Source organism: Callospermophilus lateralis, chromosome 8 (assembly GCF_048772815.1).
Source record: "Callospermophilus lateralis isolate mCalLat2 chromosome 8, mCalLat2.hap1, whole genome shotgun sequence".
Taxonomy (NCBI): Eukaryota; Metazoa; Chordata; class Mammalia; order Rodentia; family Sciuridae; genus Callospermophilus; species Callospermophilus lateralis.
The window spans coordinates 91,126,954-91,271,132 of record NC_135312.1 but is presented as its reverse complement, the minus strand read 5'-3'; the positions used below and the strand labels follow the sequence as shown (position 1 = coordinate 91,271,132).

General features: G+C 37.6%; 1 protein-coding gene across 1 annotated transcript; it reads right to left on the bottom strand.

Annotated features, from left to right (window-relative positions):
- Window positions 1-64,660: 64,660 nt before the first annotated feature.
- Window positions 64,661-135,974, bottom strand: Slc39a8 (solute carrier family 39 member 8). Its single transcript, XM_076864099.2, has 9 exons — window positions 135,833-135,974; window positions 134,938-135,391; window positions 109,842-110,004; window positions 102,262-102,431; window positions 99,570-99,692; window positions 98,941-99,105; window positions 70,453-70,660; window positions 68,734-68,918; window positions 64,661-66,180 (listed from the first exon to the last, which is right to left on the bottom strand). The coding sequence occupies exons 2-9, from the start codon at window positions 135,154-135,156 to the stop codon at window positions 66,031-66,033; spliced, it is 1,383 nt and encodes a 460-aa protein (XP_076720214.1). The 5' UTR covers window positions 135,157-135,391; window positions 135,833-135,974; the 3' UTR covers window positions 64,661-66,030.
- Window positions 135,975-144,179: the final 8,205 nt, after the last annotated feature.

The window sequence follows — 144,179 nt, the reverse complement described above, 5'->3', positions numbered from 1 at the left end:
TTTCTTGTGATCCCAGTTACTTGGGAAACTAAGTCAGAACAAACACCAATTTGAGGTCAACCTGAGCAACTTAGAAAGATTCTGTTTCAAAACAAAAAATAAAAAGAACTAGGGATGTAGCTCAGTGGTAGAGCACTTGCTAACCGTGCACAAGTCCCTGGATTCAGTCCCCAGTGCCTCAATAAACTTTTTAAATTAAAAATATGGGGGGAAAAGCCAAGACCTTAAAAATTTTAGCATCTGGTTCACTGTTTCTTTCTCCAGAACAACTCAGCTTGTGTTTTTGGAGATTCCAACATTAGTGTACATTATCCTTCTGATATCCGCCTTACTCTCAGTTCCTCCATCCTCATCTCCTACTATGTATGGTCAGACCATCCTAGCCCACCCTTCTCTCCCACTCTCCTGCCCTAGAGTCTCTTCTTCGTCATGACCAATGCTAAATGTTACACTCTTGAACCATCATGACCGTTTTTCTTCTAGTGCTCCAACTCCAACAATTCCTGGCTTCCCCAAGATCTAAAATTCATGAATCAAACACATTTTAAATGTCCCTAAAACCTTCGTGACCTTGCTTCCCTACTTGCCTTTCTTAAATTTCATAACCTATCATTATAGCCCTCCCTTGATTATACTTCCCTCTCCCTCATTCCTCTCTCACTTCATTATACGCCCCGGGGAAAACCTCAAACCTGATGGATGCCGTGTATCTATCATATTGTGCCTGCCCCCATGTACTTAATGTAACATAAAACAAGGCTGATTGGCTTCACTTTAAATTATCTAAGAGAAATGGTACACACAGGTCTTCCCCATGACAGATTAAGGAAATTAAGCAAGTGGCTAGACCTGGGGGCAGTTATCGTCCTGTATTTCTCTAGAAGCCTCCCAGAAAATTACATCCCACTTCTCTTGGTTCCCAATATCTTTTCCCCTATCTTCTCTCTCAGCTGAAGAACATGCTTGCTATTTCACTGAGAAAAAAACCCAAAAGAATTTCCAAAGGTGCCCCCACAGCACACTTACTCAAATACCAGCCTCTGCACCCACATGGTCTCCCTCCCCACCAATTACTCCGGATGGATTATCCCTGCTTCTGTCTAGAGGCAATCCCTCTCGGGCACTAGACACCAACGCCTCACGCCTACACAATCACATCAGCACAGCAATCCTTTCTCTTTCTTCTCTCATCAATTTTCTGCTTGCTGCTGTGACATTTCGATCAGTGTACAAACAAAACTGCTATAATTTCTACCATCTAAAAAATGCGGGGAAAAAGAAATCCTCTCGATGAACTCACTTCCCATCCCAGTTTCCTCCCATGCATCTATCTTCTCCTCCATATTGTAAATTTCCTTTAAAATTTTGCTGCACTTGCTATCTCCAAATTATTCCCATTTTTTTTCTTGAATTCTCTGTGATGTAAGAAGACTTTCACTGCCCACCACCACTCCACTTAAGACTCCTTTTAAGTTGTGTGTATGTGTGCTTGTGTGTGCGTTTCTACATCCCACATTTATGTTTGTAGCCAAGATCTCTCTCTAGAACATCAGAGTCATACACCAAACTCCTTAGTCTAGTGGACTTCATTTGGTGGTGGGGCGGGGGAGGGTACCAGCAATTGAACCCAGAGACACTTAATCACTGAGCCCCTTCCCCAGCCCTTTGTATTCTTTTTTAATTTTGAGACAAGGTGTCCCTAAGTTGCTTAGGACCTCACTCAGTTATTGAGGCTGGCTTTGAATTCACCATCCTCCTGCCTCAGCTTCCCAAGCTGCTGGGATTACCGGCGTATGCCACCATGCTTATGGCTCTAGTGGACTTCTTAAATTCAGCACATCTTAGACAGAGCTTCCTTTTAAGCTCCCCTCCCACAGCCTGCCCCATTTCAAGAGCATTTTTTCCACCCTTCCAGTTCCTCAAACCAAAAAACTAGGAGTCATCTTTGAGTCTTCTTTCTCTCGTATTCTATATCCAATGCTCTAGCAAATCTTATTGCATCTATTTTCAATTCATATTCACTTCTGAGTGCCCCAGCCATTACTGCGCTGCTCTGATCCTCATCCTTTTATCTGGGTTGGTACCACAGTCACCCAACTAGTCTTCTTCCATCCTGTGGGCAATCTATCTTCAACCCAGAAAACACAGCAATCCTTTCAAAATGATAGTCAAGCTAATGTCATGAACCTACTCAAAACCCTCCAATAATGTTCATCCCACTCCACATAAAAGCCTCTTTCCTGACCATAGTCTATAAAGTCCCACATAATCTGAGTTCCTGCAACCTCTCTGTTCTCATCTATCACCACTCCCTTCTTTCCCTCCACCAGACACACTGGTCTCTTTTCTATCCTACCAAACACAATGAGCGCTTGTTTTGCCCTGTACCTAGAAACTTCTTTCAGGAATTACTGACTTCCTCACTTCCCTCAGACATTTACTGAGTTACTTAAATGATAAGAATGTCCAGAACCACCCTATGTAATATTTTATAGCTTTATTTTTTCCTTCCCTTCACTTCCTTGGTTCTATAGGCTTCACAAAGCATATTACTCTATGACATACATGTATATATACAATGCATACACAAAAACTGTATTTACTATCTCTGCATTCTAGAATGTAAGTTATATGAATATAGGATTTTTGAACACTTTGGTTCATTGTCACATTCCCAGATTCTACAGCAATTCCTGGCAAATAGCTGGGGCTCAAAACACACTCACTGAATTTATATGCACATTCATATTTTTAACAGATATAAACTGTCCATTATTCAAAGACTGACTCGACTCTACCTTTGCATTACCACAAAGCCTCCTCCTGCAGTTCAATTTCCATACCCAGATTTAAGAAGAAAACATTTTGTTATTATTTCCTACTGTTGGCAGCTTAATGAATGTCCTCTGTGCGGTTGTTTCATTTTAAAGTCATGCTATTTCCTCATCTAATCATTGGCAAGGGCAGGAAGTAGAATTAATGGCCAATCTTTTAGAAGGATTCCCCCTGAAGTACTATTGCATGAGACAATAGAAGTCTTACTAGGACACATTTTCATGTCCTGGTGTATATTTAGACACTGAAACCCTTTGAAACTAATGGGAGGTCTGTGGGCCAAACACATTTATAGGAAACGAAAGGAAATGGCACAGTAAAAGCAAGCTGTGAAAGAAAGATCTTCTAGCTTGCTGTTACCTAATCTGTCACATGAAAGACTTATTTTAACATTTCTATTAGATAAAATGAACAGAAAAATACCATGTATAGTATTCTTTCAGTGTTCCTGCTTTTGTATCTATGAATGCCTCCTCTTCATTGGAGTCATGAATTGAAGTCAGAAAAAAACAGCATGGAATATAATTTTTTTTTCACTTATCTTAAATCAGAAATGCCATCTATATCTGATAAATAATTGCAAAAAATAAAAATCAAATTTTTAAATGCACACAGAATTTTGGAAAAGCTGAAAGCTATATATTGTCAGTAAATAATTAACCAATTTATATTTTTCTATGAAAAATATTATTTGGTCAGATTAGTTGCTTGGTTCAGGTTTTTGTTTTGGTTTGCTTTTTAGGACAGCTGCTAGTAATTTTGTTCTAATGTTGAGTATTAACTTAGCTTCAAAATATATTTAGTATTGCATCTAATACACTATCTTGCTGCCATATGCAATTATTATTTTCTACTTCTTGGCACATTTTTGTGTATATTGCAGTTTATTCAAAGAAGTGAGCTTCCTTACTTTCTTCTCCTAACAAGACATATACCTTGTCTTTCTGTTCTCTTTCAGAGACAAGAACAATTATCATTAAGTGTGATCCAATCTCACATACCAAAAATGTCCATCTAAATTAGAATGTTAGTCTAACTTATTCCAACTCACCTTCCCCATGACTCAAACTTGACCTTTGTATCAAGTAACTTGGATGACAAAGGGATATTTGTTGTTTCCAAACTTCCTTACTCTGTCTACACCACAGTGTGCCCCATGGTCAAAGTAGTAGACAGAAGAGATTAGGCAACTATGGATATTGTATATAATCACAATAGCAGATGCCCAAATGCTGTCTCTCTCATGGGACACATTTGGGTGTTCCCTAGTCTTTGTCCTCAAGGACCTCCAGCCTGCAAATTTCCTATACATGAATTATGCATCTCCAGTTGACTTGTTGCCCTCTTTGGTGTATCTCTTACTATCTCACGCTTGGGGCTCCTTTTACCATATTTCACTCTTGTGTAAGAGCTCAATGAGATAGTGTTATCTCTTCTTGACATCCATTTGGACCATGGAATATTTGCACACTCATAACTCACCAAATGGTGGAATACCATTTGTTAGGATCTTGTCTTCTCTAAATAGCTTGCCTTTGCAAGTTGGTCCAGTCAGCTTCATGGCTTAAGAATTCTCCAGGCTAGAAACAGACAGATAGGAAGCATCAGTTTTTTGTTCATCTATGTCTCTGCTGTATGGGACTTAATAAAGTGTAAAGGCTTTCCTAATAGAATCCATTCTGGTAAGAATATTAAGTGAACATAAAAGTTCCTACAGCTAAACAAATATCCAGTCAGGAAATGAGACTCCAGTCCTCCTACATCCTGGCATCTCCAGTTTTAAAGATTTATTCTCTTGGAGATCCATCAATTGCCTTGAGGTGACTGCCAGCAACTGATTGTTCCTTTCCATGAGAGGGAAGAGAAAATACTATGGGACTGTACTCCTAATTAATTCAAGGACACACTATTTTAAGTTCTCTTCTCCCTCCCCACCCTCTCATAACTCTTTTAAGTCTCTTAAATAATATAGAAATTGATGGATAGATAGAGAGGCTTTGCTTTTAATAATTTGGTAATGGAAAAAAAAATAATTCAGTAATGGATGTATTTAGTATCTCTATTTAAAATAGGAGCGTACTTACCACCTACAATTCTCAGGTTTATGATCTCAACTGAAACATAACGCAACAGAAGAAGATCCAGTTCACATTCTATGCCACCTATTTTACCACTGCAGAATCTCGGCCACGAGGACAGAATTACAATTTTTTGAAATTTCTGGTAACTGCACTAAGCCCGTAGATGGTTAATTGAAAAGTCAAGGGAACTTTATAGGAACGTGGAGGAGAATGCCATCTATTTCAGGGGCAAGATCAACTGAAAGCCAAAAATATCTGTAAATCAAACTATACTGATAACTGCTTCCACTGCTTTTCCCTTTTATCATAACCAAACAAACACACATTCCCTCTGCCAGCGCCATCACTTGGTTCCCAACTTTTGAGAGCCCCATTGTCCCACTGTTCAGTTGAATTCATTTGATAGGTTCCCAACTTTTGAGAGCCCCATTGTCTCACTGTTCAGGTGAATTCATTGTCACTCTTGGCCTACAGAGTATAGACACCATAAAGCACTTCTGTCAGAGTGGTGAGGTGCCCTTCATGGATTTTTTTTTTTCTCATGACCTTGGAAGTCAGTGTCCTCTAGAGCACAGGGACATGATGAGACTGCAGTGAGCAGGTCTTACATTGTAAATCCACTCTAACATTCCAATTTTTCCCAAGCTTTTCCATACATTTCTCTGGCATTTCATGGAAATTCTGATATTATAATTTCATTTAGTGATCTTGGGTTCAAGTTTCATTGAACTAAATTTAATTTCTTTTCAAAAAACTGTTAGAGTTTGTTTCAGCTACTCAAATTAACTTATTAAATACAGAATCTCTGCTCAAATCATTAATATCCATTAACTCAGCCTGTCCTAATTCCTGAGAATCGGTGTGCTCTAGGTTTCTATCATTACAAGCGAGCAAAATTTTACCACGTGTTATAACTGCTCTTGACTCACACTTTGCACCTTACCTTCTGGGCTCTTCTGTAACTTGAGTCTGGTTATAGTTCTAAAATCCTGAGGACGATTGGCAGTATCTTATAAGGCCACCGTCTCAGAGGAGACTGTGACAGGTCCTTCAGGAAAGAGGTGACAACCTGGCTGAGCTGAGGAACAAGGGCTGACTCTAGGGACAAAAGGAACTTGTTGATATATGCAGGTTCAAGTTTTCAATTTCAACAGAATCTATCCATACACCTCTATCCCAATTTTAAGAATCCCACTCTTTCTCAGACAATTACCTAACTCTTACAAAAAGAGCCTTCCAGGTTGGGAATTCAATTTGCATTATAATAAACCACTCCTAAAATTAGACTCTGGGCTTGGTTCTCAGAAAGCTCAGCAATGCAGCTATAAGAGTCGTACACTCCTCCCATACACAAAACAGACAGGCACACTTCAATACACATACCACAGTCACAGCAAATTTCTCTGAAGTTTCTCTTTATTTTAGTGGTCATTGAAGTTTTCTATTCTATTTCCCATCCTTTAGCTGGGAATTTGAAAGTTTAAGCTCATCATTTTCTTTTCACAATCTCCAGTGCTCTTAAAAACAACTAATTTCATCATGTTTGTTTTAGTCAGCTTTTTTATCACTGTGACCAAACAACCTGAACAATTAAAGGAGGAAAAGCATAACTGGTACTCAGTTTCAGAGGTCTCAATCCATAGGCAGCCAACTCCATTGTTCTGGACCCACAGTGAGGCAGAACATCATTGCAAAGGAAAGCAGCTCAGGACATGGTTATAAGGAAGCAGAAAGAAAGCTCTCTGTCACTAGGGACAAAATATAAGTCCCAAAGACAAGCCCCCTGTGACCATCTCCTCTGTCCACAACCTACCTGCCTACACTCCTTGGCCAGTTAATCTCCATCTGTGGATTAATGCACTGATTATGTATAGGTTCTTATAACCCAATGATTTCACCTCTGAAATTTCTTGCATTGTCTCACACGTGAAGTTTTGGGGGTACCTCATATCTAAATCATAACAATATTCTTTATTTTTCCTCAACAATCTGTGATGGCAGTCACTTGTTCATCCCAATGTTTTTTCCTTTAAGCACACGAATAAAGCTGACTCCACACCCGATGTTGAGCCTTAGGTTGTAAGGGAAAGCCATGCTGGCAGTTGGTAGGCAAAGGTGGATGTTAAATGAGGAAGAATAATGACCCAAACACACGAGGATCAACTAGGTCCTGTGTCTGGCACTCTCAATCCTTGATGGCTTGGGTGTTCTATAGAAGTTGGTATCTTTCATCTCTGAGAGGCGTGGGCATTTGACTCAAGACTTTGAGAAAATGAAAAACATGGACTCTGCAAATGCTCCAGGGTGACCCAGCAGATAAGCCACAGAATACATGAAAACAGCACCTCCTGTCCCCCATTACCTTTGGAATGCGATGGCCACTGCTCTAGTACCAGCTTCCTCGTCTCTTTTATTTTCCTCATTTGACCAACCCTAACTCTAAACCACATGGTAAGGGAATTCTGGGAACCACAGATCTAGCTTAGCTAAACTGGCACCATATGAAACCACCACATGAACCCTCAAATATTTTTTTTCTCCCATCTATTTTCTCTATCTCATTTGCCTTCACATGAGCATCCTTTCTCTTCCTTCTGCCAAGTAAAAGTCCTTATTTGTTCAACTCACTCAAATAACTATCTTTGAGGGGAATTATTTATAAGGTCTCACATGGTTAACTCCCCTTAAGTTCTAAGCTCAATCAAGTCACCCTAATATATGTGTATATGCATGTGTGTGTGTATATAGATAGATATATATGTATATAATGCATATTATATATATGTGTGTATATATAGTACGTGTAGACTAGGCATATATATATATATGCATATATACAGGCATATATTTATATTATGTTTAAATAAATATATATAGGCATATATTTATATTATGTTTAAGTAAATGTACATGTAGTATGTATACACATGAATATATATATATATAATATAATATATATGTATACACATTTATATATGGGTAGCATGTATACACATGAATATGTACATGTGTAAAATCAAGTCCTAGTTTTTTATTTTGAAATATCATACTCATAATTCATAATTAAAATTTTACTCTGAAGAAATAAACTAATGCCAGAATCTCAAATACACATAAACATAATGAGTGGTGTTTCCATCACAATAATGTAGACACGAGGATGCATTTCTGCAAGGGTGAATCAACTAAATTAGAACTAAGGTCAAAAGATCTCATTGTTTCTTTATTTTTCTTTCTTTTACCTCACCACAGTGTGACTAAATAAAGTCAAATTCCAGAAGTATGACTATCGAGAAAGTTTTATTATCAACCTTTTGTGATGCCTCATTGTTAAATAGCTTCTAATGAGAAGTCCTTATTCATTATCCACATTCTATTTTATTAAAGATTGATTTTGAAAAAGGTTTCAGATTGTTATAACATTCCATCTTTGGTAATTTCACCTACTTTTGACATTTTATTAAAAAGAAACTAATTTCAATTCTTGATGATTCACTGAGATCCTTATATCAAATATTCCTTTGTAGAAATTTGTTTATTATATGAACTCATGGCCCCATACCACCACCCACACTCAAACACACACACACACACAAATTAATAAGTAAATATGGTTCCCTGCATCCTCCTCTTTCCTCCTACTTCCACCAGACCAATGGGCAGGTTTGGCTAAAGAAGAAACTATAATATAATTACAGGGCTTACAATATTCATCTTCTGTGCTCCTACTTGATTTTCTTATGTCTTCCCGCCTCCTACATCACCCATCCATTCTGACCTCCTACCAAAAAGAGATTGTATCTTTCTTCTGTACATCTTTCCACTTAGCTAAATGAAGTACTCAGCACTTCAAAGTTATATGACATAGATTCCTAGTGTTACTGACATTTTAAGTGGGAGCATTTAAAGAATAAGAAATGCAAATCCCAAATTTATTAGACCCCCAAATGTAGCTCTCAGGAAATGTGACAGAAACATTGCTGGTATAGTGTTCTGCCTTCCTGTCTGTTCATGGAGCTGACTCTTCTGGTATTGTTCTTAGCAGGAAGAATGGGACACCACAGCAGGGCCATCTTCCAATTCTCCCAGGCTGTGAAGAAAAAATAGGACTGTGTCATTTTTTTTCAGGCTTCTCAAATGAAATAATATCTGCCAACCACAGTTTTATCTGTATATATCAAAAATTTACTTCCATGACCTTTTAAAAAGATTCATGATTTAGATCAACAACCTTGAAAAATGTACATGCAATAATAATGCCTAACCCTGATGAGAACTGAGATAGGGTTATACTCTATCTTTTCAACAAATGATGGAAGTCCACCCTTGGGAAAAAGTACCCACAATGGTAATTTATGAACAGGTCTGAAATAAACACTAGGCTTTGCTGAGAATTGCAAAAGTTATTCAAGAGAGAATGCAAGGGCAAAATATAATTTCAATTTCAACCCAGTAAAGGCTTTTGCATCTTTTAACATAAAAGTTATAGAAGATTCTGCCCCAGCAGACCATAACACAAGCAAAGCTTTCTGAATAATTAAAGAAGAATATCTAGGATATTTGGGGTGTGCATTAACTGTTGGATTTGTTTCTAATGTAAAAGAGTCTATGTTTATTTGCTTGTTTTTAGAAACAAGAACCTTCCAGAACATTTAAATCCTCCATTAGAAATATGTACTTACTTTGATTTTTACTGTTCTTTTCTTCATTCAATATTTTATAGAAAACTTTGTGTTAGAAGTCAGTTTTATTCTATATGCCACAGTGCAGAATTCAGTACAATGCAGGACTGTTACGGATTATCCTTCTGAAAGTACAAAAGCACCAGGAAGATTCTCTGAAACAGAACCAAGAAGATTGACTTTTTTTTTTTTTTTTTCATTTCAAAATCTGGGTATTTTCAAAGGCCTTGGAATTGAAATGATTTTTAAGTCTTCTTGTAAACTGAATCAAAATGCTTCACATCTATATGTTGCTATTTCACAAAGGTACACAGCAGACATCCTGGTCACCACTTCCTCCACCTGAATCTTTAAAGGTTTTATCTCCTGTCTCATTTTCTCTTCCTCCATAATTATTTCCTATACATGTCTATCCTTGGGTCTCAAACTTGCCTGTATAGAACCTCATAGGAAGTTTTTTAAATACCAGTGCATAGGTTCCACATTTAGAAAGTCTAGTTTAATTTGTCTGAGATGGAACCTGGCCTTTGGTATTTTTAAAAAGCTCTTCAGACAATTGAATGTGCAGTCAGGATTGGAAGACTGAGGCAGACAATGCTCTGTACCCTGGACTCCCTTGTCCTAATCTTCCTCCTCAAAATACTTTGTTCTTCAACTCTTTTCAGTCACTGTTCCTTGGTTATACAAAGGCCTTAACATCATCTTCAGCCTTTCATGATGTCAATTTCAAGCATACCACTATCTCTACTAATCCTTTAGGAATTCTCAAAGTGAGCCCACTTTGACTGACACTTCATGGAATACCTTTAAACCAAAATTCACCTCCTCAAGGTTTCACTGCCCATCGGCATGTCCACCTAGAGAGCGCCATGGCCCAAGATCTTAATCACTCTTCTACAGAAAACATATTCTCTTATCCCTCTCACTTTCCCTTGTCAACGACTGGAAAAATCCAAGTTCTCCACATGCCCTGTACCTTGGTGTGGTTGGACAAAAACACGGGTATAGTGACTGGTCTAATTGTAAATTTTCGACCACAGATAGCAAGTGAATTCAAAGATATTTCTAGCAACACAGTCATATTGCCTTTTATTACACTGCCTATGGTTCTCAGTGCCAATTTTATTCTTTTTATTTGTATTTGAATCTATAATACCATTTTCATTTTATTCTTGCTCAGGTAATGGGCTTGCTTTTCGTTAAGAAATTAGAAACTATCAGAAAATGAACTTCTACAAGTTCCCACCATAAGATCCACCAACCTACCTGCACTTGTATCTGTCTTCATATGTTATATTCTACCTCACCTACACATATTTTGCCTTCCCTTCTGTCATTCTAATTGAATTGCCTATGCTCTTATTTTAAATCAACACCTCTTTTTTTTTCTGGATTCATTACCTTAAGTTCTATTCAAGACATCCTTACTGCAATTATTTCCTTTTTCTCTCAGATCTTCAATTTTTTTCTCCTCCATTTTTATAAATACAGAAACATGCTAAATACCATCTGTCAAAAAGTTCTCTTGATCCTACATGCTCCCCGCCTCTGCCCTCTACTTCTTTCCCTTCATAGCAAAACTCCATTCTCCCATTTATTACCCAATAATCTTGGAGTCGCTCTTAATCCCTTCTTTTTCTGATAATCCTACATCCTAAATAATTCTGTTAGCTCAACCTTCAAAATATACTCAGAGTCTTAAAATTTTCACTACCTCCACTATAGCTGTCCTGGTCCAAGCCATTGTCCTGGAATTTCACCATCCCTCCTAACTAGTCTCTAAGCCCTCTGACCTGGGCAGTCTTTTCTCTGTCCCTTGGGGTAAAAGCCTCTACTAGCAACTCTCTCATTCAGAACCAAAGCCAACCTCTTACAGGCTGTGGCCTCTAAGACCCTCCCTCCATCAAATCCCTGATCATCACTTTCCCCTGATCACTGCTCAGCTTGCACAGGAACCAGGATCTCACTGAAGGGTCCTTGCATTTCCTTTTCCTTCAGCCTGAAAATCTCTTTTGCAAGGTCTGTCAAGCTCCCTCTCTCATCTCCTTCAGAACTCTCTTTAAACATCATTTTATTTTGCGGTTTTCCTTTCTCATCCTTCATAACCCATCCCATTAGCCATCAGATACAATCTATTTGTTATAATACCTAGAATGCCATGTTATAGACTGTTTCTTGAATATAGTCAGATCTGACCAAATATTTGCTAATGATTGTGTTTGCCTCTTGATTTCTTACCCTACACTGTCTTCTTAGTGCTACCATCTGGTACTGTTCTTTGCACATATAATAGATGCTTATCTTTTGAACTGAACTAAGTTGAACCAAACTGAACTGAACTACAGTTCGTTTTCCTTGAGCACATACTTTTAGGATAGTGAGGTGAGAGTAACCTAGAAACTTGAGTATTTAGGGAAACTCATGGAGTTTAGCCAAGGGCTTGGAGTTTTTAATTACTGGCAATGATATTTTAAAAAGACATAAAAATATGCTGATCTTATAGCTGTGAACAATGTTACATTTTGTAACAAATATGCCAGTCTCTTTTAGGTACATATTTTTTAATGAGCACAAATTCAACATAATGTCATCTACTTATTTGATGGTTCATGGAAATGAAAAACATTGTTCACCCACTTTATCTGATTCTGTGTTTCGGTGGTGACATTCTCTAAGAACTAACACAGAGAAAGCAGAAGTCTTCCTGCTTTAGTTCTCAGAGAATTTCACCACTGAAACTCAGAAGCAAATAAAGCACATGATCAAAAAACATTGGTGTTACATAAGCTTATGCAAAGCTAATTTTGCTGTACTTTATGATTCAGAGTCTACCTTTCCAGTGAAAAAACTGAGTCTTCTCCACTAAGGTCTTTAGCATCTGTTTCTTATCAGCAGCGTCCCTTTTCACAATATACTTTCTTTAAGTATTGATAAAAATTTCTTCAATCTAGTATTCTTCAGAGCTCTGGGGACTAAAATTGACTATTTCAAATGGTCTCAATTGATTTTGGAATAGATAATCTGGCTTATATCTTTATTTAAATTTTTGTCACTAAAATTGGAACCGCTCATCTCAATAATGGCCACCATTTATTTGAGGGTGCAAATATAATCCTCTCAACAACCTTACAGGCAGGTATTATCACAATTATCACTACTGTTAGTTCCATATTACAAATAAGGAAATTCAGAAACAAAGAAGTTATCTCATGTATCCAAGGGTGCACAATTAGGGCTCAGATAATGAAGCTTCAGAAATACCACACTTACCACTATGAAATAGTTGCCCCCAGGTCCACCCCACCATCATGTATATGAGTAATGTATCCCAGGGCTTAATCAGGACCTGCACCTTTGATGCTTTAAAATATGGGCTGAGAGTAGCTATGGAAAGCCTCTTTCAGAAATACTAACTTCCACTTTACCTGAATATCTGGGAAATTACTATCACCTATTTTGTAGCAATACCAAAACTGGCTGAGCAATTGCTTTGTCCCTGATTCCAAGTAGGTCCCCCAAAGATGTTCTTGAGATGGAGAAGCAGATCCCAAGTGAAATTGTGGTGTTGCATTCGAAGCTGGGTGAGTAGAATAGCCACTGTGTTCATAAACATAGGAAAAAAAGATTATAATCCTTGCCTTCTCTGGGAGTCCTTCAATGTATATGCTTAATGCATATAGTATCTAAAAATGAGCAATCTTAATTGATATGCATGAGTCACTTTTCTCTCCATTTAATTATTCTTTCAAAATCATTTTCCAAATTATCATAACGTTCCCTACTTCACTTTTTCACAAATAAGGAAATTCAGAGCTCATTTTTATTTTTAAAAGTTGCCTAAATGGTGTTTTATTTCAGAAGATCCAAGACATTTTTTTTTCCTTTAATGGATCTCTTTGGAGAAGAGACAAAAATTGTTCAGTATCATCACTGGAAACAAACTGCAATCACCAATTTATCAATATTCCAAGAGATAATTAGGGTTGGTATGGGATGTTTCAGTGTATAAGATGCTAGAGCAATTATTTTCAAATGCATGTACTTAAATCTATACCATGAAGAAAGCTTGGTTAAAAAGTTAAGAAACAGCAAGAAATTTTTTTCTAGAATATTTATTTCAAACAAGCATCTCCAAAAGAATAGAGTTGGGAGGAAGAATTTAATCAAAACCTGTAACTAGAAAATACATATGTTTCAGTAGCAAAGAAAATCTCAAATATAGTTCATTGCAAAAAATCATGTTATCAACTATGCAGAAAGTTTGACCTGAAATAATCTCTTCATGGTCTACTAATTTTGCTTTTTACTTTCATCTTCCTAGGAGATCAAATTGATAGTGAAATCTAAGGCAGCCTTCTCTGTAATTAAAATTTTTTTTCAGTGTCTCACATTTAACCTAAAGTTATTACTCTGATCAAAAATTATCCAGATAGCTGGGAGGTATATATACCAAGAGTGCATAAAAGTACTGTGAATTGATATTTGTTAAGATTTATTACTCAATTTCTTATTCTAACTGTCAAAGGTGTTAATGTGGTTGGTGAAGGGAGAAGTGAATTTCATCAAAATCCACAGATATCAGCATTTACCTTGACCAGAAACATCCAGAACATTTTAGGATTTGGCCGGTTACAGAAAGCAATGAGATGCTGCTGTCATTTTAAAAATCAAATGATTCCTTTCTTCTTAAAGGATGAAACATTTCAAAAATTGGAACTGAAGAAAGTTTGTACTTTATAGTGCATGTGTCCAGAAATCTGTCAGATGTATAAAGCATATCAAAAAAAAACATTAAGACTTTGCTTCCATGAAGAATAACCAGTTCTTCCATCTTTTATATTCCACACTTCTAAGCCTGGTGCTCCTTAATGCAAAACAATTTTCAGCAATGTTGTCTGGATCATGAAGTCCTGAATATAGTTAATAGCACAAGGTGACAGCAATGGAGGTGTTGAGAAGAAATGAATTATGTATATATGTCAAAAACAAAGCCATGGAATTTCCTGACAGAAGGAATATGAGGTAGGCTTGGCATGTAGCTGAGGGTAGAGTGTTTGCCTCACATGTATGAAGCCTCGCATGGGTTCAGCCCTCAGAACCAAAAACAGAAGAAGAAAATGAAGAAGAAAAAATATGAGGTATGAAGAAAAGAAAGGGCTCAAAAGTGACGGTAGGATTTTGTCCTAAGAATTTAGGAGGATGGAATTTACATCAACTGAAACAAAGAGAGCCACAAAATAAACTGGTTTAGATGGGCATAGCAAGGACTTCCGTTTTATATATGTTGACTTTTAAATGTTTGTTAGACTGTTAAGGGGAAATGTGGAGGAGATAATTAAATCTGCAATATTTAGGCCTAAAAATTAGAAAGTTATCAGCATCTGAATAACATACAAATTCATAATCCCAGTATATGAAGTCATCAAGGAATTAAGTAGAGATGTTGAAAAGAAGAAGCCAAAGCACTGAAACCCTGGGCACTCTAACATGAAGTGTTCAAGAAAAACAGGAACGCCCAGACGGTGGCTCTAAGCAGACCCAGTGTGTAAGATAGAGGGAAAGCCATGAGGCTGACATCTTGGAAGTCAGGTAAAGAATGAGTATGGTGCAGAAGTCAGTCAGAAAACAGAACTCTTTACTGTACTTGGCAATGTAAAAGTTACTGATGACCTTGATCAGATTGAATGCAGGTTTCCAATCTCAGTTAAAAATTGCACTCTCTCCAGATAATCTTCCTTGATCTTCAAAATTGAGGCAAGTAATATAGGCTCCCATATTATCCTATACCCATATATCACATATAACATATATTTCTGAAGAGGAAGAAGAAGAGGAGGAAGAAAAGTGCAGAAGTCACACAAATTGTTTTCAACTAGACTAAATGCTGATATTGTTTACTAGAATGAGTATCTCAATCTGTTTGGGCTGCTATCACAAATTGCCATAGCCTAGGTGACTTATAAACAACAGAATTTATTTTGTACAGTTATAAAGGCTGGGAAGTCCAAGACTGAAGTGCAGGTAGATTTCATGTCTGGTGAAGAACAATTTCCTGGTTCACAGACAGCAGTCTTGTCCCTGTGTCTTCACATGATAGAGGGACAAGGGAGTTTTCTGGGATCTCTCTTATATGGGCCCTAACCTCATTCATGAGGGTTCTGCCTTCATGATCTAATTACTCCCCAAAGCCTTCACCTCCTAATAATTGGAGGTTATGTTCTAATGTGTAAATCTGGGGGAGAGATACAAACTGTTATCTAGAGCAATGTATTCATAAAGCTTTATCCTAAGAAACCAGCACTAAATTAGGAATTCCATAGCTATTTATCCTCAGCTGAAAGTTATCTTAAAGTTAGCCTTTTCAAATGAGCCTCTGCAGTCTTAACTAATAATCACAAGACGTCCTGCCCTTCCTGTGGTAATCAGTGGAAGCATAAAGTCATGTAGCAGGGGGCCTTACGGCTTCTGTTCTTCACTCCTCCACGGGCCTAACACAGCCCTGATTTTCCCTATAGCCAGCCAATCTTTCTACTTCTCTCTCTTGTCCTCCACTTCCCCAGGCTTCAACTAATTCACTAATGGACACAAGATGTTGATTCCATAGCTGATTCTAACCTAGATTTGGCTTCAAAACTTTTTTAAGAAGTTCACAACTAATGTATTTTCTTTTGCCATTTGTATTGTGTTACCCAATGACTATAGGAATGGAATGACCTGTTTTCTAGTCAAACATCCTTTGTAAAGTCTCAAAGCCAGTTTCCCATTTCCCGAGTTATTCATTTTCATGACATTAGAGTATTTGGAGTTTAAATATTTAATTTTGGAAAACATTTACAGAAGAATGTGGTAATGAAACCATTGCTCCTATAATGTGACTATTCTCTAGGTGTTATTTTTCTCTTTCATTAAAATTACAGGCACAGAAAACTGAAGGAAATTTTGAAATTCTGGAGTATAAACATTTTCAGACAACACTGTGAAGGACCAAAGTGGTACTCAATTTGTTTAAATATTGTATAGAATGGCTTTTGTTTCATAAACTCTATAAAACAGAATATATGCTCTATATAACTTTACTCTTTAACACCAAGATACATTATTGGAAGTAGGTATTTATTGGGTAGAAATTAGTATGTTCTCCATGATAATGTCTATTGTGTTTTTTCATTCTTTTTTAAATATAAAAATCATATTAAATTAACTAAGTTAATCATAGAAATTAAGAAAGTGTTCCATTCTTGCTGTCTGGTTCAAAACTAGATTGGATTCAGTAGTTTTCAACCTATTGATAAAATGTTAAATAGAAAATAATAATAAAGTTTATGGAAGAACATTACCAATATTTTATATAAGCAGTTTTTAAAGAAAGTCATTGGATTATGTTTTCTATTTTCATCATAATTAACTTATATCCTATTAACTGATCAACTTATATTCAAACTAAATGAGATTGTGAATTTCTCTGTGACTGCACCTAGCCTCAACATCTTCTTATCACATCAGATAGCTCCTTATGACAAATTTGGCCCTGAACAAGTTAAACTTTCATTTCCAAAATCATTGATATTTCCTATTGTTTCTTAAGTATTATTTTCAGTAAAGCAGAATTTTTTCATAAAGGGGAAAATTTTTAAATCCTCTTGAAAATTATCCTAAACAAGTTCTTTCTTTTGTTCACTAAGCCATATTAAGATGTTGCTAAGCAAAGTCACTGCCAGAATAGATCATTAATTGGAAGGTAAACTTTAGGATGCACACCTCTGACTCCATGATATTAGACATTTCAATTATTTTCTGAATAATTAACAACACAGAAAAAAAACACAGTAATAACTATCACTTGACAACTACCATGTCATGTCTATGTTTCCATGGAGATACAGTCATTTGATTCTCTTGCCTAACTGTCATCATTTTAAAATCTAATCTGAGCATCTGCTTTTGGATCAATTGGTTTTATGCATTTATATTTATTATAATTGCTGTTACATTTGGATTTATTTCTGACAGACTATTTTGCATTTCTATTTAACATGTTTTCTTATTCCCCACCCCCTCTTCTCCTGTCTTCCATTGGTGAAATAGACCATTCTTCTGCTGGTTTTATTTTTATACTCTCAGTGGTTGCCACTAATTTATTGACAACACACATCTACTTACCTTCCCCTATCACTTAAAAACTTCTCATAGAAAAACTGCCCCTCTTTAAAATGGCAGCTGTTAGCTCTGTGGAAAATTTTGTATGAATTAGACAAAAGGAAACTTTCCTCAAGAAAAAAATAATTTTAAATTATCTCAGAGTGTTTTCCAGAGCCCTACATGCAGCAGCCCTACATAGCTACAGGCCCACATTTGCTACCCTCTTAGCAGCTCAAACATCATACATGAAAACACATGCAGTTCCATGCCTCAACCCTACCACCTTCCCAGAAAGGCAATGATGTGAGTGGGCAGAACTCAGGCTCCGGTGATCTCCTGAAGATGTGCCTATGGATAATATGAATGGCACCTCCTTAGATGTGATGCTCTTGATCAGCACAAACCTGAAGACCCACAGTGTTGCATGCACAAGCCAAATGCTTTACCAGAAATTTCCATTCTCACGGTGTCTTCCCTTTTGTGGGGTCATCATATAAAATACTTCAGCTCTGGATTCTTTGGGATATGATTTGGTTTGGTCCTTTATCATTTACTAAGTTATTTACTCATCCTAACTTCCCTCATCTCAAAATCTCCTAGATTTATTTATTTTCTTGCTTAAGAGGTTAATAAACTTTTTCTCTAATGGTAACATTTCTCTAACAGTAAATATTTTAGGCTTATGGAATATATAATCTGTCACATCTCAACTATGCCATTACAGCAGGAAAGGAGTCATGGACAATATATAAATGAATGAACAGAACAGTGTTCCAGTAAGGCTTTGTGTACCAAATGGACAAGCTTTGCCCCACAGTCTGTATCTCTGATCTTTGTTCTAGAGTATTTTTAAAAAAAGAAGCTTTGCATGGTAAGCCCTCTGAAGCATTTTGCATGTGAGAATTTGTTTTTCATGCATTCAAATAGTATTTCTGGGGTGGAGAGAGGGTGTGACTCTGTGGTAGAAAATTTGCTTAGCATATATGAGGCTCTGGCTTTAATCATCAATATCAAAAATAAAAATATTAATCCATTATCCAATATTGCCATTGAGCAATCTGATAACACAGATTGGGGTAATCTGCTTTTAATTTCTCAAAGCCATTTGATTTTTTTATATTTCATCATAGATATATTGGTGTAAGCTCATTTATCTATTTGCTTTATACTGCATAAAATCTTTCAATTAAATGCATGAATATCTTTCCTTAACTTGAGAAAATCTTAGCCATTATTTTTCAACAACCTTCTTTCATTATTCGTTTTTCTATCAGAAATACCCCTTATTCTGACATTGGTGCTTCTACTTCATTTTGTCATAACTCTTAATTTTGTTAAATGTCTGTATTTTTATTTCTTTCCGATTCCTTCTGGGAAAGATCCTGGACGTCATCTTCCAGCTTTCTAATTTGTCTTTCATCACATCCATTGTTGCTGAACCGTTCTGTTTAGATCTTTAGTTAAGGCATCATATTTTTCATACTAAGTATTTCCAGTTGAATTATATAAATGACTTTTTCTGCTTCATACATCCAATTTCCTATCTGCATCAGTTAGGAATGACTTATCCTATGAGTAACAGAAAATCAGATTAAGTAGTTTCTTAAATAAATTAGCCTGTTTACTTTTCACGAATAACAAGAGGTTTGGAAGTGGTTGCTGGCATTGGTTCAGTAGTTCAGAATGGTCAGGCCAAGGTCTCCCCTTCCCACTGCCTTTTCCTCATAGTAGCTAGATGATGATTGACCTCCAAAAAGCAGTGTTTTGATGGTAGATTTTCAGTTCCCTGGACTCGACGGCAGAGGAAGGCAAGACAAAATCTGCCTGAACACAAAACTGACTGAGCCAACCTACAGTATTTGGAACAATCCCCATTTCTCTGACAATGTTAAATGTTTGCTCATTTAACTCCTCTCTCGGGTCTGTGTATCTGTTTATCTATATTGTTGGCTTGTTGGTTTTTAATGTCGTGGTGCTTTCAAGTTTGAAAATCTTTTCCTTTTCCTTTGGTCAGGAAGGAACGTTAGTTCAGCTAGTGACAATTCCTCTGGGGAGAAATGTGCAACCAGGGCCTTGACTCTATTTGGAAGGAGGAAAATACCTTCAAGGTAGAAGTCTCTGGAGTTAGGAATCGTCCTTCTGCACTGGCACTGTTCCCTTGCAAGAGCAGCTTCCCACAGGTAAGACCCTGTGGTCTCGCGATGGGGAAGCTGTGGGATCTGTCTGCACTACTGTCTGCATCCTTATCAAAGCCAGGCTCCGTGTCATTCAAACACACGTTGTGAACGCTGGACCTCAAGTTGGTAAGCAAGCTAGCAGAAAAGTCCATCGGTGACAATTCTCTAGGATTGTTAAAAACCAGCCCTCATAGACGGAAAGCCAGAGAAAGATGCACAGATAGGACAGATTAAAAATCTGCCAAGCTTCCTCTTCTTACCAAGTTTCAGCTCAATACATGCTTGAATAAATACTCCACAGACTGCCACAAACCTTCAGTTAATTTTCAGAGATATGAAAAGGCTGGTCAGTATTCTTGCTGCTCTTGTGGAGGAATTGGATCTTGGAGATCTTGCTCCATCTTTCTGGAGATGCTTCTTTCTTATTTCTCATTTTTTTCTATTTATGTTCATGTCAATGATGATGAGCTTCATGATTTGAAAGTATTGACAAAATAAGATAATTTTCCTAGGTTCAATAGTAGGCATAAAAGCAAAGAAGAAAATCTATATGGAGGGCTGGGGTTGTGGCTCAGCGGTGGAGCGCTTGCCTAGTACGTGCGGGACGCTGGGTTCAATCCTCAGCACCACATAAAAATAAATGAAATAAAGGTATTGTGTCCCACTACAACTAAAAAAAATATATTTTTAAAAAATATGTATGAATAAATGGATAAATACATAGTCTAGAGTTCAATAGCCAACTTTTGATTTTTGTGACTTTAGAACATTTTACCTTTTGTTTTACTAGTATACAACAAGTGATTTTAAAATCATTTGTATTTCATCCAAAATTATTACATATTTGAGGCAACAACCAATTTCCTATACTTAAATTTCTAAATATTTAAATGGTATATAAGAAGTACATTTTTAAAGAACTTTTTACTTTCATTCTAAAAAGTATAATTTTTTCCCCTAAAACATTATTACTCTGCTTCCAAAAGAGAAGTGCACTAAATACTAATTAAGTACCTCTCTTTTGGAATTCAAATATTATTGAATTGTTAGTGAGCATACTAAAATACTGAAAAATCAGATAAATTCATTCTGTATAAAATAGAAAAACTAAGAACGAAGCAACCATTTCTCTGAAAAATCAGGATGAGGGGTATTAATTGAAGAAGGAAATCTTCATTCTCAGGAAAGGGCAGAGGCGTCAACTTTGGAAGTAACAGAGAAAGTTAAATTAGTCAATTAAGGTGAACTTATTATGCTGGACAGCCAAAATTTGGAGTGGGAGAAAAATACTAGGAAGAGAGCAAACTTGGAGAACTCTGAAATAATTTGTATTCTTTTAACACTGAGTAAGGAAGGCAGAAGGAAGCTGACCATGGAGTAAGATGCCTCAGTTGGCTACACAGTGCAGACTCCTCTTCTGGTTTGTCTAACTGTACGAAATCCAGCATCTTCCAATGGCAGCATAATGAGAAGAGCCATAACCAAACAAAGCAGGCGGTCAACAGCCCCAAGTATTATGTGGTCTAGTTAGTTCTTCCCTGATGCAAAATCTGAGAAAGAAAGTGGAAGGATTTGTGCCCAGGCATAGAATGGTGTTACAATGAGAAAGTACATTATATAATATATAATAATATATAATGTCCTGATTTGCCTGGGATGGCCCTGGTTTAAGCCTATTGTCCTGGCTTAATCATCAATAGTTTAGTGACTCTCAACTATTTCACTGTTTGGACACTAAGTCACATTGGCCACATGTACAGCTACTATACTCACATATGACAACTTGAGTCGATCACTTTGAGCGAGAACTTGCTGGCCCTGTTGCTTCTTCTGCTGCCATCAGAATCAGTGTGGCCGAAAACTCGTATCATTATCCATCCATCCTCCATGTCATATCTGATCAAGTCCATATTGCTTGGAAGGAATTCCCAGCTGCTCAGGAAACCCACACTGAGAGAAGACAGATGCCAACTTCCCTCTCGCTTTGAGCAGGGAGCAATCTGGAAGCTCGCTGCTGGACTTGCTTTCTCTCCCCAGCCTTCCCATCACCCTGAAGAAAGGTAAGCAGGGAAGAGGAGAGAGGGAAACCAACAGAAGGCCACTCGGTGCGTTCTCCCCAAGTGCCCATGCGTTTCCCTTTCAGACTTCTGGGAGGTAAACAAGAGCATGCATTCTCATAAGGTAGACTAGGTGTCATTATAAATGAGGATTAAGTTTTAATCTAATTATTTCTTATTCCTTTCCATTTAGTTCACCCACGAGACCTATAGAGTCCTTTTTCTTTCTTTGAATAATTTTTCAAAAAAACTGTCTTCATACTGTATCAAAGGAATTTACATAGAAGGTATGTAATTTTCAAAAAATCATTTGATATCGTACATACTTATCCAGAAAATTGATATCCTGTGTCACCCTCATTTGCCCTACTGGAGGTTTCTGTCACATTTTTTGGTCTACTTTAGTCTTCCTACTTCCTTGATGTTTGTCAGAGAGCAATGCAACACACTGGGTTATCCATGGTTCTGTCAGCAGCCCCAATAACAACAAAATTAAGCTTTGCATTTGAAATATAAGAGACACCTTAGAAAAAGTAGGAATCTGAACGACTCAAGACCCGGTAAGTTAAGCACAAGCTCTTTCTCTTAGTAAACATGACCACGTTTTAATCACAGAATAAGATAATTAGCATGGTTGTAATTGTCCAAATTCATGGTCATTCTACTTAAAACATAGGATACCTTAAGTCTTCCACTTAATCATAGCTTTATAGACAACCATGAGTATGATTTCTTTAAACAGAATGTCCAGTTAGCCTTTCAAAGAAAAGAACTACTTCAAGGAAAAATGATCACTAAAAAAAATCTGTGGACTAGAAATCAATTGTTTCTTAATTCATTGAACTGATTCTGGCCAGTTTCAAGAGCAGCTATGTGTTAATCAGCTTTTTCATTGCTATGAACAAAAGACCTGAAAGAATAATGTTAGAAGAGGAAAAATTTATTTGGGGCTGGCAATTTCAGAGGTCTCGGTCCATAGACAGCTGATTCCTTTCCTCAGGGACTGATGTGAGATGGAACATCACAGCAGAACAGTGTGGGGAGGAGAGCAGTTCAGAACATGACCCCAGGAAACAGAGAGAGAGAGAGAGAGAGTTCTCCTCACCACCACAAATTATAAACCCAAAAGCACACTACCAAGGAAGCACCTACTCCAGCCACACTGCCTGCCTACAGTTACCACTTAATCCCTATCAGAGAATTAATGCACTGATTAGGTTACGGCTCTCATAAACCGATCATGTCATCTCTCAACTTTCTTGCATTATCCTATGCATGAGCTCTCCACGGACACCTCACATCCAACCATAACAAGCTACCATAGAAAATCAAAGCTCCCTTAAAGCAAAAAGGCAGAAGACACATAAGGGGGAAAAAATTAACTAATGAACAAGTAAACACTGATTCCAATTGTAGAGCAAGAGAAAGAAGGTTTTTTTTTTAACATTTTTACCACACTATTATCGTGAAGATCAATATTTTCATCATTGTTTACAACATGTGAAACTTTTTCTCAAGGTTTATGAAATGAAGCTGGACTTTTTTTTAATGATTTCAAAGAAGCAAATAAATAAACCAAATGAATTATCACAATGTCTTTTGAACCCAGGAGTTTATTTTTCACACAAGGCAATTCAGTTTTTAAAATGTGATCAGGCACTACTCATAGTAACACTGGATGCAAAGCCTGTGGAGTGTCCCTATATCTCTTACAAGGGTAAAACATAAATGGTACAAATTGGAATTTTAATAAATATTTCACCCACTCTATTAAAGCAAAAAAAGTTGATGATACAAGTTTTAGAGCAAATTTGGAAAAGTCTGAGAAGACTAAGCTACCTAATAAATCAAGTTCCTTTCTTACCTATCACTTTTATTTATTCATTTTTTTCTTTTACTCATAACATTGTGTTTATTAAAGTTTTTTCTTTTTTTTATTGGTTGTTCAAAACGTTACAAAGCTCTTGACATATCGTATTTCATACATTAGATTCAAGTGGGTTATGAACTCCCATTTTTACCCCAAATACAGATTGCAGAATCACATCGGTTACACATCCACATTTTTACATAATGCCTTATTAGTAACTGTTGTATTCTGCTACCTTTCCTATCCTCTACTATCCCCTCTCCCCTCTCCTCCCATCTTCTCCCTCTACCCCATCTACTATAATTCATTTCTCTCCTTGTTTATTTTCCCATTCCCCTCACAACCTTTTACATGTAATTTTGTATAACAATGAGGGTCTCCCTCCATTTCCATGCAATTTCCCTTTTCTCTCCCTTTCCCTCCCACCTCATGTCTCTGTTTAATGTTAATCTTTTCTTCCTGCTCTTCCTCCCTGCTCTGTTCTTAGTTGCTCTCATTATATAAAAGAAGACATTTGGTATTTGTTTTTTAGGGATTGGCTAGCTTCACTAAGCATAATCTGCTCTAATGCCATCCATTTCCCTGCAAATTCCATGATTTTGTCATTTTTTAGTGCTGTGTAATACTCCATGGTGTATAAATGCCACATTTTTTTTATCCATTCATCTATTGAAGGGCACCTGGGTTGGTTCCACAGTCTAGCTATTGTGAATTGTGCTACTATGAACATCATTGTGGCAGTATCCCTGTAGTACTCTCCTTTAAGGTCTTCAGGGAATAGTCCGAGAAGGGCAATAGCTGGGTCAAATGGTGGTTCCATTCCCAGATTTCCCAGGAATCTCCATACTGCTTTCCAAATTGGCCACACCAATTTGCAGTCCCACCAGCAATGTACAAGAGTACCCTTTTCCCCACATCCTCACCAGCACTTGTTGTTGTTTGACTTCATAATGGCTGCCAATCTTACTGGAGTGAGATGGTATCTTAGGGTGGTTTTGATTTGCATTTCTCTGACTGCTAGAGATGGTGAGCATTTTTTCATGTACTTGTTGATTGATTGTATGTCCTCCTCTGAGAAGTGTCTGTTCAGGTCCTTGGCCCATTTGTTGATTGGGTTATTTGTTATCTTGTTGTTTAATTTTTTGAGTTCTTTGTATACTTTGGATATTAGGGCTCTATCTGAAGTGTGAGGAGTAAAAATTTGTTCCCATGATGTAGGCTCCCTATTAACCTCTCTTATTGTTTCTCTTGCTGAGAAAAAACTTTTTAGTTTAAGTAAGTCCTATTTGTTGATTCTTGTTATTAACTCTTGTGCTATGGGTGTCCTATTAAGGAATTTGGAGCCCGACCCAACAATATGTAGATCGGAGCCGACTTTTTCTTCTATCAGATGCAGAGGCTCTGATTTGATATGAAGCTCCTTGATCCATTTTGAGTTAACTTTTGTGCATGGCGAGAGGAGGGGATTCAGTTTCATTTTGTTGCATATGGATTTCAAGTTTTCCCAACACCATTTGTTGAAGATGCTATCCTTCCTCCATTGCATGCTTTTAGCCCCTTTATCAAATATAAGATAGTTGTAACTTTGTGGATTAGTCTCTGTGTCCTCTATTCTGAACCATTGGTCCACCTGCCTGTTTTGGTACCAGTACCATGCTGTTTTTTGTTACTATTGCTCTGTAATATAGTTTGAAATCTGGTATCTCTATACTGCCTGATTCACACTTCCTGCTTAGAATTGCTTTTGCTATTCTGGGTCTTTTATTTTTCCATATGAATTTCATGATTGCTTTATCTATTTCTACAAGAAATGCCATTGGGATTTTGATTGGCATTGCATTAAACCTATAGAGAACTTTTGGTAATATCGCCATTTTGATGATGTTAGTTCTGCCTATCCATGAACAGGGTATATTTTTCCATCTTCTATGATCTTCTTCTACTTCTCTTTTTAGGGTTCTGTAGTTTTCATTGTATAAATCTTTTACTTCTTTTCTTAGGTTGATTCCCAAGTATTTTATTTTTTTTGAGGATATTGTGAATGGAGTGTTTTTCCTCATTTCCATTTCAGAAGTTTTGTTGGGGATATACAGAAATGCCTTTGATTTATGTGTGTTGATTTTATATCCTGCCACTTTGCTGAATTCATTTATTAGTTCTAGTAGTTTTTTTGTAGATCCTTTTGGGTCTTCTAGGTATAGAATCATGTCGCCCGCAAATAGTGATAATTTAAGTTCTTCTTTTCCTATTTTTATGCCTTTAATTTCTTTCGTCTGTCTAATTGCTCTTGCCAGTGTTTCGAGAACTATATTGAATAGCAGTGGTGATAAAGGGCATCCCTGTCTTGTTCCAGATTTTAGAGGGAATGCCTTCAATTTTTCTCCATTCAGAATGATGCTAGCCTGAGGCTTAGCATAGATAGCTTTTACAATGTCAAGGTAAGTTCCTGTTATGCCTAGTTTTTCTAATGTTTTGAACATAAAGGAATGCTGTACTTTGTCAAATGCTTTTTCTGTGTCTATCGAGATGATCATATGGTTCTTATCTTTAAGTCTATTGATGTGGTGAATAACATTTATTGATTTCCGTATATTGAACCATCCTTGCATCCCAGGGATTAGTCCTATTGATCATGGTGCACAATTTTTTTGATGTGCCTTTGTATCCGATTCGCCAGAATTTTATTGAGGATTTTTGCATCTAGGTTCATCAGAGATATTGGTCTGTAGTTTTCTTTCTTTGAGGTGTATTTGTCTGGTTTCAGAATCAGGGTGATGTTGGCCTCATAGAATGAATTTGGAAGAGCTCCCTCTTTTTCTATTTCCTGAAATAACTTGAAAAGTATTGGTATTAATTCTTCTTTAAAGGTTTTGTAAAACTCCGCTGTATACCCATCCCATCTGGGCTTTTCTTGGTTGGTAGTCTTTTGATTGCTTCTTCTATTTCATCCATTGATATCGGTCTGTTCAAATTGTGTGTATCCTCCTGACTCAGTCTGGGCAAATCATATGACTTAAGAAATTTATCAATGTCTTCACTATCTTCTATTTTATTGGAATATAGGTTTTCAAAATAATTTCTAATTGTCTTCTGTATTTCTGTAGTATCTGTTGTGATATTGCCTTTTTCATCCCGTATGTTAGTAATTTGAGTTCTCTCTCTTCTTCTCTTCATTAGCATGGCTAAAAGTCTGTCGATCTTATTTATTTTTTTGAAGAACCAACTTTTAGTTTTGTTAATTTTTTCAATAGTTTCTTTTGTTTCAATTTCGTTGATTTCCACTCTGATTTTAATTATTTCTTGCCTTCTGCTACATTTGCTGTTGTTTTGCTCTTCCTTTTCTAGGACTTTGAGATGAAGTGTGAGCTCATTTATTTGTTGGTTTTTCCTTTTTTTGAGGAATGACCTCCAGGCAATGAATTTCCCTCTTAAAACTACTTTCATTGTGTCCCATAGAATCCGATATGTTGTATCTGTATTTTCATTTATCTCTAAGAATTTTTTGATTTCCTCCTTTATGTCTTCTGTAACCCATTGATCATTCAGTAACATATTGTTCATTTTCCATGTGATGTAGGATTTTTCCTTCCTTTTTTTATCATTGATTTCCAGTTTCATTCCATTATGATCAGATAAAATGCATGGTATTATCTCCACCCCTTTATATTTACTGAGGGTTGCCCTATGGCATAATATATGGTCTATTTTTGAGAAGGATCCATGTGCTGCTGAGAAAAAAGTATATCCACTTGATGATGGTTGATATATTCTATATAGGTCAGTTAAGTCTAGGTTATTGATTGTGATATTGAGTGCTATAGTTTCTTTATTCAACTTTTGTTTGGAGGATCTGTCCAATGGTGAGAGAGGTGTGTTGAAGTCACCCATAATTATTGTGTTGTGGTCTATTTGATTCTTGAACTTGAGTAAAATTTGTTTTATGAACATCGCAGCACCATTATTTGGTGCATAAATATTGATAATTGTTATGTCTTGTTGGTGAATGGTTCCTTTTAACAGTATATAGTGTCCTTCCTTATCCCTTTTGATTAACTTAGTCTTGAAGTCGATTTTATTTGATATGAGGATGGCCACCCCTGCTTGCTTACGAGGACCGTGTGCGTGGTATATTTTTTCCCAACCTTTCACCTTCAGCCTGTGTATGTCTTTTCCAATCAGATGTGTCTCCTGGAGGCAGCATATTGTTGGATTTGTTTCTTTAATCCATGTTACCAGCCTATGTCGATTTATTGGAGAGTTTAAGAGTTTAAGCCATTAACGTTTAGAGTTACTATTGATATATGGTTTGTACTTCCAGCCATGTTTGATTATTTATCTTTTTTTTTAATTTAGTTTGTTTCTCCATGATTAGCTTTCCCCCCTGCCCTCTGTCTTTACCGAGGCATTCCCACTGATGGTTTTGGTTATTGTTTTTCATTTCTTCCTCGTGTAGTGTTTTGCTCAAGACGCTTTGTAATGCTGGTTTTCTGGCTGCAAATTCTTTTAGCTTTTGTTTATCATGAAAGATTTTTATTTCATTGTTGTACCTGAAGCTTAATTTTGCTGGATACAGAATTCTTGGTTGGCATCCATTGTCTTTCAGTGTTTGAAATACGTTGTTCCAGGATCTTCTCGCTTTCAGCTTCTTTGATGAAAAATCCGTTGTTAACCTTATTGGTTTACCCCTGAATGTAATCTGCCTCCTTTCTCTTGTAGCTTTTAATATTTTCTCTTTGTTCTGTATATTGGATATCTTCATAAAAATGTGTCTTGGCGTTGGTCTATTGTGATTTTGTGTGCTCGGTGTCCTGTATGCATCTACAATTTGTATATTCCTTTCCTTTTTTATTTCTGGAAAGTTTTCTGTAATTATTTCATTCAGCAGGTTACTCATTCCCTTGGTTTGAATCTCTATACCTTCCTCTATCCCGATGACTCGTAAGTTTGGTTTTTTAATGTTATCCCATATCTCTTGGATGTTTTTCTCGTGATTTTTTACCAGCCTTTCTGAGTTGGCTAGACTCTTTTCAAGATGATATATTTTGTCTTCATTATCTGATGTTCTGGCTTCTACTTGTTCCACTCTGTTAGTGATACTCTCATTTGAGTTTTTAATTTGGTTTATAATTTCCTACATTTCTAGAATTATTGTTTGATTTTTTTATTATCTCTATCTCCTGATAAAGATGCTTAACTTCTTCTTTTATCTGTTTATGTAATTCATTTTCAATGTGTTCTTTCACTGTTTGGATTTGCTGTCTTGTATCCTCTTTAAGGTTCCATTCCATCTGTCTAAGGTATTCCTTGAGTTCTTTATATGACCATTTTTCTGATGACTCTAGGTCCTCCTGAATATTTAGGCTGTCCTGCATTGTTTGTACTCCTTTTCTTCCTTGATTTTTCATGCTGCTCATGTTACTTCTTGTTCTGTTTGACTGCTGAGTTACTGTTTACTCTTATAAATTTGTTTGATGCTTGGGAGGAAAGATATGAGAAGGGAAGGGAAGTAGTCACTAAAGAGAATGAGAGTAAGCAGGTAGAATTCAAGGAAGGGGAAATAAGAAAATTGAAAAGAAATAAAAGACAAAAGAAAAAAATAGAAAATTAAAAAAATAAAAAAATAATAATAATAAATGAAAATTAAAATTAAAAAATAATAATAAAATTTAAAAATTTTAAAAAAATTTAAAAACAATAACAAAAAAAATGAAAATGAAAAAAAACCCAAATTAAAAAAAAACTTAATAAATGCAGTCTTAGAGTTTGATTAACTTCTCTTCCAGTAGGTGGAGCTGTGCCCACTGGGCCAAGCTTCTCCTCTCAGTAGGCAGGAACCAATCAGTGTGCAGCAGCTCTTCCTCCCAGACTGGGTGGGTCTCCAATCCTGAGTGCCTAGGGCCTTCTCTTGTGTCTAGTCACTTCCCCACTGTTCCTCAAGCCAGGCCCCCCTCACCAGTGATGCTCACCACAATACTGGCTACACGCAGATCTGCTGCTCCTGGGAGCCCTGTTTTCATGAACACCTGGGCACACTCTCCCTGTTTGCCATTCCCTCAGACCCTAAGTTTGTAGAGCTTGGGGCTGAGAACCCCCAGCAAATTTGCTTGCCCTCCGGTAGCCACGCCCCCGGTAGCTGGTGCAAGAAACCTCAGTTGTCAGCACTGGTGGGAGCGGTAGCCCGGAGTTCCGTGCTGCGAGTCCCGCGCCACTCCTGATTCCCTCAGTCTGGCTATTGCACTCAGGAGAGCTGGGAGGGGCCCTTAAGGTTTCCTTGCTGTGTGGAGAGGGAGGGCTAGGGGATTACACACCTGTCGCCGCTGGTTTCAATGAAGTTCTCTCTTCCGCCGTGTTTTGGTGACGTCAGTTCTCTGCCATGGTGGTATCCCATGCAAATGGTGACAGTTCGTTCCCTTTGCTGGGTGACCAATGCAACGGGTGGGTCCTGACTGTCTCTCCCAAGCCCCGTTTCAATCCTGTGGCCACTGCCTATGAAGGCTCGGTTGGCTTTTACCTCCGTAAGTTCAGAAGGGCCAAGCAGTTGTTTCGGCAGGGTCGTAAGTGCTGAGTCATAGCAGTTTGGCTGCAAGAAGCAGGCGAACAGGAGCTTGAATGCAGCCGATCTGGGCTCTTATTAAGGTTTATTTTATTCAGTTCCTGGCTTTCAGGGTTCTCAGCATTCTCCCTGTGGTTTGTTTTCAGATTTTGCATAGCACAGACACCTGGGATCCAGATCCAGGACATAAGCCTACAAAAAGATTGAAAAAAAATCTATCACTTTTATTTAAAATTGTTTCTTTTATAGAATTTCTTAAAGAAAGATAGGTTGAAGCAAAAATCAATAATTCATAATAGAATTTTCTCCATTCAATGTCAAAGCTTAAAAAGTATTATATTCAAGCTAAGGAAAGACGTTTGACCTCCTTTCAGCAAATGTCCATACCACACTCATGTAAAGGCTCTTCTACGCAGGCATGCATTGTCAAGTGCAAAAATATATCCAATATGTGATCCTTCCTTCTAGAAACCCTTACATGATAGAAACAAAGTCACATAAAAAACGCCATTAAACATATAAAATGTTGACAAAATATTATGAGTATAGGAAAGAAAGACACTTTCTTTTGAGGAAATCTAGAGAAGACTCTTTGAAGTTGTGGCATTCAAAGTAAATCTTAAAGGATAAGCCAGGCATCAATAGTGAAATGCAAGCTCTTACATCCAAATAAAACTCAAGTGGCACACGCAGGCAGGCTACCAGAAATACTAAGATGTGTTGATGTGATCAAACATGAGATGCTAGGGGCAGGATTTTTTCTAACACCTTGTCCAATACAATGCACAGATATGAATTTAAGAAGTCATTATGATCCAACAAGCCCCATTTCCTCTTTTAGACTTTCAAGTAGTAGCTAAGAGCAAATGAAAAGTGTTTTAAAGTATAAATCCCAGGATGAAGTAACCTGGTATAAAGATTGAATTCACAGGATTTGGAATAAAAACTGAGTTGAAAAACCTTCCTACAATAGCAGCTATTAGACCCTGGAAATATGACTAAACACTTAATGCCTCATATTTCCTTTCTATTAAAAAAATGGGATAATAATATCTGTTTCATAGCAATGTTGGAAATGTGAAAGGAATAATATATGTAATTTTCTCATCCCTATTTTGCTATTAAGAATTTGTTACATTTCTCCAAATACATATATTTTATTACAAGTTTTACCAAGTTCCTTGTGCTTATGGTTATAAATCCACAATGATGGGCACTATTTGTCTTCCATTTTATGGTCTCTTAATAAAAGAAAATTATACACATGACATTCTGCAGAAGGTAGCAGAGGGCATCCCTGGGACAAAGGTCACAAAAAGGGGAAACCAATAAAGTAACAAGTTTTTATGGGGAGCTCATTTTTATGGCAGATGTAAAAATTAAAATAAACCTACACAGTGGACACGGAGGGGAGTGAAACCGTTCAACCTAAGGAAGAGGTTCAGGGGAGGAGAGGGGCTGCCTGGCATCAGTGATTTCATGGAAATCAGACAAGTCCCTTCTAACAGGGACCCATGAAACTCCCGCAGAGAACCAGGGCCTGAGCTTTCTGCTTTCCCATAGCTCTAGTTCTTCTTCTTTTCCATCACAAATCCTCGGGTCTTCTTCCTTATAACCCATCCCCCTGCCTGTCTCCCCAACAGGGAGGATAGTTAAATGTGTGAGATTGTAAAGGGGGAATGATTATTCCAACAAAATTGAGATAAGATGAACTGGGCACCTGCATCTGAAAACCGGGACTATTACAAACCCACCTGACCAAGCAGTCTCTCTTTCCCCTTTTGTTTGTCTTTAGGCAAAGCTTTTGTGGTAGTTAATTTGCTCTCTAAGGACATTTTGCAATCCCTTTCATTGGGGCTGAAAGGAATTTAGAAGCCACAACACCAGTATTGATACCTCCGAAGATAAACCTCTATTTGGGGATAAGGGAAGCATTCGTCAGTTTGTTCTTTTCCATTCTTGGTTTCCCCAGATAACACTGTGAAACTGAATATTTATTACATAATATAAATTATAGTGGTGATGGAGTAGGGGAGGCCTCACAGATTGTTCTTCCTGAACACGCAGACTGGATTTCCCATCATGTTCCCCTCCTCACTTCTCTCCTCCCTCTCTCTCTCTCTCTCTCTCTCTCTCTCTCTCTCTCTCTCTCTCTCTCTCTCTCCCCATCACCGAATGCAGAGACACCCTCAGGGTGAACATGGAAGCCCTCCTTGTAGAAGGCAGGCTTCCAGCATCTCAGGTCTGAGGATGAGTACACGGTGGCATCTCTGGCCTTTTGGCCGTCCAAGGACTGTTAATGACACATGGCGCATACCTGTAATGTAGGAAGACATGCTAAGTTCAGTAACACATCTTAAGATTTTGGTAGCCAAATTCTCCTGGATTTGCTAGATTGGCACAGAAATTCAACAAACTTGTGGCAATTGAAAGGAGGTTCTGATGCTGTCAACAATCTGTTTACTTGCTTCTGAGGCTTTGGGGGGGGGTCATAAAAGGCTTATGATGTTATAAAATTTAGTATTATATTTCTACACACACCAAAAAAAAAAAAACAAGCAAACAATAACAATCACCACAGCTAGTAAAGATGCTGCTGCAAACCTTCCTACTATCAACTGATACATCTAAACACATAATTTGTCTCCAACACTGCCAGCAATTTGAGAAAGGGATGCTCATATCCTAAGTTTATAACTTTTGTCTTCAAAAGCTATAATCCAGTAAAAAGACAAGATTCTCCTACATGAAAGTGTACAAAAAAATGGTTATGTGCCTCATGGGTTGCTCTAAGGATTAAATGCTGTGGGAATTCGAAAAAGATACATACAATATGTATGTAGGTATAGACTAAATTCACAAAGGCTTCATGGTCAAATTGTCCTGCAGGAAAAGCATTTGAGGTCTATCTGAGAGCAGAAATAGAAGACAGGGTGGAAAGGAGACGGACTCAGGTAAAGTGTTCAGCTCCTGAGCTCCTAGAAGCTGATTAGAGAAACTGATACCTAATTCCTTTATCCTCCTCAAAGATATCCCTAGGCTGTTCTTTAGCAGAAAAGGAAATGTTCCACAACTATTTCAGGAATCCACTCTCCCATTTATTATTTTCACAACCACGAACAAATCTGCCTGTATTTAGTGTTGTCCTCTGTGATACTGGGAGATTGTATGGCCAAGGCTGTCCATCTTGCAGGATCAAGTGGGCCAATGAACATAAAGCAGGTTGAAAATGTGGGAAGAGCTTTAGACATGAGAGTCATTATTATCAATATTTCCACTGTCTCTCTTGCTATTTGCAAAAGTAAAGGAAGGAACTGTGTAGCTTAGATGACTTCCATTATCTTCTGGGCTGCAGAGCCGAATATTCAAGGTAAGTTTTCTTTTACTCTTACTAAGATTTGGGGTTGCACACTGGGCACAGGACACCAGCTAGGGTTATGCAGTTCACTTGTACAGTCAGATGGCCTTTGGGGGCAATTTGAAGGCTTCCTGGATGAACACTTGCTCTTCAGTGATTGGTTGTACCTACTGTTTCCAAGGCAACTCTAGATCCATTCTGCACTCACCAACTTTCTGTTCCTATTCACTGTAACATCTCTTTAACAACAAGAGACATAAAATTTAATAAAGTAGAAGCATTTTAATAAATGGAGGCATAATTTAAATAGAAGCTTTGGGTTTTTTTGGAGGCCTGGGGCTTTTTTACATGTTACAGTAGAATCATAGTTCTTTCCTTTTAAGGGTATGGAGGAAATAAAACACATTTTACACAATTCCTTTATGAACATTGAGGAAATATTTCCATGAAAATCCATACTTTTGTATGCACAAAGATCCCCCACTAACATTTAGTTTAACTTATTCTCCCAGAAAAGCAAGTACAGGCTTTGAATTCTCTGTTACCATACACCTATCTTCATAACTGTCACCCTTCTCCATGTTCCCAACCTAACATTCCTCCACATCTGGTCAGAGGGGAAGTCCAAAGGTGGGGCAAGGATCGTAGCTCCAAAAGGACTCTTCTGTCAGAGTTCTGAGCAAGCTTGCCACAATCATATCAAGTAACATCATTTTTCCAATTTTTCCATTTGAGTTATTGAGACTCAGAGTATTTGAGTTGCAGTGTTGTGAGATATATAAGTGACAGGGACAGGATTCACACACCTAAACTAAAGTGCTTTGACCATACAGAGTTGGCCAAAACCTTGGGGTTGTACTCTCAGTACCACATAAGCATCATAAATTTTGTTCTTTGATAAATCACTCTGGTTCTCAGTTTGTATTCCCCTGGAAAGCAGATTATATTTAGAGACAAAGACTGTGATTATGTACAGGGACAAAAATTACGTACAGAAATGAAGGCTATATACAAGTGCTGATCCTAGATCTGGGGCAGTAGATCCTAGACAGCAGGAGTAAGCAAGCATAGAGGCTAGGCAGGAAAAAAGAAAAATCACCATAAGGTGTGCTATCAAGGTCACTCATAGATTCTTCTAGGATGGATCCTGCAGTCTGCTAAGCACTCGGAGAAGTCTATGGAATGCCTTCTAGAAATATCCAACAAACAATGAGAGGCCGGAGCATCCATGGACTAGTCTCACCCCACCCCCTTTGGCTAAGTGTTATGCCGGGCCTTACCTCACTCACACTTCTCACTGCTTTTGTGCACTGCATGAGGAATTCCCCATGTTACTGAATCAGGTACTTTTTGCCCACTGCACAATATGCCAATCACCAAAGTGATGAGTTTTGCAAAAAATAAAATTTTATTCATGAAGTGGCCAAGCATGTGGAGTCAGGAGAGCAAGTCTCAAATCTGTTTCCCTGGGATAGAGTTTTTGGGTAATCCCAGTGGCTTGGGAGGCTGAGGCAGGAGGATCACGAATAAAAAGCCAGTCTCAGCAAAAGTAAGTGAGGTAGTAAACAACTCCATGAGACCCTGTCTCTAAATAAAATACAAAATAGAGCTGGGGATGTGAGTCAGTGGTCTGATGCCCCTGAGTTCAATCCTTGGTACCCACCTCCTCTCAAAAAAAAAAAAAAAAAAAAAACAAGGTATTTTAAGGCATGGGGAAAAAGAAATTGAAAGTAAAGAATGAAGTAATTGGTGGTCTTCACATACATAATCATATGTAATGGCTCTTCATAGGATGCATGTTCAGAAAATTGCAACCTTAGCATGACCTCCGGGTCTTTGGTCTCTGATATTAAAAGGTCACCCATCAGTCACCCACACAGGCTCAACTGAAAGGGTCAGTAGTTTCTTTTTTTTTTTTTTTAATTTTTATTGTTGGTTGTTCAAAACATTACATAGTTCTTGACATATCACATTTCACACTTTGATTCAAGTGGGTTATGAACTCCCATTTTTATCCCGTATACAAATTGCAGAATCACATCGGTTACACATCCACTGATTTACATATTGCCATACTAGTGTATGGCACTAGTATGAGGTGTTATCTATCTATCAGAGATGTTATCTACAGCAAAGCTAGTAGGAGGTCTAATACTTTATTGTTTAGGTAAGCAACTTCAAAATCAGCGATAACACCAGTAACTAGAAGAAACTGAAGCTAGAGTTTGTTCACACCCACATCTGACATGAACATGACCTTGATTATGACGACAGAGCATTACTGTCTTGACGCACACAATTGATGTGGCAATAGCTTCTCTGGAGCAGCAATCGCAGTCCTAGTATGGGCACTGAGGCTAACTTGCTGGGTTCTGCTCTTGCTTTCATCACTGGTAAACTTAAACTTAAACACAATAATTTTCAGTTTCTTCTTCTACAAAAGGGACAATAATAGAATCTACTTCATAGTTTGATGTTGAGTTAAGTGAGATAATGGTTGTAAAGCACTTAGTAGAGAGCCAAGACATAGTGTCCAAAGGGGCCAGTAGAACTTTATCAAATACTTTAATACTTTATAATTACCACATATCAATTTCCTTCTCTCATAGCAGGAGGTAAGTGCATTAAAAGCACTCCATGCCTTCCTGCTCATGGTTATAAGATGCTAAGTAAGGGAAGCAAAATAACTGCAAGTTCAGAAACCAAGCATCATGGTGACGGGCAATTTTAGCACCCAAATCCCAACGTTTTCTTGGCACTGTTTCATAATGATGAAAACTGTGTAGGGGTTTACTTCTCTCGCACAAACTAGAACCAATGAGAAAGATTTTAAAAGGCTCATGTTTTCACTTGGTAAAAATCCTTTACTCTGACAGAATAACAGCTGGTTGGAGAGGGGGAAAAACAACCAGCACAAGAGCTAAGTAGCTTCAGGTCTCCATGGTAACAGAGTGCCATATTCTGACCTCTTTAATCACCTGATTCTCATAGGATACAAAAAGGAGCAAGGAAACAAAAACCCTCAGACAAAAAAAATGTAGCCATTTGTGGAGCAAGTGATGACAAGACAGCAAATGTGGCCCAGAGGTGATTGTAATTACCTTTGGCTACCTGATATTTCCTTAGAATTATCTTTTTCGCCATGATAGATTAATATTCATCAAGCAGAGCTTAGTTGAAATTACTCATTCCCCCCACGCCACAAGCCACAGTACAAATGCAAGATGGCACCCTGGGGATGGTGGACAGTTTGCAGCCAAGCCACAACCGGTAGCAAGATAATGGTGTGGAGTGGATAGTCTCTACGGGAATGAAATTTATGATATTTTTCTCCTTACCGTGAGCCTTTGCTTGATTTCTAGGAAAGATTCTGAACATCTTTTGAAAGATCAGAGTAGTATATGTCAAAGCAAGGTCCTCAGAGCGCCTGCACTAGAATCCCTGGAGGCATTGTTAAAACACACTTTCCTAGGGTTGAACTTCAGAGATTCCAGCAGAGCAAGCCTGGAGTGGAGCCAAGGAAGCTGTATATGCCAGGCAGCTCCAGGGGGTTCTTTTGCACCCTACAGTTCCAAACCACTTATTTAGAGCTTGGGTGTTACTTAAAAATCTAATTTTAACTAACTTTTCTCCACTTTATTTGTGCTGGCATTCAAAAGATCACTTGTCAATGTACATGTGACAGATTCTACTCGTCCACGGATAACTAACAGGGATAATCCATTTTTTGAGACATAAAAATATAAGGAAGAATTCAAAACCACTAAAGTAGAAGAAAACAAAACTAGTTTGGAAAAATACATCTAAGCTAACAATGAAAAGGTAAACTTTGGCTTGAGTAACTTTATTTAATTCCTCATGTTGCCTCATCAGTTATAATAATATCTAATATTATAATAAGTGTCATTTACTTTTTATACAATTGAATTCTTCTGTTAAAAGAAAAATACCAAATGATATGAATCACTATTTTATTTCATATCTCCCCAAAAGTTGTACAAATTATATTTAGAGGCCATTCAAGTTTTTCATACATTTATATATTCAAATGTTCACAAAGTACCTACTACATGAAGGTCAGTGCTCCAGTTTCTAGAAAAAGGGGGAAGGTGGCTTTATCTTGAGAAAAAAGGGAACAACATAGATTGAGATAGAAATCAGAGTTTACAGAGTTTATATTCTAGGAGGGAAGAAAGACAATAAACAACCAAGTGCAAAATATACCGAGTCTGGTGGTTAAAAGTACTATAGAAAAAAACAAAGCAAGTGTGTTGATTGCTGTTTTAAATAACGGAGGGCAGGAAGAGACCTCAAAAAGAAGGTGACATTTGAAAAATCCTAAACATGATAAAGTAGTAACTCTTACAAATACCTTTTGCAAAAATGTTCAAGACAGAGAAAACATCAGGTGCAAAAGCCCAGAGGCAGAACATCTCAGAGGCCAATGTGACATGAAGGGAGTGAACAAGAGGAAGAGAAGTAGATAAGGTGAGACATAATTCTGCAAGAGATGACACGTAACATGACCTTGGACATTTATTGCAATGAGACCAGAAGAAACCAGGAGAGGGTTTCAAACAGAAAGTACAGGAACTGACTTACACTGAAAAGCATCACTCTGGCATCTGAACTGAGAATAGACTGGAGAAGAGACAAGGTATAGTAAGAGGGAGACCAGATAGAAGACATTCTAATACTTTGGATGTGGAACCATGGCAGTAGTGAGAAATGGGAAGATTCTGGAACTATGCCATGATATGGGAGACTGGGCAGTGAACGGTCTTAGGAAATTTGGTATTGTTACCAGTAGTGTAAGGATCATCTTGATAAATCCAAGGTGAGATTTCTCAGCAATTGTAACCTTACACGTTTAGGGAAAAATATAGTCAGATCAAAAAATCGTATTTAGCCATTGTAAGAAGTTTTCTATTTCACTGAAGAAATTTTCACTTAGTTTTGTCAAAGACCAGTTTGAGTATTTCTCATTCTCCTGGGAAGTGCAGTGTCATGACTATTATCTCTGCCTGCTAGAGAATTTTGGAGGGTTGGTTGCTGAATCTACAGGTCTTTCACTTTATAAGAAAGTGAGGCATATTTTTCAAACACCTCACTCTTTCCAAACCCCATCCTCAATGGCATAAAGATGTCTGTGGCATAATTTTGGTTGACATACTTTCTAAGTTTATGCCTACCAATAGTGTGCTAAATGCTAGTCACCAGAAATCATTCTCAATCATGAGTTTTTGAAGACTCGTTTATAACAAAGGCTGATATAAAAATTCTCAAAGCAGAAATAATTTTAGTGCAAAACCATACGGCGTATTACACATATCATTTATTAATGATAAGAGAGATAATACTCAAATTAACCAAGAAAGGTTTTTAGAGCTCAAAAGGGATATATTATATGAATCCCAGGAACATTTACAGTCGGTCCTGCTTCTGAGTTCCTCACTTTTCATGAGCTTTCATTAGCTGTTAACTACCATCCTGCTTCACATCTTTCTGCAGTTTCCATTCATCCATTGATCTCTGGGTAGTGATTTAACTGAGGTACAACCAGCATTTAGGAGGAAAACGAAGCTCATTGTGACTTCATAGACATCATCCATCTGCCATCACCAGAAATGACTTCTGCCTCGTGTTTTCCAGTTACCCATCACAAGCCTATTTTCACCTTTTTTGAAACTTTAGAGTACCTTAAAGTTGGTAAGAGAGGGGAGGAACATTTTATCAGGCCCATGTATGAGACTTAACTTATTTTTACTTTAAAATATCTTACAAGTTTATATTCAATGTATTTGCCTCTGTCTTATATGGCATATATTGTCACATTCGTGATTGACTTGATAATGGATACTTGACACCAGAGCCCTGATTCTAACATGTCCCTATAAAAAACAAAATAGGATTTTCCTTATCACTTTGTTAATATGGTGTTAAGGGGACAAATAGATGAGGATAGTGGGAACATGAGGCTGAGAGAATAATTCTATAAAATGAGTCCACTGTACTGACTCCCCAGACACTTTCATTGCCAAAAAGCAATCCGTCTGCAGCCAGGTCATGCCTAAGGGGACAGGAAATGTCACATTCCTCAATAAACTGAGGGGGGGGGGCAGAAAGCCTAGCAGTAAGTGTAGGTAATGAATGACAGGGTTGAGGAGATGAGGACTGATTATCAACAAAGGCAATGAGCTCTAATAAGTAATTTCCAGATTGCACTTGCCCCCTCAACCTCTGGACCACTCAACCAGTGGCTAACATCTCCAGGGGGATCAGGGATCCCACTTGTCAGCAAAAGTGACGTCCCCTGCGCTGCTCCTTAGGCCCAAACATAGAGAAGAGAGAAAAGGTGGAGGAGGAGGGGATTCTGGGAGTCTATAAAAGATCAAGACATGCCCCCTCCCATGGGTAACCAGGTCCCGATCCCACTTCTCTCCAAAGAAGTCCATCTCTCTACCTCTCTTACTAGAACTGGCTTTCCACGCTTGCCTCAGTTTTTTGGATGTTGAATCTTCAACACCAGAGGAACAAGGACCCATTTCTGATCTGTAAGACAGATATCAGTGTCATTTCAGGGACTGCCTATGTCTCCTTTATTGATCCTCTTATTGATTAACTTATTTGTCTATATGCTGTAACAATTAAAAAATATTCCAAGCATATACTAGTTTCAGGAGAAATATTATTTCACATTTGCCTTTTAAGAATGCCTTCGAGATCCAGTCACTGATTAATATAGCATAAATCGTGTTTTTGCTGTGCTATGGATGTTCTGCATGATTTGGGGCTTGAGCTTTACATCATAAGTCTTTTCTATTGATGATCTATTTAGTTAGGAAGTGACTCAGATGATGGATAATGGACTATTCTCTAGAGTCAGATTATCCAGGTTTCTGTTGTGCGCTCATCCCTTGGTTCCTAGGTGATTTGAGGAAATTGACTTAAAACCTGTAAGCCTTTTCTGTAACCCGGACAATAAGAATAGTCCCTCTGTCAGAATGACATTGTGAGCGTAAAACACACTAACTCATGCAAGGAGATTAGCACACAATGCCTGGCAAACAAGAAAAAATTCACTAAGGTTTGCTTTTACTACATTTTTATTAAATATTTTTTAAAACACCTCACTCTTTCCAAACCCCATCCTCAATGGCATAAAGATGTCTATGGCGTAATTTTGGCTGACTGCACAGTATATGGGAAATATTTATTGATTCCCAATTCTTCCACTTACAAGTTATTTAGCCCTCTCTGACTCAGTTTTTCAGATTTTAAAAAGAAATCATTCCATCTCAAGTGAGGGTTCACAAAGGCCTCTTAACAATTTTGTAGGTGTTCATTAAAAGGTGGAATTAATTACCCTTTGTGAACATGCCAAAACAAAATACCACAGACTGGGTGACTTGAAAGAACTCATTTTCTCTCAGTTCTGAAGACTAGAAGTCCAAGCCAACATGTCAGCAGGTCTGGTTTCTTCTGAGGCTTCTCTCCTTGACTTGCTGATGGCTTCCTTCCCACTGTCCTCACAATGTCTTGTCCTAGTGCATATCCCTGGTGTCTCTCTGTTGTCCTAATCTCTCCTTAAGAGAGCATCAGTTAGATTGGACTCAAGTTCACCCTTACAGACTCATCCTCCCTAATTAGCTGTTAAATGCCCCATCTCCAAGCATAGTAACATTCTGAGATATTGGGAGTGTTCAACATATGAATGGAGGGGGAGACACACTTTGGCCAATGACACTATCTTCAGTTTTCCCAATCTTTCTCATCTCACATAACCCACCTACCTTGAAAGACACACCTAAAGAAACAGGGATTGAAAAGCTACAGACACCACAACTTGAAGAAATGGAGAAGTCTGTCGATAATAACTTTCTTTTCCTTCAGTCATTCCCTTATCCTGCTTCATTTGTAGTTGCTGAAATTTTAGGTAGTGGTGGTTCTAAAAGTACAAACACTCTGATAAAATGTCATTGCTATAAATTGAATCCTAGAGCAAGTTATTTAAAAATATTTTACAGTGCAGATGAACAATGAGTTCTTGCAGCAATACAGTGAAGAAAATCAGAATATTGTGAACTGAGAGGAATGTTTAACATATGTAAGAAGAAAAAAAAATACTTTTACCAAAACTTGTAACATTAACTTGCCAAAAACGACTTCAGAAAATATCATAGCTTGTCTATCCAATAGTCATTCGCTCTCCTTTTGTGTCAGTCCACTAAATTGTGTCTGTTTTTCTACAAGAAGTCATTGACCTCAGGGAGGCTCTCCAAGTTCTGTGGATAAATCAGGAATGGCCAATAAGTCAATCACAATAGTTCCATTTCCCCTTTGCCCTTTGGCTTAAGTATAGGCCAATGACTCACAAGGAGAGTCAGCAAAGAACTTTAGAAAAAAGAACACAGGAAAGATAACACTTTCTTTCAAATACTGTGAACATGAGGATATGATTCTTAGGGCTTCTGCAGCCATCTATCCCCTGAAATGCATCCCTGCCCCCTGCCCCCTGCCTCCTGCCCCAAGATTAAGGACAAAATCATAGAATGAAGCATGGCAGAGTAAGCCCCTTCAAAATATGCTACTTGGGCATAAGGATTATCATGAGTTGTAGGTTCTCAGAAAACAGTAGATACAAAAGGACACTCTCTCCTATTTTCTCTGTCCCAGCAGAAATGAAACATTCTTGTCACCAGGCATGGGAAATTGAGGTAGAGAAAAATCTGTGCTGACAGATCTTGATAAGACAATCCTTGTCTTCTTTAACCTCCTACACGTGATAGTTACTTTTCTCCAGTTGCCGCCCTTTGTTCAACCTACTGCTGTTGGTCAGCATTTGAGTTTTGTCACTTTTGGGGGTCATTTTCCGGTGGAGTCCTATGTACATGCAAAACCTGTTTTTCTGCTGTCAATCACCTTATGCCATTTGATCCTCAGGCCAGCAGAGATCCCAAGAGGGTAGAAACAAAGTTGTGCCTTCCCTGCACAAACAAACTCTCTAAAATCAGAGTCTAATTTTTACCAATACAGATATTAACATACCAGAACTGTTAAAAGACAAAGCAGCCTGAATCACTTTGACACTCAACTAGATGAAGATCCAGAACAAAGTTCTGAGGGAAACTTCTAACCAGGATGTTGAAGAATGATAAAAAAAATGTTCAGTTCAGTGGGAAAGGCAACAAACTGCATTTGATTCTTCTAAACAGCATTAACTTTGAAAATTCTTTTTTAATGATATTTTTATATTTAACAAACATACTGAATTGGACAAAAATCATTGCTTAAACAAAAGGTACTCAAGGAATGAGCTTTCTTCTATGGTATCAGGCAAAATCTGCAGAAGGAACAGAAAGCGCTCGTTGTTGGCATTTGGCCCCACCTTTTGAGAATTAAGACTCCAGTTTTAAAATATTATGAAAAGATAGCAGTTATCAGAATGATAATCCCCTTTGGTCTGAATGAGTGATGCTAAAGTATTTTCAACATGTGAGTCAGTCTAAATTTTGTATAACCAAGAAAATCAACTTTTTTTTTTTTTTGTACTGGAGATTGAACCCAGGGGTACTTACCCACTGAGCCACATCCCCAGACCTTTTGTTTTTTATTTTTCATTTTGAGACAGGGTCTCACAAAATTTCCTAGGGCCTCACTAAGTTGCTCAAAGAGACTTTGAACTTGGAATCCTCCTGCCTCAGCCTCCCAAACTACTGGAATTATAGGCGTGTACCACCACTTCTGGTAAAACAAAAAAAAAAAAACTCTTCACACTGCCTTCTTCCTTTCATTTTCAAGGTAACCATGATCATTTTTATACATAAATGAGGGGTGGAAGAGTTACACATTCTCATGGTTTATGGGAGATTCCAAGTCACATGACACTACAAGGTACTTACCAACCATCCAGGACACTACGTTCAATAAGAACAAAGAGTGGTCAGGTCTGTTCGACTCTGTCTTCACTGCCTAAGAGCTCAGTAAATATTATTTTTATTACAATAATAATATTAATGATTCAAGGTAAAAGGTAACCTCATACATTGCTGGTGGGACTACAAGTTGAGGTAACCACTCAGGAAAGCAGTATGGAGATATCTCAGAAAACTTGAAATGAAACTACCATTTGACCCAGTTATCCCACTCCTCGGCATATACCAAAAAGACTTAAAATCAGCATACTATAGTGACACAGTCACATCAATATTTATAGCAGCTCAATTCACATCAGCTAAGCTATGGAACCAACCTAGGTGCCCTTCAACAGATGAATGGTTTTAAAAAAATGTGGGACATATACACAATGGAATATTACTCATCTATAAAGAAGAATGAAATCATGGCATTGGCCAGTAAATGGATGGAACTTGAGACTATCATGCTAAGTGAAATAAGTCAATCTCCCAAAACCAAAGGCTGAATGTTTTCTCTGATATGTGGAGGCTAACACACAATAAGGCAGTAGGGTGGGAGAGAATAGAAGTTCATTGGAATAAGACAAAGAGGAATGAAGGGAAAGGAGGCAGGATTGGAGTAGAAAACACAGTAGAATGAATCAGACATAACTTTCCTATGTTCATATATGAATATGCCATCAATGTAACTCCACATCATGTACAACCACCAGAATGGGAAGTTATACTCATGTATATATAATATGTCAAAATGCACTCTACTGTCATGTATCTCTAAAAAGAACAAATTTAAAACTCCTTAAATATAAAAATAAAATATAATAATAAATAAATGGATAAATGAATGGGTACTAAAAAGAAATAAAAGCCATTACATACATATCCTTTCCCTCACCCCACCACAATTACTACTTTTAACTATTTATTATCCTTCACTGAACAATATGACTTTTGTCTAATCCAAAATATTCACTCAGTAGTGATTATTAAATTCCCAATTCAAAATCTAGATTGACCTTTGTAATCATTTTTGACTTACCATTGTTTCAAGATTTTTTCCTATTCCTGTAACAGCTTTTGGTGACCTTACCTGTCTCTCTGTGATCTGGCATCATTTCAAAACAGACCATTTTAACCGAATTCACTAAATAAAACTATTCTTCACAACTCCTAAGAAAGAGGAACTTATCCACATTCTGTTTTCAACAAGCTAGGAACCAAAAATGTGACAAAGCGGGTCAGAAAAAAAAAAAAATGATCATGTTGACTGTGCACTGTAACCCAGTAATCACACAAACCAAAGTGGCAAGATGATCACAGACCTTTGGTGACAGGACTCATTATCCTAAAGAGCAATTTAGCAGGAGAGAACAGTTCATCTTGTTCACTAAATAGAAAATGTCGGAGTTTAATAGCCATCATTTTTATAGCATCTGTAGCTCAGCATCCAGGAAAAAATATATCATGAAGTTTAAATCCAGGTGACAATTTATTTGTGGTAGACACATTATTGGGTGAGTAAGCACTTAAGACTTTAAACTGAATAAGTTAGTATTCTCCTCCAGGACCCTACCATCCCCCTTCACTTTTCAGGGAATGTGGTAAGAAGTAGCAGTTTCTTGATCACCAATTAACAACCATATCCCCTTCCTGCACTGATTCTAAAAGGCTCTTAGAGTCAGATTGTCTCTTGAAGCCAAGGAATTTGCCTTAAGAATATATACAATTATTCTTCATCTTGGCAAAAACAATTTTAGGGAGGGTAGGCTCTAAAGCAAAAGAAATACCCACTCTTTGCAGCAGCCTAGAATAATGGTGCCTATCCTTCCAAATGTTCATTGAAACCCTCTTTGTTCAGTGAAAGGACAGGCAGGTGGAAATCCCTAGAAACAACAGTAGAAAATCGGGAACTGTTAGATCTACATAGCAATTCAGTGTTGTTGATGTATTAATGTTCAATATTCTAATTTTCAACTAAAAAAAGCCACTAATACTTTAGAGCAAGAATAAATAAATTAGCATGACGAAATCAAGGTAATCCATATGACATGAAAGAAAGCAGTACAAATTCTGGAATCAGACACATTTGAGTTCAAACCCACACCCCCTGTTTCTAACTGTGTCAACTGAGGAAGTGACTTAACTTCTCCAAGCCTGTTTTTTCGGGTGATATGCATATCTACTTCAGAGCATAGATTTAAAGATTACATGAGATTATTTATGTAAAGTACTTCCCAGACTGCCTGCAATTACTGAGTGCTTGAGAAATATTATTTACTATTATGCTAGTAAAAATAATGATCTATATTCCCATCTCACAAATAAGCACTGTTAATGTTTTAGCATGCAGTCTATTATTCTGTTTTCTATATGTATGCTTGCACATATTTGAATGCAATAATGGTATCATACTATGCATAATGTCTGTGGCTTACTTTCTCAAAAAAATAATAGTATATTGTGACCATCTTTCCATGCCATTCACTAAATCTCTATATTATAATTCACCATGGTGGCATAATAATCTCTTTCATATCTCCACAATAGTTTATTTTACTGATTACCCTATTACTGAACTTTTTAAATGGGTCCAAATTTTCTCTATAATAAACATAAGTAAATAACCTTGCACAGAAATACTTTGGTATAATCCTTATGGTGTTAAATTCCTAGAAGAGAAATCACTGGGTCAAAGTATATATGCACTTTTCCAGTTTTCTTGACATATTTTGACAAATTCCCTTCCAGAAAACATAGAAATTTTAAGATTCTCTTTTACTTTATCCACACTGAGAACTGCAAATTCACCTTTTAAGAGACAAAGATATTACCAATATAATAGCAGTGAGAAAGTGTTTCACTGCTTTCTCTATAAAACAAAAGCACTAAAAGCAAACTGAAATCTCCTAATTGCTATTTCCTAGCTAAAGTTTATTCTACAGCAAGAATCCACAAATCATGATCTGTTAAATTAAATTTGTAGAAAGCCATTTATTTGGACTAGGCTCCTATACTGGGCCCATCACACCAAACAAATATGAAGTCATTCATGCCAAATAAAACTAAAAAATTTAGAAGTATATTCATCCAACAAATGGCTGAGCTTCCCTTATTTACAGCAGCTGAGCTTTAGTCACCCGTAGGCAGACAGTAGATTCAAATGAGGTGAACCAATTAAGCACTTTTTCTCACTTCTATTTCTTTACCTCTCTCTCACTTTCTGTCCATAACTATTGGCTGATCATGTTACACTCCCAAAGTTCTTTAAAGTTATTCTGATTCTGAGGCCTGCCTGATTCTGGATCTTTAAACTAAATTTTTTGTTAGATTAAAAGAAAAACTGAGACCAGTTGAATACATCAAGGTTTACTTGAGAAAGAAGAAAAGGTTCTAGAACAGGACATCATTTTAGATTAAAGATGGTTCAGAATTCCCCCATCACCACCACTTGTGGAGGTTCTAGGTATAGCCAGAGAAGAGGGAGTGACATGCAGAAGCAACCTGATTGGCTGCATCAGCATTTGCCTTTATATAAGAATGGATGGCATCAAGAGGTTTTATCTTACTTGGATGTGGTCTGATCAGTTGGCAGCCTGTGATTAGCTGAAGCTTGACTGCTGTGATTGAGACTCAGTTGCTTGGTTACTTTTAGGGTAAAAAATAGGTTAGATTTGCTTATTCATCAAACTCCATGTTTGGAGGCTTCTATGGGCCAAATTTTACCATCTAAGAACAGACAGGTTTGGGCTATCTTATTTTGGCTAAGTAGTAATTTTGTCTTTTGACAGGCCCATGAATCAAATCCCACCCACCATGTGTTTTTGTACATTTCACAAGAATTGTTTGTACAGATGAACATCTGCAATCAATTTGGTGATGGGGAACACTAACGTGAACCCCAATTAAGCAAAATGTTATTTTTCAAAAATAGAATTTGGTTCTTCTCATTAGCCAAGATGTAAAACTTTTACACAAGGATGATTATTATTATCATACTTTGCGTTTTGTCAAAAGATGTTATGAGGATTTGGTTTCTCTCTTATTATATAATATCTACATCTTATTCCAAATTTCATATCTTGGCTCACAAAACCTAAAACATTTCCTACCTAAATTATTTTCAGAAAAGTTGACCAACCCCTCTTCAAAGATATCCATTACAAATTTGAAATTTTAAATATCTTTTTAAGTGCTTGAACTATTAAAGTGACAAATTTAACAAGGATATTCCTGGATTCTGTTTATTAGTGATTCTTAAACCTGGAGTTCTCAAAGTTTCCCAGAGAGAATCTTGTGAGAAAAATTAGAACAAGGAAAAACCAAGGGATATCCACACTTTAACCATTTTTATGGTCTGTTTCTTCAAATTTGTGTTCCAAAAAAATGTTTATTTAGATAATTAATCTTAGTTAGAGAGAAAGAGAGGGAGAGAGACTGACTGTACAGGGTATCTCTTCAGCCAGAGGTCTCTTTTACATATCTTTATCCAGTTTATTCAGTGACTACTGACAATAGAGAGTTCACAACAGCCCCACAGCCTGTCTGCTTTCAAATAAAACTGGTCCACTTTTTTTGAATTTTATTTTTTATTCTAACTTGTTATGTGTGACAGCAGAATGCGTTACAATTCCTATTACACATATAGAGCACAACTTTTCATATCTCTGGTTGTATACAAAGTACATTCACACCATTCGTGTCTTCACACATGTACTTGGGGTAATGATGTCCATCTCATTCCACCATCTTTTTTATCCCCATGCCCTCTCTCTTCCCCTAACACCCCTCTGCCCTATCTAGAGTTTGTCTAATCCTCCCCTTTTCCCCCTCCCTACCCCACTATAAATCAGCCTCCTTATATCAGAGAAAACATTCAGCATTTGGTTTTTTGGGATTGGCTAACTTTACTTAGCATTATATTTCCAGCTCCATCCATTTTCCTGCAAATGCCATGATTTTATTCTCTTTTATTGCTGAGTAATATTCCATTTGTGTATATATACCACATTTTCCTTATCCATTCATCTACTGAAGGGCATCTAGGTTGGTTCCACAATTTAACTATTGTGAATTGTGCTGCTATAAACATTAATGTGACTGTGTCCCTATAGTATGCTGAGAGATTATAATTCCAATTGAAAAAACACAACTAATGACCAGTCCAAATAAATCTAAGTTGGTATCTGTAATTTTTCTCCTTTTGGGAGGAAACTAACCTTGATTTATACAAATTATTTCACATTTAAAACTATTGAGCAAGTATTCCTGCAGTAAGGGCAGAACAATTAAGAACAAATACACTGAGAACAGAAAATGTAGGCTAAACTTTCCTTGTTTTCTCAGAGCCATTTGTTTAGGTTATGACAGCAAACTACACGGAAGCTAACCTTTCAAAACTCACAGCAAAATGGAATGAAATGGTTCAGGGCAGAAATATAAAATAAATACAGGAATAAGGACTGGGTTGTTTTGTCATTAACTGTGGCTTCCTTAATGATTGTGCATTTCCAGAAGGTTTAACATAATTGCCTCTTCTCCCTTCCTGAAGCTGGTTTAGTTACATCCTGACACATTCCCACACGCACAGCTCTTCTACCCTCAGGTTCAGTTTGGCACCGAAATTCAAAAAAGCAACAGAGAAAATAGTCTGTTCTTTACTGCATATAGGCTATTAAAAATCAACCAAAAAATGTATCAATTTCATGACAGAAACTTTAGACACTACAATTAAAATTTTTGTAAAAGGTTTATATCCAAGTAATCCTCTGGTGACCTGTAAGTCAAGACAATGAGAATATAACCAATAAAACTATCAAAAGAGTAACAGTGATGCTAACCATAGATAATGTTTGGATGCTTAGTATGTAACAGGGCCAGTAAGTTCAGCTGACTTGTAATAGTAATAACAAACACTCACTTATGAGCCAGGCCCTACTCTAAATCCATGGTGGATATGCATCGCTTCAAGTCAGTGGCACCTAGGAGGCAGGCACCATTTATATTAACATTTTACAGATGCAGTTTGGTAAATTGCCTTGCTCACAGAGTTAGTTCACTGTGGATCTGGGATTTGAGCCTAAGTCACTTGGCCTGAGAAACAACAAGCTTATCCACAGCTTTTTTCGTGTTCTCAAACATGCCTGATAAAGGAAAGTGGGGTAATAAGCTTTAGTCTCAACCATTACCTTTATTTTATTTATTTTTATGTGATGCGGAGGATTGAACCTAGTGCCTCACACATCCCAGGCAAACACTCTACCACTGAGCCACAACCACAACTAGGAATTATTATCCTTATTTTACTGATAAGGAAACTAAGGTCCAAAGGGATGTGATCTAGTTCACACAGCAAGTAGTCACCAGAGGTAAAATTAAAAGTCTGGTCTCTCTGATTTTAAAACATTTTCTCCTCGAACACATCTATGGTTGTTTTAGTTTAAAGTAAACAAAGCTAAAAATAAATGTAGAGAAAAATGTTTTGGGTGAACTAAAATCAAATCTATAACTTTAAATATCTGAAATGAAACTCATGGTAAAATTTTAATAAGAAAATATTTCTATAATTATCCAAGAGATTTGTTTTCATAATTACATAGGTAAAAGAAATTTCAAAAGGAAAATTACTTTTAACAGATGTAATGCTTATTTAGTGTTATTTATAAGTGATAAATGAAAGGAATATTATAATTTAAAATTCCAGAAGCACTTCATGTTTAATCCTTATTGACTGATTGTCCATAGACCAGCACTAAAAAAATATAAAAGTGTTACACTTAATAAAATGTTCTCTGCTCAATATTACCTATTTTTATACTGATCTTGAAATAGCAATAGCAAGTTCTGTATTTTAAAAACAGGTTGAAGGATGATCTAGTTTCTTTGCCCCCTCTGAGTCCTTTTAAGTAAGTTTTTACCACCATAAGTTCTGTAAGGATGTGTCACAAATTATTAATTTCAGCTCTGATAAAGCTGAAGACACTTCCCATTCATAATTCATCAGCAGAAAAGCACCATCTTCAAAAAATACCTTTTCCTGATTATCAATCCACCATTTCTTCACTAAACAAATAAATAAAATGAGAGCCCAGACCAGAATCCCTGGGTAAAACTTCAAAAATTTTTCCAGGAAATCCCTTACGCCAGTGACCCACACAACACAAATAGAAGCAGGATAGACCGTTAGGAAGTCTGTCTAGAAACCAGAGCTAGATGGCTTATGTGAGCATAAAGAATAATTATCTTCCTCCAAATCCATATCCAGTTCCTCTGTGGAAGGGTGAGCTGGTTTAGCAGGTTCAAAGACACAGGGAAGCACACCAAGAAGAGAAAGTCACAGGAATCTGAACTGTTGTGTCAGCAAAAGGAAAGCTGCTTTAGTGTCCTCGCCTAAGCAAGTTCCAGGGCAACCAGCATCAGCAACTGGATGTACAACAACAGGGAGCTGCACAGGGTCAGGTTCAATGCAGGGCCTGGGAAATCAAAGTAGATTTGATGGTGGCCTAAGCATCTCCTTTTCTCTCTCTCTATCCCTCTCCCCACCCCACCCCATCCCAATCCCTTGCCACTCACCTCTCGCTTTTCCTTTTCTCTAGTAGAAGAGGTAAAACTCACTCCACTTTCATTCTCTTAGGGTCCTAGCTAGCTTTGAGAGTTAAATTGACATGAGAGAATAACAGGAGAAATGCGTACACATTCACTCAATACTGAGTGAAAGAAAAGTGACCACAACATCGGAGCGACCAAGAGATCTTTATTGCAGCAGTGCAACAGAGGAGAAAAGAAAGAAAGAGGGGAGAGAGAGAGAGAGAGAGAGAGAGAGAGAGAGAGAGAGAGAGAGAGAGGGAGAGAGGGAGGGAGAGAGGGAGGAAGCGCACGCAAGAGAGAGAGAAAGCAAGAGAGAAAACAAAAGAGAGTAAGAGAGAGAGCAAGAGAGAGAGGGGCCTGGCAGGAGGGAGTTTTTATAGCCCAAATCTAATGAGGTCTCTGGGTCTGCAAGCTGCCTTGTTGGCACAAGGCGGGTTACGTGTTCGGCCTTGAGCAGGGGGTTGAGTGTTCAGCCTTGAGCGGGGGCTTGGGCATTTGGGCTTGAAGCAAATAGTTGATAAAGAACCAGACAGAGGGTTTGAGTGGCCAGGTCATCCTGCAGCTAACTTTGTTTGGCATGCCCTGCAGACAGCTTACTCAGCCTGCCTGCACCTAACACTGAGTTTTATAGGGCACAGGAAACTTATAAGAAAAATGAAAACCCAAGCAGCTAAAGTGGGTCACTTATATACTGAACTGGATAAAGAGTAGCAAGTTGTGAAAAAAGGAACTAAATTATCCAGAGATAAGAGTTATTTAAACAAGGTCTGTACACAGCTCTCTTGATTTTAACTTCTCATCCTTGATGACAAGAAGGTGTTTCCTTCTGTTATAGAGTGGACATCTTTCACAAGGGAATTCAACTCCTGCTGTTATGGAGCGGAACGAAGGTCTGATTGATCTTGTGTCTGCTGTTGTTTTAAGTGCCTTCAATTCAAAATAGCCAACATGCCAGACCCATGAGTTTTGAGGGGGCCTGTTCTAAAACCCCTTTATTGTCTTCCTCTTGGACATTGTAGTCAAGCTCCAATCTCACTGCCCCTTCTCTCCACCATAGTCTGAATATGAAATGGCTCTCTTTCCTCACTTTCAGGCACCTCAAGCCCCAAAACTAACTCCAAAATTGAGTAGCACAGGCCTGAAATTGCTTCTTTCCCATTTTCCCTGAAATAATCAGGTGCTTCCTGAACTGCCATTAAGGGAAGGTGCACAGCAATGAAGGAACTGTTGGACAGACTGTCTGTCTGGGCCTCCTCATAAAGCGTGGCATCTCAGTGCCATTCAGGAGTAATAACTGGGCACGATTCCCACTGGTGAAGAGTGACATAACATTCTTCCTTAACGGTTTTCACAAAAGTAGGGAAAGCTCTTGGGGGAAAAAAGTTTTAGCCTTCTTTTCCTTTGGGTTGAGACAGAGAGGTTTCTAGGGACCCAGGGGAAGGAAAGCATTCAGGGGCCAGAGTTGGTCATCAGAATATTTGGATTGCAAAGGGGAACTCTGGGGACGGCTGAATTGGCTGGCTTGTTTTAATTGCTAGTACTTGAAAAGCCGTCCAAGATGGTTTTCCCAACCAGGAAAAGGGACTGTTTCACGTAACAAGAAGTCCCAAGGAAAAGGGACGCCACGGAGGAGGCTTTTGAATTCACCTGCTGAGACAGTCATCATGGACCTTTCCATTTTCTTCTCTTGCGTCCTCAGCACATCACTTTGTCCTCATGCCATGTCTTCTTAAGGTAGCTGCATTAGTTTGATAGGCTGCCAAAACAAAGTACCATGACCTGCTGACTTAACCAACAAAACTGATTGTCTTAGTTCTGGAGGCTAGACTTCCAAGATCAAGATATGCAGAGGATGGGTTCCTTCTTAAGGCTCAAAGGAAGAGACTCTGTCCCAAGCCTCTCTCCTAGCTTTTGTCTCATGCCTCTCTCCTAGCTTCTGATGGTATGCTGAGAACTGTTGTTGACATTTATTGACTTATAGACACCTCATCATGATATCTATGCTCTTCTTACATAGGATTCTCCCTGTACCCAAATTTATATTATAAATCCACCCTACTTCAGCATGACCTCATGTTACCTAATTATACCTGCAATGACTCAATTTTCAAATCAAGTTTGGGGCTGAATTTTCTCCCCCCAAAAAAGAAAGGTTGGAATCCTAACATCTTCTAAATTGTAGTCCTAACACATTATTATTATTATTATTATTATTATTATTATTATTATTATTATATGATCATCCTCCTCCTCCTAATCATTAGTATTTTATTGCTGACGGACAGGGAGAATCAATTCAAACAGTAGCAAAACAGCTACTCCCCAAATCACATCTACACACAATGTTCAGAGGAAGGAGAGGATCTATCATCCTTACTCCTTTTAGGTAACTCCCCAGTACACACTGGTCATGTCTCACACTGTCTCACATATTTGTGGTCACAGCTATGTCACATGCTTCCCTAAAACTAATCACTGGGGAGGGGTTGGGATTGCAGACATCTGAAGATAGAATGTTGTAGAGAATGAAGACGCTAACTTGACAGATAAAGGAAAGATTACACTAAGATTTTAAGCATGACAGTTACCATGTTCCCCTAAATCTTTCAGACCTCTAAATTGTTAATGCCTCCTTTCCCCAGCCTTAATCATGTCTGTAACCTTCTTTAGAATTCATGCTCATTGGAAAATTGAAAATTATTAAAACAAACAAATTTGGAATAATGACTGATTCAATATCCCACCAACTGAGATTTCTATTTTCTTTCTTTGTTGAGGGTAAGGGCGGTAACCAGGGATTGAACTCAGGGGCACTCAACCACTGAGCCACATCCCCAGCCCTATTGTATATTATTTAGAGACAGGGTCTCACTGAGGCTGGCTTTGAACTTGTGATCCTCCTTCCTCAGCCTCCCCAACTGCTGGGATTACAGGCATGCACCAATGCGCCTGGCCTGAGATTTCATCTAATGCATTGATAAGCATATGTTTATTGAAAATTATTGAGAAAACACTAAAATTTTTAAGGTAATCAACTTAAAATGATTTATAATCCCACAGAGATATCCCCTGGTAATGTATTAGATAATGTATTAAGTTCTTTTTCATCTGTATATTTTATACATTCATACATGTATAACAGAAGATGGTACTCTAGTATGTATGCTGCTGAGTAGCCTGCTTTCTTCAGCTCATGTTAATTTTTAATTTATTTTTTTATTGGTACATTATAATTTTCCCATATTGGTACATGCACGTAACAGTTAATATTAATTTATGTTTTTACTTTCATTCTCTTTGTAGTTGCACTAGTCATCATACTATTGCCAACAGCTTATTCCCAGTACGTATTTATACTCTACAGTTCTCTCTTGGCATCATTAATTGCAAGAGTTCCACCTTGAGTTAAGTCCAGTGTAAGTTTCTTTGTTCCACTGGAGAAAAGGAAAGGTGTGGCCAGAGAAGAATTACCCATTATTCACTAAAACCAAGGTCAGAAGTGCTTGACCTCCTCCGGGAGATATCTCTGACTAACTCCCACTTCGGTTGGCCGAAGGAGAATTATCCTGCGTGCTCAATTATGATTTTTCTGTCTGTCTCCGTTCTCTATTCTCTATCATAACACCTATGAGCACAGTAGAGTTAGTTTTTCACATGACATGGTATCCCTGAAAACAGAGATGAGCTCTGAGTCATCTTTGTACCCTCCAGGTTTAGCATCAAGATCTTATGTGTACATTTTATTGAACAAATGAATTTATTCATTCATTCTCAGGTAAACAAGCTCAAAATTCTTTTTCTCACTTCCTGCAGTTTTTTCCTGCAATGATTCATCTTATTTTTAAAGGAAGTTTGAATGATTAATTTTTACGTATTATTTGCAAGAAAGTGAGTGCAATTATTCCAACACTAAACTAGATATTACACTTAAATATCAGTGAGGCAGGGGCCTAAAAAAAACAAGTATCTATAAAAATCAAGTAATAATTTAACAATCAGGTGATTGTTGCTAAGAAACTACATTTTTCTGTGAACACAGATGTATAAAGAATGGCCTAGATTCATATCCTACATTACGCATTTTCCTTGGAGTTATCTAAAAAGTCTGATTTTGCATGGCCTGTCAAAGCATATAAGTGAGTCCCTTAGTTATTCTGCTCCTGCTATTAAAAACCATATGGTTCTATACATAGAATATTATTTCAACACCATTATCTGTTTCTGAACCCCAGGTTGTTTAGATGACAGACTGAAGCTTCCTTTAGCTCCAAAACATTTCATGGCATTGAGTGTGACTCCCTCCTATAGGAACCACATAGAAAAAAAAAAAAATCACTTCTACTTTTTTGGAGGGCAGGGGGAGGGATGGGAATTGAACCCAAGGGCACTTAACCACTGAACCACATCCCCAAACACTTTTCATTTTTATTTTGGAACAGAGTCTCACCAAGTTGCTTAGGGCCTCATTAAGCTGCTGAGGCTGGCCTCAAACTTGCAATTCTTCATCAGCCTCCAACGTCTCTTGAATTAAAAGCATATGCCACTGTGCCCACCTAAACCATCATAGTTCTGATGTATCAACTATGCTAAATCAAAAAATATCTGCAATGTTTCTATGTAATCCAAAGTGAAATAAAAATGAATTGGAAATTCTCTGGCGATTTTGAAAGACTTTTGCTCACCCTTTCTGGAACATAATGACGATTTTGCTATACTCTATCTGAAATAGGAGTTAACTCCAGAGCTTGACTGTGGAGATCTAAAACATGGTGAGGGACTGTGTTAAATTCAGGAGTTGGGAATTATTTTTGAAATAAATATTTTCAATATTTAACTGTTGCATTGGTTAGAAAATTCTTTAATGTGAGCAAGACACTCAAATAGAATTAGCTAAAGTAAAAAGAAAAAAGACTTATGAGACATTACAATAACTTGGATAACTCACAATATTGAAGGAACTGCTGGAAAAAAATGAAAGCAGTGGGGATGTCAGGAACTAGAACCAAGGACAACTCAATGACTCCTTCTCTCCATGCCAATCCCCACCCACATCATCTCCTTTTCTGTGAGCATCTGTCTCAATTCCTCAAGTTTCTTCTTGTGCCAGAGATGCAACCACCAGCACTCTGCAGTCATGCATGAAAGACAAGAACTTTGGCTCTCTATCTCCCTGAGGGACTTACCTAGTTTGTGGCCTAGAGGAGGAATAGGTGCAGAGGTTGATAATCCCTCCTGAGCCAACAAGGGTGGACCCAGTCAGTTACTGAGGAGGAAGAACAAAACTGTTACAAGAAGTAAAGATGAGCAAGGAAAATCAACAGAGATCAACTACTCCATGGTGGACAATGATTTAATATGACTTTTACTAGTTTTGTCACCACAAATTCATAGGCCTATTCAACTCCTAATACTCATTATTCTAAAATACTTTGAATTTTTTTTTTTTTTTGCCTTAAACCAGTAAGGGATCAGTAAGACAGAGTGGTTGATCATTAGATCTCACATAATCCCTTTTATAGAATGTTCATCCAATGAATTTCTATGGCTTAGTTTTCTTAAATTAAAAGAAAACTTATTTTTTTTAAATCAAAACACACAAAAAAAATAAAGATGGAGAAAAGAGAAAGATGCATATGAACTACCTTCCCCCATGGTTCCTAAGATTTCAAAAATTAATGTTTCCCAATTCATTAATAAACTCTTACCTAATTACAAGAGTAACAACATTAGGGTTAACGAATATAATGGCTCCCAAGGGGAGAATTTCTTCTGTTTACAAGTGTTGGCTGTGAAAAAATTGGAGCCTCTCAGCTCTATGACATAAGCTGTAGTCTCTTTTTTTCTCATTCTCTGTGCCTCTTATCAATTCGTGGTACATCTGGAATGAGGAAATGTGACCTATAGACACACCTATGTGGGAAAATACACATAAGCCTGTGTTTATTCAGTAAGTATTTGTAGAAATCAATTCACTCTTTGTCTCCTAGAAATCAGTTTTTATTTTAAAATAAGTGATGCTGGTGCTTAAGGATGTTGCCAGACAAATAGTTGGAATCGTTTATGTTTTCAAAAGATTTTTACCTGCTAGTATAAGCCCAATTTTAGCTAGTCTCTCAAAAGATTGTGGATATTCTTCTCTGTCTGAAGTTTACTCACACAAAAATTTTTAACCTAATTCCATCCCGTTTATCTAAGAAGATCTAATGCAAGATTTCTAATCATATTTCAGCGCTATAAGTTTTCACTTTTTGGTCATATGGTACCAACTCCATGCCCATATATCCTCCCACTCTTGTATCTTACTTTATTCCCACCAAATTCATAGGCACCTCCTCTTTCAGGATAAGAAGACATTTACTGCTGATCAATCATAGTCACCTCAGGAAACAAAGGGCAACCTCAACTTAGGTGAGGCCCGTTTGTTTATTTCCAAAAACAGCGTATTATAAATATCTAAGTGGGATGTGGGGAAACCTCAAGTGTTGCTGCATGAACACTGAGTCAAAGACAACAGAGCCGTGACTATACCTAGGCCAAGGGGCAAAAGAGCCTGATCACCAGAATCAAAGGACAGTCATCCACCATCTGGAGCTGGTCAGTAACCGTTGGGTGTGCTAGGTGCAGACACTGTGAGCTAGGTATGGAAATTAAAAGTAACCACTTATAAATGTCAATAGTGATTTAATAGAAATTATGTCTAGTGTATCTAACAATGGAAATGGAGTTCAAATGTTCTATGTCTTCATTTTCAATTTTATTTCATTTTCTCTAGCAATTCCTGTGCATTCTATTCACAAAGATACCAACCTGTGACAAACTAGAAATAAGAAACCCAAGCTGGGCCTTCACCACAGGAATATAAACTCTATTCTGGAAAAAAAAAAAAAAAAAAAAAAAAACTTATTTTTTAATTCATGACATATGCACATATTTATAGGGGTGACATTTCAATACACCTATAAAGTGCATAATGATCAGCTCAGGTGATTGCTATGTACATCACCTCAAATATTAACATTTCTTTGTGTTGGGAACATTCAGAATTCTAATGGCTATGTTGAAATATTCAATTAATTCTTATTAACCATAGTTACTCTTTCCTGCTACAGAATATTAGAGGTTATTCCTTATATCCAACTATGCCCCAATGGACCATCCTGTCTCCCTCCTCCCCTGTCTCCATCCTTCCCAGGCTATGTTGATTTTTATTTTTTAATCAGGTTTTTAGATTCAACATATGAATGAGAATGTGTGGTATTTCTCTTTCCATGCCTAACTTATTTCACTTAGCATATTATCCTCTGATTCCATCTACATTGCAACAAATGACACGATTTCATTCTTTTTATGGTGGAATAATATTCCTTTGTGTATATATGCTACATTTTCTTCATCCATTCATGTACCAACAGACATCTTGATTGATTCCATATCTTGGCTATTGTTCATAGTGCTGCAATATATATGCAAATGCAGATTTTTTTCTCAACATAAAGATTTCATTTCCTTAGTGAGAGTATTGGATCCTATGGAGGAGAAGCATTCTTTTTTTTCTTCACATTTTCTTATTGTACGTAATGACGAGATTTGTTGTTACATTTCATACTTGCACACAATATAATGATAAAATTTGGCCAATATCACTCCCAGCACTTCCCTGCTCTCTCCCCACCTCTCACCCCTTGGTCCCTTTTCTCTACTGATCCCCCTTTTGATTTTCATGAGATCTGCCCTGGCTTTCTTTTCCTCTTTTCTCTCAAACTTTCTCATATGAGAGAAAACACATGTCCTTTGACCTTCTGAGTTTGATTTATTTTGCTTAACATAATGGTCTCTAGTTCCATCCATTGACCTGCAAATGACATGATTTTATTTTCCTTCCTGGCTGAACAAAACAAGGCGAAGGCATTCTTAAGCAACCCAGGCAGCCCAAAGAGACCAGTAGGAAGACAGTCAAGGAAACTGACAGTCTGTCTTCATGCTCCATTCTTCCTCCAATCTCATGTTGAAGTTCCCCATTGGACTATGAGGTACATCAGTCTTGTCAGCCAAGAACAAGATACAGAAAGATAGAGAAATGGAATTCTATTTAATACAGTTGAAAAGTCTGTGCCCTCATCGTGGGAAATGCACAGTCCCATCCCCATAAAGTAATATTGTTTTGGTCACACTTCCTATACCATTATTAAGTCACTGCCTCTCAGCTTCATCTCAACTGCTCCACACTAGCTTTACCATAACAGACAGAATTCCTTTCAGCATCCGTCCTTCACAGTGAGCAAGCACCACATGGGGCTTTTTCAGCCCAGGAGTTGAGGCATATTGCTGGAGGAAGGGACCCTCCTGCTATGTGCAGCTTCCTGGAGGGGCCAGCAGCTTAGGTGGGAAGATTCTGAACGTGGTCTTCCCCAGCCATACACACAGAGCATATGGTCTCTCTGTCACTTCTCAGCTCCAGCGTGGCCTAGAATTAAAAATAGAACCCCCTTTCATAGGGTTATTATGAGTACTAATTTTTAAAGTGCATGTGTAATCAGTATGTTAACATGAAGCTCTCATGGTGTGAATAAACACTTTGATTTTACTCCTTGCTCTTCTTTTAAAACTGCTTGGGGGATAGGGACTGACTAGGCCTTCTCCTATATTTGGATGAAACTTGAAATGCCATCGGGACTGTTCCGACACAGGACTCTGGGGGAACATAAAATCCTCCAATCACTTTAAGATATAAAAACAGCCTCAAGTCAATTATTGAAAGTGTCCATTACATCCATCCGTTTCACAATCTTTATTCAAAAGTAAGACTTCTGTACCCCCTGTTTGCTAACTGTGGCTTCTGGCCCCTCCGTTCTTGGATGGAAGAGAGAAAATTGGGGGTGGAAAAGTTCTTACTTAGCAGGCTCAAAATATGGCTCCAAGATGTCTGATCTATGTTTAAAAAACAGCCTTTCTCTTATTGGCATTTCCAGGATTCTTCAGAGGGACTCCTCTCCACTGATGTATTCTGGTTCTCCAATTCCCCTATTTGACATAGTCCTTGATTTTCTAGAAGTTCACTCCATGACCTCTGAGTCAAGATGGCACCCCTCTTACTCATGATTGTATGTTGTTCCAAGCCAGATCTCTCACCCCCTGCTTGACTCATCCTAGACCAAGGGAATACTCATCTATCTTTGGTCCCAACAAACTGCAGGACAAGGTCCAGCCAAATGCAGCAGCAACTGTCCTCACTTCACCTCCAGAGCCCTGCCCTGGGCCTTTATCTCCCGAAACTGCAGGAGGTCCCCATGAAATGTTCTGTGGGGCTCACTGATAGAACTTGCCTCAAAATAGAGAATGAGACATATTTGATTTGTCTTCTCAGCTTTTTAAGAGAAGGAAACATTTCCAATTTGAATTCTTAACTAAGAGATTTTAGTCTGTAATTCAATTTTCATCTTTATTTACATACTTTTCATTTTTGTCACAATTTTATTCATCTTTTTCTTACCTATGAGACATGATGAAGCCATCTCTTTGGAATCATAATCATGGTCATAAATCCTGTCCGTGGCCTTCCTCAGGTTTTACCACAAGTTGGACTAAACAGTGGTAAGGTGACACACACAATCACAACGGGCTCTATAGATCAAAATATGCAAGCGCTACCTGTTTACATTTCTCCTTGGTATTCTTACTACATATACCCAAAGTAAATGAACTTGAGATTTGTAAATAGCCCATTTAATTACCTATTATTTTTGCTTATTCTAAAAAAAAAAAAAATGAACTATCTAAAAATCTTGTCGTCTACAAAAAACAGATAACAAAGAACATTAACCTTTCAGACCTCATCTTTCTTATACTAAATATCTGTAATGCCCCATCTAGAGAAAAGGGAGAGAAAAAATAAATAATTTCTAATATTTTTTGCTGATAGTAGTTAACTTCATAGTTCTGGATAAGAATCCAGTAATCTGAAGAGTTTTAAATACAAAGACCAAAGTCCACAGAAAAAGAGTTTTGTTTCAGTTGTCTTCAAATTTAGAGCATCCTGGGGTGTGGGGGGAACAGAATTTCCTCAGGGCAAATAAATAACAGGCTGAGACCAAGAAACTATAAAGACAAGGGTATAAAAATGAAACTGATTGTCAGGTAAGACTGGTCAGATTGGCCATCATTATTAAAATAGTCAGAGTGACAAGGGATTGCTATGGAAAAAACCCCAAAGGCAACAACTCCCTGGATGGGCTATAACCAAACCATCTTGAGTAAGGAGCTTCCCAAGTGAAACATGCAAACCTGTCCAGAACTGAGAGATGGCCAACCACCCAAAATTCATTTTTCGCTTCTTCTTAGTAACAAAATCCTGATTTTCCTGGGGAAGTGTATACAGCCCAAAGCAACATTTTCTAGCTTCTCTTGCAAGTTGGTACCTCCATGCGACCAATTCTGGTCAGTGGATGTATGTGGAGGTCGTTGGATCCAACTTATGAAAAAGTTCCTCACTCGGGGACAAAGAGATGGGTGTGAACTTTTAGCCTTTCTGTCCATTCCTCCTCCCTGCTCTGCTGAACTTAGCTTTGAAGGCTGGACTCCTAGCAACCAGGTTAGAATACAAAGCAAGCTTGAAAGTGGGAGTCACAAGCTAAAGGCGACACAGCTGATGAATGGAAGGAGAGACCACAGTCATGCCAGCCCTATACGGTGCTTCCACATTTCTTTTATAGGAAAGAAAGAAAGGCTTATATGTTGAGGCACCTGTTTTTATACACCATCAAATCCTAAACAGTGATACTAACACTTTCCTTGCCTTACCAGATTTCAATAAATAATTCTCACTTTCACACAAGCATTAACAGCTTTCACAGTGCCACCTATCTGTCAGTGATTACAGCATGCCATTTGGAAATGTTAAAATATGGGGGAGAAGGGAAATGTGTGTCTTAGAAATACTGGAGATGTATTTAGAGTTTCCATTTGTCCAATTGCTTTAGCTTACCTGAATGAAATTCTGCCTGTAAAGTCACTGATTCTGGAGTCATATGGAAGTTAGAGATTTCCATACAGGGATCCAAATGGCCTTGACCAATGATGCATAGTACATACCCAGCAAAGAGAAAAGCAACCTAACACAAGTATCACAACCCACAGCTGTGTGGAATTCTAAGTAAAAGTGAGAGAACAGCTGTAGTAACATTGAGGTTAGAGTAACAACAAGGGTTAAGAATCTCTGGTTATATAATGGAGCTTAAATAAACTCAAAAGGAGCCTGGAAATAATGGCAGGCTTCTGATTTAAAAATAAATAAATAAAGGGAGACTAAAAGGAAGAGGATGCCAAACAGAGCAAGGAGGACATGCCCCAGGCATTGGCCATCAGTAATGAGCTCTGTGGATGCCCTCATGCTAATTATTTCATAAACCCATGGTATTGTTTGGGCTTATTTCCACTGGTTCACTTTTTATAAATTTAAGTTCCTAACTAAAGAAACTTTTATAAATGTGGTAAATCAGAAATACTCCATTCAGTCATACTAAGTGAAATAAGCCAGTCCCCCCAAAAGCCAAAGGTTGAATGTTTTCGCTGATATGTGAAAGCTAGCCCACAATAAGGGGGGATAGGGGAAGCACAGATATTCAGTAGATTAGACAAAAGGGAATGAAGAGAAGTGAGAGTGGATAGGAAAAGGAAAGACAGTGGAGTGAATCAGAAATAATGCTCCTATGTACTTATAAGAATACACCATAGTGAGTCCCACCATCATGTACATCCATAAGAATGGGGTACTAATTAGAATAAGATATATTCCATGCTTGTATAATTATATCAAAATGAATTCTACCATCATGTATAATTAAAAAGAACGAATAAAGATTGTTTCTTAAAAAAATGCCCCATTCAACACCTAGAGTTCATTATAATCATACTATTCAAGGGCTGTTCTAATACTAATCCTCAGTCAGAGTGAACCATATCACATATCAGCTTTCACATATCAGTGAAAACATTTGACCTTTGGCTTTTGGGGACTGGCTTATTTCACTTAGCATGACTGAATGGAGTCTTTCTGATTTACCACATGTATAACAACCATCATAATCTGTATGAGTAAATGAACAAAAATACTAAGTCCATAAAAAGAAGTTAGAGGTAAGTAATGGAAGAGGTAAATGTGCTAGAGGCATTTGCTATATTATTATTCTTGGATACTTTCTGCTACATGAGAAAAAAAAATAGCAGATAGTTCATGAAGGCTAAGATTGAACCAGTTTGGACTTCTCCTCTCTCTGGAATTATGTAACTCTGACCTTTGCCCAATGACTTTGCAGCACCGGCCACAACAGTGACCGAGCAGGGTCACACCACAGTCTGAGGTCAAGGAGGGCAGCAGGCCCCAGAATAGATCAGCTGACCCTCTATCAGCTGACCTGTAGCTTGAGTAGAGTAGCCTGCTGTGTTAGCCAGGGATTCTTCAGGTGGTTTGCCACATTATCGTGGTAACACAGGGTCTGATGCAGTACTCAATAAGTGCCCGCTATTGGGTATTTCTAAAAGTTTAATGATGAAAATCAAAGTATATAACCCAATATATGATACATTGAAATATTTTTGGTCAGTCCTGGTAGCATCTTTAAAGTCTAAAAATTATAGAATATTCAACTGGTATATGTAAGGAATGCCTCAGTATAAGATATGTGGACTGACAGGTTTATGCCTTATTAAAATAAAGGTATCCAAGTTAATATAAATGTAATCATGGCTTTCCATATCCTATCTTCTACATTCAACCATAGCCTGGATAAGTAGCAATTTTCTTTTTGTCTTTTGATTCTTCACTGTCCTGTTTCCTCTGTTCTCATGGTTGAGGAAAATGGTCAAGACACGGAGAGAATAGAATACCCCAACCCGGGCATGGTGGCACATGCCTGTAATCCCAGCCTCTCAGAGGCTGAGGCAGGAGGATCACAAGTTCAAAGCCAGCCTCAGCAACTTAGCGAGGCCCTGTGCAACTTAGTGAGATCCTATCTCAAAATTTTAAAAAGGGTTATAGTCTGGGGATATGGCTCAATGGTAAGCACTCTTGGGGTCAATCCCCAGTACCAAAAGAAAAAAGCCCAGACGATCCACCTACACAATCAAAGGTCATTAAACTACCCTATTTTAATATAATTTTGTATATGGAATGTTAAATAATATACAACCTATGTTTTAAAATGCCAAAGACCACTTATTAAGATAGAGAATAAAAAGCTGATAAAAATAGATTCTGTTTATTGAAATGAACAATAATAAATCTTTGTAGTGTTTATTTGCTAAATTTTTTTTAATCACCAGTTTCCTAGCTCTCCCCCCCCCATAATATCAGACACATGGTAGTCAATCAAAAAAGATACGTATTAAATGAATAATGTAAGACACAGTATATGGTTTCAAAGATGTTTACTATTTGGTCAAACAATAAATTTTTAAGTTGTCGATCATACAGTAAAATATACAATGGCATACATATTCACCAAATTTGCATTATTGCTATGTAAAAACAGGTTATGATCTGTAGAAAAATGCAATTCCTGAGATTATTATTGGCTTTTATCAATCATTTTCCTGACAACTTGTCTTTCCTTAAGTGACTTGGGAGTGTGAATTGTGGTTAGGATATTCAATTTTAGACTAAATTTTATTATCTGTTAAATGAGCAAACAGACTCTCTTTTTTATAAAAGACAGAGAAAAGACCCATGGTGTGCTACCTTTTTCCCCAATGTATACCATATGGAAAAACACAGGCTGAACATAAAAGAAGTCTTTTCTAAATGACTCTCAATCACCCATGAGGAATGTATGTTTTCTAGTTAATCAGTCCTTGATGTACAGCAGTCCAGCTGTTGTTATGCATTTATTAAAATAGTCTCTGCTAAATAATTATGTTCATCTTTTAAAGTAAATGGCTTAAAATTCCATTCAATTTCTTTCTGCAAAAGAGCACATTCTCACCGTCATAACACAAAGGCATGTTACATTGACAGAGTTGTCACGAGCTTTATATACTCTTCTGTCATTTCTAAGAGGGGCACCCACAACGTAAGTCATTAAAAAAAAAAAAAGCTCCTCTGGCCTGTGATGGAGTCCGTTAGAGTTTACACTTAAAGATAAACCTCTAAGACCAAACATGATAGGGCCAGCAAGCCACTGTTGAGTTCCTGGTTTCTGTTTTGAAATGGTTTTCAAAACAATCCTACAAGTTCCTAACTGAAGCATAAAACAGAACAAATGCTCTAAGCAATCTTTCTTTCTTGGGTTCATTAAGGCCTTGTAATCATGTGTTTTATGTGTTTTGATTCTCTTACACATTTCGAGGTACCTTGCTCTTGAAAGCACTAGAACAAACTAATTGAAAGGAAACCACTCTGCAACTTTGATCCTACCAAATTTTAAAGCCTTACATGACCAATCTTGTAAGTCTGTGTCAGGGCTTAATGTTGTCTACGTGATTATAGAATGCATGAGCTTGCCTCATGGTGATTTTCTAATATGCATAAAATATTGAAAAATGGGTATTTACCAAAATCCCCATAGACCAAACCTTTCAGACTGGAACCCCAAAACTCTTGAAGTCTTTTAACAACAAATAGTGGCCTATTTCACATACTTAGAACCAATAATTAGTATTCTTGACCTACAATTGAAAACAAAATGATCTTTATAACTAAACAGGATAAACGTAAAAATCCCTTTGGAGATGTTTTTTTATTTATGCAATGCCTTCATTAATGACACATCATCCTCCATTTCTTATTACTCCAATTCGATTTCTCCTGCAAACAAGGTAATCAGCAGAATAGCTGTGAATCCAGTTAACATTCCAGCATTCTGAATCATGAAAAAGGTGAAATCGGTTTTTCTTCCAGTTACCTTTTCTCTCAGCATATCATTCATCTCTGGAAACTAGAAAGAAGATATATTGTTAGACAACGTTTGCCATCTAGTGGTCAAACATAAAATAATCACTTCCAGATTTCTGTGGGGAGGAAGATCATTTATTTCCCGATGATTAAACATTTTAGTACAGAGTGTATAATTGGAATATCTAGCGCTTTCAGGCATTAACAGTAAAAGTGTTCAGTGGTGTTGTTCCCCAACTGAGTCAGTCAGCAGGATGGGACCTACCTGGTTTTGTGCATTCTCTCTCTCCTGTCTCCCCTGTTCCCTGTGCTGAATCCATACACACCATTCTCTCAGGATCTTAAAGGCATTCTCCTTCAAAATCCATGTACTTGCTATAACCCTGATATGAACGCTTCCAATTTTTCAAAGGACTACACACTTCAGATTTCACCTTAATTCCTACCTTCCTAAAACACTTCCCTCAGCCTTTCCTAATTTATACTAGATTCCCTTTTATCTTCTCTCGTCATAAATACTGCTTTTCCTTTTATTTCATAGCATTTTAAAATTATTTGTAATTATTCATGATTTGTTTGTTTGCTCAATTTCTAGTTTCTTTCCTTCTAGATAAAAAGTCCCATAGATACAGCAACTGTCCCTATTTTGCTCACTCCAGGGTCCCTAATGCCTCACAGACTTCCAGGCTTGGCCCAAGAACATAGAAATAGTAGCTGACTGAATAAATTTTTTTTAAAAAAAACTATAAATTTAACTCCTTATTTCTTCAATTTGTTTACTTTTGCTTGCTCTAACCTCACAAAATTATTTATTAAAGAAATTATGCATTATTCTAGGATTAAAGACTACAACAATCTCGTTGCAGTATAAAAACAATTAAAATCCCAAGTATTTTACTTAAAAATCTACTCTTTCTCAGCAATAACATATACAGAAAAGTCTACATAAGGAGACTTGTAAATGTCAACTTTTCAAAACACATTCTAAAATGATTTGCTATATATGCTACGGTGCATTGTACCAAAGCATCTGAGAGGTCTCCAGAGTCTACAGTTAATCTGTGAGCTTGACTTTAAAAAGTTCTTTCTGGGTACCCTGTACCATGGTGCACACCTGAAATTCTAACAGCTCGGGAGGCTGAGGCAGGAGGATCACAAGTTCAAAGCTAGCCTCAGCAAAATACAAAATAGGGCTGAGGATTTGGCTCTGTGGTCGAGTGTCCCAGAGTTCAATCTCTGGTACCCCACCCCCCAAAGAAAAAATTCTTGCTAGAAAAAGATAATGGTAAGGTATGAGACCACTGGTGAAAAGGCAAAAATGATGAAAGTACATATGGCATCATTTACCAGTACACTTTTTTTTTTAAGAGAGAGAGAGAGAATTTTTTAATATTTATTTTTCAGTTTTCAGTGGACACAACATCTTTATTTTATTTTTATGTGGTGCTGAGGATCCAACCCAGCACCCCGTGCATGCCAGGTGAGTACGATATCGCTTGAGCCACATCCCCAGCCCCACTAGTACACTTTTTAAGCAACTCTAATAGATTCTGTTCTTATACCAGAGAAAGATGTGACCACCTAGAATAAAACAGTATGAAACATTAACTTTGCAAAGAAAAATGCAAATGCAGTTGGTTGATCTAAGAGATAAAATCCTTGTTCTTAACAGGGTCTGCAGAGAACAATGAACAAGAGCTAGACAGTTTTAATTATGGAGCTGAGAATATAGATGAAGAAATGAAAATATTAAATTATATGTAATATATTCAGTTCCAAACACAAAAGAAATATACCTTGATTTTTATATCCTAGCACATTTTTATTTTCTAGAAAGCAGTTCATGACTCACTCAAAAATGTACAGGATATTTTCTCTCTTAAACATACACAAATGGGCTAGGGTTATGGTTCAGTGGTAGAGCACTCACCTAGCACATGCAAGGCCCTGAGTTCGATCCTCAGCACCACATAAAAATAAATAAATAAAATAAAGGTATTGTGTCCAACTACAATTAAAAAATAAATATTTTAAAAAAACATACACACATAAAGACACACTCAAGTTGGCATATATACACACACACACACATACACACAAAGACACAAACACCCATAGACATAAATATAGATGCAAATTCACACTGACACAAATAAATACTATCAAATTTAATTTTACCAACTTCCATGTAGTAATTTCAGTTCAACCCAAAAAACTTTCACTGTTTAGTGTCATTTATTTTATCAAGTTATTCTTCTTCCAAATGTGACATCCTCATAAAAGAGGGGGGAAATGTTTCATGTATTAGAAGACAGTTTTTAAATCTACCACAAGGCAAAGAACACCTGCAAAAATAACTCTACTTCAGCAAAAACAAATCATTTCACCCTCTATCAATAAGATCACAGGTAAAAGAATCAATGAGAACCAGTTTCAAATTACTGTTAGTGCAAGCTACTCAAGAAGTGAGATGTGTTCAAACAGGAATATTTAAAGGTACAGCAGGCCTTGCATACTGAGAAAAGCAGAAGGTTGCTCTTAGTCAGCTCATCTGTGAATTTTAAATTACAACAAAATAAAATGTTAAATTTCTTACCATATCTGCCAGAGAAATGTAGAGAAACATGCCTCCAGCAAGTGCAAATATAATATTTGGAGCAAAGTTGTTGCCCACCAAAATGCCAAAAGCCAGCCCAAGGTAGCAGGAACAGGCAGAAAGGAAGTTGAACAGCAAGGCCTGTCGAGTGCTCATCCCTGCATTGAGCAGGATCACAAAGTCCCCTGGAAGAAGAAAAAACAAGTGTATTGGTTTTTTTTCTTTTCTTTTCTTTTTTCTTTTTGTATCAGGGATTGAACCCAGGGGCACTTAACCACTGAACTACACCCCCAGCCTATTTTATTTTTTTATTTAGAGACAGGGTCTCACTAAGTTGCTTGGAGTCTCACTGAGTTGCTGAGGCTGCCTTTGAACGTAAGATCCTCCTGCCTCAGCCTCCTAAACCTCTGGGATTACAGGCATACCCCTTTGCACCTACCTAAATTACTTTTTTCTACTTGGGGATGAGATCAAAGATAATCATCAATTGCATATCATCTCCTGAGAAGTGTCTGTTCAGTTCTTTAGCCCATTTATTGATTGGGTTATTTGGTTTTTTGGTGCTAAGTTTTTTGACTTATTTATATATCCTAGAAATTAGTGCTCTGATGTGTGTGTGGTAAAAATTTGCTCCCATTCTGTAGGCTCTCGCTTCACCTCACTAATTATTTCTTTTGCTAAAACCTTCTCAGTTTGAATCCATCCCATTCGTTGATTCCTGATTTTATTTCTTGCGCTATAGGAGTCTTGTTAAGGAAGTTGGGACCTAACAATCAATCAACAAATATATGAAAAATTGTTCAACATCTCTAGCAATTGGAGAAATGCAAATCAAAACTACTCTAAGATTTCATCTCATCCCAGTCAGAATGGCAGCTATTAAGAATATAAACAATAGTTTCAGCAAGGATGTGGGGGAAAAGGCACACTCATACATTGCTGGTGGGACTGCAAATTGGTGCAACCAACCTGGAAAGCAGTATGGAGATTCCTTGGAAAACTTGGAATGGAACCACCATTTGACCCAGCTATCTCACTCCTTCCTTAGTTTATATCCAAAGGAATTAAAAACAGCGTACTACAGGGACATAGCCACATCAATGTTTATAGCAGCACAATTCACAATAGATAAATTGTGGAATGCCTTTCAATAGATGAATGGATAAAGAAATTGTGGTATATATACACAATGGAATATTATTCAGCAATAAAAGAAAATAAAATCATGGCATTTTCAGGTAAATAGATGGAGTTGGAGAATATCATGTTAAGTGAAATAAGCCAAGCCCCCAAAATCCAAAGGCCAAATGTTTTCTCTGATATGTAGATGCTGATCCACAATGAGTGTGGGGAGGGAGCATGGGAAAAATGGAGGAACTTTGCCCCTTGGATAGGGCAAAGGGGAAGGGAGTGGGTGTGGGGGTCAGAAAGATGGTGGAATGAGATGGACATCATTACCCTAAGTACATGTATGAAGACACGAATGGTGTGATTCTGCTTTGTGAACAACCAAAGACATGAAAAATTGTGCTCTACATGTGTATATGAGTTGAAATCCATTCTGCTGTCATGTATAACAAATTAGGACAAATAAATTATTTTTAAAAAGATGATCATTAATGTCTGACAAGGGCTTTAAATCAGCAGGATTTAAAGAATGTGTTATCTGAAATGTCTTACTGCATAAACCACCCTTTCCTTTAAGAGTGAGGCCCTCACCTAACTCATGAGGAAACTCCTCGCACAGGATTGCGATCGAAGTGCTGATGCCCTGGAGAAGAGACAAGGTGCAGGAAGCCCCAATTGCCAGGCCATCGATGAAATTGTGGAGGGCATCGCTGAGCGTTATCATCCAGGCAATCGTCCCTATTTCTGACAGTTTGGGCCCCTTCAAACAGGTACATGAACTTGACTCCCTTTTTCCATCCTGTAAAATAGTAGAAAAATCGATCAGCCTGATAACCAACATTTCTTAAACTTCTAAGAGGTACAAAGAAATAGAAGATGGGTTAGGTTATGTCTTGGGAGAGACAAATTGTTCAACTGAAAGCCCTGCACAGGGATGGGAAACCTTAATAATATCTAACAGAGAAAAATAAAACTTATAGTAGGGAGGAAGAAAATAAATCAATTGATACATCTTGAGCAAGCCACTTACAGACATTTTACATTAGTTTCCCCCTAAATCAATCCCTCTGACTTACATGAGCAAACTTACAACTTACTTCCTGCAATGTAGCAGATATTAACCTAAAGCATTTGATTTATGCATGTTTTAAATTGAGAAATTTGCTCAAAGACCACATTTAAACTCTTCTCCATGTTACGACTTGAATGTGAAATCCTTAATTAAACATGATGACATCAAGGAATATTTATTATAGTTCCTTCTGTAATTATCAGAGTTAGTTTCTTCCACTGTGAAATTACATGAATGTACTAAATGATACACTTATTTTTCAACAACTTTTTGAGTTTCCACTCCATTCCAGGTACTATGCCTCGTGTTTAGGCTATAAAAGTGTGGTCCCTACCAGCTCTAAATTTAGATTATTCTCTTAACGAATTTCATGAATTGTTATTAGAGCAGGATTGCCTTTGCTCTAGCATGTCTTTCCATTTTGAAATAATAATAAAAATAGAAAATCCCATGACAAACCCTTGGTGGGAATTTAGAGTTCATAAAATTTGCAAAATGGTACAAAATCAAATGATAAATGCCAACTAAAGCATTGTACAGAAGTTGCAGGAAAATGCAAATTCATTTTCAAGCAGGAAAGCAATTTGTAATTAACTGGAGAACATTTTATTTCTAACTCTACTCCCCCCACTTCAACATAAGCAGTTAATCACCACATTTATTATTGAGCATCTGCAATTTGTAAAACATTGTGCTGAATGCTATGGGAAAGATATGGAAGTAAAAAACAGCTTCTGTCTTCATGAAGCATATCTACATTGAAAAACCAAGACGTAGAGTATATGGCTGACTTTCTTCCTAATGTGTGACATGTATTCAACAGAGAGGGGCTTCTTTCAGAGAAATCATCTAAGAGGTTCTGCATTTACTCCAACATCACTTCATTGCTCAGTACACTTTGGGGACCAACACTTTCAGAAGTGATTTTAGATCTTACATCTTTTCACTGTTCACTGAAGGCAAATCTGCATCTTTGTGGGATGTGGTTTGTTTTCAGACACCACCAAAAGTCACTTGGAGCAAATAAAGTCTCAGATGAATATAGAAGGACTGGGAACACAGCTGTCATCCTCATTGTCATCATGGTCAATGTTGTAGTGGAATTTGGAACAGCAAAGGCAGATAGCATCCATTCTGTGCTAGGTGCCATTTTAAGCACCTCCATTCATTTAAACCAATTCTTTCAGGTAAGTACCACTGTTATTATCATTTTAGAGTGAAAAAATTTAAAACACAGAAAGATTAGTGAATTTACCCACTGATAGAAAGGGAGTAAATGGAATTTTTTTGGGGGGGGGTAACAATGTATTACCACTCCAAACTTATAAAGGGACAGAGGGTTCTTGTTTGTAATAGGATCTGAAGACAGTTCATGGGGGAAACTGCTCTTCCTGTCAAAAAGCTCTTCTAAACATTTGAAGCAACAATGAAATACAGTTTATAATGTCCTTGACTTTAAAAGGCCAAACTCTTGTGCACGAAAAGAATTTCATTTTGTCTTTCCATGTGTTTTTTTTCACTCTATAGCTAATCTTCAATGCACAACATAATGAACAATCATGATTCAGTCCATGTCCAGTGGGCGGCTTGGGTTAAAAAAAAAAAAAAAAAAAAAATGTCCTGGAGCAGGAAGCAATGACCACAGAAGAAGTTGTGGGAAAAGCCATAGGAAAAGTGACCCGGGCTTTGTAAAAACTTTCTAGCCAGATACACTTAATAAGTCTGCTGTGAATTAAAATGATTATTTTCACCTTCCAACTTGGCTTACCTAATTATACATTTATAATTTCCTTATTTACTGGTGATGATTTAGGGAAAAGTCTAGCAGACCAAGTCATAGCTACCCGAAATTACTCACACAGTGGGATAAAAACACCTTTAATACAAAAAAGAAATTAAATTAATACATCAGGCATGATTTTCTTACCTCTAAATACAGATTGGATTGACTTTATTTATTTGCCTCATATCAGCTGTATGAGTTTAGGTCCCAAATGATACCACTGAGGTTATAAGTCTTACATTTTTAATAAGTTTGGAACACACCAAAATAGGCAAACATTTGCAAAAAGTTTATTTGTAACTCACCTGGAGCTAAATCACTGAGCAGAAAGAACACTAAATTCAGGTTTCTCTAATTAAATGAGTGAGGGCTCATCTCTTTCCTTTCTTTATTTTTGCTAGCTGCTGTGGCTGCTGTTTGCTTCCTTATTTGATTTTACTCTAAATATGAGGCTATTTCTATCCCCAGCCATGATGAGGCAGTTCAATCTAGTGAAAAGACGGTTAAGTCTGACATCCAAAATTGAGTTTCTAGGGCAGCTCTGACAAGAATTACTGCACCATCTCCAGCAGAGCTCTCAACACATCTCACTCACCTTAGTTATTAATGGAAACAAAAATCAAAGCTCAGTGCAGTGGCATTGGAATAGGGAGAGGAAGCATATTGTGACCAAAGGGTTTTTTTTAAAAAAAGGAGGCACTAAGTAGAATCCAACACCAACTGGAGAGGAGGAAGCAAATTAAAAAAAAAAAAAAAAAGTACTAAGAATTTAAAATGGAGAAAGCAGGTGGGCTCATTGTGGAAGAGTTTAAGCAAGATGGAGGAAGTTGAGAGGGGAGGAGTAAAGGAGAGGGAGGAGTGGCCTGAGGAGAGGAGGAGGAACAGAGGGAAATTAGGAGGAGGAGGAGGAACAGATGTAGAGGAGGAAGAAGGGAAGACAAGAATAAGGAGGAGGAGATGAGCAAGGGTGAGTAAGAGCAAAAGCAGGAAGAGAAAGAGAAGGAACAGGAAGACAGAGAAGGACAAAGACAGGGAGCACAAAACGGAGGTGATGAAGAAGAACGGAAGGAGAGTAATAGGAGGAGGAAGATGAGAAAAGAAAAAGAAACTCTTGGCTAGGTAAGTCAGTCACTGATCATAGAAATACAGAAAACCCCTGTCAGGAAATACTCTGAAGATGGGGAATAGCTATTTTTTCCACATGTCCAAAATAAAATATTCAGATTTTTTAAAAGTATAATAAAACCACCTACCTGCTAGACACCTATTTATAAAAATAATGTAATTTTTATTAAAAAAAAATGTAATAATGCAATGATATTCTAAGTGCAAATATGTTTGGCCACAATTCTTTTTTTCTTATTTCAGTGCTGGGAATCAAACCCAGGATCTCAGTCATGCCAGTCCAGTGCTTTACCATTGAGCTATATCCCCAGCACCGGTGGAAATATATTTGGAAGAATATATACAAAAATTTTTGTCCTGGTTCTACTTGAGAGAGAACATCATGAATGATCTTAGTGATTTTATCCTTTTATTTTTTATGAGTGTTCTGGCCATTTTTTCATACTCATGAATTTTAGTACTCAGAAAATAAAGCGAACCTAGGCTGGGGGTAGGGTATGAGGTGAGAAACACCAGGCGGGACTGTGAATCTGCAGACTCTGACATTACTATCAGCTAACCATGTGAACCTGGTGAGCAGGCTGCCTGCAAGGTATGGACTGGAGAGAGGGTAGAGTGTTCCACTGAGATGAATCATTTTTTGTCTGTTTAATGGCTCAAGAGATTAGCATGGGCACAGTCAGACCTCATTCTGCACTGAGGGAGGCAACAGAGCCAAGAGGAATGGGCAGGTTTGAATTGCTTATTGTCTCCATGCTTTATTGGTAAGGAAGCAAAAGCAAACAACCATCAAGATGAATAGTTAAACTCCATATTCCACGTCCCATGGTGAAATTCTTTTTTCAGAGGAAGAGTTCTGGTAAAAAGAAAATCAAGCTCAAAAGGAAAAGTAGCAACCCATCAAAAAAAATACAGTGATGGCAAAATGAAATATAGATGACAACCAACAAAAGATGCAAGCTGTATGTAAAGAAACACACAAAATCCATGCCTAGGAAGGAGAAAACACGGTAGTACAAGTGGGAATAATAAAATGCAGCTTTAAAAGCCTTCAAGTAAAGGCGGGTGAGATTTAAGAAAAGCAGCCTAGAATGCAAGCCAGTTTATTGATTAGCAAGCATGAATCTTGCCATTAAGCCAACTTGCATTTGAGGCCTAGCCCTGTGCCCTTGGGAAAGAGACTTTCTTCTCTGAGACTCAGATTCCTTATCTACAGAATAGTGAGAATAATACTTCCGACTTAATGGTCCGACTTAATGGGACTGTTGTGATTAAGTGAGATGGTGTTTATCCAGAATAATGCAGGTGAGGAAGCAGGTATAGGTGGGTACCATAGAGATACCACCCCATCCAGCGGCTGCCTCTCGTGTACTTACTACTTGACGTGAATTATGTCAAGAAGGGAATATAGACAATCCTGCCCAATGTAATACAAATGACTGGTTGTCTGGCCCTGCAAAAAAAAGGTGGGGGGAGCACTTTCTGTTGACAGAGAAGATTAGAAACACAAGCCTCTTAAGGCAAGAAGCTTAGAAGATAAGAGGCAAAAAATGACAGATGAGAAAACAGAGCAGAGCCAGTGGTAACTGCAGACACTGCGATGGGACAAGCAATTAGACCCTAGTGGAGTGTTGGAAAGAGGCAAGCTACCAGCCAAGGAGACATGAGCAATGTGGAAGCAGAAATAAAAATTTAAAAAATTTAAAAAGTCCTTCCCTGTGACTGGGAACCAGCAACTGGCCAGTATTTAAAAATCAGAAAAACAGAGGCCATTTCTACTCTGTATGTGGAGAGTAAGGGTTGGGAGCCACAAAAGATAAGAGTACCAGGACTTGACGTGCTCTTCAATATGTCATGGCTTGCATGTGAAGATTTGCTGACCAGTTTAAGAATAGATATTTTCTAGTGATTGATAGATACAAGATATACCTCTAGAGCACTCAACAGTAACAATGCAATATTAATAATAACACAATCTCATAGAGCAATTTCACTTATTATGTTCCTAGTGTTGTTCTATGCATTTTACGTATATCAAGTCACTCCTCATACCAACACTACATGGTTATCGTCTTCATTTTACAAATGAGGAAACCAAAGCATAGTGAGGATGAATTAACTGACAAAATCATACATCTAGACAGAAAATGGGACAAGATCTGAACCCGCACATCAAACAAGCTAAGCCTGAGATCTCTAGGAAATGTGGGTTTCTATTTTCTGTCTTATTTACCCCTGTTCTCCCAGTATCCAGTACTGTAGGTACTCAGTAGAACATTTATTGACTGAATAAAGGTGTAGTCACAGTAAAAGTACATCTTCTCTTGTATGTTCATAAAACATTGTCCCATGAAGCATCTATTCAAATCTTTTCAGAGAGCAAACATGTGGACATTTACCCATTATGTGCAAAGAATGTGCATAAAAAAATATTCATTAATCAATTTCATTTTGACTCATCTATATAATACAAGACTTATAAAGTACATAGGTTTTTTGTTGTTTGTTTGCCAATTGTTTATCACCAAAAGTTGAGGAACAAGATTCAAAAGCTCTTGAAGGGTAAGGATTTTTTTTTTTTTTTTCTTATTTCAAGCCAGGAGTTTTTAACATTCGGTAGGTTCCATAAATGTACCTTTGAATTAAATAGGAATAGGACTATTTTGCTAAGCTGAATGAAGCAGAACAGCAAAATCACATTACAGTTAACTATTTCAGAGGGCGTCCCCCCACCCCCACCCCCACTCGCCCCAGTGACCCAGCAGAAGACTGGTTGGCAGCCATCTTGCATCTAACTCTCTAGAACTGACAAATCTTCCGATACCTTGGGGGCAGGGATCAAAACAAGAATAGTAGTAACAAAGACAACTAACCTGTTAACCTGTTAAATATTTGTTTGCTAAATACTTTCCCAACTGCCCGAGAGTTGTTACTCGCTTCCTGACTCCAGAGGAAATCAATTAAAAATAATTACCAGCGAGGTCTTAACCAGAACCACACAGTTAGAAAACAGGAAAGTTAGGACTTGAACCCAGACTATTTGACTCATAAGCCAATGCAATAAAAAGCCAACAGACTACTCAAGAGAAATGAGTTCTTTCAGATAAGACATTTCTGAGTTCAGTAGCTCATTGCTGTGATGATGGATTGCTTTATTGCTCTTTGCTAGCCTCCATCCTGGAAGGCACTAGTGATTCAAGTGCCCCTGGTCTTGAGGAAGGAACACTCAGCTGATCCTCAGAGGTGTTCTGAGGTTTGCTAGCACTTTAAACATACTTAAAATGATACTCCAAATCATCGAGGAGAAACAAACGTCATCCTTGAGCTGACAGATCTACTCTGTATAATCTGTTGTTTATAGAATGCAAGCATGGATGGAAAACTACAATTGTCTTTGTAGCTGGCCCTTCCTGAGTTTATCACATCTAATAAAAGGCAGTTTGGGAACCAAAGTCTTATTTTGGATCATCAACACTATTTAAGCATTCGAACACAGTAATGCTGGATCTCAAGAAGAATTTCATCTAGATTTTACTCCAATGTCATTTTACAGCATCCACTGTGCCACGCCTACTCTGGCCATCTTTCTCTTCCTATAACCCACCAAAGGTGGGCTCCTGCCCCTGAGACTCTGTTGTTTCCTTGGCCATCACAAAGACAGCTCTTTCCTGTGATTCAGATTTGAGTTTCAATGTATTGTCCTTACAGAGATCATCCTTGACCACCCAAACTAATGTAGTCACCCAGACATCATCACATCCCCACATTTTAATTCTCTGCATAGCATTTGTTACCCTATGATGTCCCAGTAGAAAAAAAATCAGAATGCCAGCAAGTAGGAACATCTCCTGTCTCCTTTGCCACAGAATCTCCAGAGTATAGAACAGAACCTGGCATGAACCAGGTGACCACTGGATACATAAGTGTGTGAATGAGGAAATGAGTGTCTGAATACTGTGTTTCTCCCCATTCAGATAACCACTGATTTATCATGTCTGAACCAGGATGTCATGCAGAACATGAACTGTTACCAGAAAAGTAGCCTACTATATCTTAGAGGCTCAATTTAAGATTGCCTTTATTGTTTAATATAAAAATTTCATGACTCTGGAATTTTGGCCAAAGTCAAGAACACTATAAAAAATAGAAAATATGAACCATTTCTGCAAAAATGATGTCTACCCAATAAAGAGTTTTTATGATTCTACTTTCTAAATGCAAAACAAGCTCTAGATTTGTGGATTTGTTTTGCAGCCTAGAAAACTATGCATGATTACTGATCCCTCACTTCAGTTTTTCCAAAGTGTGTTTTATAACCTAGCAGTAAAGGAGGTTAAACTAGAAAGCATCAAACCAGAGACTTAAATGGTTCACTAAACCTTCAAAGGTAATCTTTCTTGTTACATTCTTCAGTACTAAAAGTTTCTGACTTTATCTGCCTTCACTGAAGGTTTAAAAAAGTCATGTTCATCAAGCTCTTTGATATTCCTAAGAAGATCGGTAAAATAAAATAAAGTCTGGGTTTTTTGTTTTGCTTGTTCTTTTTTGGATTTTGAGGGTTTTTTCTTGTTTGTTTGTTTTACTTTTAATCTTCAGATAACTGCCAACCGAAATAAAGAGTAGATCCCAATCACTTCAAAAAGAATTGGGCTCACACACAGGTCTCTCCTTCCTACTAATTAGAACTCAAAACTAACCATACTTCTGAATAAATTGAGGCATTGCTAAGAATGGTGAACAAACTTGAAAGCCAGAGAAAATCACCACTTAGTTAAAATAAATGAGAAGCTATTAACTTAATTGAATTGAGATCCTCAGAAAGGAACTGAAATTCTCTATCTAAAAGCAGCCATAGAGTAAGATTAAATTTTACCACCCAATCAATTGTCTAATTCTAGCCTGAAGGTACATTTATTAAGAGTGAAATTGGTCTTCAAGCACCTTCGATTCTTTTTTATTCACCAAGGTTAACAATAAAGTATTAATAATTATAAAAGTATGATTCATTATCTGAACATTTGCCTCAGACATGGAACTGAATAGGTATTACAAAGACAGACAAACATCTTTGTGTCAACGGGTCGGGGCGTGAGGTGTCTGCTAAGATTCTACCATGTAACAGTGATGTCAGACCCAAAATGCATTTTGGTTTCTTTTTCAGATGGTTTCATTTGTGATCCTTCCAATTTAGAATCTTTACTTTAAATATATAGAAAAAAATAGAACAATACAATGTAAAATAAATTCTGCCTCCTCAAGAACTTCTTCAAGGAATAAGGATTATATTCATGACAACCATAAAACCCTCTTGTTTTAGCAAACTTTCCCTCAAGTAATCCACTGAATAAAAGTTACTCACCAGGTCTTGGTTCAGTATTCCCAAACTGCAGAATGTAGCATGTAAAGAATAGAGCACAAAATAAATATTTTGAAAGTGCAAACAGAATAATGCAAAGAAAAGAAAGTGGCCTATTTAACAAGTCCAATAATTATGAAATAAACATTCTCAATAATGCAACCTTTAATAAATAAAAGATCTTGAAACACTGACATTAAAGAACCACCAATAATATAATGTGTATTTAAATATTCCTTTGCTTTGCTGATTTTCATCTGGACTTTCTATAGAGTGGAATTAAGCAACTCTTTCTGGTACCCAGAATAATTTGCTTGAACCTTTTACATTTTTCCCCTCATTATTTAAAGGGAAAATATGCTGGCTCTCATTCTCAATTTTTTATCAATCAGCATGCATGACAGAGTAATACAGCAATTCTTCATTATACTAATGGGGAAAAAAATTAACTTGACATCAAGCCTAATTGAGTAAAACCTCACTAATTCTTCTAAATAGGAATAAGTCCTGCTTGATTAGTGAAAGCAATTTAGTATAGAACATGTTTAGATAAATGCACTTATATTGCCTTCCATAAATGACACTAACAAACTGGGCTCCAACAGAAAGCATAGATGTGGTAAGATCCCTAAGAAAACCTGCCACAATGTATGGATAAGATTAATGCAACACACATAATAACAATTTTGTATTTCTTTCGATAGCTTAAAAATTTTAGGTATAATCTTGCAAAAAAAAAATACGTTTCAAAGGCAATTTTTAAAGACCTTGCCAAGAGAGTCCATAGTGCAGCCTATAAGCAAAAAGGAACAAACCATAATTTATCCGCTATTGTGGAAAAGTAGTCAAAATTAATGAGGTTTCACTATGTAGGCATTAACTCTTGGAACTCAGAACTGATTAAAGCAATGTTCCCATTAGGAAGTTAGTAGTATGGATATGGAACAAACACAGACTTGTGATGCAAAACCTCACAAGAGGGTCTCATTATAATGTTTCTATTTATTATCTGTGTAAACTTGAGTGAAATGCAGACTTAACTGAATCTTAATTTACTCATCTCTAGTAGGTTTAAATACCTGTATCTCAGGACTCCTATAGAAATTAAGCATAATAATTTTTTTAATTTTCCTAAATTTTTTAAAATTAGAAAAAGGCCACCAAATGTTTCAAAATAATAATTGGAAGTACCCTCTGCATCTAGGTTAGGGTTCTAGTCAATCTCATTAATCCAGGAACCTCTGACCTTCAAGGTTGATACATGACTCATCACCTCAGGAAAACATCCATGATCAACCACTTCACTTCCATCACTTCCCACCCAATGTGTGCCCCATCTTCCTCAGCACAGTGACTTTCGAATCTCTCTACTGCAGTACTTACCACCCTACACAACAACTACGTTTTTCAATGTTTACAACCACCTTTAAGGAGCACCAAGTACCTGATAAATGCTCAAAAAGTTCTTGTCACATAAGTAAGAATATTTTTCTTACAAAAAGGAATTTATACTTGTCTTTTATTTAAAACAGTCATTTTTCCAGGTGTGAGAGTGCAACCTGTACTCAGGAGGCTGAGATGGAAAAAAAATACCTTGATCTCAGGAATTTAAGACCCGCCTAGGCAACACAGCAAGACCTTATCCAAAAAGCAATAAATAAGATTCTTCAGACTCATGTCCAGGCTCCCTCTCCTGGGCTCAAGAGGACCAGGTTGCTTGGCTGTGCAGTTACTGGGAGATCTACAGGGAGAAGGCTTGGCACCCTGAAAGCCAGAAAATGTTATCAAATGAAAAAAAAAATCAGATTTGGATACCAGGTAAATTTATTCTAAAGAAGTATTGCAGAAGGGAAGATAGCTGAGCAGATCTAGGCAGCAACCATGGACTCCCCCACAGCCAGAAACAAATCACTGAAAGAGCAGCTGGTCAGAGAGGCCGGTGACGGAGTACGCACTCTAAAACCCAATGCTGGATGGCTTGAGGCTTGGAGAGACAAATAATTTGGTTACAAGAACAGAAAATAAGGACAGAATTCCTTGACCCTGAACCCTGACCAGGGTGAGGTCAAAGGGGAGGGGTAACAAAGAAAGAGGGAGGGGGAAAATCCCATCAAGCCCACTTCCTTAACAAGAGTTGTGAAGAAAAACAGGTTAAACAGGACAGAGGCAGCAAAGACAGTGAAGGAGATGACATAGTTTGGCCCAAATTGTGGGCTGAAAACTGAGACTGGCAGCAGAGATATTTAATAGAGTTCAGAGTCAGCCACCCTAGAAAAAAATCAAATCAATATAGCTTCTCCCTATGTTTTCAGAGTAACAAAATCAGAAGGAATATCTCTGAAATGGGTTGTCCCACTAATCCCTCTAGAAAGAACTTTTTATAGAGGGATCACTGCTAGCTGAAAGTTACTGAAACCCCTTCCTCTCACTTTGGGCAAGGGGAATTGGGTGGAGCTGACCCAAGAGTTAGTCACTCTCAAGGAGTGCTGAACCCAACCCAACACTCTCCATAGCCTCTGCAGGAGCTCAGGTAAAAACCAGGCCAACTGACATGCTACCTCAGTTATGGACAGTCTCTAGTGATCTACATCAGCCAGGGGGGAGGTTTCTAAGCCAAAGACCACTCACAGAGAGCCTGCATTCACAAGCTCTACTGTTGCAGATAGCCTGCAAACTGTATGTCTCTGGGGAGCAGGTGTACGGTGTCCCACAGTAATCAGTGACAGCCCTGAGCCGCACCCTGCCCTCCTGTGCCTGAAAGAAACCACCAGCAAATACAGCACCCTCCAAGCTCACAGATTCAGGCCTCTGGGCTGGATTAATAAGCATTGATTGGGGAGAAAGCCATAATAACCAGGGAACTAGCTTCTGTGCCCAAGCATCTCTAGGAAAGCCTACAACTGCAAGTCCCAAAGTTGCTGAATTGAGTTAATCACTCAATTCTCATTCAGACTCATGGACCCTAAAAAGGCAATTCCTGAAGATGATGCCAAGTCACCAGCAAAGAACTTCACATATACACAATGGCTGTATACCCCACAAAGGGGCTTACAGAGAAGCAACCCAGAAACCCCAGCCAACGCTCAGTGTACCCACATAAAACTCCAAAAACCTGCAACGTTTGCATTCCAGATGAGACAGCTGTAATATACCCTCTCCCCAGGCCACCCAGTGCCACATCAAACAGACTGCAATACCTCTACCTTAGAATATTACACCCTGCATACTCTGAAATATACATGGGTATTCCCACACTGGATCTGACAATACTGAATACATGAAATTTTTTCTTCAGGAGGACACACAACACTGCATTCCCTAACAGGGAATAACTTGGCTTCTAAGTCACAAACAATTGGGGACCATTGCCTCTTATTTAATAGAAAGCTGGTAGATAACCTGGATATACCAAAGATTTGTAAGGGCTTCCTAGAATTATATCCAAAGTGAGCTGGTATAATCACCATCTCTACACCAGGGAATTAGAGGCAAAGCAGAGGAGTGATGGGCATCTTCTAAAGGTCCAAAATCCTGATGAAATCCAAATCAGGAAGACAATAAAAAATCTTCCCATCTTGACATGGTTTAGAAGACATATTCTCAGGCCTCATAAATAAAGTATATAATCTTGAGAATAAAGTTCACAATAAACAAAAGATGTTATGAGACCACAACCAGAATATTCAAAATAATCTGAGAGAACATTGAGACCAAATATAAGAAGTATGGGCATAAAAGAAGGCACCAAAATACACACTAAAGGAATGGAAAACCTTTTCAATAAAATGTTAGAGTCTGTAAACAAGTCTGGATGGCGCCTGGCAAAATGCCAGAGGGAATGGTTTATGAAGTAAGGCTAGCGAGCCATTAAATGTGGAGATTCCTTATTGGTTGACTGCTGTATCTAGTTTATGCTAATTAATATAAGCTGTGTGGAATGTACAAATACCTCTGTTGTCTTACAATAAACAGCTTCCACTCCTGCTGTATCAACGTACACAAGTTGTTCTTCACCCCCCCGTTTAGTTTGCTGCAGCCGGGCTGCAGCAATAAAATAGTATCAAAAATTTTTCAAACCTTAGGAATGAGATAGAAATTCAAGAGATATTTAGAAGCCCAAATAGGCAAGATCAAAAAAGATCCTCTCCAAAACACATTGCAATTAAAATGCCTAATATACACAATAAGGATAGAATTTTTTTAAAGTGACAAGAAAAATCAAAGGTCACATTTAGAGGTAAGCCAATTATAATTTCTACTTGTTTCTTAGGCTGGACCCTCCCTAGGAGTAGCTACTCTCATATTTAACAAACTAGACTTTAAGCCAAAGTTAATCAGGAGAGACAAAGAAGGTCACTTCATACTAGTTAAGGGAATCATCAAACAAAAAGATATAATGATTATAAATACTTATGCCCCAAATATCAGTGCACCTATATATGTAAAACAAACCCTACTCAAAGAATCAAATAGACACTAATATAATAATATGAGGTGATTTCAACATACCTCTCTCACCAATATATCATTCAGATATAAGTAATGTAAACACCCTTCAGAACTGAAAAATTCTATTAAACAAACAGACCTAAATGCACCTATAAAGTATTTTATCCTTAAACAACCAAAGTCACTTTCCTCTCAGTGGCTCATGGAATCTTCTAGTATTTTAGGACAAAAAAACAGGCCTTATCAAATAAAAAAAATAGAAAATTCTTTGCATCCTATCAGATCATAATGGAATGAAATTAGAAACCAATAACAAGATAAAAAACAGAAAACATCTTAACCTGGAAATTAAATAATACATTTCAATGAGGAATGGATCATAGAAGAAATCATGGGAGAAATACAAAAATTCTTAGAAACAAATAAGAACAGATATAAAACATATCAAAATCTCTGGGACAATATGAAGGCAGTTCTAAAAGGAACATTTATAGCATTGAATGCCCACATTAAAAAAAAAAAAAAAAAAAGATTCCAAATAATGTTACCACTTCAAGGCCCTAGAAAAGAAGAACAAATTAATTCCAAAATAATAGAATACAAGAAATAATTAAAATCAGAGCCTAAATTAATGAAATTGAGGATAAAAAAGCAAAACAAAAGATCAGTGCAATAAAGAATTGGTTCTTTGAAAATATAAACAAGGTTGATAAACCCTTAGTCAAACTAACCAAAAGAAAGACCCAAATAAACAAAATGGAGATAAAAAAGGAGAAATCACCACAGACATTTCTGAAGTACAAAGGATCATTAGAAACTATTTTTTAAAATTTATAATCCAATAAACTTGAAAATATACAATATATTGACAAATTTCTCAATACATATGATCTACCCAAATTGAACCAAGAGAATGTAGAAAACATAAACAGACTAATATCAAGCTTTGACACTGAAGCAGCAATTAAAAGCCTTCCAAAAGAGAAAAGCTCAGGACCAGAAGAATTCTCAGCCTAGTTCTATCAGATCTTTTAAGAAAAACTAACATTAATCATCCTTAAATTATTCCATGAAATAGAAAGGATATAAAAACACCAAATTCATTCTGTGGAGCCAGTTTCACCCTGATACAAAACCAGACAAAGGCACTTCAAGGAACGAAAACTTCAGACCAATATCCTAATGTACACAGATGCAAAAATCCTTAATGAAATATTGGCAAATCACATTCAAAGACACATTAAGAAGACAATATACCACAATCAAGAAGGTTTCATCCCAAGGATGCAAGGTTGATTCAATATACACAAATCAATAAATTTAATTTACCACATGAGTAGAATTAAGTAAAGAATCACATGATCATCTCAATAGAGATGGTCTTTTCCTCTGTTTACTAGATTGAGCCTTTTTATTTCTTATCATCCACTGCAGCATAGTAATTCCATCAAAACTAATAGAACCTGGGTTCAAAAATACTGAAAATTTATATATTCATTGCCAAAGCTTTTGGAAAAACACCAGGAAAGGAGTTGTACAGGATGTGTAGACATGTGCACACACAGATACACACACCACAAAATTTCCTAAATACCCTCTATACCTCTCACTAGCCCACAGTTTCAGTCATCAAATACTGCATGATCTCACTTATGCCCAGAATCTAAAGAAGTTAATCTTATAAAAACAGAGAATAGAATGGAATGGAATAGAATAGAATAGAATAGAATAGAATAGAATAGAATAGAATAGTGTTACCAGAATCTGGGGTGGTACCCAGAACCACTGTTCCACAGAGATGTGAGACACAAATAACAGAAGTACATGTGGTTACAGTCCCATACTGTTGGGGAAAGAGAAGATGTTGGTCAAAAGGCACAAAGTTCCTGTTAGACAGGAGGAATAAGTTTTGGAGTTCTGTTGCTCAGCATCACAATCATAATTAATGATAATGTATTTGCAATTCTTTGAATGTTCCCAGCACAATTCCTGTTGAAATTTAATTCCCATTGTGAGGTAATAGGAGAGGAAACCAAGTGGGATCTTTAAGAGATGATTGAATTGATTAATCCATTTATCAATTAATAAGTTAATGAATTCTCTCCAGAGGGCATCTGTCATAAAAGCCAGTTTGGTTCTGTCCTTTGTATGCATATTCCTTTGCCAAATATGATGCCCTGTGCCACCTCAGGACCTTGCAATCCCCACAAGAAATAATGATCTCACCTATATGACCCCTCAACCCTGGGCCTCCCAGCCTTCAGAGCCATGTGACAAAATAAGACTCTTTCCTTTATAAATTACCCAGTTTTAGATATTATATTATAGCAACAAAAAAAATAAACTATGACACTATTAAATTGCGAAAAGACTATGACAATGCAAAATTTCTAAGAGTAGACTTAGAATGTCCTCACCACAAAAAAAAAAACTGAAACATAAATAAGGGGATAGATCAGTATTTTATATATATGTATATATACACATACACAGATGTATACGTATATGAAAACATTACACTGTACCTCATAAGTGTATATAATTAGTACTTGTTCATTTAATTAGTTTTAAAAATTCAACCCAACCACTTTTATATCCTGTGTTTGAATGTGCTATTTAGTGTTGTTCTCTGAAAAACTGTCATAGAAGTCTTGTTCTACTTGTCTATTTTGGAAGAATAGAAGAGTCATATTCATCAATATAACTCTTGGCTATAAACTGTACCTGAACTCAAGTAATTCGTCTATTTTTGAATCCTCAAAATGCACCCTACCTTGCCTTCACAGAAAACACGCTCATAGGTTGATAAGTGCTTATAAACCTGACATATGATCACACAACTTTGCACCAGGTCATCTACTCTTTCAAGAGCTACTGGATATTCCACCACTGATAGAGGGTTTTGTGGCTGCAACCATGTATGAGTTATGGGTTGGTTTGAGCTATCACAAGGCAGGGGGATTACTTTCCTGAGAACTCCTGGTGTAAATCCACCAGTTGCAGATTGCTCAAATCAAAGCTGATGCCCTACCTTAGCTCCCAGCCCTAAGTTCAAATGCAGCACCCAGAGGTGGGCGTAGCCTCCCCAGCCCCAAACATCTTGTTTTTCCCATGTTTATGCTGTTTTCCAATACTACAAAAATATTTTATAAAATATTTCATAAAGTGAAAACTAGAAAAAGGAGAAACTATACTAGAAGAATAGTCAATCAAAAGAAAAACTAATTCAGAGTAAAAATCAGAAATACATCAAAATGAAATGGAATAAAAATCATTTCTTAATAACAACATTGAATGTAAATGGCCTAAACCCATCAACCAAAAGACATAGACTAGCAAAATGGATTAGAAAGCAAGACCCAACAATATACTGTCTTCAAGAGACACCCCTCATAGGCAAAGACATTCAAAGAATTAAGGTGAAAGGATGCGTAAAAAATATATCATTCACATGGAATTCATAAGCAAGCAGTGGTTTCTATCCTTATATCAGATAAAGTGGACTTCAAACAGATGTTAAACAGAAGGGACAGAAGGACATTTCATACTGCTTAAGAGAACTATGCATCAATAAGACATAACAATCATAAATATTTATGCCCAAAACAAAGGCACATCTATGTGTATCAAACAAATCACTCTCAGTTTCAAGAATCAAGTAGACCACAACACATAATACTGGGTAATTTTAACATGCCTCTGTCACCGCTTGATAGATCCTCCAAACAAAGTAAAGAAACCATGGAATTAAAAAATACAATTGCTGATTTAGACTTTACAGACATATATACAATATTTTATCTATCAATGGCTGAATACACTTTCTTTTCAGTAGCACATGGATCCTTCTCTAATATAGACCATGTTATGCAAGCTATTACATATATGGGCATGCAATTGTAATATTACCATAATAAACTTTTAGCATCTGTAGGGTTATTTTATTAGCTCCCTTTCCACTGATATTAATATTTGTGTTCTTGCTTTTTTGTTGATTAAATGTGTTTGATTTTTATCAACTTTTAACTGTATTATTTCTTCTCTATTACACACATTTCTGCTCCTACTCTTATTTTTTCCTTCCTACTACCTAATTTGAAAATAATTTGATTGGTAATCTAGCCTCTTTCTGATGTAAGTACTTTAAGTTATAAATGTTCATCTGTATATTGTTTTATCCCAGAAACATTCTGATATTTAAGCATTTATTATCACTTCATTAAAAGCACTTTTTATTTACTTGTCTTGTGCTTTCTTCCTTAACCTGTGAGATATTTATAAGTATGCCATTTAATTTTGAAGTAATTAACATGTGGAAGTGGGGTTCTATATACCTTAAGGTGATTGATTTCTAATGAAATAAATCATGCAGGAAACACAGTCTGCATGATTTCAAAGTTTTTAAAAAAGTGATGAAATTGCTTTTTCATATTGATTGTGTTAGTTGCATAAGTGTCAAGAACATGTCAAAACTGATCAAATTGCATACTTCAAATATGTGCATTTTATTATACTTCAATTTTATCTCAATAAAGATATGTGGAAAAAAATAAAATCAGCATACTATATATCAATAATGATCAATTAGGAAATATAATAGGAAAAATATATCATTTATGAGACTGGTAAAGATATGGAGTATATCAACAGAACGTTTTTAAAAATACTTAAAGAATGGATTATAAAACATAGAAAATCTGAAATAGCATAAAGATGTCAGCTGTCCCTCAACTGAGTTCCAAGTTCAACACAACATCAATAAAAATCCCAAAAATTATATTGATATGGAAGAAAATGACAAAGACTTTCTCATTGATCAAGCTGAATTAAACTCCTCTGACCCTCTTCTCTTATTAGACCTCAATCTTGGGCTCCCAGTTGTAGCAAGAATCCTGCTGAATTAGTTCATCTAAGAATTTCCCACCCTTGATATTTGATCACCCTCAATATCTGTAACATTCCTCATTGCCCCTGGCTTGCCCTCAGCAAGAATTCTAAGTTGGTTTGACAAAGCACACCTCCCCTTGATGTCTCCTATTAGCAATTTTCCAACCACTGACCCCACACACACAAACACACGCACTCTGCTAATAAACAATAAATGCACGGCTGTCTTTGCTGTATTTGGAATTGAATCTAATCTCTCTCTCCTTTCATCAGAGTTGACCTCTATTGCAATAGTCTTGAATAAAGTCTTCCTTCACAGTTTTAACAAATGTTAGAATAAGTCTACTTTAACACAGATTACTAAGAAAAAAGACAGATCAACCAAAGATAAATAATACCGATGAACAGGAAACATAAAAGTAAACATGGCCAATCAGTACATTAAAAGATGCTGAACTTTATCAACAATCAGAAATATTCAAAGAAAAATTGCAAAAGGATACTATTTCAAACTCATTAAATTCTCAAGAAAATTTTTTTTTAACTCTGAAATTTCCAAGTATTGCTAAAGATGTGGAGGAAATGTGACTTCCTTTTTTTTTTTTTTTTTTTTTTGCTGATCAGACGGTCAATAAATATAACAATTTGAAGAATAATTTGTTATTACTCATTGAAATTAAATATGTTCATAGTCTGTGACCCATTTCTTACACATCTCACTATATACCCAATCTTTCTCACAGACGATTAAGCCCTAATGCCTTAAGTCATTCACTACATAAAACAAATTAATGACTCATCTGTGCACACAAAGTGGTACTATATACTTAAAAGGACAGAAAACTCCATCATAAATGCCTAACTTCCTACAATACATGGGATATTTTCATACTCAGAATTGTTCTGCCTCAAATACTATTATCACCCTAGCCTCAGTCCTAGACAAACTTTCACGCACAGGCACAAAAAGACGTGTAAGTATCAAAGTGTTTTTTAGTATCATAATGTAAAATAACACAATATGTTGTTTATGGTTGTAGAGCTATATATAAAATATAAAAGCATGAATAGATATGGGAAGATTGAATTCATGAAAATAATATTAATGAAATATATGCATAATTGAATGCTATAAAGCAATGAAAATAAAACAACCATCCCAGGCAGTAGTAAAAATTAATTTTATATACATCATTAAAGAATGACCAATAAAAATAAATAAATAAATATAATATTGAGCAATAGAAAGCAGATAAAAATATTATATTCTCTATGAAAAACCATTCCATAATATTAGGTGTGAAAACAACAGGGCACAAGGACCACAGAGGGGCTCAAGGGAGGCCTCTGAATTGCAGGTGATAATCTGTTTCATGGTCCAGGTGATGGTTATACAGGCAGATTCACTTTGTAACATTTAGAGAGCCCTACAATGATGGTGTGCGCATCTTCCTGTGAGTATACTTTGCCTCAATAAAAACATTTATCTGGAGAAAATTGTCTTTCCTCTTCTTCCTACCTCTCTAGGACTTTCTACCTGCTCCTCTCATTTCTGCTAATGACACCATAATTTTTTTTCTGTAACCCAGGGTCATATACTCATTTTTGGTCTTTCAACCCCAGCAGACCAACTCTTGCCAAGAGCAATCACTACTAACTGGACATTATCCCGAGTTGGTTCAGTTTGTCCAGAATAGATCTTGTTCTCTCTCTCTTTTTCTGCATTTCATACATCGAGTTGGAAATCAAGAAGTATTTGGAGTCTTATCCTGATAATATATACCAAAAGTTTCTGTCCATTTGAGTTATATTCTCCAAATGCAATTTTAAAGATTCTTAGGTTTAAATTTTATATATATATATATATATATATATATATATATATATATATATATATATATATATAGAGAGAGAGAGAGAGAGAGAGAGAGAGAGAGAGAGAAGAAATTGGTCAGGGTTTCTCTGGCAATTTCTAGGGAAATAGGGAAGGCCTATCTAGAGCTATCTTGTCTTTGAATAACTGTTATTTCTTTTCTTTTTTATTTCAAGATATTCATTTATTCAACAAAAATCGTGTGTGTGTGTGTGTGTGTGATGCTATATACAGAGGGAAAAGAAAAACTTAAGTTTCCAAGTTACATCCAAAACTCAAATTTTCACAACATTTTAGTTATGTTAGATCTGAATGCACATATCAATGAATTAAGCTCCATAAAAATATTAACCATTTAAATGTTTATTGCATGATTAACTTAAACAGGAGCCAGACACGTGATTTCTGCCCACATCCTACATGAGCAGAGAATGGGTAACTGTCAGAGGTGTGGGCCGGCTACAAAATAAAAGCAATGAAAGTAATATTAAGAAATAAACAGGAAATTAATTGAAATGGGGGCGCTTGGGAGGATAGACCTTATGTGTCTGATCCTAACAAAGAGGAAAGCCCAGGAATTCTTTATCTATAGAGGTACACACCAAAGGGAATCAGTAAGGAGTTTCCTCAGAAAAACAGGCTGTTCAGTGCTTGGCCGGTTACACCCATCTCCTGGCAGCTGTGTTTGATCCTAGGGCTGTGAGCTATGGCAGGGGGCCAGTGTGATCTGGGCTTTCTCAACCAGGGAATTTCACCTAGGAGTTTCCAGAGAAACAACTTCCCTGACTTAATGGCTCAAACAAAATCCATAGTTCATACATGGCTTCCTACATTTAACTAAAATGTTGCCTTTTCCCAAGGTAACAAAAGCAATCCCTGACTGAGGCCTGTAAGCAACTCTCCACCCTTCACACAGACAAAACAGTACAGATTTGGAATCTTCCAAAGCACCTTCATACACATAATCTCATTTGATCATCCTAGCTGGCCTGTGAGTTGGTGGTACTAATGTTTTCTCTATGAACTTCACATGCATTGACATCTTCTATATGAGGACAAGAATGGGGAGGTCCAAGCTGACCAAATAATTATCTGATGCAAGGAGTCACAGCAGACAGACTTCATTCCTCCTGACCCTGCTCTATCTGACCTTTCAACTACCATTTTTATATTTTGCACCATTAAATTTTTCATCTCTACAATTAAACTGTTATAACATTTCTATACCCAGATTTTAAAAATTAATAGTGCCAACTAAAACCCTTAATTCAATTTTAAGAGATGTGATGTGCCCCAATTATTTCAACTATGTGACAAACATCTTTCATACATAATCAAGGCATTATTGCTTCATGTTCTTTCAAATAAACTGAATGTGTCAGATTGTGATAGATATAACTGGACTTATTGGGTGCAGAGTTAGACAATCCTGTCAGAGAATCTGGTGCAAAGCCTGATAATATCATCATTCAAGTGGTAAATTAAATTAGACTTTAAAGTTCTGTTCCATTAAGTGAGAGTTAATGTTGTAAATTCCTTTAATATATCTGACAGATCAATGGCAGGCTGGCAAGCATCTATATTCAGATAGTTATCTTTATTAAATTAGCTACAAGTTTCAAAAATCACTTTACTTTCTAGGAAAAGTATTCAAGTTGTAAGAAAGACAAATAACAGAGATGAGAAGACATGGAATTCTGTATATTTTTATCTTCTTGTTGTATTATTATATCTGAGAGGGAAAATATACAAACAGATTCAAACATCTGTGAGGTTTAGTTTACAGGGTAATCTGTATATACTTAACATTTAAAGTTGAAGCTATTCCCAGAGGAGTGAAAGGTGAAGAGATAGGTCTTGATGAGATGACTATGATAAAAAGCCAATAAAAGAAAAAAAGTAGATGGAAGAAGCAGGAAGACATAAATTTATCACATGTGTGCAATGTGTCCACACTATGTTGCATGGTCAGCCCATAATACACCATTTGATTTTCACAAAAATTGAGTAGTTAAGGATTTTTGCTCCTCACTTAACCAATAAGCAAACAAAGGCTCTGAGTTGTTAACTGTCCCCAAATCACACAATATAACTTATTGCTAAGATGTGAACACTGGGCTGTGAAACTCCAAGGCCTCTTAGCTTCTTCTCCAAACCCAGCAGCTGCTCAAGAGCAAGGAGATTCAGAGAGAACACCGGGACAGTGATAGCCACAAGACAGTACTGGGTCACTGAGACCACCTGGTGAGACTTCCCTGATGCAACAGGGAAGGCATGGGTTCCTGAAAAACTTGCCTTCCTATTCCAAGCATTTAGTCAGTAAGAAGTGCTCCAATACTAACAACAGGAATAGCTCAGAAAAAGAGAGGATGAAGGAGGTTACAAATACAGAAGGCTGCCCAGATGAATCACTTGTACGCCAAAGAGAAAGTTCAGAGAAGAGGCAATGAGTTTAAAAATTATACACGATTCAGCATTTGGGGAGATGAAGAGGAGGAGGAGGGAGCACATAAAAACTAGTCAGCAACAGACAGAGATCAGGGGACAATGGTCAGCCACACCCTGAGAATACAGAATGTCTTGGTTTAAATCCTTTCTTTCTACCTTTATGCCCTGGGGTAAGTTACTTAACTTCTCTGGATGTCAGTTTCCACCTCTATTACAATGGAAATAATCCAAGTTCCCAGAGATTACAAATAGGGATCTCGGGTCCTCACTGAAGTAGGAACAGGGAGGACTGAGAACTTTGTGGAGCATTAAAAAAATTAGACCAGTTTTTATTGAAGATGTGGGATGGTGTTAATAGAGATGAATAAAAGAATAGCTACCATCAGTGGAGTGTGTGCTCAATTTGGAGGGATCCAGGCACCATTTTCACGTCTTCAGCACCACTTAGAGGAGAGGTGGATTAAATGGCCCGCAGAGGGCAAAGGAGCAACAAGGTGGACCTGGTGAGAACAGATTCCACCCACAAAGGGATCTGCCCAGAGTCCCTCCTGACTGCCCAGCTGTACCATCCACCTCTGCAAGCACCCATCAAACAAGCTGTAAAAATCACTTCTTAAGTAAATTTGTATTTTTTGTTGTTCGTTGATTATGGGGGAAGATGAAAAGAGAAAGATGAACTCTTTTCTTCACAGATAAAAAAAATCAACAAGAAGCAAAGCGATGCTGGCCCCAGAACCGCAGAAAAGTTTAGTGATTGGAAGCACCAAGTACCGCTGAAGGTAGAGGCTAAAGAATAAAACTAAAAATAAGAGAATTGGTTGCAAGTTAATTTCAGAATCAGTTAGAACCTCAGATCTTTCTTTTCCAGCCAAGGACTGCAAAGCAGGCATTGCAAGCGATTGAATGGAGATTTACCCTTTGGGGAAACTGAACCAGAGGATGTGAGAACTCAAAGCAAGCTGAAGGCTGAAGTCAAGTTCAATGCTGGAGACAGGGGTATACAGTCAAATATTGTTAGTGTTCCAACCCCCTTTTCCTTCCCATTTCCCAAAACAAGCAGCCAGGAAAGAATACTCCAGCTTTCTTACCACCAGGTAAAAATGAAGGAAAACCAAACTACTCAAAAGAATAGTAATCAAGACCCACATGTATGTGCACAGAGGTTCCAATTAGTTTTCAAATCAACCTCATACTCTAATATATATATATACATAAATATGTGTATATGCATATACATTAAAATGTGTGTATATATATGTGTGTGTGTTTTTCTATACATATGCATTTTTTATTTTCTATGTAAAATATATCATATTTCTGTTATCAAGGGCAGAAAGTTTGTTGATTCTGTCCCACTGATAGATTAACAGTACTTAGATCAGTGCCAAGTATGTATCACATATTTGATAAATACTTGCTGAAGGAATTACTATGTGTTTAAACTGTTATACTCTCACAGAGACCCAAACACTTCAAAAATGTTCTTTTTTTATTTGAAAAGTATTGCTTAATATGAGTTATTGACAAAGTAAGTCTCCCTAGCATCACCACACTTAACAACTAAATTCCACTTCACTGCACCTCAATTTTAAACATAAAATTCCCAATAGCCAACTTCTAAAAAATGGCTGAATTAATTTTTCTTTTATTAGAAAAACAGGTGTATCATATCACATTCTTATCATCATCTATTCTTAAATGAAAGCACAAAAGATTTCATAAGGAGACTGATTACAGAATTTTGGAGGAATAAGCTACACTGTCCCTCCCATAGCCCTGAAGAGCTAATGCTTCCCTTCAAAGACCATACCATTCCTGGGGAATCAGCATCTGGTAAATACAGTCCATCAAAAGCTGTGGAGCAAAGGGAGAAAACCCCACCTAACTACATATGTACCACTGAAATGAATATTCCACGTGGCTATGTAGGAAAGTCAGAATGAAGAACAAAGCAACATAACAGGATGTGATGTGACACATTATCTTGTGACAATAATTGAATAACTGGAGAAATAAAATCCTATACTCCCCCTCTTCCTCCTCTTCTCCTCACCTTTCCCCACAAACACGCATGCCCCCTGGGTACCCTGGCATTGCACAGACACATGCACACACCACACGGACTGCAACACCTCTCATTTCCTGAGTCTGGAGCAGCGATATTAAGGAATCTCATGTCATCTGTCTAAATACTTAAGTTATAATCAAGCTGAAAAATTGTTAAATGCATCCATGAGAACAAATTTTTTAAATTGTGTAAAGCTATCATTTTTATATGACTAATCAAAGACAAAATACCAAAGACCACTAAATGTAACATTCTTGCATAAAGACTCTTCTGTGATGGGCCAAATTGTTTGGCTGAATAATAAAATAATAACATCCCTATTTCATATATTTTATTTATTCTATAACATTTCTTTTGTTCTTCCTACATTTCAAAAAAATCAAGAATCGTACTGTTAAAAATCTATATTTACTACATAATTCATGTTCTATTTGTAGCAATGCCAAATTAGACTACTTTTCTTACAATAGTTAAGTTGTTTCTTACTTTATTAAATTTGAAAAAAAAACTTCAGCTTTAGTTGAAACAGTAGCAACTAAAATTGTCAGCAAAATTCTTAAAGCTTTGCTTAGACTCCCATCACATAGGTTAAATTATTTTATCATACAAAAATGTAAGAAACAATTTTAATTTTATTATTAAAATCACCATCATTTATATTATAAAACCTACTGTCTCTTGAAGCAATATCTAGAACTTTAATATACATTGTTCCTTGGATTCCACTCCTTTTCCTGTTTTATACAATCAAAAGAAAACAAAATAGTAGTATGTTGCTTAATTTGTAAAATCTTGCTTCCTTTAAGACTCTTCCTCCAATGAAATGTCCAGAAAACAGTTTTCTTAAGAACTGGTGTAGTCCAGGCACAGTGGCACACACCTATAATTCCAGCAACTAGGGAGGCTGAGTCAGGAGGATCACAAGTCAAGTCTACCCTCAGCAACTTAGCAAGGCCCTAAGCAACTTGGTGAGACCTGTCCCAAAATTCAAAAAATTAAAAGGGCTGGGAATGTGGCCCAGGGGTTAAATGCCCTCTGGGTTCATTCCCCAATATTAACAAACAAACAAACAAAAAAAAAACTGGTCTCAGTATCACTTTTGCATTTCATCTCAAGGCCGGGTACACAGCTGCTATCCAAGCATGCACTGTCTCTGCTTTCTTCAGTTGACCTCTTATTCTTGGAAGTATATTTCCAGAAGTCTAGTTCATTTTACTCCTTCAGTAGATTGGTAGTTTACATAGATGTATGATCCCACAGTTAATTTCATTCAATATATTGAAGGAATTGGGCCCCTGGCTTGCAGTGTTGATATTGGGAAATTCCACATCATTCACCTGCCAGCTCTCTTGTAAGTGCCCTGTTTAATTTCACCCAAAGTTTTTAGAACATTCTCTTCTCAGATACTTGTGTGACTAGTTCTTCCTCTTTACCCAATTCTCTGCTGACCTCTTTAGGGATCTTTCCTGACCAGTCAATAAAAAGAAGCTCCCGCATGCCACTCTCACATCACCATATTTGATTTCTGTCAAAATACTTATTACTGTCTGATATTTTCTTGATTTACTCTTTGCTACATGGTCTGTTTCCACCACATAAACTGTGAGGTCTATGGGAATTCGTTTGCTTCTGAGTCACCAGTGTTTGGGATAAGAGCAGATACTTTAAAATGCTTATTGAATAAATGAATGAAAATCCCGTTCACAGCACTACTACCAGAAGTAGAGCAAAAATAGCCTTTTGATTGTATTCGTATGGTACCTAAAACAGGATCATGTCTAGGACCCCACCTTTGTAAGAGTGCTTAGATTTAGTACAAACATGTCATCCATAGCTAGTCCTAAACCAGGAGACTGACAAATTTAACTACATTTGAACTTTTGAGCAGTTTATTTGTTAATAACAAATAATCAATTTATTTGTTAAAAAATATACATATTAACCTCTTAAGAAGCTAAAGCCTTTTGGGAGATCCTCCTGTGCAAGTAAAAATATTCCTTTCAGCTCACTCTGATACTTGAGGCACATTTGGCAGGTAACTCAGGCTGGTAAGTTCCTGAATGGTTCTGACATCAAATTTTCCAGAGAGGTCACACTGAGGTTCTGCTATGGTTAAGGAGGTCCTCAGCCATCCAAATATTTTAAATCCAAAGCCCTTTCTCTTCCATGCTTTGTGAAACAGGACTTGGGTATTCCAATGGAGAACTTGTTCAAGTTTGGACCAAGTTCAAGCTCTTTCTCCACAGAACTGTAGCCCTCCCTCAGAGTAAGAATTCAAGTTGGGCTCCAAATTTCATGGTAGAGTATCACCTCTGCCATCTAGTATCTGAAAGATTATTAATCATTGTTTAAACCAGCAAAATAACTGAATGACACTTCCTGAACCACCATCAGAGTTCAACCATGATTTCACTATGATCTAGTATTTGCCAAAAGTCTGTATAATACAAATAGAATTAAGATATATAGTGCAAGGAAGGGGTTGTGATTTTCTGTTTTTGTTTTTGTTTTTGTTTGTTTTGTTATTGCTGTTGTCGTTTGGTTTTGGTACTAGGGCTTGAACTCAGAATCATGTAACCACTGTGCCACATCCCCAGCCCTTTTTTAAATTTTTTATTTTGAGATAGGGTCTCACTAAGTTGCTTAGGATCTTGCGAAGTTGCTGAGGCTGGCTTTGAACTTGGTATCCTCCTGCCTCAGCCTTCTCAGCCACTAGGATTACAGGCATGCATCCCTATGCTAGGCACAAGGAAAAGTTTTAATTATCATTCTCTAAGTTCTCTCGGCTATGCCCTGCATTAAACTGTATCTTCAGAAAGCAATATCCTTGAGTCAAATTATCTTTTCCCCCCTCCAAAAATAAATATCTATTAAGTTAAAGTTAATGTAGTCATCTTGTTTCTAGTAGAGTTACATGAGAAAGGAAATCCATAGGTTTCAGCAGATAGCCTCAGTACTCACTCACTTTGACACTTAGAAGCTGAGTGTTCTTGGATTTGTTATGTCATCTCTCTAAGCCAGTCTTCTAATGATAATGGACTTGTACCCTAGGCTATGAGGGACAAATGAGGCAATTCACCTAATGTTCCAGACATAGTCCTTGAGCTTTTAATAACTGTTTTTGCAATTATAAGAAATTATTTGAAATCCCAGAGACTCAGGAGGCTGAGGCAAGAGGATTGCAAGTTCAAGATCAGCAGCAAATCTGTGAGTCCCTAATCAAAAAAAAAAAAAAAAAAAAAATGTAAAAACAAGGACTAGGGGTATAGCTCAGTGGCTAAGTAACTGTGGGTTAAATCCCTGGTACCAAAAAAAAAAAAAAAAAAAAAGGGAAAGAAATTATTTCAACATTTTCATATTATTTGCAAAATTTTGGTTTAAAGCATCATTCATTACATTGCATAAAATATTTTTCTCTTTGGTTTGTAGAATCACAACAGTGTCTCTTCGAACATACAGGTAGGGAGAAGTATACAATCAACCGTGTTTTCTTTCTAGAAGGAGACTCAGGTCATTTGTCACAATAACCTCTTTCAGGTATCTATTTTCTTCTATTTCTGCCTCTTAGTTGGCTATTCTTTTCATTTTTAAGGTACACGTTTATATTGTGTTTGTCTTTGTAGCTGGTAATCTGCCATTTACTAGCTGAGTAAACCTGGAGAGGTTATTTAACACCTTAAGTTTCACTGTCTTCACCTGTCAAATGAGAATTTGGAACATGCTTTGTAAAAACTTCATTGAGAGACTCGTGTATAGTTAAATAATCTTAGAGACCAGTGAAGCCCCAGACCACCAAGTAATTCATAATCTCTTTTTTAAATCACTTTGTTTGGAGCAAATATGTAGAAGGAAAGTGGGGAAAAGATGCAGACTCACATTCTACTTACCTCATATTTATAGGAAGAAGTCAGATACACCAAAATGTACAAAATGCTGGCTCTACAGTATTCACAGCAGTCTTTGCATAGTAAAAAGCACAGAGTACAGTAAAGGAAAAAATGAAATCAACACAACATACCTGGAGAGAGATTACACTGACATTATCAAAATGAATATGTCCATTAGGCTCTGTGACAGCAGGATTTGCATAGCACGTCACACCATTGATTGCAGGTAACGTTTTAGGTTGATGCACTTTTTCTTGAGGACCAAAGTCGTCATTTCCAAAATGAGTATGATCATTCTACATAAAAAAATGAGTATGAATAGGTTATAAGACAAAAAAAAAAGACAGCTCACACAGACAAGCAAATAGTTTACTGATTTTCATTTAAAGACAACATTTTTTATTTCTGGTCTTAGGTAATGCACACTTTTTAGATTTATAACATCTCTCTCTGTTTAAATGTATTCTCATTTATTAGATTCTGTCGCTTCTGTTTTTCATGTTAGGGTACATACACTTCTCTGTTTTGATGAATATGAATGGAATATAAATTATACACATCTGTTACTTGACATTAAATTGTTGGTACTTGTTCCAAATTCTACAATATGAATCAAGTATTTTCTTATACTTGTCAACACATTGACCTTTTCATTCTCCTCACATACAGGAGTCCAATAACATAATTCTAAGAACAAAATTCCTGCCCACATTAAGGAGTTTTAGAGGGTAACATATCATATGCTTTAAAGTCCATCTACCTGACCGTATGTCTTTAATAACATCTTCAGTGTTCTTTCAAAAAAGAAAAATATGTAAAATCCACCAAACACAGCAACTGCTTTCTCAACATAGTTGTCAACTTTAGGATTAAATCCAAATGCCTGAGGGAAGAAAAAGGGCAAGTCAGGTAAAACTAAGTAATTTAACATGATTTTTGGAAAATAATACCATAATTTGTCAGTATACAATTTTCATCAAAATTCTAAGTCCACCTTCACATCCAAGTAATATCAGGAACTCACCTGCCAAAATCACAAAACAAATATTCTGAAATTTGAGGAGCCAAACCATATGGGATGGCAGAGAAATCTTACAACCAGAAGTCATCCCATTAAACAAAGCCACCAGATGATCTCACAGTTTCTTCCCTAGAACACCTAGGGCAATATGGTTTTGAAAAAGTCAGTTTTTAGCAGTGAAGAAGCAGCACTGATTCTCATCTTTATGAGACAATAGTAGATCTAAGTAATGAAGACAAAGAGATATTGACTACCCACTTTCTCTAAAAGTAGTACATTTTCCCATGATATCCAGAGTAGAGAGATCTCTCCCCAACTGCCCCACCACACACACATAGAGAAAGATGAGAACGAAATAATCCATTGTTGAGGACAAAAAAGACAAGAGTTGGAGTTTGAAGTCACAGAGAGTCAAGGTGTCCCTAACACATGGAAACATTAACTTAAATAAAATAGGGGCAGAGAGTTAATATGTAAAAAGTAAAAAAAAAAAAAAAAAAAAAAAATCTAAATTCGTGGTATTATTTTTGGGGAAGAGTGGAGTGGGGCTACTGGGGATTGAACACTCAGGGACACTTAATCACTGAGCCACATTCCCAGCCCTATTTTGTATTTTATTTAGTGACCAGGTCTCACTGAGTTGCTTAGTGCCTCGCTCTTGCTGAGGCTGGCTTTAAACCCATGATCCTCCTGCCTCAGCCTCCTGAGCTACTGGGATTACAGGCATGCACCACTGCACCCAGCTTGAGGTATTATTACAAATACAGATTTTTTTTTGGCAGGGGTTGGGGGGTATACCAGGAACTGAACCCAGGTCCACTTAAGCACTGAGCCACATCCCCGGACGTTTTTTATAAATTTTTTGAGACAGGATCTTGTAAATCCTTAGGGCTTCATTAAATTGCTGAGGTTGTCTTTGAACTTATGATCTTCCTGCCTCAGCCTCCCAAGCCCCTGAGATTATAGTCATGTGCCACTGTGCCCAGATTCTTTCTATTAGAAAATTTTCAATAAAATGTAAAACCTTAAAATCATAGATGTAAAATCTCTAGTCTACATGTAATACTAGTTGGTTTGATTTTTGTGCGTGTGTGTGTGTGTGTGTGTGTGTGCCTGTGCGTGTGTATCTATGTATTTGGTGCTGTGAACTGAACCCAGAGCCTTACACATGCTAGGCATGTTCTCCACCACTGAGCTACCTCCCTGACCCATTTGTTTAATTTCATTGGACTTAAAAGCAAGAGAGATGATAAATATATATTTATTTATTGTGTTATATTAAATGTATAAAATTTATTTTTAGTCATAAAACCTGCACTGTCAACTTAGCTATATTATTAGTCAATTGTATGATTATATCAAGTCATTTAATTCTCTTGGATTTTAATTTTCCTCTCTATAATTGAAGGTTTGAAGTAAATCCTCTCCTAAGTTCTTCTTGTATCAAACAATAATGATAAAATCTATAACTCTAAGAAGTTGTACTCCCATTTCCTTAGAGGGCTGTGAAAACTAAACAAGGTTTTAGTAATTTTCTAAAACCTCCTGAAATATTATTTTGTCTCTGTTTGCAGGTTGTCTCTCTCTCTCTCTCTCTCTCTCTCTCTCTCTCTCTCTCTCTCTCTTTCTCATTTTCTCTCTCTCTCTCCCTCCTTCCCTCCCCATTATGTGTAGAGAGATACAGTCTGTGTATGCACAGATTTCTCTAGTTCTCCTTTGTGACTTCCTCTACAATTGTCTCTTTCTTTTTCTCTCCTCTTCAACATTTCCTTTCTTTTCTTCTCACTAATTTCCTTCTTCTATTACTTTTTCCTATATGGCCATTATATATATATATATGAAATAAAACATACATACCACTTGTCGAATAATTGAATAGTGCATGGTAATCAATATCAGGTCAATAGCACATTTTATCAAAGAAAAAAATAAGTTGCTATTTATTTATTGGCCCACAATTGATTTTTTTTTCCTTCAATCGAAAAAGAAGGAAAAGGGTTGTTAACGATGCTCTCACTGATCCTCTGGTAATAAATACAGAAGGGCCTTTTGTGGTATATCTTCAGTAAACCTGACATTGCATGCTCTTAAGGAAATAAATAAATAAATAATGAAACCAGTGCCCAGAAAAATTAAATTCACCCAAATGTGAAGCACAATAAAGTGTTAACGGCCCCCAGAGGTGTCCCAGAGCTGTCTGAGCACGTCCTGGTGGCTGGCCTCCTAGAATATTAATTTTGTCTCTGACACTGACAGCCACTGCAGCTTCAGACAAGCTTTTACATTTGCTATGATTCAGCTTTCTCTTATCCAAAACACTATAAACCAGACCGTAAAATTCTGAGAGAATTATGGAGGTTAAAACTGTATAAAATGCTAATGCATTTAAGAGAAACAATTATTCATAGAAACCAACAGTCAACATCCTTACCTCTGGAATAAGTTGGAAAATTGCATTTGAAAAAAGGGTCCCAATAGCCAGTCCCACAAAATAGGTCAAAATTTTGGGGAAATAAGACTTCTTTATCAGTGGAGTCAAAATTAATCCAAGGAGAGATGCCAGGTTAATAATTGTCACTGACAGGAATCCATATCCCCAAACTGTGGGTCAGAGGGAAAAGGAAGTCACAATTAATCAGAGCCAAGGAGTCAAATGAAACCTTACTGTACATCACTTGGAAAAAACTTCTTCTTTGAAAGCCTGAAATGGAAACCTTCTTTAAAACAAAATTTTTGCAATGAAAATTATACAGAAAACTGAGAGCATATAACAGCATAATAAACATTAAGAGAAATAGTGTCTGACCTTCAATCTGTCCTAAATCATCATTATGGGATCAAAGAGTTTTATAACTTGCAGGAACTTGGGAAGTATCTGGAACAGTGACCAAGAGTCTGAGGTCCACCAGCTCCACGCCACTGAGTTTCATCTATGATTCAAGGCCTACTTCTATTCATGCATCCTAGAATCTGGACCAAACCATGGTTTCTCCTAAAAAGAAGCCTTCAATTTTCAGCTTTTGTAGGAAGATAAAGGAAGTGTGAGTTTCAAGGAAAAGGTATGGGATGACGTGCAAAGGGCAGGGGTAGAGGCGAGGTGGGGTGTGTTAGCCTCCAGGTGAACATCACTGCGGAAGCTGAGCTTGTCATAAGCATTTGTCTGCAGACTCCTGAATGCACCTCCTGGGAGAAGACAGAAGCACCTATGTCTCCCACTCCCTGAGGCCTCCCAAGACCTAGTGCATGAGACACAGGAAGTGAGCACTTCCTGTGGGGCTGGAGGGAAGGTGGCTGCATTGCACAGTTCACCTTGCCAGGCCCAGATCAAGGCAGAGATTCTTGGGACAGATGGAAGTGGCGCATCTTTCATCTTTGGACACCCAGGGCCTGTTGGTCAACAGGTACTCAGTAAGTGTTGCCTAGAGTGAAATGAACAAATGCCGTCCAAAGTTCTAGAGCTAAGGGTAGATGTGACCTATGACCACGGGGCCTCAATTTTCCCTCTTGATCTCGAGAAATCAGTTTAAGGAGAAAATAGAAATGCAAGTGAAACATCTGCAGCGCAGACTGAGACACAACATGCCACTGGAACCGTGCAACGTGTGGCTTTGCCGATGGCCCCACACACTGTTCACAGAGAACAGTGTGAAAGAGGAGAAAGCTGCCTCTACTGCCATTGCTTTAAAATACACAGAAAATACTTTTAAATGTTGGACCAATTTTCTCCTGGCACTCTCAGAGGAATTCACTGGTGACAGCTAAGGCTCAGTGGGCATTTGCCATGTGCCAGTACTGTGCTAAGCCATCAACGGGTATGAATTCATTTGTTCCTCACAGAGCCCTGTGAGATGAGCACCACTATTACTACCTCCTCCATACAATTGAGGAACCAAAGCACAGAGGATTCAAGTAAGCTGCCCCAGTCACACAGACAGGAAGCTGGCTTTCCAACCCAGATCATCTGGCTCCTGAGCACACAACTTTAGCCCCATGCTTCATTATTTCTGTAGAGTTCATCCAACTTTTTAAAAGCCCAAAGGATTCAACAAAACTGTAAAAATGTATCCTGAATGATGCCTCATGAATACAAGATTACGCACCATTATTCTAGTCCAGTATCCATGAATAAAAACACTTAGCAAATATTCATGGAGCCTAGAATCTGAACCAAACCATGGTTTCTCCTAAAAAGAAGCTTTCAATTTTCCATGTGGGGAGCTGGAAAAATTGTGTGTCCCTGCACACAGGGCCATGTACTAAATGAAAAGGACAGAGAATAAATGGCAATATCTCACTACAAAAACCATCACGCACTGACACAATGACTCTGTCTTCTCCAGACTCTCTCCTATCAGCTCCAGACTCTGGCCATGCCCTTCAAAGTCTTCAACAACCCACCTCATTCCCATTTACTAACTTATCACCAAAAACAATACCGGTGCACTCCCCTCAGACTCTCCGACACTATGTATCCACTGGTAATTTCCCTTAACACAAATGGCCCTCAATCCTATCACCAGCCTTCACACATTTATTCATCAACAAACACTTCTAATCTTATTGGGTAGACAAGATGTCTACATGTTGAAAAATAAAAAGACAATTTTTTTTTTTTTTTTTTTTTTTTTTTACTACGGAGTAGAGGAAAAGTCACATACTTATCAAACTCATCAAGATTTCCTCTGAGGACTCTTGTTCCAATATTCACTTAGTACCTCCATAAATAGAAGAAATACCAGGATCAATTTCAATTTGTCCATCTCCACTAGTCAATTCCATAGACAATTGGTGACCAAAGCCTATCAATTCTGCTTTAGATATCTCTAACTTTCAGCTTCTCATTCTTCGTGCTTGTGGGAATACAGGTCCTGCCATCTCTTACTCGTTCACCTGATGCAATATGACAGCTTTCTGTCTGGACTCCCTCCCTTTGATTGACAAGGCCTTCAAACTATTATACCAAGACATAAAAATGATAACTCATGCCCCTATTCCAAACCACCCTTCCTATACCTTTCTCCTCAACATGGTCTCCTCCAGAAAGCCTGTTTTCTGTTTTCTTTCTCCCCGAGGCAACAGTCTCTTGCTCAACAAGATTCTCACAGCTATTTGTTTGAAGTCGATTGGTCAAAAAAAAAAAAAAAAATCAATTCATCTCCTTATCCCATCTTTTTAATCTTCCTTGCCTTTGTGGACATTTATCAGAACTATCTGAGAAGCTGGGAATATAAGTCATCGCATGCTAGGGACACTGCATAGAGATGTCCCTTCGTGTATTGGTAAGCCATAATTTGAAAAAATTAAAATCTATTTTTCCACTCAACTAAGACACCAAAGAAAGAACTGGTATGAACATTTTCCTTGTACTTTTCCATTTACTCCTAGGACTTACTCTAAGGATCTGTTTCAGAGAGGATACTTTATATGAACTCTGAACCATTTTAATAGACTTCCAAGGAATATCAGTAATAATAGCTAACCTTTACCAAATGCCCACTGTATGGGTCAAAGAACTTCACTTATTTTTAGCTCATCTATTTATTACAACAGCTGTATGAGATAGCTAGCATTATTATCCCTACTTTACAAATTAGGAAATATGATTTTATTATTATCCCCATTTTATAGGGGTTTTGTTGTTATTGTTTTTCATTGGTTGGCTGGTTTTGTTGGGAGGGGGGTTGGTTTTTGGTTTTGGGGGTATTTGTTTTGTTTTGTTTTGTTTAGTAGTGCTTAGAATCAAACCCAGGACCTGTCGTGTACTACACAAGTACTTGAACATAAAACTATTCTCCCAGCCCCCCCAACTTTACACATTTATAAACAGTCTAAACTTCAATTTCTACTTCCCACTCAAAGAGCAAGCAGCACAGATGGTGTTTAGCAATGAAAACTCTGGAGGCAGGGGACTTATACTTAAAACCCAACTCTTCCCTTTATGACTATCATAGGCTTGTCCTTGACTTCACTAAGCCTCTGTTATTTAAATTGCAGATAAAAACAGCTCCTATCTCAGAGTTTTTATAAGAATAAAATAAAATAAATGCTATTCTTGTAACATAGTAAGACTTCAATAAATGTTGTTTATTATTCTTTCCAAAAAAATGTAGTAAATATATCATCATGTAAATTTTAATCCATTTAGATCATTGGTGTACAGCGAAAAAAACAATAAACTTGGAGTTAGGTGCCCTGGTCTGTCTCCTACCTCTGGTTATTATGCCTATGGAAACCACTAACTCAGGAGTGTGGGCCTAGGTCATTGGTTTGAACAGAATAATCTTGAAATAAAATTCTATTATTCTTATTTATAATCTGAATTAAACAGTGGTCTGTGAACTCATAACAAAATGAGGCAATTTGGGGCCATGAAGTTATTGCTAAAATGTAGTTCATTTCTCTCCTAGAGATTTGAATTTACTATTAATCTCTTACACTCATTGATATAATTATATATATATACATACACACCCACATATACATATAGGACTTCAAAAAAATCACACAATGTAAGATCTCCGAGAAATGAGGCTATTTTATCTTCCCACTGAAATATCAAAATAAACACACTGAAAAAAATTCTTGTATCCTGACCCCATTATTGCTTTTATTTTGATTTTTTATTCTCTTGGATATACTCAAACTTGTCTTGCTATTAAATGAACTGGTATATCAAGATTTGGAATCTTCCAAAGCATCTTAGTACATATAATCTCATCTGATTGTCCTAGCCTGCCTGTGAGTTGGTGGTGCAGTTAATCATTTTGAAAAACTTTTCCTTGTGGGAAAATAGCACTGCACAAGGGCGAGGGAATAGAGTGAACCTAAGTAGGCTTATATAAGAACAAAGACATAATTGTACTACTGTGCCCAGGGCACTTATATATATTAACTCATGATGCTCCCAACAATCTATAGGAGAAGTGCTCTTACATCCATTTTTCCAATGAGATGGCTGAGGCATAGAGACATAAGTTGCTTAAAATCATACAACTGCACTGAAATAAAACAATTGATTGTCACATCAAAAAGGAAATATATTGCCAAATTAAATAGATTAGTAGTGCCAAGTACTCTGTTCTTGATATTGGGTCCTCAATTCAAGTATTAGGTTCCTTTCCGGTCTTGTAATTAAGAATTGTTGACTTTTCCCTTTATGACTTTACAATATTGACCCTAGAATTCCTGCTTCCGACTTCCCTGTTTTCACCTTTTGGTTTCTGAACTGGAATAACCTTTGAGCAGTTAAGGTTAAAATCACTTTTGCATATAGGTAATTACCTACACAAAGTAGGAGATTTCCTTTTTCTGAAGTCTAGCTTCTTGTACTCAGAATTATATCATGTTAGACATATTTTATTTTTAAAAAAAAAAAAGATATATTTTATTTAACAGAACTAATAGCATTTATGTGCCAGATAATATTCTAAGTACTTGTCAAACATTAAGTTATTTAATTCTTATAACAGCCCTATGAGAAAGGAACTGTTTTAGATGAGGAAACCGAGGCATCAAGAGATTAAAGTCATGTGCCCAACACAACTGGATACTTACAAAGCTGGAATTTGAGCCCAGGCGAGCTGCCTTCACAGTCTGTGCTATTATTGTCTATATTACTAGCAAATGTTAGAATATTAAAGCATTTGCAAAATTCACTTTTGAGTGTAAAGTACAAACTGTATCGCTAAACAGGCTGTATCGAAATATAGATGTTCTCTAGCAAAATATTTCCTTGAATAATTAGCAATTATTCACAATTGCTATTGGTTCAAAATTGAAATTATTTTTATTCACAAAACTGATAATTAAGTTGATAACTTATGCTTGATGATTTCTATTCTTCATATGTATTAATATAGAAGATAAATGAGAACATGGATTTTGAAGACAAGAAAACTAGGGTTGAATCTGGCTCTCCCAAACACAAGTTGTGTAACTTTCTTTGAGCAAAGGATTTCAAGTCCTTGTACCTCAGTTTTCTTGCCTATAAGAGCAAGTTTCTACATCAGAAAGGTGTATATTAAATGAGTTAATGTATGTAAAGTATTTGGTATCTGTTAAATAGAAAATACCACAGAATCTGGCTATTGTTAGCCGTTATTATTGTTGTTCACATATAGAGGATTGACACATACATACAAAGCAATCCAAAAGTAGGTTAAATGATAGTTCTTTGTTGAGTCTCCTCTTGTTTTCTCTATATTTACTCTCCTTGCAGTATCTATGTATACTCATGTTTGATGAACTTGCTCAGACCAGCATCTTGAAATGCCACCTCTATGATATTGAATCTCCTATCTCGATCTTTCCTTTGAACTCAACTGTGTGCACACCATTACCTACTAGATATCTCCATTTATGGGTCTATGTCAATACATAAGGCTGACTGTGCCAAATATTCTTAATCCTCACCACTCCCTTTTGTCTGCAATGAATGGCTCCTCCCTAGTCTTCCTCCCCAGAAATGGATACAACCATGTATTCAGCTTCTCTGGCTCCAAACCTCGACTCATCTTTCTCTTTCCCACATCTGCCCCAGAAGCAAACCATTTTATCACAGTCTCCAAAATCCATTCTGCATCTGACCCCTTCTCCCTAGTTTTACTTTCTCTACCTTAGTCCAAGTTCCCATATCTTAAGCATCCACCCCTGGCAATAGCCTCCTGACCAATGCCCTGGCTTTTGCTCTTCCCCCATGACAATGCACTCTTCAAATCGAAAGTAGAATCCCCCTTAAGGATTCAAATAAAACTGTGGCACTCCCAGTTTAGAACTCCATGTTGGCCTCACACTCTGTTCACAACAAACTCCAATCAGTTGGACCACACCCTCACAGCCCTCCCCCACCTGGTGTCCTCTGCTTCCAGGACAACACTTCCGTCTATCTCTGTCCCCTTCACTATGCAGAAACACAGGCCTTCTTGCTGCTCCTTCCTCAGCCAAGCTCACTCCCAAGCTACACTGTCTGCTCCCTCTACCAAGAAAACTCTGCCCACAGAGGATCTGCAACGGCCCACTCCTCCCCAGCCAGGACTCCACTCAGTTGTAATCTCACCCCTTGAACGTCTAAAGTCTCACCCACCCACACCACCTTCTCTGCCTTACCTATTTTATTTTCTTCTGAGGATGCAATGCTCTGAAACTACATTCTCTTATTTGTTTAAATGTGTGTTATTTTTCTTCTCTACTATGGGATAAGCCCCAGAAAGGCAGGAAATTATCCTTCATCTTCATTAATGAATCCTTAATGCAGAAAACACTTATTGCATGAATAAGCTAATTTAAAAATGAAAATTAAAATACCCAGGTGGAACAAGTAAACAATTTGGGGATGTTGAGAAATTGCATATAACTGGGAAATAGAACCATTGAACAACTGGTTTATTTCACTGGTGAAAGTATTATTCCACGTGCTTAAGCATGTGAACTGTATATTAAGCAACAATTACTTTTCTCATATTTTAAAATCTGTTCACAGCAGATTGTTCCTTAAAAATGGAGTGCTTATGGCAATACTGTTATACACCCTTGCAATCATTACTAACATTTTCTTTCATCTAAGATTATTAAAAGATTAATAACTCCATCCTTAAGCTTTAATCTAGTTCCCTTATCCCTTCACTGACAATAGCAGATACACTGGCAAGTTTTAGAATAATGTGATACAAAAATAAAAATAACATGGTAAGCAAAAGGTGATGGAAACTAATAAGTAACTATAAGACAAATAATTGATATGCAATCCAATATGTACAGCATAGCATGAAGTATATATTGTTTAAAATCAAGGATTAAGGTTTACAAAGTCTTTAAGTGATACTCAGTATAATTTTGAGTCAACAAGTACAAGATCATTATTTATGAATTTTAAATGAATTTTAATTCTAACTACTTTCAAAATATAAGTAGATTAACTAAAAGGAGAAAAAAACAGAAAAAGAAGCATATTAGCATCATTTCATACTGATTCAAAGACTTTTCAAATAAGGGAGAGAAAATGCTTCAATGTACCTTCTGAGAGGCTTGGTTTTGTTTTGTGCTTGGACCTATCTGTACAGGGGTGGAAGCTCAGCTGTTGTACAAGTGCTGGACAGATGGCCGAGAAGTTTGAGCTGGTTATCTGGGAGGCATTTGAAAATCCATGAAGGGAAAAGATCTCGGCAGCAGATAAACACTGAAACAGAATAAACCCAATAACACAACATGTTAATACTATAAAAGCACATGAACAAAGAGACATTGAATAGTTCAGCCAAAACCCACTACAGAAATGTACAGACCCTTAAAATAAGGAAATAGTCCATACCTCTTTAAACCTAGAAAAAAAAATAGCACAAAGTCATCTTAATCAACAGCCTGCTGATACCAGATAAAAATTACAGATTGGCCTGGATGTGTGCAAAGACTTTTAAAAATAAATAAATAAAAAGTGGAGCTGGGGTTGTGACTCAGCAGTAGAGCACTGGCCTAGGGCATACAAGGCCCTGAGTTTGATCCTCAACACCACATAAAAATAAGTAAATAAAAAAGGTATTAAAAATAATAATGATAAATAAATAAATAAGTAAAAACTATGCTGGGGTGGGCCTTAGTGGCACTCTTGCCTAGCATGCCCAAGGCACTGGGTTTGATCCCAGCACTGCGAAGCATAAATAAATAAATAGAAATAAATAAAAACATATCATCAGCATTCAAACAAAGAGTTTTGAGGCAATTTCAAATTCTCAATATTCCCTCCCGGTTTCTTTCTTTATTTGTTAGTTTGAATGGATTTTTATGGGAGCTATCAGAGCACCTATCGAATTTCTTATAGATAAACACCTGGTTCCCCACAATTTCATAGTAAAGAAATCCATCCCCCTCTACAGAGCAACAATAATCCTAACATATAAAATTATTTTAAAATGTGTCTCTAAAAGAAACTAAATATGCTTTCTTCTCAATGATAGCTTTTCTATATCATACGAAGTTTTGAAAATAGTACTTTTGAAATGTATTAATTCTTAATGAAGAATAGAATGTGCCCTAGAAAAAAGGAGGACTGCAAATTCAAGGCCATTCTGGGCAACTTAGTGAGATGCGGTCTCAAAATAAAAAATAAAAAGGGCTGGAGGTGTGGCTCAGTGATAGAAAATGACTAGGTTCATAGAAAATGACTAGGTTCAATCCCCAGTACTCAAAAAAAAAAAAGAAAAAAAAAATCTGGAAAAAAATAACTTTTTATTCTCAAGCACATTTTTAACTCTAAACTATCTTCCATATACTTGCACTATAACAAAGAATATAAAACAAACCAAATACTAATACATGCTATAAGAACTATAGCATGTGAAAATATCCATTTACTCAAGTAGAAGTGTCTATCTTTTAATAAATAAAATTGGGAAAAGTTCTTTGCACATTCTAGCCAGTCCTGAAGCCCCACTAAAACCTTAAGTATGTTCTAGGGACTAAATTGCCCCCCCCAAAAAAACTCCTATGTTGCATCCCTAACCACCCAATGTAATCATATTTGAAGATGGGGACTTTGGTAGATAATTAGGTTTAGATGAGCTCATGAGGGGCCTGATCTCATGGGATCTATGTTCTTATAGGAAGGGACACCAGAGAGTGCTTGTTGGCTTTCTCTGACATATGAGGTCACCTGGAGAAGGGCACATTTGCAACCCAAAGAGAGAGCCCTCCCCAAACAACACCTCCTTTGCATCTTGACTTCCAGTCTCTAGAACTGTGAGAAAATAAATATCTGCTGGTTAAGCCACTTGGGCTATGATATTATATTATGGCAGCTGAGCTGACTAGTACATTAGGAATGGTTTTGAGAACTCAAAAGTTGAGTTGTTTCACTAAGGTGCTGTAATTCCGTTCATAACAGAAACGATAAAAATTAAAATGTCAGATTTTGATACAAAGAAATCACTATTGCTTATAAAGGAAAAATTGAAAAATGCCAAATACAGCAAGATGCACACAATTGTCAAAGCCAAGATTGCAATTACCTTACAGAAAATTCACATTCTTTTTATTGATTTTTTTATTTTTTTAAATACACGACAACAGTAGAATGCATTACAATCTTTATTACACATATAGAGCACAATTTTTCATATCTTCTTTTTTTTTAATGTCTAAGTATGCATCTAAAGTTGCTCTTTATTCAACTTACTCTCTCCTTTGAGTTTAGGATGATAGCTGACCACTGGCCCTAGAAGAGGACACAGCAAACTGACTGCTCAATTAATAGTCTTTGCTCTACTAACAGTCTTCCCTGGGGCTGATAATAGGGAATCCTAAGCTAATAGATGGAGAAAATACCCAGATACCATTGCAGAAGAGAAAGTGGATATAGTTTATTCATCACCATGAAGACACCCAGGAGCATCATTGCTAGACTCAAAAATTACAGAGCCAGTGTGGCTCAGCTGGCCGATGCATGACTCCAGGAATTAACCAGTTGACAGAAAGCAGACGGTGGGACTTCAGCCTCCAACACAAGTTGTTTGAGCCACTACCTTACAATGAATCCCTCATTCACATGCTTGTGAGCTCACACTTACACTCGCTGTCGCTCTCTCTCTCTCCCACCTCTCTCTTTCTCCATTTCTCTCTCTCCCCCCCTTTCTCCATTTCTTTCTCATATATATATATATATATATATATATATATATATATATATATAGAGAGAGAGAGAGAGAGAGAGAGAGATAGATAGATATAGATATACATATGAGAGAGAGAGAAAGCTTCTCTGGAGAAATTGTTTCTCTGGAGAACCCTAATACATACCTCATACCTATCACATTAGTTTCTGACTAAAATATGATTTCACTACTTTAAATGCTATCAGGCTCCGGTTTTCTTTAAAATATCAAGTATAACAGCCACAAAATTATACTACACTTTGCATTAGTTATTTTCTTCTTTCTACAAGTGTTTATTGAATCCTTGAAGTCTGGGTATAATATTGATGGGAGAAGAAGAGGGTGAGGAAGATAGAGGATGACAACCAGGAAAAAAAGAGTACAAATAAATAAGCAATAGCATTCTCCCATCAAGAAGCCTAAGTAACAGTGGTGGAAATGAAGTAAATATGCCAAGAACTATAAAACCAGAGTGAAGGAAATAAATCCAAGAAAGACACCACAATAAAGAACTACAAGCGTTAACATGAAGGAGAAATTATACACAGAGGAAAGAGTCAAAAACAACTATGAGGACAGGACTCTGGAAAAAGATAAAAAGGATGTGGCTCGGGTTCTGATTAAGGGACTTAGGAGGAGAAACACGTGGGGCAAGAGAGCGGCCAATTTAGTTTTAAGATATTTGAAGTTGCAGTGCCTGCAGGGCCTCAGATGGAGATGATCTGAAGCTTTCTCTGACAAAGGTAGATGCCTGGGAGAGAGATGAGGTTCTCTTCTGTGAAGATACCTGAGCAGGCAAGGAAAAAATGATCAGGAGAGAGAACACATAGAACAAAGAAAAGATCTTTTTTATATAGAAAAAGGCCTCGGGAAGATATGTGTAATTTGTTCAAACGCAGGGAAAAAAGAGCCAGAGAACAAGATGGAACAAGAGAATCCCATAACATAACCATCTAGGATAGCAAAATGTAGTGAATGCCCAGGACTTTGGCCTGCCTGGCATTCCTTATTTGTGGGCCAGTCAGGACAAGCCACCTGACTGCCACGGGAGCACTTCTTTCACGTCATGTGAGTGGGGCTGAGCAGGGAACAAATGATCAAGATTTGTCTACTCTCTGATAGAAGTGCTGATAGTACAGGCAGGAATGCTGTGAGTCGAAGGACTCCTTCAGCCATTTTGTCACCATGCGAAAGAAAACTGATGACTCAGAGACTTTCAACATCATCGTTGTTTCCGTGGATACCACTGCGCCTGCAGCTAACGTGCCCTTGACTCCCCAATTACGTGGGTTAATAAATCCCCTTCTTGTCTTAAGTTAAAAATAAGTCATAGTGTGTTTGTTTGTTTGTTTTCCTTTCACTCTTCAAATGAAAGATCTCTATTTAAAAGTCATCTTCTAAAAACTAGTGAAGGAATGCTACCTAGGTGAAAACAACAAGATACGTTTCCACTTCTTCTCTGTTTCTTCTCCTTTTCTCAGCACATGGACCATTTTCTCTACTTGGCTGTCTTGTCAAGTGGCACCCGTTAAAAATAAAAATAATAGGACCATCTGATCCTATGACCATTATGCCAAGGCCTTTGCACCAAAACCTGAAATAAAAATCATCCCACTCAACTCAACCCAGAACTGGTTTCAGATTTCTGTCAGGGACTGGGACTCTGTGGGAAGCTAAGAAGTTCACAGTTCCAATGAAGGACACTGCTAGGTGTGGCTTATACTCACTGTGTGACTAAAGGTAGGGAGAGAGTGTAACCTGAGATGTATTTAAACTCACTGACTGTCAAAGTTAGAATAAAATATCAAGTCTGGGTAATTTTCCTAGGTGGTAAAGTAAGTGGGACACACAAACTTCAAATTCTATTACAAATCCCCAAAGGGAGTCAGAGAGTGAAGTTGAGTTAGGATCCAAATCTGAAAGAACCCTAAGTTCATTGTCAACAGGCACTGCAATTACCTTATGGGATTCACCACACGCACAGCCAGGCGCACTCATTTACTCATTAACAAAACAGGTTGATCACACCTTCTGTGGGACAGAAGTTGGGCAGGGACTGAGATTAAGACATGGTTCCCAGAACATCTTCAATAAGGTCACCATTCATCAGAGAAAACAGACAGATGCAAAACTGGTAAATATAATGATATGAAGAAGGTATTGTGAGATACAAGGGAAGAAGCCAGGGATCGCTTCCTGGAGGAGAAGACACACATACACAGTCTGCCGTATTATTTTGCTGCTTCTGAGGGCTGGGGAGATGAGACATGATTCACATAAAATAACAATCAGTAATGCAAATGAGTATGCCGTTAATTGACGTGTATTTTCTATACAACAATTATCATAGGAGTTCTATAAAGGCTACAGTTAATAGGAACTATAATATATGCTTAACATATTCAAACTCTTTCAACCAGCACATTAATTACTAATAGATTTCAGGAAAAATCTGGATGAAGAAATCATGTCTGATAGTAGAATGAATCAGAATTATTACCCTATGTGCATATACAACTATATAACCAGTGTGATTCTACATCATGTAAAACCAGAAAAATGAGAAATTATACTCCATTATATATGATGTATCAAAGTGCATCCTACTGTCATGTATAACTAATTAAAACAAAAAAAATTTTTTAAATCAAAGCTGTCCAACTTTATAAACGTTAATGACAAAATTCAAACAGGTTTTTTCACATTTTCTGGCTTCTAAGCCAATACTATGCTGCTATGTCTTGCTCAAACACTGAGAATAACTCAAAGGGGAAATGATTTTGATCCTGTCATGGAGTGCATTTCATTGCCCCTATTAGTGACTTGAGTCATAAAGTTAAATTGCCTTTCTACTCTTTAGAATCTACCCAGAGAGAGACCTCAACCACAATGCTACAATTCAAACATCAACCAGGTTTTCTCTCCATGGTGTGAATTAAGAAGAAAATGAAAGATGGTTATGATAACTTGCCTCTCAGTAAGCCCACCTAGCGATCATTCAAACAGGAAAACTGGGTGTGGGGCAAAAGCTGAGCTCAAACAACAGATGGCCCAGAGCCTGGCACAGCAGGAATATGGCTGTGGCAATTGCTGGGAAATGATCCTGCGGCAGGGTCACCGTACCTAGGCACCTCTGTGTTCATGCCATCTTAAATGCTTTGTTTCCCTATTACTATTTTAAACCCAATACACTATTTTTGCAGGTCCAGCAGAGGAGCCAGCTTGTTGATTCATTCTCCTGGGCTACCATTATGTAACTACAGGACTATGAAACTGATACAACTGGCCACAGGCTGTCAAGAATGTATTCAGAGGAAAGGTGAAGATCCAAGATGAATATTTAATGAGACAGAAGACTCTGAAATCCTTGAGCTCATATGACCTTATTATTTACTAATGCTAATAAGAATACTATGTGCCTGCCGCAGGGAAGTGCTCAGTAAACCCATGTTGAAATGAATGAATGAATGAATGAATGAGCTCCTCATGTGGTTTCATAGTATTCTTTAGAACCAAATGCAAAAAAGAAAGAAAACAGTAATAATGTAAATAAAATTATGAAAAAGTAAAAGAAATAAAAATCAGAAAGTAAAATACACTTAAGAATGTTTCATTAAGGTGACTAGCCAATATACCAAGAGAACAATTTAATAATCAGGAGGACATTTCTGACCCTAGAAACAAGTGAACAGTCCCATTAATTTATCCCTTTAGGGGTCACTGAACAAATGTCATGGAGTTGGTGATTTAAATGCTCCACACTCAAGGCAGGAACATTCAAAGCTGGAGTGACTGAGGAAATCACTTCCAGATTTGGTATTGCTGCAATCTTAGAAATGTCTTACCTCAGTTTCAAGAAACTTGAGCCTCATTCCTCCTCGGTGTTGCTCAATCTGGGTATAAACTGAATCACTATCAACATTCTCTTGAAGTTTTGCCCTCTTAAATGACTATTCAAAGTTTATGCCTTAGTATTTTATCAAGATAAAAGACCGGTTTTCCCAAGATTTGAACAAAGAACAGTCTAGAAAGATAATCCCTAGGTGTAAGAGATAGCTAATCAAGTGATCCCAACTCTGTTTCCCTGACATTAATTCTTCCATTTTTCGCTCGGTTTTTCTTTTTCTTTTTTTTTTTTACCATCTCATATATTGATTTTTTAAAAATTTTTATTTGTTTTAATTAGTTATACATGACACTAGAGTGTACTTATATACTTTGATATATCATACATAGATGGGTTATAATTACTTATTTTTCTGAGTGTACATATTGTAGAATCACATTGGTCATACAGTCACATACATACATAATCAGTCCTCCTCCTCCTCCTCCTCCTCCTCCTCCTCCTCCTCCTTCTCTTCTCCTTCTCCTTCTTCTCCTTCTTCTCCTTCTTCTCCTTCTTCTCCTTCTTCTCCTTCTTCTCCTTCTTCTCCTTCTTCTCCTTCTTGTTCTAATTAAGAACCATCTCTGCTATTCCAAAACATAGAAGAACAGACAGAGAGGACCAAGGCACGGGGAAGTGTCCTGGGGAAAAGAACCTCTGATATCTCTCCCAGGTGGAGGCAAAGAGACTCCTGGGTGGACCCAGATGTGCTGCTTGATATCTGTGTGAAGCCTGAGCCAATTTGCACACCTCACACCTGCAGCCGTCTGAGTTCACACCTAACTGATGCCCACACTATGATGTCAGGATCTACAGGGCTCAGGGTCCCCTGGCTGTCCAGTTTTGTCTCTCTCAGCTCTCCATTTTCACAGGAGTCACTGTTCCTGAATCTTGTGTTTCTGCTCTCCTTTTATTGGAGACACACAGAAGCATGGTTTGCAACAGCACAGCTGTCACCCGCTTCCAGCCTTTGCTTCTGTCATGGGTATGGGCTGTGGGCCCACCTGTGGAGGGCAGTTTTCTTCTGACCTAGACCTTAAGAGCACTTGCTGCTCTCTGGTGTGTCTCACCTACTGATCCTCCAGGAAGGAGTATGGGGGACCCAAGGTCATGATGGGAAACGATGCTGGGAGTGGGGGTCCTCGTGGTGCAGGAAGCAGAGACCTTCCTTACCCTGGCTCAGCCATGGGTGCCCTGTGATTGGTGCTACTGTTGGCCTCTGTGTGGTGTCCACAGTCAGTGTTTGATTGATGAGGCTTCCTGCTTCGGTCGAAATGTGCAGGGGGAATGTCGTAGATTTTTCAACTCTCATAATAAGAATAAGAAAGGGTTCTGGAAGCTTTTTGCCTTAATGAAATATGAAGACTGACATTCACTTGTTGAGAAATTAAAATTTGCAGTAGATTTCGATGGTCTTTTCTTGAGTCTGAAAATCAGTAATAACTTTCTTTTCAATCTTTAGTTCAATTGGGGATTGAACTCAGGGATGCTTAGCGACTGAGCTACACCCCCAGGCATTTTATATATATATATATATATATATATATATATATATATATATTTTTTTTTTTTTTTTTTTTTTTTTTTTTGAGACAGGGTCTCACTAAGTTGGTTAGGGCCTCACTCAGTTGCTAAGGCTGGCCTGGAATTTGGGCTCCTCCTGCCTCAGCCTCCCAAGTTGCTGGGTTTACAGGCATGTGCCACAAGGCCCAGCTATAATAACTTTCAACTTTTAAACCCCTCACTATAACTACACTCAAGGTAATCAATTTCTTTTTCTTCCAACTCGGAATGATTGATATCAAAGGGATGGTAGCACTTCACTCACATTGTGATACTAGAACACAATGCTCTGTTCCCTAAGACCCTGTAAAGCACAATATTAACACCTATGGGATTGAGAGAGAGCAAACATTCATCAGGTAGAAACCCTAGAATGTAAAAGACATTGATATATTCAAAGTGATAAAGGACAAAATGCGGAAGCCAAGAATCCTAGAACCAGCAAAAGTGTCCTTCCCATAGCAAGGGAAATGGAGGTATTCCCAAATGCCTCTGTCACTTTGTGCTGCTATAACAAAATACCTTAGTCTGGGTAATGTATTAACAACAGAAATTGACTTGCCACGGTTCTGGAAACTGGCAAGTCCAAAGTCAAAACACCTTGTTGCCATAGCCTCACATGATGGAAGGGGCAGAGGAATGAGCTCATCGCCTCAAGCTCTGTTTTTTTCTTTTGATTTTTTTTTCTTTTCTTTTTTGATGTACTGACAGTTGAACAAGGGACCTCAGGCATATTAGGGAAGTTCTCTACCACTGACGTACATCCCTAGCACTTTTTATTTTGAGACAGGGTGTCTCTAAGTTGCTTAGTCTGGGTTTGAACACATGAACCTCTGCCTCAGTGTTGTCCCAAGTGATGGATATGTGTCACACTCACATACACACATGTATGCATACACACTCACACACACTCACCTACACACATTCATACACATCACATACACACTCACATAAGTGTACTCATACATACTGACAAACATGCACACACATATCCATACACACACTCACATTCACACACTCACATACACACACCCATACACACTCACATACATTCACATAAATACATTCACATATACACACACTTGCAAACCTACTCACATACACTCACACACTCTCATTCTTAAAATTTCCTAAAAATCAGATGAAAAGCACTGAATACATTAATTCAAAGAGAAAGATGTCTTATTTCACAATACATTGTTAAGGGGAAAAGATTTTTATAAAATAAATGTACAGAATATCCCTAGTGCTAGAAATAAGGTTAAATATAATCTACAGCTATCTGCTCCAAAATGTTAACAGTGCTTATTTCTGGATGGTGAAATTATGGGGATTTTTATTTTTTTCCTTTCTGCTTCTCTATATCTGCCAGTTTTTAACACTGCACTTACATTCCTATTTCATTGAGAAAAATGAAATTAAATCGATGGGAATTTTTTAACTTTTTTCTCTAGGTTCTCTCTCTCTCTCTCTCTCTCTCTCTCACACACACACACACACACACACACACACACAAGATGAGCTAGAAGTCTAAGATATTACTAAAAATGAAGAGAAAAAAAGAAATAGTAAAAGCTACAATACATTTTTTCAAAACAGTTCACACACAACAGAATATTACTCGGCAATAAAAGAGAATAAAATCATGGCATTTGCAGGTAAATAGACAGAGTTGGAGAATATAATGCTAAGTGAAGTTAGCCAATCACAAAAAAACAAATGCCGAATGTTTTCTCTGACATAAGGAGGCTGAGTCATAGTGGGGTAGGGAGGGGGAGTATGGGAGGAATAGATCAACTCTAGATAGGGCAGAAGGGTGGGAGGGTGGGGGAGGGGCAAGGGGGTAAAAAAAAAGATGGTGGAATGAGATGGACATCACTACCCTAAGTACATGTATGGAGAAGACAGAAATGGTGTGAATATACTTTGTATAAAAGCAGAGATATGAAAAATTGTGCTGAATATATAGAATATGAATTGTAATGCATTCTGCTGTCATATATATAACAAATTAGAATTAAAAAATTTAAAAAAACAAAAAACATTTCACAAACTTCTGACTTTATCATAGTAAACCGACAAGTCCTCCAGCCCTGTCCCATGCTACCTTCAGTTTCTCAAGCCCTCTTCACCCCTAAACACCTGGTGTGATGTCAGACAGAAACTGGATCTGGATTTCTGCCTCTGAACTCTGACCTGACCCCAGTGGCAGGGGTCACCCTACTTCTCATCACCTGTAAGATGGCTCCACAGGCTTTCTCCCATCTGCTAGCAAAACCAAAAGGCCTTTTTGCCTTGCTGCTAACCAAGGGCTTCACTCAGTGTCTCTGGGGATAAAGGGTACAAGGCATGCCTCTTCTGCAAGTCAGAGCATGAAGAGACCATGAGGAATGAGCACATCCTTCAAAACCATTTTATCTCTGTGTGCAAGGACTGGCCTTGTCCACCACAAAACCAGTCACACAAAGAGACCTTTAGCACACTGGTTCTCAAAGCATGATCCAAGGCCCCTAAGGGTTGCCGAGATCCTATCAGAACATACGCAGGTCAAAATTATTTTCATAATAATACTAAGTCTACATTTCTCTTTTTCACTCTCACTCTGTTATGAGTGAACAATGCAGTTTCCAGAGGCTACAGATGTCATAACAGATCAAATGCAAAATCTCATATGGGAATCCAACCCTCTGCTATTAAGCTAGGTATTAGACATTTGCAAAGCATAAAACAATGCCATTCTCTATTTTTAGGGTTATATAAAATACAGTTATTTTTTTCTTTTAACATAGAATGAATTCACCATTGTAATTTTTAATAAATTCAATAAATATTTCCAAGTTTTCTCAACACTAATTTCTATAATAGTAAATATTGATAGATATGAATCGCACGTAACTAAGGCTTTTTGATGTTCTCCATAATTTAAGAGTACAAGGAGATCCTTGGAACAAAAAGTTTGAGAACCTAGAACATAAGAAGGATGCACAGGAAGCTCCAGTGCCAAAAAAAAAAAAAAAAAAAAAAACCACAGACAATGCCTTATATGACATGTAGCGGAGGAGTTAGGAGCTTTTAATATAACCCTATCTAATATACCTCTTATCCTATTTATCCTACTCCATAAGATTGTGTCCACTGAAGCATCACCCTCAGTTTGCTCCTCTTCTACTCATCTTAAGGCCTAACACTTAAGGAACTCAATTATCTGTCTTTAATGTTCCTCTCCCTCCTTTACCATCCTCTACAAACATATATGAACTCTCTATTCTAACCAAACAGTTCTAATAAGCCATATATTCTACCTCCATTGTGACATTGACCTTCATGGCCTAGAAGATGATGCCCCTCCTCTCAGACTATCCAACTACAGTCTGTCCTGTGAAGCCCCTTTTGGAATCCACCTCCTCTGCTATGCTCAACCCTTCTTCTCCAGACTCCTACATCCATAGTGTTTATTTGTTTAGGCTTACTGGTACTTCCTTATATGATTATCTGTTCACAGAAATGGGTATCTCACCAAACACTGTGGCGCACACCTATAATCCAAGCAATTCAAGAGGCTGAGGCAGGAGGATCATGAGTTTGATGCCAGCTCAGCAACTTAATGAGACCCTGTCTCAAAATTAAAAATAATAACAATAAGATCTGGGTAAATAGCTCAGTGGTAAAGTGCCCCTGGGTTCATATCCACCATATCCTCCTCTCCAAAAAAGGGCATCTCTTTAGTAAGATCAGAAACATCTAGAGAGGATACTTCTTCCTTATTATGTCTTCCTCAAATCCTAACAAGGTTTTGGACATAAAAGACACCCCATGTATTAAAAACTCACTAATTTGATAGGTTAAGCAAAGAGGATGCATAAAAGGAGATTTAAAACTAGCTCAGGAGGCTGAGGCAGCAGGATCACAAGTTCAAAGCCAGCCTCAGCAATGACAAGGTACTAAGCAACTCAGTGAGATCCTAAATAAAAAAAACAAAATACAAAAAATCCCTTGTCTCTAAATAAAAAAATATATATATAAAAAAAAGGAGGGGGGGCTGGGGACGGGGATGTGCCCCAGTGGTTAAGTGCCCCGAGGCTCAATCCCTGTACAAAAAAAAAAAAAAACTAGCACTCAATGTCTAAATATAGTTCTGGGAAATAAAGTCAATAACCTGAGAGTCATTTACCAGGACCTCTGAAGAGCCAAATTTTACAGTCACAAGGTTTTCTGCTCATTCTATGAATCTCTCCAGAATCAGTTCAGTGTGGCCCTGATACTACAAATAAGCAAATACTGACACCAGTGCTTTCAAGTTGACCTAGACATATAGCAATGGAGAACAACCAAGTCCAAATGAGGAGAACAGAATTCTGAAAAATTCATAAATCAAGAGTCAAAACAAAATTTATCATCTTTATTATTTCCTTTTATTCAGACAACACATGGGTAAAATTTCAACTATTTCTTTTATACTACTTTTAAAATTTATTTGTCTGCATCAAAGAAAGGAATTACTTTTTTACCTTGACTTAAACAAGTTTTTAATTTGATTAAATTAATTTAGAAAGTTGTGTTGTTACAAAGTATGGTTTAAAAGATTGAAATTATTTATCAAGCAAATAAATATTCAGTTATTCAACAAATATTTCCTGAATTCCAACTATCTGCTAGACACTATGCAGTTAGGTGGAAACAGAAGGTGACAGAGACAAACACAGTCTCTCACTTCACAAATCTTACAGACTATTAAAGGGTTCATATAAAAACATAAATAATTATACCATGGCCTGCTACAAGTTGGGGTAGGATCCATGAATGGCAAGAAGACTGTGTAATTAACTCATCCTCAGGATTGTCAAAGACTTTCTAGAGAAAACAACATCTAAACTGAGACATGAAGATGAAGTAGAAATAAGGTTGAAGATATATGGGAATGGGGGCAGATACCACAGGGTCCTAAGGGACAGTAGAATTCATTTTAACTGTACTGGGAAGTCTTGTGAAAATGGAGGCCTGCTCAGATTTGCATATTAATGATATAAGTTGGACAGAAATGTGGAGGATAGAGAGAGACAGGAGCAAGACTGGATGTGGAGGGCAGCAGCAGCCATGTGGGGGTCTTCTGAGCGCTCACAGCATGCCAGGCACTGGGGAGAATGGCTAGATACAGAATACGATTTCACCTCCACTACAATCCCACTAGGTAGTTACATTTTATTCATTACATGAAAGAGAACACTTGAGTTTAGGAATTAAATAGAAGATATTTAGAAACTAATGTAATAAGGCTTATGTGCATTTGACAAAGAAAGAAGAAGCAGAAGAAGATGGAGGAGGAAGAGGAGAAAAGAAGGGAGGGAGAGAGGGAGGGAAGGAGGGAGGGAGGACAACATCTATTTTCTCAGCCTAATCCATGGAGTAGATGGTGATATGTATCTCTGAGATGGGCAAAACAGCATTACTAGGTTTTTGTGGAGAAAGAGATGGAGTTGCTGAGTTCTATCTGAGACAAGTTTAGACCTGATGATATGGGGAAGTTGGTAGAGTTAGAATCCATCCACCCTGGATGTCCAAGGTTCAAATCAAAAGAGAAATCTGAGCAAGCACCTCACATAGAAAGCAGTCATACAGAAAACCACAACCTTAAGAATGACTGAGGGGGGCTGGGCTGTATAGCTCAGTGGTAAAACACTTGCCTCACATGTGAGAGGCACTGGGTTCGAACCTCATCACCACATAAAAATAAATAAAGATACTGTGTGTTCATCTACAACTAAAAAAATATTAAAAATAAATAAATAAAGAGTGACTGAGGTTGGGCTGAGGTCATGGCTCAGTGGTAAAGCACTTGCACATGTGAGGCACTGGGTTTGATTGTCAGCACCACAAAAAAATAAAGGTATTGTGTCCATCTACAACCAAAAAAAAAAAGTGACTGAGGTTGTGGAGACAGTATGTAAAGTCAAAAGAAGAGGGGCTAGAGATGAAACCCTAAGGAACACTAGTAATTAAAGAATGAGCAAAGGGAATCAAAATTGAAAACCAGCAGCCAGAGAGGCAAGCAAAACAGCAAAGTTGCAGGCAAGTAAAGGATGTTTCATACTTGGATATAATCGGCACCATCAAAATTTACAGAGGTCAGACAAGGCGTGAGAAGCATTCATTATGTTTAACAATAAAAGGAATAAAAGGTTCTGTGTGACCTTGTGTAGAATAATTTCAAGGAAGTGGTGGGAGAAGCCCAATCACAATGACATGGGGAGTGACTGGGGGATAAGGAAATAGGTATTCATACTTCCCCATCCAGTTACATGCAGAAAGTGAGGCACAAAAACCAGGGAATATTCAGGGGGATCATAATGTAGTGGCCTCACTAATACAGCATCTGCTTAAGCACAGGGGAAAGAACTGAGGATTCAAAGTTGGAATGTCTCATGTCCCAAACAAATTGGGGTACTTGGTCTGAACTTTATTTAAACAATTTACTTGTACCTCAGATTCTGGAGAAATTGATATGTAGTAGGTCTCATAAAACCGTTTGGCAAAGCAAATGTCCATAGCAGGAAATAACTTTGAAAGGTTAGAAAAACAGCTTGTAAAGGAATTAATGTTGGATTTTAGAGTTAGCTGTTCATAATTATTGCAATTTGGTTAAACTAATTTAGAAAGTTGTGTTGTTACAAAGTAACAAGAGGGCAAAGAAAATAAATATTTTTTTCTTTTTTATATTCAAAAAGACAGTAACATCAGCAAAGAACACCCCCCTGCCTCAAATGAGTGCACAGTTCACAGTAGTTTCAAGAAACTGACATCAGTTTCACCTTGACCTCCAGGCACTTTCAAGGTGAGCTAACCTCTCCATGGGATGGTATTCTTCCCATGAGAAGCAACTGTGGAAAGGACACAGGGTCTGAAGTCAGTCACCCTAGAGTGGAATCCTCACTCTGCATCTGTGATCTCTCTCATTTAGAGTCATCTAACCTATCTGAGGCTGGGTTTCCTCCTGGTAAAAAAAAAAAAAAAAAAAAAAAAAGTATTTTCCCCCAGGGATTAGAAATATTGGGATGTAAATAAGAAAGCTCTAAGCACAATACCTGACACACAAGAACCTCTCCATAAATGTTAGCTATTATTCCTATAAGGAAAAGAGCAGCTTCCTCTGCTACCTGCGAAGGTACTACCCACGACATTTACATAAATGGCAATCATAACATTAGGAACAGAGCCAGTGGTTAGCTTTTCATATTAATATGTGTAGGTGAAGTAGCCAAAGAACATACCAAAGTTCTGAGACACTACTCCTAAAGAAACTGCAGTGCATCATGATTTCATATACAAACTCAACTACTAAATACCATAAATAGGATGCAATCCTCAACAAAATGGTCTGTGTGCTTTATAGCTCATATAACCAATACTGATGTAAAATGGACTCTGACACCCAACTCAGACATCAACCTACTGATTTTGCCAGCCCCCTCCATTTGAACTTCAGGCTTATTTTCTCTTTCCCTGCCCTTGAAGAGCCACATCTCTCCTGTTCTACCTCGAGTTCTCCAATTAACAAGGTTCAGCTGAATAGGAAGGGGCCTGGATTCTTTGGCTTGCAAATCCATATAGAGGTTTATATAGATTTAGAAGTATATCTAAATTTAAAATCACAATTCTATCCTTCTAGAAATATAATATGGATCTTAACCACTCGTATTTTAGTAGTAATGTTTTGGAAAGTTTTGGAAAAAAATAACATATAGCCTCAGAAGTTGTAGAAGAAAAGGAATCATTTCAATGTGTATTCAAATACTAAAACTATTTCATTTGTTTCCACACCTAGGGTAACATTCTCAGCAATGTATTACGAGTGTTTGATGAAAAAGAAGTAGAGACACTTAAAGCCTTTTTTTAAGGTGAGAGTCATCATGGAAATGAAGCTACCAGACTGACTGACTTGTTACTGAATTTTTCCTGTCATTAATCCCTGCGGTTTTTTATAGCAATACTTTCTTCTATAAACTGTCTGCCTCTAAGGTGCTCAGGTCCCTAATCAAGGACAATTTTGCTAGGGACAACACACCAAGTAATGTAGCATTATGATGATAGTAACCATGTATTAAGCACATAATTTGAACCAGATATGATGCTAAGTATTTTATATGCTTTGTCTTTTTTCTTATTTATTATATGCATAAAAGTAGTGGGGGTCGGATCTTACACTTTTATTGTTAGTTCATGTAACACACTAAATATAGAAAAGCCATGGATGTTCTTATTGTTCTTATTTTTTTTCCTTCAAACAATCATTCTGTGAGTAAGGACCATTCATTTCAATCTCCAGATGTGAAAACTACGAATTAAAGAGGTTAATTTGCTTGCCTGTGACTCAAAATAAGCTAATAAGTGACAATTAAAATTTCAATCCATGTCTGTTGGACTCTAGAGGCCAAACTGTTAACCATTATCCTGTACTCTCAATATAGTCAAAGAGCTAAGAAACTCATTAAATAAAGCAATGACAAATCTAGATTATTTTGAACTAGATTCACAGAAGTTTTAAAGCCTTAAAGCCTTTATCAATGCTTGCTTAATTTTTCCCTCTAACTATTCAGTATATTTTTAAAGAATTACAAAGCCAAGGTGTTAAATATTTGAAAGGCACAATACCACTTTTCAGGTAAATACCTTTGATCTAGATTCAGATGTTTTTGTTTTTGTTCTCCTTAAACTTCAGGCCAAGAAAAACAAAAGAGGAGCTTTGGAAGGAGACAGAAACTGCATTAAACAAGGCTCCATTCTGAAGGTTTTCTATGTTCTCAAATCCCATCATCAAAAAGGTAATTCAATGATAGCTTCACTTCTTTATAAAATAAATCTCAAGACTCAGCAAACCTATTCCATTACTGAAGCAGACAAGCGAAGATTTTTGAGAATAAACTAATTCATTTCAATTACAAACAGCAATCTGCTAACTGGAGTTGAACATGGGGAAACCCTCTGAAAACTATATAGTTTCTAAGATTGTCCAAAATTTAGTAACATTGATTTAAATGTTGCGTTGGAAATGATCCCAATGTCAGCTGACTGTACTTGGTAAGTGTACATCCTTTGAGGAAAACACCACCTTTATACACATAACTCACAGAGTCTTTATCAACCACCCAGCTGCCAGCTGCCTTCACTTGGGACTTTCCCCACCGTCCTCCAAAAAAACGTTGATCCTTCTCAGCCTCGGGCCTTTTTTTCTTTTCTTTCGTTTTTTTAATTTCTTTGGTGGTGGTGGTACTGGAGATTGATCCCAGGCCAAGCTCTGATGACATTGAGCTAATTCCCAGCCCTTTTATTTTATTTTGAACCAGAGTCTCATTAAGTCACCCATGATGTCCTTAAACTTAAAATCCTCTGGCCTCAGCCTCCCAAAGAGCTGGGATTACAAGCAGGTGCCACTACACCCCACAGATTTTCCATTCATATTTATACTCTCATTTCTGTCCCCAACTCCTACTTCCCCCAAAGAAACTGATAACATACAGGATTTCAAAATGTATTAAATTTAAAGAAGATATGAGTTTTCATGATGAGGAAACTAAGTGCCTGCTCCTCAATATCTCCCAAGATGAACATAACTAGAAAACAGAAATACAGCATGAACCATGGAAAGCCCAACACCTACAAGCCTCCTACCTATCAATTCTACTTCCAACATCCCCAAGGAGAAATAAAGATCTATCCCAGTTAAGGAATTACCAGGCTGGAGATGTACAACACTTGTCTACCATGTGCAAAGTCCAGGGCTTGAATCCCCAGCACTGCCAATAAATAAGGAAAGGAATTTACCTCTCCTGGTAGTGAGAGAGCTCAAACTCCCACCTGCAGCAAAACTTCACTTAAGATGGAGCCCCTGATGCTACCAAAGTACTTGCTCACCAGCTCCCATTCCTTGCTTCAGCTCATTCCCCAGCACCTATGAACAACCATTTTCTCCAGTGCCATTACCACGGACCAGAGAAAGGAAGATTTCCACTGTCTGGTACCAGAAGTGCTCACTGACAGAACCCTTCCCAAGTCATATAGAAGAACTATTGTTGCTCAAAATACTGTCTGAAGAAAAATTCCACACATGAGAAAGCATAAAAGAAAATTTCATGCTCTACAAAAGAAAATGCATGTAAACTCACAAGGAAATCCAATTTGTAATTAATGGTACAGACACACTTGGTAGAAGCAGAAGTTCAATTAATACATAAATTTTTTAAAATGAAACCAGATAAGTAAAAATGATTGAGTTGTAACTCCTTATAGGGTATTTCCAATTTATTTGGAGCCAGGGTCAAAAGAGTCCTCCAGGTCCATGCCCACAGGTGTCCATTTGACAATCACACATGGCCTTGTGATATGCCTCATGTTTGCTATGGTGATTACTTAGATACTGAGTTTTACCTTGTGCATTACTTTTCACAAGTTTCCATCTTATTCCCCGGTTGCTTGACAGGGCCTTGAAGACAAGAACTAGATGTCACCCTTGTGGCCCTTTTGATTCAATGTGACCAAGCAATGGAGCCAGACAAGAAACTGATGCTAAGCAACTTGTGTCCATGGTTCAGAATCTGAGGTGATGATTGCTTGGGCTAGAGGAAGGATGCTTTTCCAGACTACGGACCCCAAAATACACCACAGCCTGAGTTTAAGATGGCCTGAGGCTCCACCTCTTACTTTGTGACACTGGGTCACTGACACAGAAAATGTGTCCCCGTGCATTTTTTTCCCTTTGTGCAAAGTGAAGATAATCATAGTACCTTTACCATAGGACGGATGTGAGTATAAAATGTAATAATACAAGTAAGTGGGTTAAAAGAGTTATGTCACCTAGCAAAAGGTTGATAAATCCCAGCTGTAATTATTTATGTTATGTACAAAACGGTCCATGTGATCCCCAGGAGAGGGAATAAAGATGAAAGTTTAGGTGTTAGATGTGGAAAGAATGAAAAGCATTTTCCTATTCAGATCCCAATCATACCTGGAATCCAGGTAAACTAAACTCTTGAAGCCATAGTCAAATGACTTTTGAGTGTTTCTCAAAAGTTTTCCCAAAAGCCTTGAAACACAACACACTGGGCACAACTTATGTAATAGTGAAATAATAGGGCAGAATAGGGCCATTGTCTTTGAGGACACTTGAAAAGAGACCAACACAACTTCACCCTTCTGTGTCACCCAGCTGGTTTCTCACTGAACGAGCAGGTCGGAAGGCATTCCTAGCAGGTTTACTCCTGCTACGTCTTGGCTCATAAAAGCCAAAAAAGAAAAGACAGATGATGTTCTTTATCTCTTCCATCCATAGTCAGTGCTGCCTGGAACCTTCCTCCCTCATATGTCTATCCTTGCCCCCACCCCCGGAAAAAAATGCAATAGACAACAATAAGCAATGCATGGAATATGTATGTAGTGACCACACACACACATACACACACACACACACACACACACACACGTGCACACGCGTACCTTCTGTATGCCGCATACCACTATCCTCACCAGCCATTGATCTGAACCAGGACTCATCACTGTCTCTCCCCTTCTGGCATTATAATAAAGAAGGATAATAAAGGAATAGATCTAATAGTAAATGATCATTATAGACCAAAAACTTGAAGGTATATCTCTGTGTTAAAATGTTTGCTGGGCATGAACAAAGGCCTGGATTCAATCCCCAGCACCACAAAAATAAAAATAAAATGAAAAATTGTAGTTGACAGTGTTTATCCTTGGGGCCTTTTGAATATGCTTCATCCATGCCTACTACTGTCAACTACCTTCTGACTGTGTCCAACTGCAATGGTCATTATGCCCCATGCAACCCACCGTTCCTGCCTCCCTAGCTCCCATCTTGATGCACTACCTACATTCCACACTCTAAAGTTAGATTAATTTTTTGAAGACACAAGTCTGATCCAACCAGACATATCATTTTATGGTACATTATAGTTATGTGTGCATATGTCTTATCTCCTCCAATTATCCATAAAGTCATGTGTAAACCCAAATTACTTTACTCATCTTAAACTATCTTCACTCACTTATTCAAAAAATTAATGAATACATCTTATGAACCAGGCACTACACCAACCCCTGGAGAGATGAGTCAGGATACACCTTTCAATTTGTTTATAATCTAGTGGGAGAGGAGAGAGGGGCATAGAGGGAGTACAGCCATGTAAAAAAACAAAAAACAAAAAAGTAACATAAAATCTGTCCATGTTATAATATAATTGCAATATTTATTATTATTATTATATTATAATAAATATTATTATGATTTCGCAGGCATCGATTAATACAAGATCACATAAAAGAGATTCCTACTAAATGCTTTAGGCAGATCAAGAAAGGTCTCAGAAGAATTAATACCAGAGCATAAGCAAATATAAGTGGAACACTGAGCACTATAAACAGCCTGTTATGGGCTGGGATTGTGGCTCAGGGGTTGAGCGCTCGACTAGCATGGGCGGGACTGAGGTTCGATTCTCAGCACCACATAAAAAAAAATAAAGGCATTGTGTTGTGTCCATCTACAAAAAAGATTCTCTCCTCTCTCTCCTCTCTCTCTTAAAAAAAAAAAAAAAAAAAAAAAAACAGCCTGTTAAGATTGTAGCAGTGGGGGACTGGAGATATAACTCAGTTGGTAGAGTGCTTGCCTTGCATGCACAAGGCCCTGGGTTGGATCCCCATCACCCACACACCTGTAATCCCAGAGACTCGGAAGGCTAAAGAAGGAGGATCTCGAGTTCAAAACCAGATTTAGCAAAAGTGAGATGATAAGCAACTTACTGAGACCCTGTCTCTAATAAAAAATACAAAATAGGACTAGGAACATGACTCAGTGGTCCAGTGCCCCTGAGTTCAATCCCCAGTACCCACCCCCCCCAAAAAAAGGTTACAGCTGTGGCCAGATACAGTGGCACATGCCTGTAATCCCAGCAATTTGGGAGGCTGAGGCAGGAGGATCACAAGTTTAGGGACAGCCATAGCAATTTATCGAGGCCCTAAGCAACTTAGCAAGACCCTGTCTCAAAATGAAAAATAAAAGTGGCTAGAGATATATAATTCAATGGTGAAACACCCCTGAGTTTAATCCCCAGTTATGACTCAGTGGTAGAGTGCTTGCCTGGCACATGTGAGGCACTGGGTTCGATCTTCAGCACCACAGAATACTTTTATACTTTTATAAATAAGTACTTTTATAAATAAATATATAAAAGTATTGTGTCCATCTACAACTAAAAAAAAAAAAATACTTTTTTTTAAAAAATGGGGCTTTTATTGAAATGACTGAAGTTTAGGGGATGGGGTGAAGTTAGAACACTGACCTAAGTACGAAGCCCTGAGGCCTGAGGCCGTGGGTTCCATCCCCAGCACTGCAAAAAATAAAACAGTGTTTGAAGTTTATCTTGAAAGGACTGAATTGTTTTAATAGGATAAGCGATAAGATCAGATCTGTACTTCAACCATTCTAAATTAGAGTGCAGAAGTCAGTCAAACTGTTTATTGAATAGTTAATTGATACTAGCATGATAAAAATATTTCATGAACTGAGAAAACAGAAAAAAATCTGTGAATCAGTGTTGTTTGTGACGCTCAAAAAAATTTTTAAGGCAATGTTTAACTGAACTTTGAAAAGCATAGATTTTGATTAAGTGATTCAAGGGAAAAAAGAATGTTCTAGTTGGAGGCAGGAAGGGTCCAAGGAAGAAAAAGAGCTAAGAAGAGATTGAGCAAAAGCTTACCGAATTGTTGAATTGAGTGGGTGCCGGGCCTGGAGAGGTAGGTTGACCCCAAAGGAGGAGGCCTTCAATGCCAGCATCAAGAATTCCCCAGTCAAAAGACAGATATGAGGGTTTTTGAAAGAAAGAATACTATACTCCTTCAGGAAGAGTTGATATAAATTCAAAGACATTAAAAATACAGTTCAGGCAATGGGATGATAGTAAAAATGTGAAAGAAAGAAAATTCCTATATTTTGCAGGGAGCAGTCAAGTGTCAGGTACAAGAAAGTATGACACAAAGGTTGCCTCACACAGCAACCTGCCACCTCCTCTACCCTCCTGGGCACCAGATTATTTGAATGGAGTCCTTCCCAGCAGCTTAAGGTGATAACTGGGAAATGCAGATCTTCCCTTTCATCGGGCTGTTTAGCCAGTGTCTCACAAAAGAACTTGGAGATAAGGTGTTGAAGAAGAGGAAATGAAGAAAAAGAATGATAAAAGAACCTAAAGCTCCCAGGAAGGTTCAATCCCTAGTTTAAAAAAAAAAAACTCTGAACTAATAAAAGGTAGCAAATAGGCAATTCTAAAATCCCCAATATTCCAGACACTCCCCTACATGGACCAGACCTATGCTTGTGGTCATGGGGGCCACAGAGACCCACTTGCCTAAAAACAGTTCACTCCCTCCTCTCTGTTGTTTGGGCTGCTTCTTGTACCTAACTCTTTGTGCACTTAGTAACTATAAAAAGCAGAATAATGAACCCAATTGTTTTACTATCTCCAGTTTGAACTGAGGTCACTTTGGTTTCCCAAAGCGACAATGTAATAGTAGTTAGAGACACCAGGGGAAAGAAATCAGAAACATTTCTACAACCATTTAATAAATCTCCAGAATTCAGTAGTCTATAACTTGAGAGAAGCTAACCTAATACCACAGCCCACATCCAAAAGAACACTATCTTTTGAAGATAGATCTTGTAGAAGATGCAATAAATTTCTGGCCCGTGGAAACAAATTCTATTTTCTCAGGATTTTTTAAAGTCAGAAAATTTAAATTTTTTCACAATACAGTACAGTGTTCCCTGTGGCATGTGAGGAAACTAAACTGCATTCTTTGAAATACAAAAATGTTAACAGGCCTTAAAATGTTATTCTAAATTAGATGGTTTCATACTGAAGTCCATAAGAATATGCCTTGGCTAGACTCCATTAGTTACCAGCAAATTAATGGATTCTTCTGAATTAACATTTCATTTGTCTTCTTTTAACCAATGAATTGTTGTTTTCATTAGGACTTCTTAGAGCTTCAAATAGATGTTCCTTAGGCAGACCTGATTAAGTGGTGAATTTTCCTTGGCTTCCCTTTGTATACAAGTTAATTATGGGCTTTTTCCTATCTCTTTGGGATGCCCACAGAGGTCATAATGAGTTAAATATGCAAACTTGAGAATGAGAAACACAGTGTTAACATACATATAATTTCTCTACTTAAACATCCTATCTGCTAATAAAGCAAGAATCATATCACTAGTAAATTAAGTAATTGAGACATATTTTCCAGTATCTTAGCAAGAGCGATTAGGGGTCTTTGTCCCCCTTAAAATTCACCTTCAGACACTGCGAGATAAGGATATCATTTAAGTCAAAACAGTGTGTGGGCCACAGATACGCAAATTCAAGTCAAGTCTCTAAGCTTCTTTCCAAGCATAGGACCACACCTACTTGGAAATGCTGGTGTCCAGTTCCCCTTCTTGAAGAGGTGCTCAGAAAATACTTCCGAAGGTAATTGCTTTATTTTCTAAAACATCACATAGTATGTGAGCATTTCAGTCTTGCTAACATATCACTTCTCAAATATTAAGCCAAATATAATAGCATACAAGAACTGGAATAATAGGAAACTAAAAATATCCATAAGGGACCACAAAATCCTTCTGGATCAAAGACAGACTGCCTCTGAAACCCCATGGCATCAAAAATTTCTATCTCTTGAGAAATTTCTATTTCCATAAATTTTAATTGGGGTATGAAATAACTAACAAAAAAAGACTACCAACCTATGAACCTATGTATTTATCTGATTAAAGTTTCTCTAACTGTAATGTAAGGTCTGATTCATTAGGAAATGTTGTATTTCCAAGATTAGAGTATAGTATACAGAATTGCCCAAACATCTTGAAACACAAAAACTTTTGTAACAAACTATCATTGCCTAAAAGTGATAAAAAAAAAATATATATATATATATATATATATATACACACACATATATATATATATATATGTGTGTATATATATATATACACACACATATATGGGAAATACTATATTCAGTTATTTTTTTAAAAAATCAAAGCATTGATTTAACTGAATACTGAATCTGTCCCCCCACCCCACCCCAAGGTCTCCCACATGCTAGGCAAGGGCTCTATCCCTCAACTACATCCCCAACCCCACAACAGGTATGATTTCTACTTGCTTCTAGGTGGTTGGAGGCTGCCCTTAAACCCAAGATTTTGTCGTTAACTAGATAATACTGTGTTCATGAACTGAGAAATGTTATGTTTTTATTTTGAATGAATTTTGGAATCACTTAGCCTGGCGTGACAAGAAACAACCCCCTTCAAATCCAGTCTGACACAAACTGAACCACCAGCTGTGATCCTGGGCTCTTGGCATCCTCAGCTTCCCCATCTGTACAACAGGTTCTTCAGCTCTAAATGTAATGCGCTCAGGAGTCAGAACTACGTTGTACATCATTTTTAATTGGAAGTTCTCACACGACAACTGTTAATGAGGGTGGCATGTGACATATTCTTTCTGCTGACTTTGTGGAAAATTAAGTAAGCCGTTGTCTTTCTGGGAAGATTTAAATACAATATTCCTATCTTTTTTAAAAAAAAAAAAAAGAAGAAGAAGAAGAAGAAGAGGAGGAGGAGGAGGAGGAGGAGGAGGAGGAAGAAGCATTTCTTAAGGTGTCTTCCCTTCCTCAACTACTTCATAAACTTTTCTCCAACATCTTAAGAGCACAAGCCTCTGATCTCTCAGCTTGTCAGACAGAACTGCAACTTCTGGCTGAACTGTGCTAGTCCTTTAAACCTGATTAACTAGCCAGATCTGGTGAAAATCAAACGCCACCGACAGTTACGGGTCCCATACCTGAAAAACCTAAGTTCTCTCTCCTGCACTTTCCCCACCTGAAAACGGTTCCTATACAAATGGAAATCTACTGACACCCACCGGGCTTTAGGGCCGCTCTGGGCCCGCGATCCTACCTGGTTGAAGTGCAGCTGGCCCAACTCCAGGACGCCCTTGACTGGGGCAGCTCCCAGCTGCTCCAGCAAGAGCTCGAGCTTCGCCGCCGACAAACTCCGATTGGCGCCGAACAAGCTCAGCACATCCTCGCTGAAGGCGAGCCCGGGCCCTTCCGCTGCCCCTCCGAAGCCGGTGGCCGCCAGCAGCAGAAGCCCGGCCACTGCCCTGCCTGGAGCCATCCTGGCCCAAGCTGCCCTTCGAGACGCGCGGGTGCACTGGTGTCGCCAAGAGTGGCCAAGAGTGAGCCGATCAGGCGTCTCCGCCCGTCCGGGTTAGCGTGGCGCGCAGCGCTCCTGCTCCGCCGCCGCCGCCTTTGAAAGAGTAGCAGCCCACGACCTTCGGGACATTGAAGTGGCAGCTCTGCCCGGGGGGAAGCGATAGACAGAGTGGGGCCCCCCGGGCCTCCTGGAGAGCCTGAGATAAAAGGGACAAAGGAGGACAGAGATAAAGGCCACCGAGCCACCGGCCGGCCGTCCCCAGGAGCTCTGTGTGGCCAGAGCCTCGAACGGCCCGGCTGGGCTTGAGGCCAACTGCCCGGGAGCCGGGTTTGCAGAGGCCCCAGGATTTGCGCACAGTTTGGTGACACATGCTCCTCCCGGATATAAAGCCCCAAACCGCGCCACTCCTAGGAAGAAGTCAAACCACACTGACTGTACAACCCCATCTCCTCTTCCTGTCTTTATGCTTTATTCCCTCCGTGGCTAACTTAGAAAGGTTGAAACGTGCGGTCAGTCCCCAGGGATCTGCAGAAAACGGACCCTTCGGAGTCCCGGGGTTTGAGCGTCTACACCGAATCCTCCCTCCTGGAACCTCTGGACTTGGCAAGTTAAAAGGAAGGACTCGCTAGCCTCTCACCTCTCCTATCTGTCTCTTTCTCTGCGTCTTTCTCTTTGTGTGACTAGATCGGTGTCTGAGTCTCTCCTCTCTCTGTCTGTCTCTTTCTCTCTTCCCTTTTTCCTTTATCTCCTGTCCGCTGAGAAACTCTGGGATTGGGCCCTACGCTCTTTACAGATAAGTGGAGAGTCTAGTCCCCGCCTCTGTAGCACGTGGTGACACACTCCCCCAGGCTGAACTCCCGGGCGTGTCCACGCCGGGGCGCAGAGCTGCTCTTTCTCCAAGCGCTTCATTCCAGCTCGGCGGTGCCCTCTCCCTACCCTCGCCTCTGAGGATTACCTGGATGCCATCTACAAACGGGGTCCCTAGCCCTCTCTCTGTTCTCAGTGGTCCACCTCTTTGTTACCTTGATGAAAACAACTTCCTGGAACGGAGTCTAGAGCCCCTTACATTGTCTAAGAGATTAACAGGAATTGCTTTTTTGTCTCACTTCTTAAAATCAGAGGACAAAGAGGAAACCCAAACTGTAGAACCCAGGCGGGCTAGCTGAGCCAGCACTGCCCAAGCCAGCCCTTCCTGACGCCGCGAGGGATATCCGCCGATCAGAAGGAATGTTTATTTGTTCAGATGAGGTTCAAGAAAAGCTGAGGTTGGGTGTGAGGTCAACAAGTTTGTGTAAAGTGTATGTGGTGTTTGAGGACAAAGGTTGTGTCTGGTGGATACAACGGTCCGGAAATAAAGTGAAACCATGCTTCCCTCTTAGATGACAAAAAAGGAATTCGACGTGCTCTTCTTGCCTTTCATCAGGGCTGTGCATAGTATTCTAAAACAGTACATTTCAAATAAAATCGGTAAATCCAGACAAGGACAAAGAAAAGGGAAGGGGAAAGGTCTCTTATAAGGCATTCATATCCATGGAAGGAAGAGACCAGGGAGGGAATGAATATCCCAGGAGGATGGGGATCTTGGTGGACACAACTGACGGACTGTCATATGGGAGGGTTTGAGTTATTTTGACCAACTCCAGAGGGCAAAAAGAGGCAGTAAGAAGGCACAGTTACCAAGTGGAATGTTTCTGCAGAAGCATGTCACAGCCTTAATGCAGAGATGGTGATTTGTGCATGACTGGAAGTGATTCAAATCAGCAGATCCTGAGTGACCACTTATAAGAATGGGCACAAAGATTCCCGCCTTGAAAGAAGATGAACTAAATGATCTCGAGGCTATGTTCCTTTAGTTGTAAAAACTGTACATTTGTTCACGTTAATTTACAGAATTGTACTGAAGCTCAAAGGGCAAATATTTCACTTACAGGCCAGAATGAGTTGACCTCACAGTTGAGCTCTTAAATCTTTAAGGCTTTAAGTGGATTTTAAAACAGAATTAGTTGCCTGTTTTTCCTTTTGACCTCCATGACCTAAGATGACTTTTGTAAATCAATGTTTTAAACAGCTCATCCATACCTAGCAAGTTGTTCATTTCCTGCTTCTCCACAACTAACTTTGTTGATAACAAAGTTACCTGTTGGTGATGGATTTTTCAATAGATGTACTGGGCTTTCAATAATACAAATTTCACAATGTGGATTTCTAAAAATTAGAATTTATCTATCAGTTATTCATATCTACATGTATGCATTTTGCTAACCCATCAAACCTACAAGACAATAAACAGCAAAATAAATAACAATCAAAATGATTGGCAATTTTACCAAATACAGTTAACATAATGTAAACATGCAATTAAGAGAAAGCATTTAGAAAAAGAAAAAGCATTTAGAAAATTACAAGCTATTAACTAAGGCTAATTTCTATATCTTTCACCCTATTAAATTATAACACAAACTACTGCCTAGTTAATGTTTTGAGGCCCCAAAATGACATTGTATCAATCATATCATTACCAAACAAAAAGACTTCTAATTTAAAATACAAAGTATAATCCATAAAACATATTTTTCTTGTAAATTCGCCTCAAAGGCCAAATAGTTCTGAATGATAATAATGAGAGTAGCAAGCCAAGAACACTGGCAGGGTTTTGAAAGCTGTCTTTTTTATTTCTGACTTGTCCACCTGGGAAACTGGGAAAGCCATTTAACCCAACCAGGATTTCAATTCCCTCATCTATAAAACAAGGTAATTGGGTTAGGAATATCAAGAATCCTTTCCAGCCTTTTTTATTTCTAAATGGCTAATTTATAAATCACCTAACAGAACAAAATATGAAACACTTAGAAGAGAAATAAAAATTTAATTCTCCAGTTGAAAGGGTAGTTAACTTCACATCATACTTTCTTGTAAGAGCTTCGAATGTTTCTCAGTCCGAATCTTTTGTTACTATGGTAAATATAGAGCAAATTTACTTCTTTTAAGCTTTTTCACGTTTGCATTTCCTTGCGGAAGGACTAATAAGAAAATCTAAAAGAAAGCCCATACTTTCTCTGCTTTCCTTTCTCTTTCTTTGCCTTGTAGTTCTAGAGCCATTAGGTGGTACATAACACAGTAGTATCTGCATGGAGGGAACACACAGTGGCCAAAAGAGGGGTGTTGGAGCTTGAATAAGAGGAGAAGGTATCAATAAGAAGGAAACCTACAGTGGGAAGCTAGAGCCCAGACAGTATCATAAAGATATCCAGATTGGGAAAGGGACATGGCAAATCAGAGATGCATCCCTAATGGGGTAAGGACATGTGCATGCATCCCAGCACAGTCTACTGCAGCTCAAGTGTGATGAGCTTTTCAGCATGGTTCATCCGGACCCATCTGGAAGAGGAGGCTGTGCAACAGAGCAGTGGCCTGGCATGGTCTACCAGAACCTAAATAGAATGGAAGGCATCCATAGCTCAGTAGTACAGAGAGAAAGGCAACTATCATAGAAACTCAAAGCCTGAGTAGGTAATGAAGGTATCTATGCTTGATGGTGGCCATGCACAGAGTGTCAGTGTTGGAACAGGGAAAGCAGGATGACTCTGAAGAGCAATGGCATGAGATATCAGTCGGTGCAGTTAGGAAGGGCAGCATGGCTGGGGCATCACAGTAACAGCAGTAATAGTATCAAGAACCTAGGAAGGATAAGGAAGGAATCAGGTGGAAGAAGAAGATGGCAGGACAAAGAGATAAATTATACACAAGGGAATCGGTTAATTAAGCATATTATAGGTTATAGAAGCAGAATTTCTCACTATCAGAGAAAAGAATTATAAATATGGAGAGAAAGAATGAATCTTATAATCAGGTTGAAATTGGCGATATCAGTGTCAATTAATGGTTTCTAGTATAGAAACAGAAACATACATAATAATAATTCCTAGCCTTGTCCACGGACAAGACCTGGAAACAACACAGTAATAGCAATGAACGTAACCAGGGCACTGAGCTTGGCTTCTAAATACTGTTCTCCTCTAAACAGAATCAAGTCTCCTTAGAAAAAAGGCTGATTCCTGGAACAGGCAGGCAAAGAACAAATGAACCTGGAATATCTTGTTGTACTTGAAAGAAAGGAAATGGACCTGATCAAAAAGAATGTAGGAAATGAGAAAAGTGAAAAGTTCTCGCAACAAATGACACTGAAAGTAAAACTAAAATTTTGCTAAAACATGAATTTCAGTGAAATTGATTACCTCATTCATAGAATATTTTTATCATTTGCATCATGATCCATGCTTCCTGGAAATACAAGAGTGAAAAGACACACTTTATTTTATTTTGAAGAAGGTTGGGTTACCGATTAGAGAGAAATGAGATGGTTGTTCTAATGGAGATTTTAAAGGTTATAGTGGAGCTTAACATGCGAGGCCCTGGGTTCAATCCCCAGCATGGAAAATAAATAAGGTTGCAGCACAGAGAGATAGGGGCAACTATGTCTGCAGATGATAGTGAGCAAATAATTCACAGAGCAGGTAACCCTTGAGCTTAAAGGGTAGGTAAAAGTTTGACAGAAAGACAAGAAGTAGATGCATATTCCAGGATAAAGAAACGGAAAATAAAAAGCCCTGAGCGAGCTAAGAACCTAAAAAAGAAAGAATTGCAAGAATTTTTTTGATTCTACAGAAACTGGAGCATTAAGGTAAGATCTGACAGAATCAGGAAAGATATCTAGGGATGCACCAAGAGATGCCTGATGATCATCTTGAGCACACAAAAATAAAAATCCCTTCAGTGTTATCTGTACCAAATAATATGCATTCTTTAATTATAAATATACCACATCTAAAATTCTCAAATAAGAGCAAGATAATGAGTTTAGCTAGATCATATACATCTATTTCACCATCAATGCCAGAAACAATGTAAGAATTGGATTTCTACAATGCCTCTCTGAATTTCTTAATCTATAAAACGGTGATTAAAATAATATCTGCTCAGTTCACATCTATGAATAACTATGAAAACCAGGTGTGATAAGATATGCAAAAAACCCTTACCAACTATACTACAGACGCAGGCATTCTCATGAGCTATAATGGCAGGTAACAAGACCTGGGTAATAGGCCTAGCAAACTGCTAATGAGAAAGGGCAAGAACCATCAAGAATATCTTAGAACAAAGACTGCTTTATGTCTACCAAGACTCTTGAGGGTTTTTTCCCTAGGAAATTAAAGCATTAATCAGAAATAGTTAAGAATCATAGATAACATCAAGCCTAATCTGGTAGTTCCTTGGGTAAGGAAAAGAAAGCTCAAGAGAGTTAAGTGACACAGTAAAGGAACACATTTAGGCTGGAACACAACACCTACCCTGTCTTTTTCATTTGCCACCACAAAATAAACACCAGTCCACTTCTCACGGATAATACAGGTTGGGTAAACCTTTTCTGAAATGCTCAGGATCGGAAGTGTTTCAGATTTCAGATTTTTTTCAGATTTTGGAATATCTACATGTGCATAATAAGGTATCATTGGGACAGGACCCAACTGAACAGCAAATTCATTTATATTTCATATACAGTTAAACACATAGTCAGAGGTAATTTTTACAATATTCATAATATCTTTGTTATTGAAACAAAGTTCCATGGTATGGAAATTTCCACTTGTGGTGCCATGCTGGTCCTCAAAAAATGTTAGGTTTGGAGCATTTTGCATCTCAGTTTATTGGATTAGGTAAGCTCAACCTATATAGTTGTGATACAATTGTGAGTCAATTTGATTTGTGTGTGTGTGTGTGTGTGTGTGCATGTGTGACACCAAGTAACCTATGGGTGTTCTATCACTGAGCTACATCCACAGCCCCCCAGCCCACCCCACGCTTTTTTTTTTTTTTTTTTTTTTTTTTTGTGATAGGGTCAAACTAAGTTTTCCAGGCTGGCCTTGAATTTGTGATCTCCCTGCCTCATCCTTCCAAGTAGCTGGGATTACAGGCTTGCACCACTATACCTGGCCCCCAATTTATTTTTTTTAAGATTGTTGTTACTTTTTTAATAACTTTATTTTATTTATTTATTTATTTTTATGTGGTGCTGAGGATCGAACCCAGTGCCTCGCACATGCTAGGTGAGTGCTCTACCACTGAGATACAGACCCAGTCCCCCCCCCCCCATATTTAATTTTATTGAGTAAATGAAACTTCAAATTATACTAACCTCTGTTTCCCTAGCTCTTATTTATCCGGTTTTCTTTAATTCTTTGCTAATGAACCAATAGCTTTAGTGCTTTGTCTCCCATTCAGCTCAGCTTGCCCAATATTACTTCACTGTGGTTTCTGTGCTTTATAATACTGTAAATTGTTTAAGATATACTTGGAATTTGTAGAAAATTTGTTGAGTTCTATTCTAAGCACCATAAAAAATTAATATACATGTCTTACTCTTATAATTAAAGGAATAAAAAGTTATTATAAAGTAAATGGTGGTTTTAAGTCTGAGTTGTCTCTAAATGGAGACAGGAAAATAAGAATCAGTGGATGTGTTTATGTGCCTCTATGTGCACATTGAAGAAACTCCGGAGCAGTAGATAGAAACCCTCATGTTATGTGGCTGGCCTGCTTCTTTATCACAAAAAGCCAACAAAAATAGCATAGATTAGTTTTTTTTAAGACCTAAAAGGCATCCAACTCCTTTCCCTCTATAAACCCTGATGAAGAATGTGGTAAACTGAATAATTGGTATAAATAATTCTCCATAGAAGAAGTACTTCCCACATCTCAACCTTCCAGGATCACAGTCCCAAAGCTTGATTGAAATTGAGCTGCTGGAAAATGTAAACAGGTGAGAATAGTTAAAAATGTTTGTTTTCAAGACACAACTTAATACAAAGTCTAGCATTAGACATTTATTAAATGAAATTTCAACATAAAACAACTCTATTTTAAAGGAAATTTAAAAATAGTTTATTATGAGCCAAATATGAATGACTATAGCATAGGAACACAGATTCAAATTATCTTAAATGGTGTGTTTTGTCATGAAGGAGGTTACATGATCTTTTATAGCCATAGAACAAAGGTCATAAATCAATACATTTACATAGGTAGAAGCATTAAGTAGGAGGGGAAAAAAAGAAAAGAAAGGTGAAATCTTTTCTGTAAGCTTCAAGTGTTACAGCATTCTTAGCTTTAGTGTTGGTAGATGTTAGAATGTGGCTAAGCTTGCGATACATTTGGAGTTTTACCTCATGTCCTGAGGCTGTAAGGTCAAATACAGAGATTAAAAGTAAATGACTATTAAAGGGACCAAGAAAGTCCAAGATAATTTTGGCCCTTGATCTGAAATATTCCATTTCTCCACAATCACAATGTTCTTGCTTGGCCAAGTTCAAATAGTTTGCAGGATCTTTAATACATATGTGACTTCTTCAGAGAGCTTTGGCTCTACAGTTCCCCCTGTTGGCCAAGCACTGTGCTCTAGGCATGCAGAGGCCAAATGTCTCCTGTCCCACTGAGCTAGGAAGGTTCTACTAGAATCTGTTAAGTTCCTGGGCGGAGCGCAGTGGTGCACACCTATAAGTCCAGGATGGTAAGTTCAAGACTTGCCTGGGCAATTTATCAATTTATTATCTCAAAATAAAATAGAAGGGCTGGGGAATATGGCTCCGTAGTAGAGTGCCCTGGACTCAACCACCAGTACCACCAAAAAAAAAAAAAAAAAGAAAGAAAAAAAAATCCTGAGTTAAATTAATGTTATTAGCTATCCTTATCAGGTCTGGGGTTTCCTTTTGCTGTTCTTTGCACCTGACATATGTAATATGTAATGTGTAGGAGGAGTATTATACCTAAAGTTATAATAACCAAGAACATAGTATGGTCTAAAGTAGAGAAAGTAGCTGATGAGGGAACTAGGCATCCCAACCAATTAAAACGTCCTCTGCATATATCATCATACTCTTTCATCAGACTGCCATTATGTTTTCCCCTGTATCTGCAGTCTTATCTGTGATTTACGAAATTTGATGTTGGGATTAGTTTAAATTGTTTGTTATCTTCCAATTCTAATTTTTCTTTTTTCCTTTTTTTTTAATTGGTTGTTCAAAACATTACAATTCTAATTTTTCTTCCAGCCAGTTTGATTCCATGGCTATAACCTTGTTTGGAAAGGCTAGTCCTAATTCTAAAAAATCTTGGTCTTCAACTCTTATTCATTGCTAATAATTAGATTTGTCCTATTTCCACAGATTCTACAACAGATTCTACTTTGGGAAAACAAATGGTTAGTGACATTATAGAAGTCAGACAACACAGTATCACTTTAAATTCCTTCCCAACCAAATCATCCTTTCTCGTGTACCAAATATTATTAGTAATAGGAGTAGAGACAAAAAGCCAGGCTTGGGACAAATCAAGATTTCACAAATTTTTGTGGGCATCACCAAATCAGAGGCCTTAGTTTGCAGTCACAAGGGAAACAGAACTCTAATTGATGTTGTTTTGCAAGTATCACTCATCTACTTCACATTCACATATTATAAACGCCATATTTTTTCTTGATTCCAAAGAATTCTGGGGCCAGGCAGTATCACAAAAGAAAATCATCTTTTCCTCTTCCTGGCTTCCTAGCTAAAAGAGAATGCAACCCAACAAGCTGCATGTAGGAAATGAAATAACATTTCCCTTACCTTCAGAATTTAGACATGCTGGTCATAAGTATATATTTATTTTATTTATGCTACAGCTAGAACAGCCCTCAGGACACTCACATTGAAAACCCAAGCAGACTAGACTTTTTTTTTTTTTTTTTTTTTTTTCCTGTCATGGTGTATTGCCTGAGGATTCTAATTCAGCATGCAAGAAAACCAGTTTAGGAATACCAGATGTTCCTCAGAGAGGAAAATGTAAAGCCCAGTCTTCCTTAGTTAGAGTCCCCCACTTTTCCAAATATTTGCAAACTGAGGTGACATAACTACGAAATCTAAAACCCACTGGAGTACCAAATAGTA

Excerpts from the sequence above, each read along its gene's own strand:
- Slc39a8 (XM_076864099.2), bottom strand. The coding sequence starts at position 135,156 with ATGGCTCCAGGCAGGGCAGTGGCCGGGCTTCTGCTGCTGGCGGCCACC. Across the intron at positions 102,432-109,841 it reads AAAACCAAGCCTCTCAGAAG|TTTGGGGATATGGATTCCTG; the intron begins GTACATTGAAGC and ends TCTGACCCACAG. Across the intron at positions 99,693-102,261 it reads TTTTCCAACTTATTCCAGAG|GCATTTGGATTTAATCCTAA; the intron begins GTAAGGATGTTG and ends TTCTTCCCTCAG.